Consider the following 110,867-nt stretch of genomic DNA (forward strand, 5'->3'; position numbering starts at 1 on the left):
TTTGGCATTTAACCTTATGCCTCAACACGGCATTTCTCTCTGGTTTTAAAAGGTCAGAAACTACATAATGACGTACATAATGTAGCAACATTTTACCAGTAGAGAAGTAGAACATCCTGTTACTTTCTTAACATGTATCATGATGGTTGTTAATTTCCGCAACCCCCTTTTTAGTGCTGTGAACAGTCCTTCATTTCCTCCAACAGGGCAAACAGTGGTTTCTTGGGGGCAGGTGGGTGGATAAAGAATTTATTCCATTTTTTTTTCTTTTCACTGCTATGGCCTCCAAAGGGGATAGCCACCAGTGAGTTTTGGGTTCCAATATAGTGGTACCTTGAGTTACGAACTTAATTTGTTCTGCAGGTCCGTTCTTAACCTGAAACTGTTCTTAACCTGAGGTACCACTTTAGCTAATGGGGCCTGCTGCCGCGCCGCCACCGTGCGATTTCTGTTCTCATCCTGAAGCAAAGTTCTTAACCCGAGGTACTATTTCTGGGTTAGCAGAGTCTGTAACCTGAAGCGTCTGTAACCCAAGGTACCACTGTATATCTTTATATTTTTTGCATACCTTATATAGTGTTTTCCTTATAATATGGTTCAGGATGCCTCTATGAATTTTAACTTTCTCATATACCAGGTATGCATGCCACCCAAAACAGTTATCAAAACCTTTCAAATCTAGTAAATCTGAGTTCTGCAGTGTCATCCAATCCTTTAACCAATATAAGCAAGCCAACTTGTAATAAAGTTTTAGAGCTGGCAGTTCGAGGATAAATTATTTGAATATCTCGAACTGGCAAAAATGACAGAGACAATTAGGAGACAGCCAAACCAAAAGTTCAAAAAGGAGTGGGAAATTTATAAAGTTTATTTAAAAAAACAGTGCCCTCAAGTTAAATCCTGGACATGCTTTGATTAATTTTCACAAACCACAATATGGATTATAAGTATAGTTTTCAGATAACAGAAGAAATGGCAAAATGATTAAAGAAGCAGTTTATTAAACAGATAAGACAGACCCGCTTCGAGGAAGGTGGAAGTCTATTGGGGAAGATAAGGAATTGGGAATTAAGAACATGGTGGCATAAGTTCTTTTGTAAGAACATATGTATGTATGTATGTATGTATGTATGTATGTTGTTTTATCATTTTTGTTAATTTCTTGTGTGTGTTAAGAAAACTAATAAAAAGCATATTAAACAAAAACAAAAAACAAACAAACGGCGGCTCCCTTGGCCTGAAAGCGAGATGAGCACCACAACCCCATAGTCGCCTTTACCTTTACCTTTTATTAACCTTGTCACACACACCCAATAATCAGCAGAATGTTGGTTCCTTAAATTCTCCTCCAAAATGAAACTTTCAGGGTGGAAGATATCAATATCTTTACACTGAAACAGAAGTCTGTTACAGCCAATATTGCCCTGTGAGAGCAGGAAGACCAACTTAGAGGATGAACAGGAGATGACAGAAACATGAGAAGCCTTTTCTCTCTGGTTAAGAGAATTCGCGGTAGCTGCAATCTTGCTTTAACTTGGCCCATGACACTAAATAAGGAAAGTTTCTGTGTTGTTCTCAAAAAAAGAAAAAAGAAAATAAAAGAGCAGATAAAAGAAGTAGGGTTTCTGAGGGAGAATTATTCAGTGCCAGGAGCCACACAAAACCACCGCAGAGTAAGTACCTCTTCTGATTAAAATTACTGACTGGTGGAAGAGTTTTGTGAAAAAGAAGCTTGTTTCTTTCATGTTACTTAGCATTTTATCCAGTTCTCAAAACCCAGTGAGCTAAAATCAAGTGGGCGGAGGAAGTTGAAAGGAGGCCAATTTCCCTGTATCCCCAAGTTACAGTATAGCTCTTTCTCTCAGATGCCTGCCAGGAGGTCTCACCACGTGCCAACGTGCAGCATTTTCATGCTATTTAACTAGCAGAGCCAACAGTGGCTCTATACGCCCCATACATTTGAAGCACCCCCACAAAGAATCTTGGAAAACATAGCTTGTTAAGGGTGCTGTGAATTGTAGCTATGTGAGGACTAAACAAACAGTTCCCATGTTTCTTTTTTGATCTAGTGGAGGGAGGAGGGTCTTAATTATCATTATTTTAACTTTTTATTCTGCCCTTCAAGATAAAAGCACAAAATACAGAAACAAAACAAAACAATGCCCATGTTTAGGGATGGAATGGACCACATTTGTGAGCATGAGGGACAGTTTTGGGATTGAGCCTTTTCTGGTTTTGTCTTGCTTAGCAATAGATTCTCATGCTCCCTCTTGCTTCTCCAAGCAGTGAGAAGTTTCAGGTGCACGTGCTTTATCCAGACGTTTGCAGTATTTCCATTTATTTACAAATATACTGGTTGGGCATAGGTGGAGGCTCACCTGAAGCACATCAACAGACAGGCTTGTAAGTCTGCTGCTCCCACAGCAGCAAATCTCTTGTCTAGGGAGATAGACTACCCACTCTCCCAATGCTGCTAACTTACAGCAGGGATGGGCACCACATAGGCCTCCGCTACTTTTCCTGTAAGTGGCAGAGCCATAGCTGTCAAGCGTCCCTTATTTGGCGGGACAGTCCCTTATATCAGCGCCATGTCCCGCTGCTGTCCCTTATTAATGATGTCCCTTAAATAAGCTACTGAAGATAATGGGGCCCTTTCTATGTTCAGCTGTGCTTTGTCAACAACAAATTGTTGCTGTTTTTGTGTGTTGAATATATGTTATATGGTAATTTATGGACCTAATAGGTATCTAAAGCCATTTGCACGCAACAAAATATGTATTCTATCAAAGTAATTGTTGATCCCTTATTTTGGCTGCTGATCCCTTATTTTCGAGGCTGCTGGTCCCTTATTTTCAAATCTGTAAGTTGACAGCTATGGGCAGAGCCTATAGGGAATGAGGGCTGGAGGGCAGCAGGGAGAGCTGAGCCAAACGGAGTAGGTGAAGGCAAGAGAAAATGCCCTCTGCCAATGATCAGTTTGGACTTCTGGCAAGAATGATTTGTCCCTCCCTTGGTAGCCTGCTGTGGAGGGAGTTTCAGGGCAAGGGGGGGAGATAAAGGGTGGCAGAGAGAAAAGGGGATGGCCACCCCCCCTTTGAATAGCGTTATTTTATAGGTATCTTTGGCTTTTGCATGTTTTCTATTTATTCATGAATTTGTTGTTTTATCTTCTGTTATGCATTGTCCTGGACAGCTTTTGGGGAAACCCAGCCAGGTGGGTGGGGTGTAAATAATAAATTCTTATTCTTATTATCAAGGCAGTTCATCAACAATAATATGCACAGATCTCTCTGGCTGGATCGAGGTGCCTGGGCATGATCAAAGCTAAGTCCATTTATTCGGATGAAGTCTTACCTCAGCTTAACTCTTCCCCATTGAAAATAATGGGACCAAGCATTTGGTTTGGGCTGAATTGTTTCAGTGTGACCGCATTCCAGCTGTGTGTCAGACCAGTGGCCCCCAAATGGGAATGTGCCTCTTCATAACTATCAATAGACATTCAGTCATGTTTACTGAGGTCTAGCTAGATGCATCAACTGTATACACTTTCTGTGACCACAGGGACCTGTGCACAGAACCATGCTGCTGTGTGTAGGTTGCCTTTGAAAACTCCGATGAATGTTAGGTCAACCAGTTCTAAACAACCTCCCCACCCCCCACCCCACCGCGCCGCCTATATTCTCTGAAGTGGAATTGTCGCCCTTTGGAGTAAAATGAAAGCTTGCTGTGGATTGGGAGTGATTCTTTCTTTTATTGAAATCAGCTTTAAATGATAATAGCAGCGGGGCAGTAACGGGAAGCTAAATTACTATAATAATATTTTTCCTAGAACAGACATGCTTTTGATCAGAGGAAAAACACGCCATCTGTTTCTGAATTACTTTGTTGTATTGATTTAACAGTTAGTAAGTTTGGGGTTGTTGGGTGGTGGGGGTTTTTTTGCCAATCCATATTTGCCAGGCTTTCTGGGAATGTGACGTGTGTGTGTGGTAAAACATAGGACCGCTCTTAATCTTGAAATAAGATTGCTGCTGTGGCTATTAATGAAGGTGAGCTGAACCAATCTTTTGGCCCAGTTGTTCTTCCTCAAATGGGATCCTGTTTTCACCCTCCTCCTCTCCCCCCCCCCCAAGAAATGACTCTGATTCCTCTAGAAACATGAACATCCACTTCACCTTGATGGCCACGGCTAATGTAAAACTGGAACCACTGGGGGAGATGGTTCTAAAGTGAAATGGTGAGCACTTTTCAAATAATAAAGCTTCTGCTTTACTCAACATCCTAGAAGCTGATATTTCTCTACAGTGACGGTATTTCTTACTACACTTGTATCCTGCCTTGGAATTCAAGCCAGCATGTAGAAGGTTTCCAGGATGGTATTCAACTAATTTTACCCAGAACAGATTCATTGAAATAAATGAACATGACTAAGTTAGGTCCATTAAGTTCAATAGGTCAACTCTGGAGTAAAACTTAGTTGAATAGCACCCTTAGTCTCCCAGCCAGGCAATGACCAGACCTAAATCTTACCTTCAGCAATGTTGCTTCATCATGGGCCTTCGTACCATAGCCCTTTCTCCCTGGGTAGTGTATACTTTGTAAATAATAATAATAATAATAATAATAATAATAATAATAATAATACCCCAAGAGTATAACTAATAATCTAGAATAATGGGAGCTGTAGTACAACATCATTTAGAGGACCACATGTTCCCCAAACCTAAGCTATGGGTTACTGTTGAAATCACCCATGGCTCAGCCACACTTCTGCTTGTGCCATGCCTAGAAAGCGTGGATCTGAGCAGTTCTTCACTTGTCCCATGCTGTCTAGGCACAATTCTGAGTGGTTTTGCCTTTGCCCTGCTGCTTTCTCCTGGAAAACCCACTCTTTAGAGCTAAATTGGAACAAACGGAAACCCAATTGCCATTTGTTCCAATTCAGCGATAAACTGTGGGTTTTCCTGGAAGGAAGTGTTGGGGTGATTGGAGGGGTGGATTGGGCCATCTTCTCTTGCAGATTGGTGTAGACATTACAGAAAACTCTTCCAGGTCAATATCAGGCCATCTGTCTGAAAGTCGTGCTGAGAATGCTTCCATCCATGCGCACACTTTGCAGATGCACTCACTGACTGTGCAGTGCCGCAACACATTCTGATTTACACACCGGCCTGATAGTTGTTGTTTTTTTAACACAGCCACACACACTTTTGCAGAAGAAAAATGACAAATGCTCTCAGTTCTTCTTGTTGTTACTACTCTTAACATTGTTTTTGTGAGAGGCTTGTGCAATCAGCACCATCTAATAGTTTTTCAGAGTATAGAAATGGCATTACCATGACAACCGCTAACCAGCAATTGCGTCAGCCAAGGGGAAAGAGAATACATTTGCTGCAGAATCAATTTATTACTGTTGCTCAAGAGTGCCATTCTTTATATATTTAGAATACCTGGCACTTGGGATGAGATTGTATCTGAGCTAATGGTTTGCATACGTAAAAAACGAACATTTCTCCCCAGATAATGGGAGCCTTTGTCTTCCTAATGAGTCATGACTCTCTCCCTCTCTTCTCCAATGATGACTGAGAGCATGGATACAAACACAGGGGCCTACCTGTATAGCACGACTACTTACACCTATGTAGCATTGCTTTTCTATTGAGCTTTTATATATAAACACAGAGGAGCAGTGGTCCAGGATGACAAGAGGGTTGAAGACCTGCTATCGTTTCTGCAGCAGGATCCCCAACTCCAGGGCCCTAGAACCACCCAGTCAGCATGAAAGGGGAGCTTTTCAGCCACTGAGAAGTCTTCATACCCTTTGGGCTGATTGGAGCCAATCAGAGTGAAAGGTAAGCCAGCCACTCAGGATTGGCTCCTGGGGTTCTTGTATAATCTTAGAAGCATGTCTGTCACGAAGGGCCCCTGAACATCTGAATTTGCCACCACACTACTGTATACACAAGCCACAACAGAAAAGGCTCGCCGGTTCCACATCCAGTTTTGCATTAAGTCTTCCCAAGGGGAAACTGACAATAGGAATGGCTTGAGTTTTTGCATTAAGTTCAAGTCTTAATTCCACGCTTAACTCCTGTTCTTTGGAACGAAGGGCAGATATGTTGCCTTGAATATATATATATATATATAGAGAGAGAGAGAGAGAGAGAGAGGGGGGGGCAGTAGTTCATTTATTGGGGTCTTAATTCGTAACTGAGATTTGTACGCACAACCACAGTTTGCAGTCTTTCACTTCAGTGCAAAGTCATAAGCCTGGAGTAATTTGAATGCACAGCCAACCTCTTTCTCTTGTAGGCATTCTCCAGTTATACATTTGTATGCTGCATTGAAAGGAAGGTGTGGGGTGTTGTCAAAATTCTGCACTAAAGTAACCCAAATGCAGTAAAAGTTTAATTCTGCAAACCTATACAAATTACCCCACTTTTCTTTTTTTCCAGATTTGGTCCCTGCTTGACATTGTTTCTTCTAGATAGGAGCAAGAACACTGCAGACACCCAAACCTTAAGGTTAATACTACGGTGGCAGGCATCCAGCCTAGGCATCTGCTGTGAGGAGACTGGTAGCAAGGGGTGCTTCCTCTCACCACTTCTCGGATCATTTGTGAAGGTCTTGCTCCGTTCAGGTGGGTGAGTAAACGACCAATGATGGCATGCTAGGCAGCAGGCAAAAGTACAAATCAAAATTAATAGGCGAAATCAGCCAACTCGCAGCCGCCTGCCTTGAGCATCAAAGGAAGCACTGCCATTCTGGAAAGGGCTCATCAACCTCTGAAGTTGTCATCTTCTCCCTGGCAGGTTTCTGCAGTCTCCTTATGAGAGAAATCTGGGGTCAGGCATGGAAACAGCTGGACCACTTGATGCCAGGCAAAAGACAGATTAAGGCAATGCCTGTGATTTAAGGATCTCAGGCTGCTTGTTCTTAACACCACACACACACACACACAGACACTTCACCAAGATGTTCTTTCCAGGGAACACACCGATGCGTGTATCTCTTCCACAAAATATTTATGCACGCACACGGCAAGACTGCACAAGTAATCTCTATTATCCCGTCAGCTGAAGTTGCTGTCATAACTGCAATATGATATAATCTAATCATTGTTTATTTAGCCACAATAATCCATTTGTTGCAGTGTTGTTTGGGCTCTGGTGAATGTTAATGTTATGCGGGAAGTTTAACAGTAGGAACTGTAGGCATGTAAATCACATCGTTGCATGCAGAAAACCCCAGACACGATCCCTGGTGCCACTTCCCATTCAAAGGATCTCAGGCAGAAGAGCTGGGGGGGGGAATGAAATCTGAGGGCCAAACTAAATAAGACAAACAATCCAGCACAGAATCTCCTTTAAAAACAAAGGTGCAGTTTCAGGGGCAACTGGAATGAGATTAAAGCCCTGGTGCTTGTTTTGGCTAGTTAAGGTCTTCTGCTGCATCGACTCAGCCTGCTAGTTGCCTGTTTTGGAGCTGTGTGAAGTGGCTTTTCCCTCGGTGTATGGCTCTTCTACGTGAGATGATATTCTGGACCAGTCAAAATTTCCCCTTGAATGGAGGGTGGCGGCTAAAGTATATAGGCCAGCTTCATGTGTGAATGCTTGGAGGGGCCTGGCCAGGGCACTATGGCAAAAAAAAAACCCCATCCGCTTTCAAATTGTGAGTGGGTTTGTGTCAACCCTACTTTCTTCTGAACCTGGTGAAAAGTCGTTTGAACTTGCATTCTGAATTCCTCACGGCAGCATTTATTTTCAGGGCAGAGGATTCTTATTTGATGTCCTTCTGCTACAATAAATGTCCTCTCTCTTGCTTAGGTCTTGCAGTGAGCAAATTCTCCCTGTTCACCTAATAGGAGTGCTGGTGAGAAGCTGTCTGGCGTTCCCTGAAATGCTTTTGGAGTGTTCTGCATTATGATGTGGACTGTTTCACGATGAGCAAGGCCACGTAGCAAGGCAGTTGCTGGCAGTAGCACCTTCTTGTCCCTCCCGCTGTTCCCTTCAGCAGAAACGAACACCTCTGAAATGTCTGCATGCGTGCAAGAAGCATAGGTTGCGTTAAGAGTCATGTAAGTGGCAAGCATCACAGCTTGTTTTGGAATGATACATGTAAGGTACATGTCATGCTGTGTTGGGGAGGTATACTAATTACTGAATTCCCATATCCTTCCCCCCCCCCGCAAAAAGTTTTTAAGAAATGAATTAAGAGCAGATAAGATGAGCAAAGAGCGAAAGTAATGTAGTCAGTTTTACTGGAGCCAAACATTACTGAACAACAGGACTCTGATTAGTTGATAATAGTCATGTATACAGGAAGCAGCCAAAAAGCTATGCCAATTAAAATTAAACTGAGATGAGAAAGCCACTGTTGTGTCACAAAATTGGTGGGCAACGCCAAATGTTGTTTTCAATTCAGATAGGGAAACAAATTCTGCTTTAGTCATCTTTAGTAATCTGTATTTATTTTCGCAAAAGGAAAACAAAATAATAAAGATAATTCCATGCATGATTTTGCAGCTCATAAAACTAATTGCTTCCCCCGCTCAAGAGCACCTCCGGTTAAAACATATGTCCGACAAACAAAAATCGAGGTGTCAAGAGTTAGCAAACCAAACCAATAAAAAATAAAAATCATCTTCCTGATCTTTTTCAACTCGAGCATCTCTTTTAAAATTATGGCTTCTGTAACTTGGATAAATCGGCAAATACATGTAGCCATGTTTCAGCTTATGCCGGCTGCATGTCAGACTAATGGCTTGAGTGTCCCCCCCCCCCTCCACAGATTATATGTGTTACAGGTAATGAAGAGATCTGGCTTAATCTACCACATTTTCAACTCAACCCCTATGCATGTTTACTCTGGAGTAAGTCCCACTGCGTTGAATAGGTCTTAATCCCACACAGATGTGCACAGCATTGCAGTCTTGAGTGTAAAATGGTCGTGACAAACGCAGAGCAAACAACACTGTAAGCATCCCTTTATGGTTCATAAACTGAGCTATATAAATATAAAACCTTGATACAAACATTTTTTTAATATATATATATATATAAAATATCATCTTCAAGGCACTAATGTGATGGCAGAACTGGGTTGGTATGACATCTTCAGCAGTCTCATATTTTCCAAGCTTGTGGTGGTTTTTCTTTCTTTCTTTTTCTAGGAACATCAGGTGCTGATGGGCAACTTTACAGGAGCATTTTTATTGCATGGGCTGTCCATCCTGGGACTTGCGTGCCAAGGCAGTTGCCTGTCCGTGAGTTTCCATCAGTTGTCCGGGAAGTCTACTGGCTTCCTTTGGCTTTGGATGCTTGACAACCTTTGTCCTTGTTCCAGTCTGTTATGGCGTTCTTAAAAATGTGCTTTGGCCATGAAGGCATAGCCGTAGTGCATAGATCACATGGAGTCTTGCCTCTCTCCAGATTCTGCCCTGTGTCCCTATGCCAGCAACCCCAACCGGGTCACTTTGGCAGAGAGGAATGAGTGGATGATGAAGACAATGGTTTTGGGGCAGGAATGAAGATCTAGTTGCTGCAATGAAGGAAGAACATGGACAGTGATGGACATTTCACCATTCTACATTCCCTAAAAAATCTGATTCTTCGTTACAGCTGGCTGTGCAACAAAGAAGCAATGACTTCAGAAAGTAGAAGAACTGGCAAGTACATTAATCATCCATTGCAGAACCCTCTAGAGAAAAAGTGGCTGCACCTAGCATTTCAAACCATAGGCTCTTCTCCATCGCATGAGAAGAAAATTCAGGATAGATCAGGGATCACAGTGGATGCCTCATCCAAACACTGGGTTGTGGTCAATTAAGTTTTACTCTGTGTAGACCCATTGAAATTAATGGACTTAAGTTAGTCATGCTTATTAATTTCAATGGGATTGCTCTGACTAGGAATAGCATTGGATATAACCCATAATAAAGGGTGCAGCACTGGGAGACAATTGAATGTGCTATAGGGACAACCTGCCACTGGTGCCAGGAAGATAATAATAATTTAAGACCCAGGACATTGAATTATGTGTGATTCTTGCCCATGCTGGTCTTCTCCAAGACTCTGCATACTGTGCAAAATTTCCTTAAGAGGATAAAAACCCTAAACTCTAACTCTGTACTTGTGATATATTATGCAAATTAAGTTGTTTGCATATACTTCCTCGCTTTGCATAATTTATTCCACTGCCTTGTTTTTTGTTTATTTTTACCAAAACTGGAATAGCAGAAACTGCCATGTCCTAGCACTTTCCTGCCCCAAAAGCAAGACCAAACAAGCCCATGAATGACAATTATCTGCTTAGTACAAACGTATCATTTCCAAAAACCAAGCATACAAACAGGGCATGCTGCCACCCTGACCCTCAGCAGCCTTCTGAAAGGCCTAGTAGGGCCATGGGCTTTGCCCATTTGAGTTTAAAATGATGGATTCGAAGTCGAGGACAGCACATACCCCTTTCAGGGCCTGAAAATTACATTCAAGCAAAGCCCGATTTGCTCTCCTAAGATGGCAAGCCCTGTTTACCACTGTGCTGAGTCTGGACTGTAGCTCGGTGGTAGAACATCTGCCTTACATGTAGAAGGTCTAAGGTTCAATCCTTGACCTCTCCAGGAAAGGTTGGGAGAGACCCATCTGAAACCTTGGAGAAGGCGCTGCCAGTCAGTGTGGACAATACTAAGAGAGATGGACCAGTGTTCTGACTCGATACAAGGCAGTCTCTTCTGACTCTAAAGCAGGGCTGGGGAACTTGGGGCCTTCCAGATGTTGGACTCCTAACTCCCATCAGCCCAAGCCAACATAAGCAAAGGCCATGAATAATGAGTTGTGGTCCAGCAACATCTGGAGAGGTGAGGTTCCCCATCTCTGCTCTAAAGCAACAGGACCTTGCAAGGTCAATGTCTTGCTCTATTCCTCTGAGCCATGCTCTTCTGCCATGTTGCCTCTACTTAAGACTTGTGCCACAGAGACAACCTCTGTGAGCTGTTCTGGCCACTTAATACTCTGTCACTTCTTTCCCTGAATTCTAAATGCTCATTCTAAAGCCTCGGTTCCCCCCGTGAGATTCTGCAATGTGCAAATAATGGCAATGATTAGTATCAACAGTTTCCAAACAGTTGCTGTCTGGGCAACCCTTAGCCAGCTCCAGGAAATACCCCAAGGACACAATACAGCTTCCTACATATTACATCTCACTTGCTTCCCTAAAAACTCATTGGAAGAGCACAGAAAGGCAAGAAAGGGAACTCACAATCTCTCCTTCTGAGCTGCCAAAGTCCAAGTAAAGCATCTTGGCCCCGTCGTCTGAGGACATCTGTAGCCTCTCAAAAGGCTGCTGCAGCAGAATGACTTTGGTGAGGCCTGGCTCCAGGGTGGAGATGGTGAAACCCTTCTCGATGTGAATGGACAATGTGCAGTCTCTCCCGTTCCATGTGCATGCTGGGGACGGGAGGTGGAGAAAGAGAAAAGCCTGCATTGAACTTGGCATTGAACTTTGCTTTCTAGAGAATGGACTGATGCTGAGACACAGAAACCTACTGCAGGTTCTTGCTGGCTATAGGTAAAAAAGGTAAAGGACCCCTGGACGGTTAAGTCCAATCAAAGGAGACTATGGGATTGCGGTGCTCATCTCACTTTCAGGCCAAGAGAGCTGGCATTTGTCCACAGACAGCTTTCTGGGTCATGTGGCCAGCATGACTAAACCGCTTCTGGTGCAACAGAACACTGTGACAGAAACCAGAGCGCATGAAAATGCTGTTTACCTTCCCACCGCAGCAGTACCTATTTATCTACTTGCACTGGTATGTTTTCAAACTGCCAGGTTGGCAGGAGCTGGGACAGAGCAATGGGAGCTCACCCCGTTGCACAGATTTGAACCGCTGACCTTCTAATCGGCAAGCCCAAGAGGCTCCGTGGTTTCGACGACAGCACCAACTGCATCCCTTGCTGGCTATAATAATTTGGGAGTAGCATATAGAGAGACCAGAAAGTGCCCCCCCCAAGCTCTTCATAATCAAGGCAAAGATCTGTCACCTAAGCTACTCTCCCATTATTCAAGGGTAAATAAACTATCCAGCAGATAGTTCACATATGGTGAGCTTAGAAGTGGCAGTAATGGTGGGATAACTGAAGAAGCGTGCATGCACACAAAAGTGCGTACCAATAACTAACTTAGTTGGTCTCTAAGGTGCTACTGGAAGGAATTTTTTTATTTTGCTGGGATAACAGTCTCCTATCCTAACCCAGGTTACCCAGTCATGCCTTGGGGTGCTGGACTAAAGAGTAGGTTCTCTCTGGTTCTAGGTCAGTCTACAATGCAGGACTAGCAAGTTGGAGAACCCCCCAAGCAAATGGGCCCATGGACTCATTCCCATTCCTCGGAAAGCCTCAAGTCCCCATGTGCGAAGCTCCACCTGCTTCCTGACCTGTCAACACTTCCTGGACACACTCCGCGGCGTTGTGGCAACCGTCTACCAGCATCCTTGTCCACGTGGCCAGGTCCCGGTGCGTCTCCACGCTGAACAGGTGCGTCTCTACGCCTTTCTTGGTTCCGGTCCGCAAAGCAAATGAGAGCTCTGAGTCGTAGAGGAGAGAACCCTTGGATGGGCCAGAGTGCACAAGCCTGTAGGGATTGGGTCAGAAAGGGCCTTTCAGCGCAACAAACTCTTTCCATGGTCAGATTACCAGTTAGCCAATATTGCAGCCTGGGGCTAGGCTAATGCATGGCGAGCCATCGTGTGTGTATTTTATGAGACACAGCAGAAGTCTAAATATACCAAAGGGTTGTGTGGTAGCTTGAAGTCCAATACATTTTATTGTCCCAAAGGCTAATGCAAAGGTGGGAAACCCGTCAGCCTCCAGGTGCTGTTAGACTACAACTCCCATCATCTCTGACATTAGTTGTAGTGTCTGGTGCTGGTGGGAGCTGAAGTCAGTGCCAATTAGCTGAGTGGTGGTAACTCCAAGCTTGGCTGGACACTTCAAAGGAAAAACTGGCAACTTGACTTTCTAGTGAGATCAGGGGATTTGTCAGATGGGTGGACCCCTCCTAGGTGTCAAAATGGACCACAGAATGGCGGAAGAATCCAGGATCTGCATCCCCAGCCTTGCATTAAAGGCACAGGACAGAGCTTCATCCCATACTGAGTCTGGAAACCCAAATCCAGATTTCCCCATAGGAATTCTTACATGCATGTCTGCTTTCAAGCCTTGGTCAACGCCTGCGACTGTATATTGTCAATATCCAGTCAACCCATGGACTTGTGCTGGATTACAGGGCTGCTTCACATATGGCACTTTTTAAAGATACGCATGCAAGAGGTTTTTGTGTGCGCATCTTGAAGGCAAGTGGGATTGGCCCTCTATCAAATGTACACTCGGTGGCAAAGCCTCACTTTTATTTTGGTTTCTTGTTCTGTCACTAGAAGAGTTGTGTGACATAATGGCCGCTAGAGGTCACCCTATTAACATCCGTAACTCAGCTGCACCATCAACTGCCCAGAAACACCATCCATGGAGCAAAGTATATTTTCTGAAATCCATCCCTCTCTCTTCCTCTCCCTCTCTCCCTCCACCCCCCTCTTACACACACACACACACAGAGAGAGAGAGGGGGGGGCTATCAAAAAAAGGCAAAATCCATTCTTTAATATATTTCTCTTTACTGGTAATTTGTATTTCTAGTCTGTTTTCAGACCCTAAACACAAGGGGGCAGCAGAACCATAAAAATGCTTCAAACAGAAGGAACACCATCTCCAGTTGCTTAAACTTCATTTTTTTAAATCCAACCAAACCATTCCATGAGTGATGGCTGCATATTATTTTTGGTACACAAAGGCATACAAACGATTCTTCAGATGGAACCACATGGTAGGACAGAACCCAGACCCTTATCCCTGAGTAAGATCACTCATATAGTCTTCACTTTGACCAACATACACAAACTCAGATTAGAGAGTTCTACTAAGCAAGAGTAAGGAAACTTTCTGACAAGGAAAGAGGACTTGACAGAGGGAGTCAGTCCACAAACGGCAAGGGGAGATAAACCAAGAGTCACTAGCCAGGCACCAGAATCACTTCACTTTTTAGCTGTATCATTCCTAGGCTGCATTCACACCTCAGTTGTTCCATTTCCCCGACGTTTCCCTAACTGTTAATTTCTGCACAACATTGAGTTTTTTGTACGACCCAAAAGCCATCAAGAAAATGAATGGAATGTAGCACATGTTTACTGCTCATTTCTACGTTATTTGATTACGGGGGGTGGGAATTGAAGCCCCCTTAACTTCGGAAATACGGGGGTAATCGGGGTGTGGGTGGGTGTGTTTTGTTTCCATTCCGTAGCCTGTGTTTTCTAGATTGTATTTTTATGTTGCAAACCACCCTGAGATCTACAGATGAAGGGTGGTATACAAATTAATAATAGCACTAATAAAGTGACAAATTTTGGGGTGGTATATTAGCATACAGTTCTTTCCTGCTGCTTTCATGAGGGAATCTATGGGGGAACAGAAGCACGCATGTGTGGGAATGGATGAAATTTAGCACAGTAATATTGGTCAAAATGCCACAGTTCCATTAACCCAACAGGTACTGCAGCATGGGCAGAACATCAGAAAACAGGACAGAAGCACAAGCATTATCAGCAGGAAAACTAACACAATTTTGCCCTTGTCTGAATGCACCCCTAAAATGTTTGAAGTTCTCCCCTACTGCTTTGGTCTACCATCAGCACCAGACAGCATGGTCAATGCTCAGGGATGAGGAGAACACCAGGTTGGGGAAGGGATGGTATGCGACAACTTGGGGAGGAAAGGACAACCCCCTAAATGGAGATGTTTTCAAAACGTTGGAATTAGTACAGCCTTTATATGACTGCTTGCTCCTGAATCGATCCATAAGAAATGGGAAGGGACCACTCTTTTAACCATCATAACTGAGTGAAGAGAAGATCGTTTACTGCATCCAAGCTCTCTCTTCGCTGGGGAGCTCTATTTGTAGTGACACAGTCCAAGCAGTGACAGAGAGAGGATCAGAGACTACGCAAGAGAAAGAGGGTATCAAGATAAGGAGGATGACATCCCTGGAGCCAGGACTTTGTAACCCAGCTACTCAGAAAGCTTTTACAAACTCCAGCAAATCAAGTTTGGAACAGGAGAGCAGAGCAGCATGCTTGTTCCAAAACTGTGGCTTGCATTACCTGGTAGCGATGAGAGGGAAACTGTGCGTTGGCTTATTCAGGGCCTCTCTGCTTTGCGGAAGGCTGCTATAGAAGAGAAGTTCCTTCTCAGTGAGGAGGGCCAGGATATTCTTCGTCCCATCACCGGGAAGCTGAGAACAAAGTAACAGTCACAGAAGCACAGAACAGATGAAAACACTCAAATTGTCACAGCTAACAGGGTAAGAAGAAACACTATAAGCAGGGTAGATATGTTGTTCTTGGGAATATCTTAATTATGGAGCCAGTGCAGAGAAGGCCCTGTTCTGTACAGTAGCCAATTTATAACACTTGGTGGGCAGATGGAGTCCAGAGCAAAGACGACATCCTAAGAACTTGATTGGGTGTGTGTAGGAACAGTTTCGTCCAAGACATGCTAGGCTTATAGGGCAAGGGTGGGGAGCCTCTGTCCCTCTAATGTTTTTGGCCCCAACTCCCCATCAGCCTCAGCCAGCATGGCTAGTGGTCAGGCCTGGTGTAGTGTAAAAACATCTGGAAGGCTACAGGTTCCTCATCCATAATATAGGGCTTTATAAGAAAGATGGGTGGCCTTATCTGCTTCTGGTCTGTGCCACGTTTGCATGTTTTGACCCATAATTCTATTCTGTTTCTGTATTAATCTGTGAATTGCTAGCAAAATCGGTATGTAAATGCCTCTTTCGAATTATTTAAACTGCTGAGAATTGCATCACAACATCCAGAGAAGGATGAAATATTGTGGGTAGCCAAGTTCCAATATGCACATGAGTCCAAGAGGGGTAGAGGACATTTTTCATCAAGATTCATGACGTTTACATTCTGTGAGCATCCCTATAGACACATGGAAGCTATCAAGCAGACTCTGTAACTGACAGAACACAGTTGTCTATAGTCTTCCAGTGATGTAACCCTCAAATGGAGATGGTTATATGAATATTGTTCGTATACATTCTAGTCAGATTCAGACATTTCCACAGTGGCATATGAACCACTTCTCCATGAGTTCTTCCTGTCCCAGCTAACAGATGTATGCTGAAACCATACACGCAGGGCAAGTCCTGTAGTTCCTTCCTTGAAGGTGGAGCAAGGAATGATTGCATGACGAAGAGCCATATAGTTGACCCAACTCAGGTGGTTTCAACTTACAGGCCTTGTTGGAAGAAGTCATGGGGAAGCAGCACCTGTGATGTTGTGGTAATACGTGTGGCAGACTCTAACACCTGGGGAGGAGGATAAAATTCAATTTTGGAAGAAAAACGTTGGGGAAATGCGCTAGATAACAAGGACGTCGGGCGAAACCACGTAATCTCTGCACAAACACATTAAAACTAAAGCTCAATGAACAACCAACGTAAAACTTCTCTGCAAACCTTGTACAAACAAATCAAGATGGATGCTCAAGAAACAGGTCATCTGGAAGCAAGCTCAGATCGCACTGAGCCACGCTAGGGCAGAGAGGCAAGAGTTGCTCTCCCTTTTGAGAAACGTAAAAGCCGGCTGTTATCCAAACCAAGGCATTCCTGGACCAATGTGCATGTTTATAAAAATGCGTAAGATCGAAGGAGACAGGAGTTTCCGCCTAAATATAAATCAGCTGTGACTTACAAAGGCCAGATGCTCAGTTGGAGCTCTAGAGAAGAGCAGCATTAAGGATCCAGCGGTGGGTGCAGTGGATTACCATTCAGGGTTTTGATGAAGATGAGATCCTACTCTGCTGCGAACCGAGTGGGCTCAACTCAGGCGGCTAACATAGCTCATGCAGATGCCAAATTGGCCATAGGAAGATTTTGTTACCTAACCATCTATTTGCCATGCAACAGCCACAGTCACAAATGGGTGCCATGTGACCAGGCTGTTAAGTGGCTGTCTGAATCCATTCAGCCACTCGTCCAGCTTGATGAGATGAGAACCCTTAAGGCACTACTTGGTGCACTGAAAAGTGACAGAAATACTAATCATATCAGGAAAATTATTATTAGGAAAAGCCACCTACTGATCACTAATCTCCTCTTACACATGTGGTCTGGAGAAGGACGGGTGTTTTTGTTTAGCACCGACAACTAATTCAAAAATAAAAGCATGAGAGGGAGCCACTACTGATTGGTACAGGACAGGTGTCAATCAGCAGTCCATGGATTTGCTTGCCATTCTTATGACAGATTATTGTTCGGGGAACATAATCCTCAGACACAAATAAGAGAGGCTTTTCTGAGGTGGGGAAGGGACTCTTGATGTATGGATTTAGGAATGACAGTAATATAATGTTATAATGAATCTCAGCTTCTTTTCATTCATTTCCTTTATTTAATTGTCCCATTTTAAGAAGAGTTCTTGTTCATTGTGAATTTTCAGTATAATATGGACTCTTTCCAGGGAGATGGGAAGCTAGGGGCCTTATACTGAGTCAGAAACAAAACCTAGAGGCATTGCAGGAGATACTGGGCGCTCAGCCACCTATAGGCATCTAGTTCTCAGTGATCAGGCAAGAGGCCTGAAGAGGGCTCAAATGTTCCTGTGACCCAAATACAATGAATTCTGCAGGATCCCAAATAAGCCCTGATAACTAATCCTATGATCACTTAACTGGGTGTAAATTCCACTGAATTCAGTGGGGCTTACTTCTGAGTAGAGATGTATAGGATTGCCTATACATAAAAATTACTTTTCCACAGATGTTTTATTAGGAATCCATTTGCGCAAGTGGAATAAAATAAGAAAGAGTGCCGCTTTGGACAAGTCTCCCTACTTCAAACATTATACAACTCAAACTAGGGAGAGTGTGCAGACTAAGAACATGCACACACCGGCATAATTTGAGATAATATCTGTTGGCCAAGGACTGCCTAGGGATTGCGTTGCCTTCCTCAAGTTGTGTTTGGTAGCTACAGACATATATATATATATCCCCATGAGCAGTGCAGTTTAAACCAAGAAGATCACCATTACCTGTTCGGTCAGCCAACCAATGTGCTTGATGTCTCTACTTCCAGCAACACTGACTCCAGACTGTAAGGTCCTCAGCTCCTCTTTGACTCTTGGCAGCAGGGCACTGATGTTGCTGTGAATGGCATTGAACCAGGCCTGGGCAGAAACCTCATCTTTTGCTCGAAGGAACAAGGGGATCCGTCCATCTGCTGAGCACACTTCCAGGTATCTGCATGAAGAATCTCCCTTAACTTGAGAATGAAACCCTTCTGGCAGCCCAGACACAAACTGTTACATGTAGTTTTGCCTGATATACATTTCTGCAAACATTGCCTCCTATTTCAGTGCATTGCAAAATTCAGAGAAGTACGAATTCCGAAGGATGAATGCATTTTGGTGCCGATATTGTTTTGAGAGGTGCAAATTTAGTGGGTTTACAAACCTTTCAATGTGGACTGAAGCAAAATTCTGCCCTATCCCTAGTTCCAAAGCCTTCATGGGGATTGTTCTTGTCTACATGGGCTTGCAGTTTCAGGTGTATCTGCGATCAGGACTGAGTGCTCTGCCCTGTCTCTTGGTAGGTGAGGTGGAGTTGACCTGGATTTGCCATGCTATGGCTTCCAAGTCTTTGCTCCACTAATGCCTTTGCTTTGGAGACAGTGGTTCCTATATGTGGTCCTACTGAAAGCCATGGCCTTCTTTAGGTCTCAGAGCCCAAGACATTTGCAATGCAGGGTGAACTCACAATATTATATTGATGTAATCCCACTCATTTGACACAGTTAATAGGATTGATCCAGCTCATTTTGAGAATTCAAGGCACTTTAAAATACATCTCAGTAATGCAGAGGGGTACAAAGTTGAGCATTCAAAGGCTGTGGATACAAGCTTTCAGAAAGGCGTTCTGTACATTTTATTCCATTTTCCTGCAACCACACAGCTCAGTCAAGATTACATGCCAAAGTGCAACTCTGATGTACAAATGCTTCTACAGGTGGCATAACACCACTGAGAAAAAGTCAAGGGAATTGCGGCATTACCTGTTTTCTGGATCGCTGGGGAGACATTTCCGTGATATGTAGCACATTTTTAAGGGGATGTTCTTGCCTTCCTTGAGGTCTCGTAGGGAGAGAGCAGGTGAAGCTTGCTTCTGAAAGGCTGGTGAAGAGTCCCAGCTTACAGTTGCACCAGATGAGGAATTTTTAAAATAGGGAGAGATCTCCTTCATGTATTTTACTGGAAAAGAGAAAACCAACACACAGAATGTTCAGGTGTACAATTCCAGGTACTTCCAGGTTGCTTCCAATCCTGCCACTCTCCAGTGATCTATAGTCCAGGCATCAACTAAGACAGATTTCACAGGTGCTTCCCAAAACACCCTGTGTGTCTACCATCAGCAAGGTTTCTTAAGTGAAAGATTCTTCATGAACTTTTCTTTTGGGAGCTGGAAATCTGAATGTTTTCCTTATCCAAAGTCATTCTTGAACAAGAACAGAATTTGCTCTCCTTTTAAACCACCCTATAATTATAGGCTGTGCAAGGTGAGAATGTCTTTAATGCAGGTAAGAACACAAAGAACTCTGCACCTATTCTATTTGTGGTTTGTGGTGTACCGTTGTATTGCTAGATCATCTGCAAGGGTTCTTAGCACAGAAGAGAAATTAAAATTAAAATTAATTTCTCACCAATTTCAGGGTGGGTTAAAACAACCACAGCTTCATTTCTTGTCAAGATGAAAAAACAAGACAGTAATTAGAAGAAAAAATATCCATGCAGATAAGCTTGACATTGAGATTTATTTATTTTTTAATCCATCCCTAGTGAGACCCATTTGTTTGCAATTTCTAAACACTTTTCAAAGGCAGCCTGAATGTCTAACACAATGCAGGGCAGAGTTTGAAGTGGCATCTTTACACACATGGCAAGCAAAGATGTCATTGTTCCAAGATGTGCATCAGAAAAGCTTGCAAGTGAACCTGTACCTACACAGCAAAGCTTTTACAGCTCTGCGATGGCATGGTAAATATAGACTGAGTTTCTAGCTACAGACATGGTGAGTCAATCACGCAGTGGTTTTATCACATGCCAAACAAACAAACAAGCCAAAAATTCTGCACAGATCCACTCAGCCCATATTCTCAAAATGCCAGAGTGATTATGCAAATACGCCAGATGGCAACTAAACCCAAGCCCCTTTCACTTCATGCCAAAATCAATACTTCTAGAACCTGATTGTGTTCCATGTTGCTGCCTTAAAGTCTACTGGAAACAATTTTCATTAAATATATATATATGTATATAATTCACCCCAGTGTTCCCTATTCTAGTTGGTGGTATACACATAAGAACACACAGCATTCCTATTCAGCGCACCAAATGCATAAGTAACTCTGAATTTTTCAAGATCTTGCCTGCCTCAGATAAGCAGCATTATTGTGCACCAGTATTTATTTCACAAAATTTATATACCACTTCACCATTAAAAAAAAAAAGAACAAGATACCTCAAAGCAGTTTACAAAAATAATAAAAGAAGGAAATTTTCAGGAAAAAAGCAGTTAAAAACAACTTTTAAAACATTCAAAAATCATCAAAATAAACGCTAAGCTAAAAAACACACTAAAACACAGGTCAACAGACTACAGTGGTACCTCGGGTTAAGTACTTAATTCGTTCCGGAGATCCGTTCTTAACCTGAAACTGTTCTTAACCTGAAGCACCACTTTAGCTAATGGGGCCTTTCGCTGCTGCTGCGCCGCTGGAGCTCAATTTCTGTTCTTATCCTGAAGCACTATTTCTGGGTTAGCTGAGTCTGTAACCTGAAGCGTATGTAACCCAAGGTACCGCTGTATGTGTCTGGATAAGCTTGCCTAAGCAAAAATGTTTTTTAAGGTAAAGGTACCCCTGCCCGTACGGGCCAGTCTTGACAGACTCTAGGGTTGTGCGCCCATCTCACTCAAGAGGCCGGGGGCCAGCGCTGTCCGAAGACACTTCCGGGTCACGTGGCCAGTGTGACATCGCTGCTCTGGCGAGCCAGAGCCGCACACGGAAACGCCGTTTACCTTCCCGCTAGTAAGCGGTCCCTATTTATCTACTTGCACCCGGGAGTGCTTTCAAACTGCTAGGTTTGCAGGCGCTGGGACCGAACAACGGGAGCGCACCCCACCGCGGGGATTCGAACCGCCGACCTTTCAATCGGCAAGCCCTAGGCGCTGAGGCTTTTACCCACAGCGCCACTCGCGTCCCGCGTCTAAAATGTTTTTTAGCAGGGGCCAAAAAGAGTACAGTGAAGGCACCCGCCTAATGCCAACAGGCAGTGAATTCCAAAGTGTGGGTGTTGCCACACCAAAACATCCATTTATCACAAATGCAGAACAAGTATTATGTGGCGCTTGTAATGGTGCCAGTTCCTGTGGATCGAAGCAGCTGAGTGGGCACATATGGAGTAAGGCGATCTCGCAAGTAAATTGGTCCCAAGCCGTAAGGGGCCTTATATACCAATATTAACACCCTGAACTTGGCCCAGCAGCAAATCAACAACCAGCGCTGATCTCTGAGCAGAGGTGTTATATACTGACAGGTTCTCACTCCTGTCAGCAATCGTCCCACAGCTTCCGGGGTCAAGAGCAAGGGAAGCCTCACATAGAGTGCACTGCAGTAACTGCGCACATCCTCTATGTAGTGTGATATGCCAGACAATTCCTATCTCTTCAATGCACCGTTTGTGTGCTCTATGTGCAGTGGCTGTCTAGCCTGCTCTTCCTGGTTGTGAGACAGGAAAAACCCCGGAGGAACGGACGTAGGATCCTATTTCAATGGCAACTATTTAAAACAGAGTAAGTGCTGCAGCGGATCCTTAAGTTTGGACCTCAAAGCCGAGTCCGCAGTTCTCAGCCTATCACTTTGCAATCAGCGCAACTGCTATTTAAAGCGATGAGGGGCACCGCGAAGAAACAAGGGCAGTTGGGGCAGATATCTGACAGTGCGCTAAATAGATTACTTTTTACACTTGTTCCCAATACGTCGGATAAATGTTCCCGCCTGTGCAAGCTGTTCTCCAACCGCCAGCCAACACGCAGTTCAAAGGCACCGGGATGCCAGCCAAGATTGCTCCAAGTGCGGTCTAGTGGGAGCCTCTGTCACTGCAGTGGATCAGCTCATATAAAAGGAGAGAGAAATAGCTCGTGTACGCAGAACAACACACTTCTGTTTGTATTAACTGGAAGTGGGGCAACACGCAGCAGAAACTGGGTACTGCAGGGGAAACGGCAAGTGTAGGATCTGTGGGGGGGGGAAGACGTGACACAGCGGGGCTGGAAGAGTGGCAGATCATGTGAGATTTGCTCTGACATAATTTGCGGCATGGCCTAACCCAGCCTATAATCCCTTCTCTGCCTCAGGCAGTGGAGACTGCTCCATTAGAAGAAGAAGAAGAGTTTGGATTTGATATCCCGCTTAATCACTACCTGAAGGAGTCTCAAAGCGGCTAACATTCTCCTTTCCCTTCCCCCCCCACAACAAACACTCTGTGATGTGAGTGGGGCTGAGAGACTTCAGAGAAGTGTGACTAGCCCAAGGTCACCCAGCAGCCGCATGTGGAGGAGCGGAGACGCGAACCCGGTTCACCAGATTACGAGTCCACCGCTCTTAACCACTACACCACACTGGCTCTCCACACTGACCACCCCCCCAACCTCAGCCCCCCCTCAAACTGTCCCCACTTGCCTGCCTTTTGCAACCAGTCCGGGGAGTGGCACTGCCTGTCGCCTTCCCCTTCCTCCATCTCAGTGCTGCATTTGAAGAACTCAGGAGGACAGGGGACAAACGTTGGTTCCCCCATCATTGGCTATGGCTCAGCCTATCATGGACCTACTGTCGGGCTCCCTGCCTTCCGCCCCACCATTTCCAAGGGGCAACAGCCACCAGGGCACTAACAATGTCCCACCTTACAAGTGCTGGAGAAGCAGCCATGCTTGTTGAATCTGTTGCAACAGAGTCAAGAGTCTTGTGGCATCTTAAAGGCTAACAAATTTTATTATGGTGTAAACCAGGCTTCCTCAAACTCAGCCCTCCAGATGTTTTGAGACTACAATTCCCATCATCCCTGGCCACTGGTCCTGCTAGCTAGGGATCATGGGAGTTGTAGCCCAAAAACATCTGGAGGGCTGAGTTTGAGGAAGCCTGGTGTAAACTAATGAAGTGGACAGTAGCCTGTGGAATAAATAATAAAACTTGTTAGCCTGTGAATTATTATTATTATTATTATTATTATTATTATTAGGCTATCAAGATAATGGGTTGCATTCAACTAAATTCTACTTAGAGCAGACTCTTTAAAATTAATGAGCTCAAGTTAGTCATGTCCATTTACTGCAATGGGTGTACCTTGAGTAGGGCTAGCATTAAAAACCACCCATTATATGAAAAGCTGTTTTGAAACATTCAAAAGGTGCTATATAAATGATAGGTTCATACTGGTTTAATAGAACTATGGCTTGCCTCTGCAGCCCTGGATTTTTAAATGAGCACAACCAGCAGTCATAAGCCCAAACAGTACCTTAGATAAATGAAAAATACTTGATCCAAATCCATCAAGGAACATGGAGATGTGAAATCTGTTATTTACACACTTTTTAATCACTTTTGAGTCTTAAGGTGGTGGCCATTACATTAATGGTTCAAGAGACCTCTGTTCCTTTTAATACTGCATGCATAAGACTGCACAGATGGCAGCTATTGTGCTGGCCACCCAAAGTGAGATGTGCTCAATTTTGCATGTTCCTGTGTTTTATATTTCCCAAACCTGTTCATTCAGCACTTAATGGAGTCTTTTTGCCATTGGCTTTTTTTTTAATGAACCAAACTGGGAAGTGCATTAAAAAAACCTCCAAACCTCTTAGTCCTATGCCCAATTGTGCAATTTTAAGAATGGAATCAATTGTATATATCGGTTACTAAAGCAGCAACCAAGATTCAGTCAGCCTGCCCGGAGCCTGGAATTTTGTAGTGGCACACAAACAATTCTGGAGCATCTCTCTGTAGCAAAGGGCTGCTTTAACCAAAGAACATTGTCCCTTTTTGAAGTGGTGCAGCCTTGGCCAATGACTCAAGCTTTCCGCAGATTAACCCCAAATGTTTCCATGTGTCGCTCTTTCCTTTGGAGTTGTGCAACTTCTGTATTGACTGTGCCAGCCCCATTCAGTGTGCTTATGGTTTAGGCTGCTGACTGTACAACAGCCAATGCTGTGGTCTGCCACAAAGGGGGGCTGCACATTTCTCCCCTGCAAATACTAGTATGGCCTTATTCAGCATACATGCTGAAGACATTTATTAGGGGGAGTGCTGTGGGGGTAAGGCATCTGTTTTCCAGAGACCCCCACCTAAAATCCTAGAAAACCCACTTCAAGTCAGTGTTGACAGTGCTGTGTCTAGATGGACCATGGTTTGAATCATTATAAGACAGCTTCCACTGTTATCTACTCCTGCCTCAGGAAATCGTACCCTTTCAGTTATGTTCACACTAACAACTGTGCTGAAGCCTGACGACCTGGTGTGCCTTCTGCTTTTACTGAAACAGTCAACGAAGCAAAGAGGGCTACAAAATGGTGGTGTCTGTTCTTCAAAAACTGAGTCTGGAAGCCAATGCATCTTGGGCCATTTGTGATTCCTTATATACAATCTCTACTGGGTGATGTGCTTAATATGGAATTGCTTCTACAGTTTGCCATCAAGTACTGCTCTTCCAGAAGAGTTGTATTCAGGGCTTTTTCTCAGCCAAAACTCACCAGAACTCAGTTCTGGCACCTCTCAGGTGGGCGCCATTGCCATTCTAAGAGAATGTGGTGATTTCCGGCACCTCTTTTTCTAGAAAAATAGCACTGGTAATATTAATCACTTGACTTTCTCCTTGAGAAAAGTAAAACTAAGGATGGTCAAGATGTGCCAATTAGGTCAGAAATATCTGAGGATACATTCATTTGAAGCCCTTTGGCAACCAGCACTGTGATCCAAATCTGTCTTCTCTTACCAGGAAAGTGTCTGGGGTGGGCACGTGGCAGAAGGGGCAGCTGATCTAGGGAAAGAAGGGATGGGGATCTGGTGGCCTTCCAGATGGTGTCTGACTATGACTCCCATTAGTCCCAGCCAGCATGGTCAGAGATTATGCAAGTGCATCTGGAGAGCCACAAGTCCCCCATCCCTGAGTTAAGGCAGTGCTCTGAATGACTGCTTCTTCAGGCAACAGCGGAGGATTTGCTCCGCTTTGCCAACTCCTCTGTAAATTGCAAGGCTGAATTTCTTTTGCTTCTAAGTGTACAAACTTCTCCTGGGGAAAAGCAGCAGCAACAATCACCCAAAGCCTTGGCCTGTGTCCCTATGTTCCTAAAGCAGTCGCTTTAGTCAAACGCTCTCATGTTCAGAAGCACCTTGCCAATTGTTCCTCTCCCTCTCTCAAGCTGCGTCAACCATCTATGACACACACTGGAGGATCACGCTCTAGACCGTGGCAGGTATTGTTTACCATCTCTTTTTAAAGCAGCAACATCTCTCTGTGTGCATCAATATACCAACTGTTTCTCTTTTAAACCCTTTTAAATAGATATATTTTTTATATTTGAAAATGCATCCCTGGCATTTTTCACCCCACAAGCTCAAGGCAGCTTACAAAACACTGTCTCATAGTAAAACGATGATCGCCAAGTGTGGAAGGAAAGTAGCAGCGCAAGGAACAAGGGAGAGGTTTTGTTTATTTAGCCCTGCTGGGTTAAATCTGACAGGTGGATGGGGCTACCCACCTGTCAAAACACCTAAGGTCACTCGAAGCCTCGATTTTTGGAACGTCAAAGCCCAGCATGGGCTATTTAAAAGCCCTTTTGCAAACAGCCCTGCACAGCTCTTTAAACCTCTGGTTTTCAGAGGTTCAAAAGGCAGATCCGGCTGTTTGTAAACCCTTTTTCAAACAGGTCTGCACTGCTCTCTGATCCTCTGAAAAAACAAAGTTGGGCAGTTTGCAAAAGGGCTTTCAAATAGCTGCACACTATACTAGAGCTGTGTGTTCCTGTTCTCAGCAGGGGAACTGGTGTCCACAGCTAAACTGGGCAGGATTCAACTTCTGCTCATTAGCTGATGAGCAGGGTTAAATCCTGCTGCTTTGGCTGCATCTGCCAGTTCCCCTGCTGGGAAGAGGCATGCATAGTCACAGCATAACCAACCACCCCCCACCCCAAAAATCTGCTGCCTCTTCTCTCCAGGTAGCCACAAAGATCAGGCCCAGAGGAAGAGGGAAAGTGAACAGGGCAAGGGTGATACAGGTGTGAATAATAGTGGGGAAGGGGTGTTGCCGAAAGTCTGGAAGTGGAACTGGCTGGAGGATGCACAGTTCTGAAGGCCAGAGCACACAGGTATACAGCCGGCAAGAAGCAAACCCATGTCAGCCAATAAGCAATGCATTCATGCCATTGGGGAGGAAGACTTGTGTCTGTAAGCACAGGGTTCACACTAGTGTGCACTCGCCATGTGCACTAGCCCAACTCATAGCCGCGGACATGCCTTAGACCTGGTGTTCACCTCTATGGATGTTGGTGATCTGACACTAAAGAAGTGCCATGGTCAGATCACTTCCTGGTGCAACTGTACTTCTCCGCGACCCTTCCCCTCTGCAGGGAGGTGGGACCAATTTGGATGGTCTGCCCCCACCACTTAATGCATCCAAATGGTTTCCAGAGAGTCGTAAAGGGACCCCTGACCATTAGGTCCAGTCGCAGATGACTCTGGGGTTGCAGTGCTCATCTCGCTTTACTGGCCGAGGGAGCCGGCATACAGCTTCTGGGTCATGTGGCCAGCATGACTAAGCTGCTTCTGGCGAACCAGAGAGTGGTAGGGGATGCTTTATCCCATGTTGATGGCCTTTCAGCTGATTCCCTGGTGGCCCGCTGGAATGTGGAGTTAACCAGGCCTATTGACTGTTTGGCTCCGAAGTGCCCTCTTCGATTGCATGGAGCCCAGACAGCCCCATGGTTTTCCACAGATCTGAGGGCAATGAAACAATCGCTGAGACAGCTAGAGCACCGGTGGTGGATAACTCATTCTGAAGCTGACTGGACACGGGTTAGAGCTCAATGTCGAGCCTACCAAGTGGCGGTAGCGACGGCGAAGAAGACTTTCTTCACAGCCTGTCTTGCATCTGCAGAAAACAGCAGCAGGAGACTCTTTCAGGTGGTTCGCAATTTAGCGGAACCACCTGCTCCATCGGGGCCCAGTATGGGCCACATGATCTCCTGCAATGATTTTGCGAAGTTTTTTGCAGATAAAGTCTTTCAGCTTCGGGAAGAGGTAGACTCCACCGTGGCAGCAGGGGCAGGAGAGTGCTAGAGTCCTGTCTAGTCAAGTTGAATGGGATCAATTCCAATCTGTTACCTCTGAGGATGTGGACAGGCTGCTTGCACGAGTGAAACCAACCATCATTAAACCACTTCTTTAAAAAAACATCTTTAGACCTGGCCGATATGGCAAACTATCACCCAGTCTCAAATCTTCCATTCTTGGGCAAGGTGATTGAGCCAGTGGTTGCTGAACAACTCCAGGCATGCCTGGGAGAAGCGGACCATTTGGATCCCTTCCAGTCGGGATTCAGGCCTCACCATGGGACCGAAACTGCCTTGGTTGCGCTGGTCAATGATCTCCGATAGGCTAGGGACAAAGGTGAGAGCTGTTTCTTAGTTCTGCTGCATCTCTCAGCGGCTTTTGATACCATCTATCATAACATCCTTCTGGATAGAGGGGCTGGGAGCTGGGGGCACTGTTATACAGTGGTTCCACCCCTTCCTCCTGGGCTGTGTTCAGAAAGTGGTGACGGGAATGAGTGTTCAGACCCCTGGGCTCTCACTTGTGGGGCACCTCAAGGTTCTGTCTTCTCCCCCATGCTTTTCAACATCTACATGCAGCCGCTGGGAGAGATCATCAGGGGGTTTGGGCTGGGTGTTCATCAGTATGCGGATGATACCCAGCTCTACCTCTCTTTCAAATCAGAACCAGAGAAGGCAGTGAAGGTCCTGTGTGAGTGTCTGGAGGTGGCTGGAGGATGGATGGCGGCTAATAGATTGAGGTTGAATCCTGACAAGACAGAAGTACTGTTTTGGGGGGACAGGAGGCGTGCAGGTGATGAGGACTCCCTGGTCCTGAATGGGGTAAACATGCCCCTGAAGGACCAGGTGCGCAGGCTGGGAGTCATTTTGGACTCACAGCTTTCCATGGAGGTGCAGGTCAATTCTGTGTCCAGGGCAGCTGTTTACCAGGGCAGGCTGAGAGCCTATCAGCCCGCGGACTGTCTCTCCAGAGTGGTGTATGCTCTAGTTATCTCTCGCTTGGATTACTGCAATGTGCTCTATGTGGGGCTACCTTTGATGGTGACCCAGAAACTACAACTAATCCAGAATGCAGCAGCTAGACTGGTGACTGGGAGCAGCCACTGAGACCACATAACACCGGTCTTGAAAGATCTGCATTGGCTCCCAGTACGTTTCCGAGCACAATTCAAAGTGTTGGTGCTGACCTTTAAAGTCCTAAATGGCCTCGGTCCAGTATACCTGAAGGAGTGTCTCCACCCCCATTGTTCTGCCCGGACACTGAGGTCCGGCGCCAAGGGCCTTCTGGTGGTTCCCTCGCTGCAAGAAGCCAAATTACAGGGAACCAGGCAGAGGGCCTTCTCGGTAGTGGCACCCGCCCTGTGGAATGCCCTCCCACCAGATGTCAAAGAGAAAAACAACTACCAGACTTTTAGGAGACATCTGAAGGCAGCCCTGTTTAGGGAAGCTTTTAATGTTTAGCAGACCATTTTATTTTAATATTTTGTTGGAAGCTGCCCAGAGTGGCTGGGGAAACCCAGCCAGATGGGCGGGGTATAAGTAATAAATTATTATTATTATTAGGCATGTGTCTTCAAACATCGGGATGTTCACCAGGGGGGTTGTCTTAATGTGCTTCAAGCTCATTTGCTCTGCAGTGAAACTCTGCTGAGTACCTGCCCCGCTCCTGCCCGCATTCCTTTGCTACCGGTGTATTTCATTTTTTGTCAGCCTTAAACCTGAGCAGCAATTACTGGCCACGTCCAGAGGCAACACTTAAATTGAAATGTCTTTCATCCCAATTTGACCCCAACTGGCCCTACTTTCACCTCTGCCTCCCCCGCGTTTGATGGATGTTATTGCTGTCCACCTTTACCCTCTATCTTAGGAAACTCCTTGGGAATGTCATGCTGTATTGTTTTGTGGGTTTTTTTAAGGCATAAGGCATGAAACCCGCTGCCTAAGAGGGAAAGCAGCCAGGCACCTTTTTCCAGGCCCCTTCCACTTTCACAAAGAGCTTGACCGTGCAAGTGGAAAGATTCTGTCTCTGTGCCCAGGAAACCTGTGGCTGCTGCTTTGAGCAGATCAAGGTCCTGCTAAAAGCACAAAGAGAAACTATCAGAAGTTTTATTAAGGATTTGTTCATTTATTCTTACATTATATCTTGCCCATTCCTTCCTAAGAAGCCCAGAGCAGCAAACACACAAATGATAAAACAGTTTTTAAAAATCTAAGAGGAGTTCCAATACAGAGGCAGCTTTTTTGTTTGGTGAAAATGAGTTAGGAGGCTTAATTGGTCTTGCTTTAAGTTTGTGTTTAGACCAGGGGTGTGGATCCTCTTAGAGGAGGCATGTCCAAAGTCCCTTTTGGGGGCCTAATCTGGCCTACCAGTTGATTAAATCCAGCCCCCGTGGCAGTATATGTCCTGGGGTAAACGCCTAAAAAAAGCTCAGCAACTTTGGTTGGTCCTCATGCATGTTCACTTCATCAAACCTGGGCTTCTTTGAAAAAAGTTTGGGCACCCCTGTAGAGCCAGAGAGCCACATTCCCTCATTGGGAATCTTCTTGCAGGTGGACCAAAGCCACACACCCCACTCCTCCCACACCCATTCAAGCTCTCCATCCATCCAGTTCTTTCACTTTCTTTCTCTCTTCATTTCATTTCTCCTCCCCATACTTCCCCAGGCCTCTCTTAAGCACTAGCACTTTAAAAAGCTCCCATTGGCACCAATGGAGGCATGTAAGAAGACTAATTGTGGGGAAATGGAAAAGGGTGGGATTAACCCTTCTATCCCTATCCATGACCCTCCCCAAATAGCCCCTGAGCATGGCAATAAAATCTCCTGGTGCTCCCGTGCAGCAGCCAGCTTTTACGTGGTTTTCATTGGCACCAATGGACGCTTTGCTAAAGCCTACTTGCTTTTTGATGGTGGCGCAGGAGAGGTATCTAAGAAGCCAGGCTGCATCTGGCTCATGCATGGGCTGGAAGTTATACAAACCTACTTTTGGTAGTTTCTTCTCTTCTCTAAAAAAAGCCCCTGCATTGCATGCAATGGTCTATGGCTCCAAGCAGTAAAATATTTACTTTATTATATAGTAGAAAACAACCCTAATTATAACATCAACTTGGGAGTGTTTTGATGTGGACATTAAAAGTGGGCCTCAAAGGGTTGATTCTCTTAACTCACACTGTTATTTTAGCTTTCATGGGAGCAGGTGGTTTTGGTTTTTATTTTACCCCAAGGCACCCTTTCTCCCTGGGACTGCAGGAGTCTCTTCTGAGTGCATACCGTCACGCAAGCCACCTTTGGGAACGACAAGCACAGGCTGACCTCACACACTTAACCAGAGAATTGAACCTTCTATAAAAGGGTAAGGGCACCGTTTGCAAAAAAGAAAAAAGCTGCTGCTGCAGGATTGAGTTTCACAACTGAAGCCTCAAATCCCAGAGCCTGGGTGGGACAGGAGCTGATGGGGAGGGGGGGAGGGAAGGGAGTGATGGCAGGAGGGAGGGATCCTCATGTTCTTTGCCTCTTACTATAAATAGCAGCCCCACTCTTTCAGACATTTGATATTTCTTCTGATTTCGTCCCAAGTCATTAATCCAGGCAGACAGCACTTGCCAGTGATGATTACAGTGCTTAGAAACTAATTGGATTTTTTAAAAAAGAAATAAATAATAATAACAGAATGGAATGGAATCAGGAGCATGTGTGAAAATTTTCAGGTTTTTTCTTCTTCCTCCAAATGGATTGCTCAGCTGCTACAGAGTGACCTCAGGTTCCATTCTGCTTGTAAATCAAAGACAGCTACAGAAATATATCAGCATAAAACAGGCACATGGGGTGACAAGAGCAAGCTCTCTCCAGACAAAAGCTTATTCAGGCAGAAACAGGAGGCGCAGGTTGCACTGTAGTGTGTTTGTCACATGCCCATCAGTTCCAGCAAAACTGTGCAGGTAAGGTTTTGCAAATACAAAATGGACAATGGCTTATCCCAGCTCTCGGCTGCATGTGCTAACATGTTATGCAAAGGATCTACAGAGGAATCCTTGGATATCTAGGAGGCTTCTAGAATTCTAACATAAGACTTGTTGCTGAATTAGAACATCTAATCTACGATACTGTTTCCATCAGCAGCCAGCCAGATGCCACTGGAAGCTCACCAGTAAGGAATGAAGATAATAACCATCTCCTATGCGGTGATATACCTCCAAATATGGAGGCTTCATTTGGTTGCCATGACCAGTAACCATTTTCTTCTGGGAAGCTTGAAAGGTATCCCCAAATTTGCCCAAGGTATTGCTTGGCTATTATTATTGGCTATTAGGTCCATTCTTGGGATTCAGTTTACAGGCTTTCTCGTCCATCCAGCCACCACAGACTAGGACAACCTGCGTTCAACATCTTGAAATTGTGCTCCAAGGCAAAATCACTGAAACACACAGCGTTGCCAAAAGCTGTGATAGACCAAACTGAATAGTGCTATAGATGGGAATTTCAACCTCTGTGTCTGTCACTATTTTATCAGCAAGCTCACAGCATCTCTTAAGCAGTTTTTTGCAAAGCAGGCTAGAAATTACACAAATGACAGCTCCTTAACAGGTTCCTTCCCTATCTGGTCTATGAAAACCCAAAAGCCTGGCGTCCACTGGTGCTATTAAATCATGGGGCTTCCTGAAAACATCAGTGATTTAGAGTAGACTATAAAAAGCACTGCACTTTAATCATCAGTCTCTCCTGAAAGGAAGCATCATTGCTAATATTACTGATTTACTTCCTAACACCCATAGAAAAACTGTGTCATGGGGGCACATTCCTTCTTCATATTCTATCATGGACAGCCACAGCATTATGGGAAACTGAAACCATTCTGGTAAAGCTGGGTTTAGGATGTTCTCAAGGACTACTTTTATTCATCCTTCTCATCTGCTGCCAGAAGTGAGGTGATATGGAAATGGATCACCTCAGTGGTAAACAAGCAATGAAATGGAACATCATCACTCAATTCCCTTAATGTACAAAAGTGATTGTTTGCTGAAGGTATGTCCGGAACTCCAGGTGTTAGTGGCCTGGGGGCTGGAACGAAAGATCCATCACTGCCAAGCTTAATGAACGCTTCTTATGTTGGGCTCTCATTTGACTCTTGAAGATTGATAGTGTGGGGGAGAGAAAGTTATGAAAGAGACACATTTTTATTGAAATTGCTTGGCTTCCCCCATTACACCACTAAAGAGCATAACTGGTGAACAGTTTCCTTCTGGGCCCAGTTCAAGGTTGGACTTCAAAGCCCAAAAGACATTGGGATCTGGGTATCTGAAAGACAGCCTTCTCACAATAACCTGCCAGCTTCCAAGTCATGTGTACAGATGTGGCAGGTCCACTTTGACCTCTTCCTCAGGTGGCAGATTGAGTGGATGAAACCAATAGTGGGTCCAATAGTCAAGAAGGTGGTTTCTGCATGTACCTTAGAGGGAAACGAGTAGCACGCAGGGCTCATCAACCTGGGAAAGTAGCCCGTCTAAGAGATGGAAAAGTCTAATTGCAAACCTCCACAGCCTTGCAAAGCATCTCTGGGAGAAGAAAAGGCTACACAAACCCTACACAAAGTCTGAAGCTGCTCCCAGGAGGGGGGTTGCTGTGGAATTGGTGCTGTTCAAGCATGAAAGTTTTCTGCATTGTCCACATGGTGTCGTCGTAATAAAATGCTAGTCTTTCTTTAAAAATATTTTTTTAAAAATTCCACAATTCCTCTTCCCAAAGAAAATCCACTAAGTTAAAAACAATCCATTCTACATCTGGTCTCTGCAGGTGTAGAAGCTCATTAGCGCATGTTTGTTAAGTTGGTATTTTGCCATGTGTTCTGTGATGTTTCGGCTTGGGGTCCCTTCCGCCTCATCACTTCTTCAGTTTGTTCCTCACGTGAGCACAACCTTGCTATTTTGTTTCCGGAGACCTAAATGATAGGACTACCACACACCACAAGGCATGCTGGAATGTAACTTACTTATGTATAAATTACAGTGGTGCCTCGCAAGACGAAAAGAATCCGTTCTGCGAGTCTCTTCGTCTAGCGGTTTTTTCGTCTTGCGAAGCAAGCCCATTGACGGATTAGTGGATTAGCGCTATTAGCGGCTTTTAGCGGCTTAGCGGATAAGCGGATTTCTGTTCTCAACCTGAAGCAAAGTTCTTAACCTGAAGTGCTATTTCTGGGTTAGCGGAGTCTGTAACCTGAAGCATATATAACCTGAAGCGTATGTAACCTGAGGCACCACTGTATCTCAATAAAGCTCATAATAAAAGCAGTAGCAGCAAATACTTTATAAATTCATGCTATCAAAGCTCCTCTCATCCAAAAGTCTGCTGGGAAAGGTGTCTTCCCAATGAGAAAACTGCGCTAGAATTAGTTCCGTTAAGCTTTCAGCTTATTTTGAAGACTGTAATTGCAGGACTTTTTTAAAGTTAATACAGAGGTCTTTTGCAAAATGTCTTTATCAGAATTTTGGTATAGCTGAATATCAGTTCTGAAGACGACTTCAGAATGAATTTTTCTTTTGTTAGGAAAAGCACAAACTAGAAATGAATGTTGACCCATCTTAACCCTCAGCCCCTTCAAGCCTCCATTTTGTTCCCAGTGAAACATGACGGCCAGAAGCTGGCATGGTTTGCTCTTTGCACTTCCTGTGGATTTTATTTTATTTTAAGATGCAGGCACACAGTTGCAGAAATACCTGCATGCATGTCCAGATTGGAAGCATGTAGCAAAGATTGGGAGCAGGGCCAAACACAAAAACTGTGATTTAAAAAATAGTGTGTGTGGATGCCACATGCCAATTACACGCGGGGGGAAATTGATCTGGACCACCCATTTGTGAACATAAAGCCCCCAAGTCTAGTAGACTATTATTTCCAAAATATCAAAGTGTTGTCTTTGGGAATACAGAAATAAACTCACTGCTGACACTTCTTCTGTAGAGTGAGAGACAGCAGTGGCTTAGCGTGGGTTGTCAGCACCCGGGGCAAGGCAAGTAATTTGTGCCCCCAACCCGTGGATTTTAGCACTCGAGTCTCTTCCACTAGAGAGCTGCGAGTGCGAGCACCCCCCCAGATGTTGTGCCCGGTGCGGCCGGCCCCCCTGCACCCCCCACGCTACGCCACTGAGAGACAGTGACATCACACAGAGACTGAATTTTACTTGAGCCCACAAAATGATACTGAATTGACTAAAGTTCCTTAGAATTGTTTTGTTGACTGTGATGAAGGAGGGGAAGTTTTAAAAACCAAAAATCCATTGTGCTTCTGCAGTAAGACAAGCTGAAGTGTGCAACAGGAAGCAAGAATGTAAACGAGATAATGCAAACGCAGTACGTTATATGGCCTTAGCTGCCCCTCCGCCTGGCTAGAGCATGGTTCTATAACATCCTTCTTTAGGACATTGGTGTGCACTTCCAAACACCTTCCTGCTCCAATACATTTCTTTCCAACAGCTATGCTGCATGAAACATATAAGAGAGAATTGGGCATGCCAACTTGAGATGGGGAAGGGGTCTCGTAATCTGGTGAACCGGGTTCGCGTTTCCACTCCTCCACATGCAGCTGCTGGGTGACCTTGGGCTAGTCACACTTCTCTGAGGTCTCTCAGCCCCACTCACCTCACAGAGTGTTTGTGGTGGGGGAGGAAGGGAAAGGAGAATGTTAGCTGCTTTGAGACTCCTTCAGGCAGTGATAAAGCGGGTTATCAAATCCAAACTCCTCTTCTTCTTCATAAGCCCCATTGATGGTAATGAATTACTTCTTTATTAGAATGATACCCATCTTCCCTCCAAGGAGATCTAGGTGGCATACATTGCTCTCCTCAACTCTCCACACTGACTTCACAGCAAGCCTGTTGGGGAAGTTAGGGCTGAGAGATGGTGCCTGGTCCAAGGTCACCCAGGGAGCTTCACAGCTGAGCCTCGTCTCCTAGGTTCGTTGAGCTATTGTGTAGCATTGGGGCACAAGAATGGACCCAGAGCTGAGGAGCTCTTGGGGGCAATGGTGTGGATGAGACCAAAACACTGAGAATGACTGGAGGGAATCCAAATCCACAGAAAATAGATTGCTTAAAAATGATCATCCTAGAACAGACAGTGCAGGGTGGTAATCATGGACTGGAGTTTATTATTGCTTTATTTTGATTTCATAGTTCCACCCAATGCAAAATAAAAGCCTATTCTGGAGAACAGGGTTTCTCGCTTTATGACCTGAAAACCATGCATACCGTGCAAAAATAAAAACCTGCTGCCTGGATCTTGCATTGGAACAAGATGTTAGGAAGCAGATTTCAAGCTGAGCTGACTCAGCAGGGCTTCTTTCTCTCCCCTCCAACGTCATTAAGGTGTCTAAAATGTCCCTGCTAAGCTTAGGAGATGGCATGTTTTTCGTAGAGATGTGCCATCTGCAAAAAGACCCCCACAGAGCAAAAGCTACAAAGATCTGTTCTGAGCAGTCAGCATGAAAACACCTGAAGGGCCCAGCCTCTAATGTGCTCCTGTAACTAATATCTGGGCTCTGGAGGGTCCTGCTCTTCAACAGAAGAACAAATCACAATTCAAGGGATAGATGGCTGACCCAGTGACCATCACCTCTAAACCCATATTGGTATATTCAGCAGGTGAAACCTTTCCTTTATTAACTTGCAGAGCAATGGCAGGGGATGGGGGCAGAATTCATGTGGGGGTGTAGATACAGCAGGTGTGCAATGGCTTCTCCAGCCCCCTGCCAGCCCCCCTCATGGAATAGATAACCTGAGTTCCCTCTAAACCTCCTGCTGGTCTTAGTTCAACCTTTTCCTCCAGGCATCGGCTTATGCAGGGTAAGAGGGCTTTGCACACAGTGGGGATTCTGAAGGGTCTGCGAATCGGCACATGGAATATAACCACAGGCTACAGCAGCCCAGTGGAGCTGCTGCTGGCCAGACATTTCTGATGGAATTAAAAGATTAATGGACAAGAAGATGGTAGGAGGCTGCAGGGTAATTGGATTTCAGCAAAGCATTCGATACAACGTCTCATGAAATCTTAATTGAAAAACTAATTGAGATTGGCTTGGATAAGGGAAACTGTCATGTGAGCTGAGAAGGCAGCAAACACGGGAGCCTCAAAAGGCTGAGGCATCAAGCTTATCCACCTGAGAAGGGATGTCCAGCCAGGTGTTGTGAAGGCGGCATGCACCTGGTTCTGTTATCAGCAAGAACATTATTCGTATCAGAGAGCACAGAAGCAGGAACAATGCACAGACATGACATTTTAGATGGATTCAGCTGGACTGTTTGGTGCAGTAGACAGAAAGGAGGCCTTGGACAGAGGCAGCCTGGGTTCAACTCCCTGCTTAGTAATGAAACTCACTGTGTGACCTTGGGTGAATGATTCTCTTTAAGCTGAACCTACTGCTCATGGTTGTTGCAAAGACAAAAAAGGGAAGATGAGGAGGATATGTTAAGTATGTTTAGGGAAGCTTTTAATGTTTAACTGACTATTGTATTTTAATATTCTGTTGGAAGCCGCCCAGAGTGGCTGGGGAAACCCAGCCAGATGGGCGGGGTATTAATTAATTAATCAATTAATTAATTATTATTATTAATAATAATAAAGTAATAAAGAATAAAAAAGCAATGGTAATAATTTAGCAGCCAATTTTCTGTTCTTCATTCCACCCCCACCCCCGGCAGAGTTAAAAGATGGGGTGGGGGTAAAGACACAGTGCTAACTATAAAAATGCCAAATCATTGACCCTAGAAAGCATCATATATCCAACCCCTAAAAATGAGAGACGAAATGGCTGCATTTGGATCCAGTTTTTAAGCAAACGCTTGAGGATACGCCTGTGCCTCATTGAGACCAGGAGCATCCAATGGAATCACCATTCCTGACAGATAGGTGAAGCAGTTGGTCAGGGTGTCACACACCCATTCATGATAGAGAATTCTACATATGTTGCTGAGCTTGGCCAGTTATAGCCATTTGGATCTCTCCAAGTTATCTGCACCTGAAGACCTCTCTCCCAACACGAACTTAACAAAATGAAAAATCCTGCTGAGAAAGCAGTGATACGGGAGCATTGGGAGCAGATATTTGCAATTTACCTTGTACAAAGAGTAACATGCCTCAGCACAGAATCATGTAACTGTACGGTCAGGAGGGACCCCGAGGGTCATCTAGTCCAACCCCCTGCAATGCAGGAGTCTCAACTACAGCATCCATGACAGATGGCCTTTCAACCTCTGCTTAAAAACCCCCAATGAAGGAGAGTCCAACATGTTTTTAATCAGATATGTAAGCTGCCTTTGGAGAGCTTGCCCTGAAAAGAAGCATAGAAATACTGAAAATAAATAACTAAACCATCCCCACCATCTGACACTGGTGCTGAAAAGCATGAGGGACGTATTTCGTTCGTCGACCAGAATTTACCGAAACACAGAAATTAGAATGATGAATGGGACGCAATGTGAAATTGGCATATATATAAAGTGTAAGTCATCCGGGCAAATGTAAAGGAGTGGCAAACATTGATAAATGTGAGAAGGGAGGGAGGGGAAAGGAATTATTTAGCATTAATATACTGAGCGCAGCTAAGAATAACATGATTCAGTTAAGAGAATAAAGATGAGGGCAAATAGCAAGAAGAAACATCTTCATGATGGTAAAATTAAGCAACCAATTTCCTAGGGGAGTTGTGAAAGCTGTCACTTTGGGCAACTTAAAAAGAATTGAATAACGGGTTTTCTGGTGCACTTACTTGGTCTGCACAGCCAGGAGTAACAGAGACAAAAATGTTTATTTATACAGTATAGTGTTTCACCTATGGAAAATGGGTTGCAATCTATTTTGGAAGACATTTCCTTCCACACTAGTAAAACTCATGATTCTGAGCACTCACACTCCCATTTGCAAAGGGCATTGCCTCATCTCTGAAAATGCTCTGTGGTGATGACACAAATGCAACTCTTTTAAAAAGGAGTGTTCTAGATGACTTCTGCACAGGAAACCTAGGTCAACTGGGATAGGACATCAGCAAGTATTGTATGCTGGCGGGCAAGGCCGCACTTACTTCTAAGAGAGGTCAATTTCTTTCTCAGTGACCCAGGTGGAATCTACACACATATATAAAAAAAGCTTTGAAAAATATATTGAATTTTGCATAGCTCACTGTCGCCATCTAGTGCCACATTTCCATATTGCACTTTACAACACATTTAAAATGTTTTATTTTCAGCTGTGTAGCCGAGTCCCCAGTTCAGATCTAACATTCCCAGTTTGCTAAACATATATATGCCTCCTTTATGAGTAGCACCTTACAGTAACACAGAGAAATAAAATAAAACGCTTATAAATAAATACTAGGAAACCAGCAATTAATTAAACAGACAGTCCACCAAGAATTACTAGAATAAGATCTACACCAACAGTAAAGTTAGACTAATAATAGGGGGATAAGCCAGCAAAAAAAAGAAAAGAAAAGAAAGTAAGTCTTAAAGAATATGTCCAAAATGCCTGCTGTGTCTTGGTTCTCCCCCTTGGGTGTTTTTGCCTGGCTGGAATGTGTCTTTGAACTCTGATCAATGTCTCTTGCTTACCTGAATAGAGAGGCGTGTGTGGCAGTGTTTGTAGAAATTAGCCTACTGTAAAGGTAAAGGTAAAGGGACCCCTGACCATTAGGTCCAGTCGTGGCCGACTCTGGGGTTGTGGCGCTCATCTTGCTTTACTGGCAGAGGGAGCCGGCGTACAGCTTCCGGGTCACGTGGCCAGCATGAATAAGCCGCTTCTGGCGAACCAGAGCAGCACACGGAAACACTGTTTACCTTCCCACCAGAGCGGTACCTATTTATCTGCTTGCACTTTGACGTGCTTTCGAACTGCTAGGTTGGCAGGAGCAGGGACCGAGCAACGGGAGCTCACCCCGTCACGGGGATTTGAACCGCCAACCTTCCGATCAGCAAGTCCTAGGCTCTGTGGTTTAACCCACAGTGCCACCCGTGTCCCTTTAGCCTACTGTACAAAGGTAAAATTCCCATTTGGTGCTCTGTCCACTTTTCCCTCCGGCTGTGCTCACCATTGACATGTGGCCCCCTGGAAGGTTAACTAGATGGAAATGTGGCCCTTGGGGTGAAAAAGGCTTCTCCCTTCTGATGGAATACAACTTCCTTATGCACAATCTCACTCATTCATTCTCTCAGGCCTTCTGATGGGCACAAAAAACTTGTTGTACATGACTGTGGCTGGATGAGAACCACCAAATTCTGAATCATAGCACTGCCATCACAGTTTGACCAGAGATGCCAGTTTTTGTTTCTCCACAACCAAAACAATAGGACATTAAAATCTCTGCTCTGCAGCACAGAGCTTCCTTACAAGGCTTACTTAAGCCTTGCTTGCCTATTATTTTTGTAATGAAATTGCATGCTGATTATTTACATGCATATTAAAACACTCTAGTACCCTCTGTAGCCTCATTGCCGCTGATGAGCATAATTCTGGAAGTGAGTTTATTTTCTGTTAATTAGCATTAGAGAAAGTTCAGATAGTTCAGGCTATGAATAGTCAAGAACAATCAGAAATGTCACATCCATCGTTCACTATTTAGGTCACATCTTGCACAAAGCCAGGTCTGTTGAGCCAAAGCTCTGTAGATTTCTGATGCACTGCTGCCCAACCATTATCATGTTCCCACTTCCACCACATTAGTAGCGTAAATGGTTTTCTCTGGCAGCAAAATCATTTACCCCATAGAATTAAGTGAAAATGATGTGTGCTGGCAGAGACCCTATACTTGGGGTTTTGCCCTAGTGGAAACAGGGAGATATATTTTTTTTAAGCAACATGCTTTCAAAGTATTTTCCCCACTCTTGTTCCATAAACTTTATCATATCTTTAGAAAATCAGAATATCATGTTTACTCTTTTACTGCTCAAAGGAGCAACTTGACACTCCAACATTTAAAGTACTTTTCTACACAAACTGCATTTATGGAACAGCTATATATACTTCGATGTCGATAGATATAGATATACCCAACGAATCACATCTGGAGAACAGCTGGAAGCCTCTGGAAGCTGCAGCGTGACTGTCATAGAAAATAAAGGATTGGGGTTTTATGCATATTTCCATTGCATTGCAGTATCACTTTCCAGCACGTTCCAGAATATGAAACCAGACGGTATTAAGATTCATGAAGCTTGAACTGCAAGTTAATTTTTCAGTAAGGATTTTTCTACATTTTATGTGAATGCTTATATTCTGCTCTGTGTACATAAAACAAAATGAATCATTATCAAGATTTTGCAACAGGTTTTGTTCTGGTTTAACATTATAATTATTATTTCCTACTGAGGTGTAGAAGACGAGGAGTAATGTTCTTGCAGATGTCATGTGAAGCTCTATTGCATCTGAAGAAGCTGGCATGTCCTTCAGCCCCAAATAAACCTTTGGAGCGTTAGAATATCAAACTGTACCTGAGCTTTTCCAGTTCTATGCATGTCTTCACTCCAGCCAAGCATGTAAGCAAGACCCAAAAGGCGAAGAGATGGCTCTAGAGACATTCCTGAGATGGCCAGTTCACCAGACCAAGGAGCTGTGGCAGCCATAGGGAGAAGGAATTCAACTATATCCCTGTTTTACTCCCTGGTTTTAATTCACCCTGATATGCATGGGAAACCAAAGAAGATTTAGAAGTTGTTGTGACTATCTACAGCAGGATTGGGAAGAGACCTGGATCACTGTCTTAATAGCCCAATTCTAAGCATTCCATTCAGAGGCAGATTTCACTGAGGACAACAGAGATTTCTCCCCTCGTCTGGCACTGCCAACCATTTAATGGCTGGCCTTGCCACTACTGAAAGCCTCTTTTAATAAGGACCTACTTGATAATGCAAAGTCCTGCTGGCTCACGGTGGCCAAGGCGGTGGAGGAGAAGAGTTTTCTTTTTTCTCCACACTCCTCAAATGTTTAATGAGAATAAACTGCCCCAGCTCCAGTGGTGGAATGGTCTGACTCGGCACAAGACCGCTTAGCATGTTCCTACTTATTGTTAAATATGTGCTTATATAAAGGTAAAGGGATCCCTGACCATTAGGTCCAGTCGTGGCTGACTCTGGGGTTGTGGCGCTCATCTTCTTTATTGGCCGAGGCTTCCGAGTCATGTGGCCAGCATGACTAAGCTGCTTCTGGCGAACCAGATCAGCACACGGAAACGCCGTTTACCTTCCCGCCAGAGTGGTACCTATTTATCTACTTGCACTCTGATGTGCTTTCGAACTGCTAGGTTGGCAGGAGCAGGGACCGAGCAACGGGAGCTCACCCCGTCACGAGGATACACTTCTCCTCAATGTATTTTGATGCGTTTTCAGAGGCAAGAACTCCAGAAGCTAGTGGACCGCAGGTTCCAGCCTGCACTCCAGTCTGAAAGGATGCTAATGAATTCAGAATCTACAAAGAGCAAAGTTCCCCAGCATCCCTCACTTAGATCCCATACAACCCACTGACCTCGCTTGCCACTGCTGACATTAAGAAGGTGGGAATGTGCACAAGAAAGAAGAAAAAAAGGGCCAAAGGGACACATTGGCAGGAGATGGCTTAACAGAATCAGGAGCGGAACCAGTTCCAGAGCAACATCCCCCTCCCTATCCCTTACTGGTCAACTGGGAGGATTTCTGCTTGTGCATTTCCCCTTATATCTCTGCAAGGAGAAGTGCCAGAGACTTTAAAGAAAAACCCTAGAAATTTAGAGGGAGGGGGGCTGGTGTATCTCAAAAGGAGGCCACCCCATCCCCTAGCCTTGGGCCTGTCTGAATACTCAAGGAATGCTATGCATTTTACAACGCTGTGCATTTTGCAGTGCCCATCACAGTGGTCATATCTGACAACCTGGAAAAGAAGAAACTGGAAATTCTGAAAACCTTAATTCGTATTGTTGCTAAGCGTGTGCAAATAGGAAAGCACACAAACCTCCTCTGTTGAAAATCTGTTGTATAATCTGACTTCCCTGCCCTCGTGCTATTGGGAGCTTGAAGCACTTTCATCTGTTTCCCCCACTGCTTAATCTAATACATGTGGTACTTCAGAGAGCTAAAGTCCAGTAAATAAGTCAGCACCTCTTCAGATGGCCATTACCTCAAGCAAACATCTAAGCCCTCAGAAGGCCCAAGAAGTTACAGGAGACAGGCCAGGAGATAAGAGCTCCGTGGGTGAAATCACAGGGCTCCCATTCACATACATATTTTTCGCACCATAGGACGTACCGGACAATAGGACGCACCTTGTTTTAGAGGGGGGAGAACAAGAAAAAAAAATCTCCCCCTCTCTGCCCAGTGCCCCTTCAGCGAAGCGGCAGGAGGCGCTGCGCAGAGAGGGGGAGAATTTCCCCCCTCTTCTTTTCCCACTCTAAAACAAGGTGCCGTTTAAGGTGCGTTCAGGCAGCTACCTTGGAAGCCTGGAGAGCGAGAGGGGTCGGTGCGCACCGACCCCTCTTGCTCTCCAGGCTTCAGGTTCCTTTCGACCTGCTCTTTGGGGCTGGTGTGGGAAAGCCCACCGCCAGCCCCAAAGAGCAGGTCAGGGAGCAGCGGAAAGGCGCAGCGGAGAGGCTGCTGCCATAGTTGCGCGTCACCTCTCCAGCTTGGAGAGGCTTGCGGGGCTATGGCTTCTTTAGCCCCGCGCACACTCTCCCGGCTGGAGAGGTGACGCGCAGCTATAGAGGCTCCTGCCATAGCCGAGCGTCACCTCTCCAGCCGGGAGAGGGTCGCGGGGCTATGGCTTCTTCGCTCCATAGGACGCACACACATTTCCCCTTCATTTTTGAAGGGGGGAAAGTGCATCCTATGGTGCGAAAAATACGGTAAATATGGTGGGGAAGACAGTGGGATCATGTCTTTATGTCCTGGCAGTTTCTAAAACTGATGTTTTTCCTAATTGCTTTTTTAAAAAAAATAAAAATAAAAATCTAACTGCTGCATTCCCAACGTAATGCCTGTTTAACTTGCCAGCAAGTGAACTGTTACCTCAGATCTGAGGGGTTCTGGCTACCTGGCAGCTCAGGTTTGACAAGGCTTAACTTGGTTTGCAAAGGAAGCTCATGAAAAAGGGTCTGTTTTTAACCTGGCCGATCAAACTTCCTGTGGTTTATTTTAGGTTCGCTTGCCCACAAGCTGGCTTTGTCTTGCTGTGATCTAAGGTCTTGGACTGTTTGTTTTACTTCCCAGTAACATTTTTAGGAAACCTCAAAGCGGACAATACTTATTCTTACCCATGGTAAGAGCAGGCCTCAGGCATACAAACTCCCTTGCTGCGCTGTTGGCACCAATTCTCCTCTCCCCCAACAATGGTTAAAAGCTACAGAGGCAAAAAGTGATAATGACAATTAAAGCCCTAGAGATGCACCCAGTGTTCTTCAGTGTCAAATGTCTGCTCAAAAGCAGTGCATCGAGAGAGCAGAAATATTTCCTGACATCCCCACAAATGAATTGTGATGATGTTTATTTTTTTAAACCCTGCTTGTTGCCAGTTTTCCTTTCTAATTGTTGCTGCTTCTACTTAGCTGATCCCAGCCAATTAGGAACCCAATAATAAGCCAGATGAGAAGATGAAGTTTTGCGGTCAGTAAGATTTGGATATAAATTCTCACTGAGGGTAAGCAAAGCCAATTAAGAGTGAACAAAATGCTTGATGGGTGAGTCACGTGGTTGACTTTCCCTCACCATGAAGTTTGGATCACAAAGTGATCAGGATGACTTGAAGTCACAACACAGCCAATCAGATTTGACTACATGCAGACACTACTGATGGCAAGCGAAGTCCATTGTTTCCCTGAGTTGCTAAAGTAAAAGGAGGGTGGGTCATGCCTTTCAGCATTGCCAAAAATGCTCATGAAACATAACAAGTGCTTCCAGCTCAGACTTAGTGGGTTCCCTCCTATCCTGTATTTGCTGATCTTTTTTAACCCCTGGTTTCAAACTGTTAACTATGGGCCATTAATAGTGCCAATATAATGTGTGACCATGGTTAAGGAAAAGAAGATTGACATCAAAAAGGAGCTAGAGGAGAAATCTAGCAGCCTACTTCACTGACAAATATTACATCTTCACCAGCCCCGAATAAAACTTACGAAAAAGGTAGAAGAAAAAGCTGAGGTGTCTGTATCTGTGATTCTAAACTCTCAGGGATACTCAATACAACCACAGAAGGAAACCGTCGTGCAACCACAGGACTCACTTAAATCTTCTTTAATGGCTTGTTCAGCAGTTAAAATGTAGTCAATAAAACAAACTGATGCATGGATTCCAAAATGAGCCATTAGTAAAGCCAGGCCAACCCTTTAATAATGAAACTTTCACTTGGATGACACAGTCAACAAAGAGCTCATATATATCTTCAATAATTAATAAAGTATCAATAGGGAGATGGCGTTGTTAAACAGATGAACGGACTCTTTGCAGCTTACTGAAAGTGTCCTTTGGCTCCTAAAAACAACTGTGCCTGCTTCAAACTACATTTAATGGTTAGTAGAGAGAGGGAGAGAATTGATGAAACAGAGGCAAGAGCACGCTCAGGAAAACTCCCCAAAAGGAGAACAACATTCAAAGATTCAGAGGCACTCTCTAGGTTTTTGATGGAGCCTTGAGCATACTTTTCCACTTAAAAACAGTGGAAATTTTCAAGTTTCTAGACCTTGTGGTTGTAAAAACAGCATTTCCGCCATCTCATTTGCTAGTCTTAGGAACCAGAAGCAATTTTCTACCTACTATGCACAACTTTCCCCCTCTCCTCCAACAGACATCCCCACACACAAAAAATGCTTGGGGAAGTTTCATTTCCCAAGACAACCCAGTCCAGAGTTATGGTTTGCAATGAAAAACTGTGACTTTAATATCATAAAGCCCGAGGTTGGTTTTCATCGCAATGTCAAGGATTTCACAGTTCTGAGCTGCAAATTCAGATCTGTGTTCTAATATTGTGTAAGATGCAGTTTGCAGGCACACCAGGAGGAGGTTAGTACAGTATGGCACTTTTTCAGAGCAATGTTCAGCTAGGAAAAGTGAAACAGCCAGGACAGGGGGTTGAAGCAGGGCACTGCCCTTTGCCAATTACTTTCTGCTCTATTTTTAGGGTGAGTTCCCTTGCTGCTAGAGCCGAGTATCCTATTTCCAAATTGCTGTATACCTTGCCAAGGGAACTACAAACATATGTGCATTCCATGCTAGTGAGTTTCCAAAGGTAGCTGAAACCGAATGTCGGATGACTAAGAGGCAGGCGTTAATCTGATCCAGCATGGTACATACAGCATTATTCGGTACACCCTTTTGGGACAATCCAAAGAAAGGCAGGTGCACTGAGGGCCAAACTAGATTCTGTGCTAATTGCATGAATGCAATTAATGTGCACTTGTCTTGTTAGGCAGCTTTGGCAAAGTCGAAGCAGCCTGGGAAGATGCCATCTGCATTTCAAGAAGAGCCACCATTGGTGCCAATGGGAGTTTCCCTTGAAATGCAAGAGCAGCTTCCAAGAAGCAATTCTGGTCTGACAGAGGCAGGGAGAGAAAGAGTTAAATGCTCCTTCCCCTTGATCCTGAGGCTGCTCAGGCTCCCCACCAGCTTCTATCTACACGTAGAAAAGAGGTACACATTGATTCCATTCACACAATCAACCCCATGTCTAGTTGATCCTTCAATGTGAGTTGTGTTGAAATCAATGGGGCTGTGAATTGAACGGTAGCTATTTATTCAGTTGGACTTTAAATGCACCTCATTTTCTTCAGATTAGATGGCGCTTGCCAATGTGAATTGAATTCATTATAGGTGCTTGCAATTGCACTCCCAAATGTCTTGTCACTCCCTACTGCTTTCCATGAAACCTGCCTGCCCCCCGCAACATAAGTAAATGAAAGACAGGGTAACAGTCATGCTAATTATGCAACACTGAATAATAATTCTTAACACATAGCTGAGAGTGCTTCCTAGGATGCATCTAATATATAACGCACAACACCTGGTTCCTCACTTAGAAGGGACGATCATCACTGAGCTAAAGTTGTTCTCAGAATGAAAAGCAGTTTGCTTAGAAAACTGTTTGATCCAAGAGTCTGGGTGCTTGCATTCAATACAGAAAGCTCCATGTTGGTTGCAAAAACAGCAACACCAGGTTGCAATATGTTATATGGCTTTACAGTTAGGATAAGAAATCTGCATTCTTGCTTTCTGGACCGTTCCTCTGAGAACTGCCATGTGTGTGAAGGGCAGGGAGGAATGGAATGGAATAGCACAAAGAGAGAGAGTTATATAATCCTGCAATATTGAAAACTCCACCCAATATTGTGTCTGGCTCCACCCACCACTGGCTTTGTCAATGGATTTTTCCCTTGGGCCAATGGCTCTTAGTAGGAAAAGAGGTTCTAGACTCCTGCTTTAAAGCTTTTCCTGCCCATTCCTTCCCCAGTTTTTTCATCCTCCCCCTTCCCCACCTACAGCAGCACACCCAAGGTTCTAATCACCACTGAAGAGATGTGGATGTAGAAATAAAAGAACCTCAAAAGAGAAAGGTGGGAGAAGTTGTTGCTGCTGCTGCTTCATCATCAGTAATTATATTAAAAGTATTTGCGTATTTATGGAAGGGTTTTTTGTTTTTTTAAAAGAAGTCCTCAAACAGCTAAATTCACTACTCTGAGGAAAAAATCACTTTAAGCTAAAGGAATCTTAACTGAGCTGCAGCTGACGTTCATGAGACATCAAGGACTACTTTGATATAAATAGTGTATAGATTACAGCAGTGAGCGTTTTATTAGCAAGTTGCACATGGAATCAGTTAAGCTGGGTTCCCTGTGGCAAGGCTGTAGCTTTTTAAAGTTCCCCCAAATAGCTGTCATATAGATCAGTTGCATTTCTGCATCAAGAAAGCCAAACGAGGAGACCTGAAACACTTTGCTTTTTAATTTTTGAAACTACTGGTTTCGTTATATGATATCCTGCAATCACGACAGCTTCCCTCAATGACAGAGTTCTACAATTTCCTTATTTCTTGGCAGACTTATCCATGCCAGTGGTATTGAACAAAAATCCTCCTCCACATGGAATAATCAAGAGGATACACCAGAAAGAAAGAAAGAAAGAAAGAAAGAAAGAAAGAAAGAAAGAAAGCTCTTTGTGGTCCTGATGAGCACCAGGTTAGACTACAACTCCCATCATCCCTGACCATTGGACATGCTGACTGGGGCAAATGAGGGCTGTGGTTCAAAACAACTGGACGGCATCAGGTTGGCAAAGACTTGACTAAGCTCTTTGACTGATCACCCATCGCCCCATTCCAAACCTACACATATTCAGAAATCAGGGCACATGTTTTGCCTTGGTTACAGTTAATCCTTCAGGTACCCAGCTCCCAAGTAACGTAAGGCTTTAAAAAAGAGCAAACACCAAGACTTTGAATTGCGCTTGCAAATTAACTGGCAGGCACCAAACCTGTTTATTCAACCAGTGAGATATGCACTTGGCCCTGTTAGCAGCCTAGTGGTTGTATTTTGAACCAGCAGGAGTTTCTGAACTGTCTTCAAGGACAGCCCCCTTGTATCATGAACTGCAGGAGTCAAATCTGGAGATAACCGGAGCATGGATAACTGTGGTCAGGCTCTCTCTCTGTACAGCAGGGGATGCAGCTGGCACACAAACCCAGTTGCTGAAAGGTGCTCTGTGATACAGAAACCACCCCAGCAACAAAGCTGGGTCTCTGAGCATCCTAAACTGACTCAGTTCCACAATAAAGGGCAATTGAAGGGGGCACTAAAGCCAGCAACAAAGAAGTTCAAAATAGCATCAAATGAGACACTATTCAGAGACAGAATATATTTTGTAGCAGCAAATGGTATCTAAATACCCATCAAGTAGAAATGGAAGCATTTACAATGAATAGATGCATTCTTTATATATAAAATATATAAAGTACAGTGGTACAAGCCACTGTTAAGTCCCATTGATTTCAGTGGATGAGATTTAAATGCATTTGCAGCAATCCCACTGCAATGTGGGCATTAAAAGTGCTCCAACTTCGTGGGTTTTTTTGTAAGTCTTTTAAGTTTTTAGAGCACTGAGATACTGTTAGTTTTGCCAGCAGGCATGGATTAATTTCAAAGGAACCAAAAATATTAAAGCGAAATAAATCCCAGGACAAATGCCACAATTCTTTTCAACAATCCTAGCCAGAAAAGTCATCAGCAAGCAGAAGGGTTGGTTTCCTCCCCCCCCCCACCCCCGCTTCCCTGATCTGTCCTCTTGAAAGTGGAAAAAGCACTTTTGGACAGGAAGGAGGTTGAGCCAACACACATCTCAGGATCAGCCCCAGAGGGACTAAACATTTTAGAATGACAAACCGAGGGTGAAACTATACACTGCATTTAATGCACAGCAGCGAAGTATGCATCTTATTTTTCTTTAATTAATTAGAGATAACAAATAGTTATCAGGATCACAGCATGCAGGGAGGAGGTTTATTCCCTTCCCTCCCCAGCTACGATTTAGACAAAAATCTCTTTTCCCCATGGCTGCAAAACCAATTAAAACTTCTTTCTTTCCTCTGGGCTGTAATCAATGCTCCTTCTACACACAGCAGGTCCAGTGACATTAATGGGCATCAGTGGGTCTACTCTGTGTAGGACTAGCATTGGATACAACTCTAAGCCTCCTAACTACTGGGGGGGGTGTCGTAGCTAAGGAGGGTAGGGATAAACCTTTCTTCCCTACATGCTGGATCCTGAAAAACAATTCCTGGCTGGCTGTAATTCCTGGCTAACTGCACAGGTGCAATGTGTAGCTTGACCCTAAGTCTACTCTGTGGTTTGAACCAGAGTAGCAGCTACCACTCCAATACACAACTCTGCACCCAAGTAAATGTAAGCGGTTGACACAAGAAGGGCTACAACTCTAAGCTCTTTGTATCCCATCTTTATTGAAACCCAGGAAGTCTCAACCTCATTTGACAATATACCTCGAATAACATGGGCTCACTGAGACCAAGACTCCTGCGAGCTTAGGTCAAGCACTTCTGAATACCCTTGGCAAAATTCAGAAATGTTCTTTATGAATATATCTATATATAAAGTTTATTCAAAGAATGCAAATTCAGACATATAGGGAACGTGAAACTGCATCCCACCCCACACTGACCTACCTTTAAGAGATGGAAACTGCACAATTAGAACAGAATATTAGGAAGCGACTAACATTCATAAGCTTGGCAAAGTTCTTCTCTCTTGCAGGCATACAGTTATAAACACAGCCGTTGTTAGCTGGTTCATCAGCTGTTCAAAACGAGGAGGAAAAGTAGCTGAAACATGCTCTTTTACAGAAAAAGGGCTTTCTCCAGTGTAGCAATATGACCCCTGCGAGGCATTCATTTTATTTTATGTTGCTAAAACATTTTTCACTGTGCCTTTCCATCCATTGCGGGTAGCAATTAATCATAAAAAATATACATCATCAGTTAAAAAGAAAGCAAAGCATCAGATCAGCAAAACTCAACAGACGGAAGCAGCAAAACCAGAAACAGAATCCAATGAAGGGGAAAGTTAATGCCCAGACCTAATGCACACTGAAGCAACTGCATCTCAATCTGCCTTTGCCAATCAGGTGCCCTCCAGATGTTTTGGACTACACTTCCCATCAGCCTCAGCATGTGCAGCTGGCAAAGGCTGGCCTACACCCTGCCTAGGAAGACAAGTGGGGGAGGAAACTGACCAACTATTCCATAGTAAAGCATCTAAAACACAGCACTAGCAGCAAGGTTCCTTGTCACTCAAGCTCACTCACCACAGCTTAACTAGAAGCGGAATATGATGTGGGGTCTCTGGGGGAAATCTGAGTGTGCAAGCATGTCTTCAGGAAAAGGAGGCAATTATTCACATGCCCAGGTCCCAAATACAACCTGGTTAACCATGAAATCTTTGACTCAAAGTCTGTTTTTTTTAAAAAAAAATCAAAAACAAGTGAAGGAGGCAAGAGCTTATAGAGGAGGAAGTCAAAATTCTCATCACTGGACAGGTGAAGAAGGGAAATATTTTTTAAAAAAGGAAAGTGAAGTAAAATAGATGACTGGGACGATGAACTGAAGCTGCTTGATTCCAGAAGACTAATCTGCTCATTTCAAACACAGCTGCAAGACAGATAATATGATTTCACTACAACAGAACACACACCACAGCCAGAATACTCTAGAAAACATTTTTGCAAGGCTCATGTGAATCAATGGCTTTCCACCTGACCAGCTCAGGAAAGGCAATACCCTTGTTCCTAACCTGGCGATAATAAGATCATGTGCCACAGCACATTACTGAAAGAATTAGCAAATGGATAGGATCAAACCATGTACATGGATATTTTAGGAGCACACATTAGGAGTTGTTTTGATAATAGCGGACAAGGTTTGTGACAGGCAAGGAGGTCGCTCTTCGTTAGAGGTCAGGCTCCGTGGTGTGTGGGCTGACATAATTAACATTGCAGAGAGAGAAAGAGCTGACTCAGCCTTATTTTTCAGCTTAGTGCATTTCATTTTGGATACGCCGAGGTCTCAGCTGCATCTGGAAAACTTTTGAGCTAATTGAAAAAACATGCAGCAGTCACAGGAACCGGCAAAGCATGCTTGGGATTGCTGAAAGAATCTCTCTCCTCCCAAGCAGTATGGAAATGGAAAGAAAGGGGGGAAAGGAGGGTATTATATGATTAAGAGGCCAGTTTTTAAAATAATGCTTGAGTAAACTCACATGGTCTAATTCAGCTTTCCTCGAGCAAGTGCCTTCCAGATGTTTTGGACTACAACTCCCATCCGATGGGGGTTGCAGTCCAAAAACATCTGGAAAGAACCTGCTTGAGGAAGGCTGGTATAATAACTAGACCCCAATGGAGCTTCAGGCTGGAGAATGATAATAGTTTTTTTGAGAGAGCATTGCAAGGAAATTTTGAAGAGTGGTTGCTACTTCTGGTGTGCATGCGCTTGTCGTTGGTAAACAGTCTCTGCATTATAAAAAAATAAAAATAGAAATCACAAGCCCCTCCAGACTAGAGGAAACAGTGAGACAAAGGATTTTGGTTTAACTTAGGACACAAGTTGTGGGGCAGACAGGGGGCGACAAGCTCTGCTCCCAGCTGTGGTTCTCACCACCTTCCTGGAGTTGGAAGCCAGGTTGTGTGAAGCAAAGAACAATTTCTACTCGTTTAGGCTTCCAGTGCATTTTAGAACCCTGATTTTCCAGGACTCTAATATGCATGGGAAGCCTTCAAGAGCACAAGAGGCTCCACCATTCACACAGTCACTGTCCAACTCATGAAGGGCAATGGGGACAAAGACATGGAGAAGCAGAGCTGGCACACTCATCCCCAAACCCCACCATCCCCATCCGCCCACACCTGAAGTTAATCTGGACACCTGAAGGGGGCGTTTGCTTTTCTCAAGCTTAATACCGATTTTGTGCTGTACACACAGTACCTATACAGAGAATTATGCAGATTATGACTGTGCAGGGAATGGGTGGAAGAACACCGTAAACATCCCTATTAATCTAGATATGTGCATGACCAAATACCATCTGGCCCATGTTCCACCCAGGATTCATAGATAAATGTGGTGCAAAAAAAGGCACCATCTTCTTGGGCAAACTAAAGAGGAAGGACAGTAGCTCAGGAGTAGAGCACCTGCTTGGCATGCAGAAGGCCCTGCTCAATCCCCAGCATCTCCAAGCAGGACTGGGAGGAACTCTGGCACGAAACCCTGGAACAGCTGCTGCAAGTCAGTGTGAGCAACACCAAGCTATACGGGCCAATGGTAGGACTCATATAAGACAGCTTCCCTTGTAACACAGCCTCTGAACAAAAGAGGCTTTCCCCCACTGGCCATTCCACATTTATGCTTCAAAAGGCTTTAAAAACCACAAAAACTACAACCTGGATTTCTCAAAAGACCTCAGGACATTCTGCAGCAAGAGCAGCAGGCAATTTACTCCAAAGCATACTAGTGAATGGCTTTGTTTTATATGCTGGCTTTTATCTATAGCTCAGTTGGTAGAGCATGAGATTCTCCATCTCAGGGTTCTGGGTTCAAGCCCCATGTTGGGCAAAGGATTTCTGCATTGCAGGGCATTGGACGAAATGTCCTTCGTTGCCCCTTCCAAGTCCACAATTCAATGATTCTATACACTAGAGATTGGGATTCTCCCTTCCAGCCAGCTCATCTGACTGTGCACACAGTCCAGCTTCTTCAATACTTATGACTCAAGGCTATGAATGGCACTCCTCGTCCAGGCAGCCATCCATGGTTAGAATGTCAGACTAGGACTAGGGAGACCAGGGTTCCAATTCCCACTCGGCTATGAAGCTGAGTGACGTTGGGCCAACCACTGCTTCTCAGCCTAACCTACTTCACAGGGTTGTTGTGGGGATTAAACAAGGAGGGGGAGAACCATGTTCACCACCTTCAGCTCTTTGCAGAAAAAGGTGGGGTGTAAATGCAAAAAATAAAGCAGCCCACTTGTCCATATTTGGCTGCAATCCTATCGAAAGGCATAGCTGGGCATAAACCCATGCACAGTGAATGTAGCTTACTTTTGAATAGGCAAGGATAGGATCGCAATGTTTAACTAATTTAAACATATGCACATGTACAAGTTGCATGTGCCCTGGCACAGAGACTAATAGGCTAAGTGAGAAAACAGGAGGCAGAAAACCCCCAACCTAAACCTATCCAGATAGTTTCACCCCAGCCAAGGGGCAACTCTCCTTGGAGAGCCAGTGTGGTGCAGTGGTTAAGAGTGGTGGACTCGTAATCTGGTGAACCGGGTTCGCTTCCCCGCTCCTCCACATGCAGCTGCTGGGTGACCTTGGGTCAGTCACACTTCTTTGAAGTCTCTCAGCCCCACTCACCACACAGAGTGTTTGTTGTAGGGGAGGAAGGGAAAGGAGAATGTTCGCCGCTTTGAGACTCCTTAGCGTAGTGATAAAGCAGGATATCAAATCCAAACTCCTCCTCCTCCTTCTGAGCCACTTGGCAAAACCAAGTCATGGAGCTGTTTGGGTTGAGTTTCCTTCTCAAGAGCAGCACACAGAACCCTCGTTTCTTCTCTCACACAACCTATAACTCTGCAAAGGCTTCAGACAGCTTCCATCTGAGAGGTTTTGACTGGGAATATCAGCAAATGGCAGGCCTCTGTACAGTATCAGTGTTGTCACTTTTCTTTACGCTTTGGCACGAATACAGATCAAACCAGAGAAGACTACCAGTTTTCAGTTGTCCAGAGCAGCTGTCCAAGAGGCAAATCCCGGTGCCTCTCTGTGCATGCAATATTCTTCCCTTGCAGTTTTGTTTAAGGTTGGGGGGGGGGGAACCCTCATGTGGGTGAGGCTGGCTGGAGGAGAACAAGCATGAGAGGCTATAAAGAGCAGATGGCAGACACCCCACTGTGCTAACTCTAGCAATATTATAGAAGCAGCTTTGCCGTAATAGAAAATTGAAAGAAACTGCTTGGCCTAAAGTTAGACTCAGCAGCCGTGTTCAGATTCACAAAAGATGAGGCACGACTGCTTACTTTCTCACCCATCTTGTGCGGGCCGACTCACATCACTGCTTCTGTCAAATCCAAATCAGCTCCCGCTAAAGGGGAAGGCTCATGCCGCTATATTTCTTTGCCCAGCAACACTGCATTCAAGCTACATGGCCCAATTACAAGACGCACTGTCAGAACTATCAACTCGTGGCTGTGTGCTAAAAGCCCTTGGATGCAGAATTACAGTCACTGGGGAATCTGTGTCCCTTCAGACAATATTCGATTCCAACATCCATCAAGAACAGACGGCCAACATTCAGGGGTGACGGGGATGGTAGGGCCGCAGGCTCCTCATAACTGCTTTTAGCAACTGTTGTAATCATAGGCACAAGAAGGTTTCATATGGTAATTGTTACATGGTTCAAACCAATCGCTAGATAAATCCATTTTTATGGGGATTTGCTCCAAATGGCATACTTCTTTGCCATAACAATGGGTTCAGCATTACAAGAGACATCCATAGGTTCAGACCAGCCAGCTGCTATTGGGGGGACGGGAATGATCCTCAATATTAAGACTGATTTCCTCCATCCCACACTGCCTTTTTATTTAGGCATATTGAATGGTTCTGATAATTAAACTGATTACATATAAATTACCAAGATATCAATAGGGGTGGCTCTGGAGATAATACAAGCCGTAACACAGCAAACAGGCTCTCACAAAGAACATCAATTGAACTGCTTCGGATACCGTATTTTTCACCTTATAGGACGCACTTTTTCCCCTCCAAAAATGAAGGGGAAATGTGTGTGCGTCCTATGGGGCGAATACAGGCTTTCACTGAAGCCTGGAGAGCGAGAGGAGTCGGTGCGCACCGACCTCTCTCGCTCTCCAGGCTTCAGGAAGCTCTGTGCAACCCTTGGGAGACCGGCAGGACTTCGCGCCAGGCTCCCGAGGGTTGCGCAGAGCTGCCTGCGCTCCCGGGCTTCCCACAGCCTGGGCTTCGCACAGTTCTCCGCAAGCCTGGGGAGACCGCCACGGATCCCTAGGCTTGCGGATAGCAGGCTGTTCTGGGGGCTGGGGTCGGGGGAAGCTTGGGCTTCCCCCGTGCCAGCCCCATGCCTGGGGGGGGAATAAAAAAAATTCTTTATTTCCCCCCCAAAAAAACTAGGTGTGTCCTATGGGGCAGTGCATCCTATGGGATGAAAAATACGGTACTTCCCAGGATGAAAATTAAGCATTTAATGTCACTCTATATAGTAAACTGATCAGGACAAAAAGCAAATGGAGGCACTGCCGTTGTGTCTCAAAAGTATGTCTGCAAGCTAAACTGGTAGATTTGTTTATCTCAAGCTTTAGTTGATCTTTGGGTGATGGCAAACTTTAATCAATGAGAAGAAGAGTTAACGGCATACTTGTGCATGACCTGAAGCTACTTTGGTACCGGTACGTTGCTTTATTATTATGAAATTGCAGCTTAACAACAAATCATTGTTCCTTTTTTCTATTGATTTATTGCATCTATATATCCCATCCTCAAGTTGCTCAGACTAGTTTATGTGGTTCTTCCCCTCCCAATTCATCTTCACAACAAGCCAGTGATGTGAGTTAGGCTAAGATGTGTTGACTGGATTCCTTTGGGAGGAAGAGTGGGATATAAATGATCTATCTATCTCTAACAGAGTATTTAACCTTGTATAGTAAAGTCCACATCTTTTTATTTCTGACATAATTTAAGAACAGGTCAGGGAAAATCTGGATACAGTGGTACCTCGGGTTAAGTACTTAATTCGTTCCGGAGGTCTGTTCTTAACCTGAAACTGTTCTTAACCTGAAGCACCACTTTACCTAATGGGGCCTCCTGCTGCTGCCGCGCCGCCGGAGCACGATTTCTGTTCTCATCCTGAAGCAAAGTTCTTAACCTGAAGCACTATTTCTGGGTTAGCGGAGTGTGTAACCTGAAGCGTATGTAACCCAAGGTACCACTGTATTAACATACCTTAACTTTATTAGTTTTACTTTTTTTAACATGCTCTAGTGATGTGTAGATGTCTGGCTACTCAATTCAGACCTCATACCAAACCTGAGATTGCACTAGCCATTGTTCAGGATGCAAACGGCAGTCCCAGTTTCCAAGAATACAAGAGGGAAATCATGGGTTAGCACTGCTTATCTGGTTTAGTTTCCCCTCCTCTCAGCACTCTGCTTCATAAGTCCAAAAAACCCCACTCCTATACTCATGGTGCTGCAGCCTCCAGAGAAAGAATGATCGCTGTACTTCATCAGTTCAAACATTATGCCAAGCCACAGGCAGAACAAATAATAGTTTCCAATTCGGATTTGCTGGCTGAGCTCACACTGTGGTTTATCAATTCAAACAAAACGCTACTAGAGTATAGCTCAACCTCCTCAGCCATGGCTGGATGCAATGCCTGAACTGAGCTGATGCGTGACCAAGGGTTGTCAAGGCTTCAGCCTAGATCTTCCTCTTTTATATTTAGGAGTGTTGGCAAACATTACTGAATACTCATGAAGCACCTGGAAACAGCCGATAGCTGAAGAGTACCGGACTTTAGAACCATTTTGAATCTATTTCCTGCTTTGTGTGTGTGTGTGTGTGTGTGTGTGTGCCCCCGATGGCACCTGTCTGTAGCATCCAACCCTGTGGTGAAGCAAATGTTATTACACACACAACTGAATGGAAATGATGAGTAAAGCACACATCATTGTACAGCTGCGTGCTGTGGTCAGATGCTGCAGGAATCAATATGCCCATGGTGACAAATTCGTGGAAGCTAAGACTACTGGTGGCTACTAGTCACAATACATAGTACTGCCAGGATCAGAGGCGGTGTGACTCATAATAGCCGTTGCATTAACAGGAAAGTGCCCATTTCCTGTTGGTGGGCTTCCCAGAAGCATCTGCTTGGTTCCTCTAGGAACAGAATCCCAGATCAGATGGTCCTTCCATCTCTTCTTAATGGTCTTCTGATAAACTACTCCAGGCTGTTGTTAACCAGCCCAAAGGCAGCTCAGTCTTTAGCTAGGTGAGAAGCTTGATGCCATTTACTGCCATCCTGGATTGTCCAATCTGCAACCCCCACAGCTGTTTATTTCTTTTCCCCGTCCAAGCTCTCTAACTTACTTTCCCTTGCCTTCCTTTTGTTAACAATCTCTTCTCTGGTGGGATCTTTCAAGGACTATACACAGGTCAGTCATGCAAAAACTGCACAGCTGGAAGTGTTTGAGACGGAGAAGGCTGTTGCTGAGCTTGTCTTCAGCCAGAGAGGCGTGCCAAGTACACACACACACACACACACACACACACACACACACACACACACAGAGCTTTATGCAACACCCAAGAATGTAACAGCCTGTGATAGCAGGAGATCAGATGGGCTTTTCACATTTTTAAGTTGATACAACAGTTTCATAACTGAGTGTTTCCAAAAGACAACTAAAGGCAAAATGGAAGAGTTTCCTCCCTAACCCCACAGCCTATTGAATGTGCTATCACTTTACAGCATTCATTTTACTGTGCTGGGCTTGAGCTATCATAATCTATCGCTTATAATTTGTGGCACAGCTTCTAGACACCACCAACTAAGGGAATAGGTGAACTGCAAAGACCACAATTACATTCAGCTTAGGCTCTCCTTCCTTATGCCATAATTAGGGATGCAACACTTAGGGATGAGGGCATGTTTCCAATTATATCTCCTATGGGATAACGGAGGGACGCGGGTGGTGCTGTGGGTTAAACCACAGAGCCTAGGACTTGCCGATCAGAAGGTCGGCGGTTTGAATCCCCGAGACGGGGTGAGCGCCCGTTGCTCGGTCCCAGCTCCTGCCCACCTAGCAGTTCAAAAGCTTGTTAAAGTGCAAGTAGATTAATAGGTACCGCTCCGGCATGAAGGTAAACGGCATTTCCGTGTGCTGCTCTGGTTTGCCAGGGGTGGGCTAGTCATGCTGGCCACATGACCCGGAAGCTGTACGCCGGCTCCCTCGGCCAATAAAGCGAGATGAGCACCGCAACCCCAGAGTTGGCCACGACTGGAGCTAATGGTCAGGGGCCCCTTTACCTTTACCTTTATGGGATAACTGTGCAATGTACACACACACACACACACACACACACAGGCCCTGAGTAAAGGGCATACTGATAGCAAGAAATTTGCTGCAGTGGTTGGCTGGGTTGGCAAGAAGATTGCGGTGTTAAGACTGCAAATACCCTTTCAGCTGAGCCAGGATTCTTCCTGCCCCCATACCTGAAATCGTATGTGTAGGGCAGGTATCCTGGCGGACCAAATGGGGAGGTCTGGCATGCCAGAGGTTCCTCACTCCCAGTGCTGACAATACTGAGCTAGATTTGCTGTGGTCTTACTCAGTATAAAGCAGCTTTCTGGGTTCACGACGTTTTTAGCCTTTTAGGACAAGCCCTCCTACAAGCCCTCCAGGATGCTGGACAGCTCAGTCAGTAGAGCATGAGACACCTAATCTCAGGTTTGTGGGTTCGAGCCCCACATTGGGCAAAAGATTTCTGCCTTGCAAGGTGGTCAGACTGGATGACCCTTGTGGTCCCTTCCAACTCTACAATTCTATTTAAGTGGCCAAATCTCTTCTACTTTACTTTTGGATCAGAAACTTGGGGCTTTTTCTTTTAAGTTCGTTTTTCTTTTTGCCTAGGAAATAAAAGAGAAACAAAGAAAGTGTTGTACCCAGCTAGCAGCTTGACGAAGCAATGCTTGCAAGGTCCGAAAGAAAGGGGTTTTGTGTTTCCCTTTAGGTTATAAAACTCAATGAGATCGGCAGGGCAGAGCAGCACATTCCACAAAGCTATGTGTGGTTCTGTGGGCTTTGGGGAAAGAAGAAGCAAAAACAAGGGAGGAGGGGAAACGCAGCTAATCAGCTGAAACGGCTGAGCACAGCTAAAATCTGCTTGGACTCAGCAGAGACTGGAAAGTGGGGAGGGGAATAACTTACAAACTGGAGAATGGGAGAAATAGACAGGAGAGTCTAGCAAAGACCCAGAATGTATACAGATCTCTTTAGGAAGGATGATGAGCAGCCAAGGTAACTGGTAGGGATGCACAAACAGCTCCATGTCCAGCTTAAAAATGGTCAAGGTTTTTGAGCCAGCATTGCTTGCAAACACTTCTGCAAATATGTGAAATGGATGCCCGAGGGGATTAAAAACCACAAGTGTCCCTCACAAATTAAGGCCTGGTTCTGGGAAAACAGCTGTTGCTGCAGGGAACCACCATGTGAGGTGGACCTTAGGGCATGATGATCCCTTGGGGTGCACAGGATTTCACCCACCCACTAGCAGTACCCCTTGCCCCAACACAAACTGATGGAGATATCAGGGGCAGTCAACGTGGTGCCCTCCAGATGTTCATCAGGCTCCCAAAACTCCCATCAGCCCTAGCCAACATGGCCAATGGTCAGGAATGATGGGAGCAGCATTCCATCGAAATCTGGTTTCCCATCGTCAGCTTAATTTATATGCAGATTTAACTGGGCAACTGATTAATTACGCAACAGCCTGTCTGTTTTGCAGAAGTGTGACTGAAAAGGAGGCTGGGGGGGGCAGTCAGAAATGGATTCCACTTTAAAAAGATATTTGAGCCAGAAGATTTCTGAGACTTACTTGAGGTATTTCACCCTGGAGAACACTCACAAAGTTACCAGTAAAATAAATGCAATGTGGCAAACAATTGCATGTAGGTGTGGTCTTATTAACTAACATGATGTGCAAATAATGTTAACTACATGCAACAAGATTATGCCAACTAACTGATATCTTCCCAGTAGTTCAAGATAATTTTTTGAAGCAGGGCTAAGTGACCACTACCAGTATGGTGCTGTTAAATGAAACCTATCACACCTTCCCAGCTGCCTCCCAGACTTAAGTTTCCTTTCAGCAAAAGAGCCCTGGAGACATAAAACAAATTTTTTTTTTTTACTATTTGCTATTATATAACATTTTTAGAAGTTTATTTGCTCAACCACAGGCCATAACAAACCTGACATAAATCTACCATATTTTTTGCACCATAACACTCACTTTTTTCCTCCTAAAAAGTAAGGGGAAATGTCTGTGCGTGTTATGGAGGGAATGCCTACGGGTGGCATGCCTGCGGATTTTCCTCCTCTAAAAACTACGTGCGTGTTATGGTCGGGTGCGTGGTATAGAGCAAAAAATATGGTACATTAAATGAAACAAATAAGAAAACGTTTGGGAGAGCCACAACCACGCAACACAATATACGATAAAGAATGTGTTGTGATTTCCTCAAAGCCCCCTTTCGGAGCAACCTCTTGCTTGTTAAGTGGAAACAGAAAGATCAATTTCCTGCAAATTGCCCCTTCTAGTCCTCGCGCTCTCAGTTTCAAGACAGCAAAATAAACAAAACACAGCAAGTTCTTAGTTCTCCACCCACCTCCTGGAACATTATGAGATCTTCACACTCACACCCCAGGGAGCACCAAAAATGTGTAACTCAGAAATAGCCAACGTGGTGCCTTCCAGTTGTTGGAATCTGACTTCCATAACTTATGACCACTGGCCATGCTAGCTGGACATGATAGGAGCTGAACAACAGCTAAGGAGCATCATGTCGCCCTGCCAGAACAAATTCCACCAAGTCCTGCACCCTGTTCTCTCAAGTCCCTGGACATTCATCAGTTGCCTATTCATCATAATCAAAGTGGACAGTGCCATGGAAGAAGGGGATCTATGCCTGGTGGTTTGTGATAGGAGAAGGACCTGTTTTAGATACTTGTCAAGATATTCACAGGCACAGACAGGCTGCTTTGTCGAATGCCTCCAAGTACTGTTAGGTATACATGACATCTCAAATTAAAAGGTTCTATTGATGGAAATGGGATTAGCTGCATGTGTCTTATTTTTGTCCTGTTCACCCTTCCTTCAAGAAGTTCAGGATGTGGCACGCTGTGTTCCCTGTTCTCACACACCGTTTTATCCCTCCTGGTGAGCTTGAAATGTAAGGACAAGGCCAAGGGAGAAACCTTGGGCGAGGGAGACACACAAGGAGCTACAAGGCCAAACAAGGACTGGAGCCCCAGGGGTGATGCCAGCAAAACTCTACCCAGAATAGACCCAGTGAATTTAGTGGACCTTAATTAGTCAGGCCCATTAATTTCAGTGGGTGTCCTCTGAGTAGGACTAACATTGGAAACAGCCCAATGGGTTGGATTCAAGGACTTCCACTAGCACAATGGGGTTTTCTCCCCCTCTCACCCCCTGCATGCACCCCAAATTGGCTCTGGAAAGGATCAGAGGACACCCCCACACCCAGAACAGCATGCAGGGAGAGGAGAGGGGGAGCATTCCATCTGGCAAGCTGAAATTCTTCCCAGTCTCTCTCTTCTTACATTAAACTTCCTTTTTTCTTGGGCACCAAAGAATCACATCCCAGCTTAGCAGGAAATCCATTGAATGACCACTCCCCCCCCTTTTTTTAATATTTAGAGGTATAAGCAAACAAGCACCACACGGCATTACAAAGAAAACCAATAATTGCTAAGCAATTCTGGTCACCATAGCAACAATAAACTAGTCACCTAAATGTAAGGAATACTAATAAAAGGAATAGAGGGTTCTGAATTGAGAATTTTTAAATTATACCGTTCAGCATTAGATCAAAACCAAAAAAAATGTCTAAATATTGAGAGCTGTTATGGCAAGCAACACGATTCTTTAAGTTAGTAAAAGGCTTTCCCTTCTCTCTACAAACCTTAGGGTGGAAATGAACTAATTGCAACTCAAGAGTTGACCTACTGAAACAAACAAACCTAAGTTTGCCATGTCCATTGACCTCAGTGGGTCTCCCCTTGAGTAGGATGAGTACCAAAGACCACCCTAAAGTTATACACGATGGAAAGTTGGCTTTTCAAAAACATGATTTGAAGCTGGCCACAATTTCTAAACCTCAGGTCCACAACTGCAGGGGCAGCAACGATGAGTGAGCCAGCTATTCTATATCATCCTTCGCCAATCTAGTGTCCATTAATTGTTTGGTCTACAACTGACATCAGACCCATCCAGTAGAGATAAGACCATAAGAAGAGCCCCACAGGATCAAGCCAATGGACCATCTAGTCCAGCATCTTCTTCTCACAGTGGCCAACCAGATGCCTATGGGAAGCCTGCAAGCGGGACTTGAGGGAAACGACACTCTCCTCTCCTGTGATTTCCAACTACTGGTATCCAGAAGCATATTGCCTCTGGCACTGGTGGCAGAACATCACCATGAGAGTTAGTAGCCACAGGTAGCCTTATCCTTCATGAAAAACCAGTGTGGTGCAGTGGCTAGTCTGTCAGACTGGGACCTGGGAGACCAGAGTTCAAACCCACATTGGGCCATGAAGCTCACAGGGTGATTTGGGGCCTGTCACTGCCTCTTAGCCTAACCTCCATTGCAGGGTTGATGAGGGGATTAAATGAGGAGGGGGGAAACCATGTATTCCGCCTTGACCTCCTTGGAGGAAAGATGGTCGTTCTTAAGAATGCTTGTGCTTCCCTTGTTTGATTGCATTCAGGCTTGTCATAGACTTTTTCCAGATACAGTGGTACCTCGGGTTACAGACGCTTCAGGTTACAGACTCCACTAACCCAGAAATAGTACCTCAGGTTAAGAACTTTGCTTCAGGATGAGAACAGAAATTTTGTGGCGGTGGCACGGCAGCAGCAAGAGGCCCCATTAGCTAAAGTGGTACCTCAGGTTAAGAACAGTTTCAGGTTAAGCACGGACCTCCGGAACGAATTAAGTTCTTAACCCGAGGTACCACTGTATCTGACAACTAAACAAAGGTTTGCATATTATGCTAAGCCAAACTATGGTTTAGTGCAAGCATACAAGTGCGGGGGTTAAATAGGGAGGAGATTGTGGCCGCCCCTTGATTGTTGTTCTGTTGCTGCATCAAACTGAACTAAGCCATGGTTTGGCTTATCGTATTGTCTGACCGTGGGCTTGTGGTTTACCTCTCTCTATACTAACCACAAGTAACAAGTCAAAGAATGAACCTTAGTTACAGCTTGTGGCCAGCGTGGAGAGAGCTAAACCACAAGCCCAGGTTGAGACAACATGCCATGCCAAACTACAGCTTAGCTCAGCTTGGCGCAACAATGAAACAACCAAGGAATGTTTGTGCTAAGTCATGGTTTGGCTCAGTGTGACAGGTGAACCAGGCCAAAATTTATTTCAAGTGATAAATAAAAGGAAGGGCATGTGCAATGCACAAGGAGGGGAGAGGGAAAAGGCAGCAGACCCATATATTTGAGCCAGTGAGTTCATTTTTCAGATATTTGCAACTGTTTGTGGCAATTCACATCTCCGCTGAACACGATCTATAACCTGTTTGGGTTTCCTCAGGTAACAAGAGGACTTTGCAGAAATGAAGCCAATACCAGACTTATCCTCCTGGTCGATAGGAAAGACAGACTAATACATCTGGAAAAAACACAGACTCAGAAGGGTCTCTCCTTCACCTCTTTACTGTTACAGATTACAGATTCTCCAGTCAATAAAACTCCAGATGTCCAGAACAGAGACGCTACAATATATTCTTTCATTACCGGACAATCAAACCCCATCAAGTTACTAACTAGAAGATTAATCTTCTGACTACTTCAGAGCTCAGGACAGCAGCCAAGACCCTGATTTTCAATATGTTTCTACATAAAGGTTCTACTTGGGATCTTGTCCTGCCTTCAAAAAGATAGAAGCGCCTTACTGTAGCCATTCACTCCTCTTAGGACAACCAGCTATGCTAATCTACAATGATTTGTACTGTTACAGAGCTAGAGAGCGGCATCAGGATTCAAACCCTCACTAAAATGAGACAAGAAATACATATCTGCTGTCGTCAGGTGACTCCAGAGCTAAACCTGGATTTCGGCAGTTAACAAAGGCTGCACCTCAAGTTGGCTTAAGAGACATAGCCTAGAGTTGCACTTTTTCCTCACAAAGATGTTGAGTCGGCAGATTTTTGTTGTAGGGCTTGAAGGGCGGGGAGAGAATCACAGAGCAAGCACCTGCAATTAATCTGTTAAGGGAGATAAAAGCACGAATTTCTAGTGTGAGCAGATAGGCTGGCACATTTGTGTGTTTTTATCTGGGATCAGTATGCCAATCTGCAGGCAGATTAGGTCTGTTCCTAAGGCTCCTGGCAAGCTGCCAGTGAAGACTATTCTCCTGGGTGCCTCCCTGTTCCAACACAGCTGGTATCTCTGCAAAGCATATTGGCATAGCCAGGAAAGGAGCCACAGAATAGGACAGGAGTGGGAAACTTCAGGACTGGGAACCAGGTGCATTTCTGCAGGAGACTCCATCCAGCCCTTGGGATTCTGCCCCTCTCAACAGCCGTGTTCAAGTGCTTCTACCTGGAATAGTGGTAACTTGATTCTCAAATGCCCTAGTTCCCAAACACCAAAAACCCAGAAGTGTTCTGGTTTTCGAACATTTTTCAGAAGCTGAACATCTGATGTGGTTATCGGCTTTTGTTTCCTGGGCGCCTGCACCAATCAGAAGCCACACCTTGGTTTTTGAACATTTCAGAAGTCAAACAGACTTACGGAATGGGTTACGTTCGAGAACCAAGGAACCACTGTATCTGAAGCTTTTGTTTTTGCTATTTATTTTGCGTTTTTGTTTTTGAGGCTTTTTCGGTTAATTTGTTTTTGAGACTGTGTGGAACCCAGTTCAGCTATTGACTGACTGATTGATTCTGTGACTGCGGAAATGTATAAAAGCCCCCCATCCAAACAATGACTACTATCAGTGCTGGTAAGAAGGAAAAAAAATATTTTTTATCATCTACAATACTGTCTTATTTATTTGACAGTACAGTACATCGATTATTGCTTTCATTTTATGGATCCATGGTCTCATTAGATAGTAAAATCCATGTTAAATTGCTTTTTTAGGGGTTGTTTTTAAAACTCTGGAACGGATTAATCCATTTTGCATTACTTTCTATGGGAAAGCGCACCTTGGTTTTGGAAGAGACTTCTGGAACGGGTTAAGTTTAAGAACCAAGATGGAGAGATGTGTGGCAGTGTGCAAAGAAAGCTCAGACTTTTCCTTAGCTGAAATACAGACACCTGTTCAAAGGTCCGAAAGTCACATCCATTGCTCTGCATCCTTTCTGCCTCTGGCATGTGGCCCCCAGACACTTGTCGACAAGCGAATGTGGCCCTTGGGCTGAAAGAGATTCCCCATTCCTGGTACAGAACAGAAATGTGCTAGCGTGATTGCAAGTAGTATAGAGCACTTGTTTTGCCCCAGCATTCTGTTAATTTAAACTATCTTAAAATATTAGTCACCACCACAGATCCTCTGGGTTGGTCCTTGCTTCAGGGAACCTGGGGAACATCACCAGGAAGATTACTCACCTGTGCACTGCACAGGAACAGAGTGAACCAAGGATCCTGTTGGTAAAAGTTCAGAAGTGAAAAGGGCAGGGATCCTCAACATCTCAGCCCATCCGCAATGCAGCCTGCTTACCTTCCAAGACCACTTCCTTGCCAGTCTTCTTCAGTGCTTGCACTGCCTCATCATGTGTCGCATCAGAGAGGTCACCACCGTTGACAGAAAGGATGGCATCTCCTACAAACAGGGCCTCCGTCTGATCTGCAGCCAGCCCCTTAAAAATCTTGGAAATCAGAATGGGCATTTTGTTTTCCCGGCCACCTTGAAGTAAAAGCAGAAAAAGGAAAACAAGTCAGGTGTTGCATTTCAAAGAATATGAAGATGAGGAGTGGAGACCCTATGCATTCCCCGTCATCCCTAACCACTGGCCATTCTAGCTGGGGCTGATGGGAGCCCAGCAACATCCAGGATGCCACAGCTTCCCAGTCCTGCTGTAGAAAAGAGCAACACATGGCTTAACAAAATATTCAGTGTGCAAGGGTTCTAAACCCCCAACTGGTGCACTAGTAAAAGGAAAGAAGATAGAAGTTACCTGTGCAGTTTTTTGCTTTGTTTTAAGAGATGCCATGTTGCACAGAATTTTATAAGATTATCACTCTAGACTGTGCCCCATGGACCAATTCTACAATTATATTAGTATGTTTATAGATCAATGGATCAGCAACAGCTGCATACAGATGCCCTGTAGTTTGCAGCAATCAAATGTACCAAGCTGTGGGCAACATATAAATAAATTATGCATTTATTCCAAAGATTTATATGCAAAAATATCCCCTCTCCTAAGACATTTGGGGCCAATAAATCAACCCTAGCAGCCACTGGCTTCAGTGGAAAAAATGCTGATTTTTATTTGCAATAAAAAAACAACACATTTTAAAAGTTTCAAATTATTTGAAGAGTGTCCTGTGGACATGAAGCTCAAGAATAATGCACTTGAATATTCAAGCTCAGAGTCACTACCCCGTACCAGCTAAACAGAATGGTATCTCTTTAAGAGCAGCGTGGAAAACCTGTGGCTCTTTAGCTGTTGCTGGACTCCAACTTCCAGCATCTTTGACTATGCTGCATCCAATAATATCTGAAGGAACTCAAGCTTTGAGTCAATGGTCAAACTCCAATAGTCGAGGGTATTACATGTTTCGAATGTACCCTCATTTTGAAAAGCAAAAAAACTCCCCTCAGACAGAAAGATAGCATGCTAATTTTACATGCATAATGTAATTTAACAATGGGGTCCACAAGTTAATTTAAAGGCTATAAATGCATGTCTAAATTTTACACGAATACTGTATTTTAGCTTTTTATTGAAAGGATCAACATAATAAGTGAGGACACCTGTGCATTAAGCAACTACACTGCCAAGAAATCCAGATTAGTAGATCTCATGCAGTCATGAAGTTCAACCTGCATGATCTTCAAGTCATTTAATGCTGCTAAATGGATTTCAGAGCAGCAGCTACATTCATTGGTTGCAACAAAAACAAAATGCATTGTTGCACCTTAAAGACAAACAGATATACTGCAGAATATAAATCTTCGAGATTGGAGCCTACTTCATCAGATGCATAAGCCTGAATAATGTCGGCTCCTCCACCTTACACTGCTACTTAAAGGCCAAATAAAAATGTTACTAATGGATGTAGTCATAAATCTCCTTCTTATACAATTGCCATTGAAGGAAAAAACCGGAGGCCTGCTTTCTCCACAAGAGGTGCTGTCTCCCCCAATTCTGAAGGTCAAACAAAGGGTCCTGAATCTTCAAGTTTATGCCCCCATGGATCTCCCATTACTCACGGAATCGTCTATCATGCTTTGTTACATCTTTGGCACTTTTGACAAGTGAGACTTGAATTTTTGACATTTATAATTCCAGTGACTGGAATGCATATTTGATTTGTAAAAGTGTCGCTGTCCTGCTTTCTAGACCTACAAGAAATGAACTCCCTAGACTAAAAAGTATGTGAGAACATGGCCTACTTTTCTGATGCAAAAGTATGCATCAGAAACTGCAGGCATGCATTCTACCAGTAAATACACAACTAAGAAATAAAGAATGTACATGGCAAATGTCTCAGTTTCTAGATCTCTCTGGAGTTTCAATTTTCAAGCCATCATTTATCATACAAGAGGTTTTCCAGGATCTAGCCTTAGCTGTTTGACGGTGCAATCCTGTACACATCTACTTAAGAGTTAAGCCCCACTGAGATACAATGGGACATAGTCCAAAGTAATGGTGTTCACATTTGCAGCCCAAATCCTTATTAGAGGCTAGGGTTGACAAGGCAGCTGTATGTGATGGAGGGCAAAGCTTTGCATCAACTCGCATGGCACAGGTAGTCACAATGGGAGGACTTCAGTTATGCCAAAAATGCCACCAGAACTAACTTCAGGCCTCCCAGAATTTCCACTTGCGTGGCATTTCTAGGGTTGCAGAGAACACTACCCAGTTCTTAAGGTGGGGTAGGGGACCCTGTGGCTCTTCAGATGCTATTAGATTCCTAACTAATAGCCTAGTAAGGGTAAGGGAATATTGCATATACAAAGCTGGGCTCGTGTAGTTGCGAGTAAGTATTGGACAGTTTGCTTGGTATTATTAGACAACTGACATCTTCCATTTGATGGGACTGTTCATAATGTGTCTATAAAGCACATACATGGGTGTTGAAAGTTTCTGAAGCCGAAGTGCACAGAGATGCTCTACAGCTGAGCACTGAGGAGTCCCATTACTAGAAAGTTGGGATTTTATACAGCCACAAAGTTAATCTACACAGTTTTCAGGTCATTCAGGCTGCAATCCTATACCTGGGAGTAAGTCCCAGTGAGCATAACAGAACTTACTTCTTGATAAACATGTATAAGACTGCATTGCCAGGGTCACTTCACACCCAAAGTTTTTTTTACCCTACATGTAAATCATCTCTGCATCACCTTCCTATGAAGTGGCTCTTCAGATACCACATAAAATTCAGTACTAAGTGGCTGAGATTGGAAGCTCAGTTGTCAGCCAAGTCAATTTTTGTTGCTTATATGGTCAAAGGCCTTTGCAGTACTGATGTCTTGTAAATCTAATCAATTGGTTGTCTCCAACTGTGTTTTACACAGAGTAGCCTCATTGAAATTAACACAAATGTTCATCAATTTCAACAGATCTGCTCTGAGCAGGAGTAACACTGAATACAATTCTGTTTGCATTCTGCAACAATCTAAATTGAGAAGAAACATTTGTGTTGATACTATGTTGTGTTGATTACAATGTTGCTACTAATGGTATCAGGATCAGATAGCTATGTTGGTCCAGCAGACTACAAATTCACAGGGTCTTGTTTTTTTTAAGTCACTTATTAATTAACCAGCGTTCCCAATGAAGCATGCAAACTCTGAGCAACACAGAATGCCTTCTCCACTTGGTTGTGCAATAAAATTCTTAGAAAACGTTCAGTTAGCACGTTCGTGAGATGCCTGGATTGGACCTACAGGAAGAATGCAAGGCTCTTCGAGGTCCCTACCACCACGTTCCCAACTTTAACACCGTTCCAATTCCTTCGGGGCAGCTAAGCAGCTCCCGAAGCGGTTGCAATTAATACCTCCCGCTTCATCAGAACTGAAATGGAGACTTCCCCCCAGAAGCTTATGCGCCCCAGTCCCTCCGAGCTTTTTTCCTTTTGAACTGACTTCGAAGGACATGTTTGCAAGAGCCCCGAAGTGGCGAACACACGGCTCAAGTTTGCCCAGTGTCATCTCCGCCACCGCAGGGACAAGGCAGAGGCGAGGCGATTGTCGAGTGCCCAAAAATAGCCACCCCCGCAGCCGGCGGAGGCAAACTCGGCTCTGGAGAGATATGCAGGTTCCTTCCCAAGTCTGTCCGGGCGCCCGGGGCGCACAGCAGGTTGAGATCGAGATAAGAGTGGAGAGGAAAAGCGAAACTGCTCAAACTGGCGAGCCACCGGGTCCTCTGGCTCTTGCCCCCCGTCCCGTCCCTCGCCCCTGACCTTTGATACTGATGCCGAGCCCTCCGACGTCCTGCTTGACGATCCGCACGGTGCGCTTGATGTTGGCGTGGGAGTCCGGGACAGGGGCGCCCGGCTCGCCGCCATTCAGCTGCACGGGGCTGGGCGGCGGCTGCAGCGGCTCGTCGGCGCCCTTGCTGCTGGGGCTGACGCTCAAGAAGTCGTCGGAAAGGGTGACGAGCACTCGCAGCCACTGCTCGCCCGGCGCCCGCAGCTCCAGCAAGCCGCTCTTGGGAGCTCTCCGGCCGGCCGCCATCTTCAGCGCATTCCTCGGCTAGCCGCCGTCACCGCTACTGCGCCTCCGCCGCCGCCTGCCTGCCTGGAGTGGAGCCGGGACGCGCAGCGAGAAGCCACCGGCCGGGCGGACGGGCAGCCGAGCGAGCAGCCACCGCCCGCCGCTGCCCCGCCCCCGGAGCCGCCCCCGGACCCTCCTCTCCAAGCCCGGGGGGAGGGACCCGCCGGCACATGGCCCATCGGCGCTTGTCTGGCGACGCCCCGTCTGGAGAAACACCCCAGACTCATTTCGCGCAGGCCCGGAAGCCGCCCCGGCCAAAGGAGAAGGCGTGGAGAGAGGGCGTCTCGGAAAACTGCCCCCGATCCACACCTGACCGTCCGCCGCACGCTTTCTCAGGCGACCTGGATATAACGGGCATCAGCTGCAATTCAGGCTCCGCTGCTGCCCACATTAGGATTTTCGGATCAGTGCGGAGCCCTAAACGGAGCAGCGCTGGCCCTTTGAAATATGTGGCTAAATCTAAGGGATTTAACCTTAGCTCTAGCATCTAACCTTAAGACCCTTTAAGACTGGAATCTACAATCACCTGACTGCACCACTGTGCAGGGCCCCAGCACTGTAGCTGCATAGTAGGATGATATTCAGCAGGTAACATCTCCCACAATTTTGCATTTCCATGTGGGGAAAGGCTTTACCTGTTGATTTTTACTTATTTATTTTTAAAGGCATGCTGGTGAGGGTTCCTCCAGATAACTAATTTATTCTGTAAGTATCCTGATTTGTTTGCACAAAGCATATGCGGAGGTTAGATTATATCCATCTTCTTTTTTTTTAAGTGTTCAATCTGATTTGTTTGTGGGGTGTTTATACGACTTCATGTTAAACCTTCGTGCTACACTTTTCCATGCATTTCCTGGTTTTTTTTTCTTCTGGTTTTTTTCTTCCTAAAGCAGATTTACTGTACCACAGTGGCAGCTTTAAATCCACTTTAATTCTGCAAAGCAACATTTCCCGGTGCAAACTTGAATCCATCTCATGCTAGCCTTTCAGAGAAGCCCTGTTACTCTGGCAGAACAGAGCACCTCCTAAGCAGAGGGAGATCGCCGTTGGATCTTTTTTGTTGCCTTCCTTGGCTACACTGCTGTAGGCAGACGCCTGTCTCTTTCAACATTTGTCAGATGAAAATAGGCACACTTGTTTTACATTACTAACCACAAGAGTAGCTTTCCACTGTGCCAAAGCAAGTGTCAAGTGCAAGTGATTTCAGTCAGGTCCCATGGCTGACGCACCCTACTGAATATTTTTTCAGTTTCAGAATATACTTTCCCCTACCAGCTAAAAAATAACAGTGATAGGGGGCAAAGTATATCAGAAACATCTGAGAGCCAATGTTGTGGCCACACTCCTCCATAGACCACACCTCTCTGGTCCTGTTTTCACACTGAGTGTTTTTGCCTGCCTGACATATGTCCTTCAACTCTTGGGATGCTTTGTGCTTGCCTGGATGGAGAATAGAGAGAGGGATGTGCAGAAACTAGCCTACCCAACAAAGGTGAAGTTAACATTCATTGATCTGCCCAGTCTTGCCCAGCCCCCACTGGCATACGGCCCTTGAAAGGTTGCCCAGAAAGGATTGTGGCCCTCAGGCTGATAATGATTCCCCGGTCCTGTTGTTAGTTCACAATATTGTGATAACAAAGGCAGGGGGGAACGCTGCTTTGAGCTCCTTCGAGGTGGATGAAAAAAATGCAATCTTGTAAGACATTGGTTTTGTTTCTAACTTATCACAAACTGATAATGTTTTTTAGCATGCTGTACACGTTGAGTTTGAAGGCTCGGTACGTGCTAGTAATGTTTAGTAAGAAATATGACATCATATGGAAAAATGTGATGCGCTGTGTTAGGTACACATTCAGGATACATCAGCAACTGGTGCTCTTTAGGCTCTGTGAGAGGCTGTATGCACTGTCAGGAAAAAGCAGGAAAAAAGAGGCAAGACTCAGAGGTGCCAGAATATATGAGGAAGTTCAGTAATTCCTGACCTGTTTCCATGGAAACTTGCCTTAGGGGCAGAAAAGCACTGCTTTCATTGGAATATTCTAGCAGGACAACTTACAGTGTAAGATCATTTTCTCCCATAGACGCCTGCATGGCCCTAGAGCATGGGTAGGCAAACTAAGGCCCGGGGGCCGGATGAGGCCCAGTCGCCTTCTCAATCCGGCCCGTGGACGGTCCGGGAATCATCATGTTTTGACGTGAGTAGAATGTGTCCTTTTATTTAAAATGCATATCTGGGTTATTTGTGGGGCTTGCCTGCTGTTTTACATGAGTAGAATGTGTGCTTTTATTTAAAATGCACCTCTGGGTTATTTGTGGGGCATAGGAATTCGTTCATTTCCCCCCCAAATATATAGTCTGGCCCAACACAAGGTTTGAGGGACTGTGGACCGGCCCCCTGCTGAAAAAGTTTGCTGACCCCTGCCCTAGAGAGCCTCACTGGAGGGCTTTCTCCCAAGTCACCCTACCTAATGAAGGGTAACAAGTAGTTACCAGGAAGAGGGTCTTTTTGGTGATGCCATCCCAGTTATCAAATGTCCTCTCAAGAGAAGCTCACCTGGTGCCCACTCTATGGACTTTTAGATGCCCTGTGAAGTCATTCATGTCCCAGGCCTTTTAATTACAGTGGATATATTTAACTGGTGCTTTTAGATTCTTGCACCAATTTAGTCCTTTTTCTGGCTTTATGCCTAGCTGTTTTAGCTGCTATGTCATTGTTAGTTTTTTTTAATCTTATTTTTTGCTGTTGTTTATAATTGGTTTTATTGTTATTATTTGTCTAAACCTTGGGCCACGTTTCATATTTTTAATGGGATTGTAAGCCACCCAGAGAGCTAAGCTATAATAATAAATAAATATGTTTACTACCCACAGTTCACCAGCAGGTCCCAGGGCAAGTAACAACAATTTAAAATATGGGCAGTTTAGAAATGCAATGGATAAAGAAATAAAAATCTCGCATTGCCATTCCTACTTCAAGAGGCAAAGCGATGCACTCAGGGAAGTGCTGCTGTGGTCCCAGGAGACCATAAGCCCAGGTGCACCATAGGAACTGTGGTGTCTGCAATTTCATTAGCAGAGAGGACCAGTTAGAACATCTGTGTCCTGGGGTAAGGTCCATTAATATTGCACTCCATGTGGGTTCTTCCTGACACCACTTTTCAGGTCATTCCATCCCAATGCTGTGGGGTTGTTTTTGCACTTGCCTGTTTTCTGGAGACTTGTGGAGTTTGCATATCCGAGAGCAAGCTCTGTGCCACTTTCCTCATGGCTGCTGCCTGCCCACTAATATGCTGCTTTTGTCTTTTCAGCACTTCACATTGCATGACAAAGTGGCGATAGATTTATTGTCATGGCAGAACATGAGCCATGAACCGATTTGCTATTATTGTGCAGTAAGGTAACTTTAGACTCTGGGACTAAATAGGCTGGGGAGAGGTTCTTACCTTAGGTGCCCTCCGGTCAGCTGCCTCCATAATTACGCAGCCTTTCCTACCTTTAAATGCAGCCTTAGACAGGAATTGCCATCACAACATAGCCTTGCCTTCACAGGTGATTGTAGTTTACCCCTCACAGAGTTACAGTTTCCATCACCCTTAACAAATTACCGTTCCCAGAATTCTTTGGGGGAACTAATGTGCTTTAAATATATGGTGTGGATGTGGCCTAGCATTTTAAATCAAAGCTGGAGCTCTTCCCCTGACTGCCCCACTTCTCTAAGGATAAAAATATAAATAAAAAATGCCACATAAGCTTCCAGTGAGCTCCTTCAAAACAAAACGAAATCTGGTAAGCCCTGCACCCCGGAACTTCTCTACTCAGAGACGTGTAAACATCTCTGTTTCTCCAACCCCAGAATTTAATGGAGGTTCCTGGAGTTTGGATGAGGAACCTGTGGCCCTCCAGATGTTGTTGGACTGTAGCTCACCTCATCCCTGATCATTGGTCAGACTTGCTGGGTTTGATGGGATTTGGAGAACCACAGGTTTTCCGTCCCTGTCCTAGAGCAATGGTGGTCCTCCAATCATTGTAGGAAGTGGTTCAGGAGATGAACGCAGGTATACAGAATTGTAGGTGTGTGGGATGGGATAGGGAAACATTGGCCCCTAAGCTCACCCCTCTGTCTTGTAGTTGACATTCCTCTATTCCAATTATTCCCAGCCTTTTCGGTATGACAACCCACAAGTCCAAATTTACTTGATATGCTTACCCATTGATTTATTGTCATGTGAATTCTGGGTCTTGCTGGGGCTTCATGCATTTTAATTGCGAGTTTCCCTGTTTTATAACCAGGCACAAGTTTACTTAAGCACAAATTTACTTAACACCCCTATTAATGTGGAATTTGTTGAAATATTTATAGTACCTACAAAGTTATTCACAGTTTTGTTTATGGGAATGGAAGAATACCAACCATCTAATTGCAGGGTATTGCTTCATAAGCTATAAATATTTATTCCAAAAACAGTGCTAGATATCTAGCAGTGCTAGATATAACAAACTATGGATATTTTTAATGGTTTTATTCATGAGGAAGTCCATTTTGGCAAGTATCAGTGGGATGGTGGAATTTGCATTTTGCCAACGAGTAGGTGAAGTGTGGGATTGGATGGTTGTCAGACAAAGTCTCAAATCGTTATTGATACATAGCCTGCTATTGCATTTTGTCCTCATAGCAGTCATTGCCGAAAAACCTGTCTTGCAAATATATGTCAGCAACACAGGTACTTCTTCATCAGCAAGCTCAGGCTATTCCGTGGTAACTGAGTATTTTGGGAAATGAAACCAAAAATTTGATAACCTCACTTCCAAAAATTTCTCTTTGAGAGGCAAACACATTTACTACTTTTTTATATATATACAATTTATACACAGCATAATAATAAAAATAAAAACCACCTCAAAGCAGCTTACAACTACAGTTCAACGACCCTGAATGCCATCACTCAAACTTCTCTGCTCCTTAAGCTGAAATGCAGCGGATAAATTTTGACCATGCAGGCTTCAAATCTCCTGTGGGTTAGCTATTAACCCTGGCAGAAGATCCGGTGGCAATGTGCCACAAGGTGCTTGTGCAGGGAGTTGTTTTGGGTGATTATTACAGCTTGCCTCTGATGCAGAGGCTCCTCAAAACAACTCCCTGTATGCACAGCTTGTGGCAAACGGTCACCAGAGAGCAGTTCCCAGGTGTTAATATGTAAGACTCAAGCCTTTCTGACATTCAGTTGCAAGTGTTGACACAGCATTATGATAAACCAGCAAAGCAAATAGTTTTAAGAAGCATTCATTGTGCCAGTTAAGAGCAATTAAGACCAAAATAATAATTTTGGGTTTACTTATAAAAATCCCACAACCCACTTTCACAGGATTTGAGACCCACATGTTAGGAAACACTGCTCTGTTCCACACTGTAACACACAGCTATATTATAAAACTGTACGTTCCAAACTATATAGACAGCCAAAAAGTTTTGTTTTGCAAGTAAACAAGGTTCTGCTTTTTATTCATCCTCCTCTTTTGATCCAGAGGTAGAGAAATCACCAGCTTGCTTTTAAGATTCGTGATTTTTCTTTTCTTTTCTCGAAAACTAGGGATGCCAAAATAACTGGTTCAGTGTGAAACAGTGCAACGTGCACAAAGCTCTTTTGAAATTCTGCCTTCAGTTGAGATGATCACTTGAAAGCCTGAACTGTGATCTCTTTTGAAAATCTAGTCCCATCTCCCTCTCTCTTCCTCACTCAGGTGACAGCAAGAGACCTTTCAAAGGGACTTAGATGACTGCAAAGTGTTGATACCATGGGGATTTTAGACTTACTGTCAATGCATTAAAGGAAGAATGTTTCTATGAATACTGTCATTCATATGGTGAAAGCAGAGGGCTGTCAGCTAACATATAGCAAAGCATTTAGGATAATGCCTTCTTAACGTTCAAGAAATGGAATAAATAATTTTGATCATGAAGGTAACAGCTAGGAGATTCCTATTGCACTGGAAATTGTTGGTCCTGGTGGTGCTTTTTCTTCTGGATTATTATCTACAGTGCAAGCTTGTGCAGGTCTACTCAGAAGTAATGTCCATAATTTTCAGTGGTACTTGTTGTTGTTTAGTCGTGTCCGACTCTTCGTGACCCCATGGACCAGAGCACGCCAGGCACTTCTGTCTTCCACTGCCTCCCGCAGTTTGGTCAGACTCATGTTTGTGGCTTCGAGAACACTGTCCAACCATCTTGTCCTCTGTCGTCCCCTTCTCCCCCTTGTGCCCTCCATCTCTCCCAACATCAGCTTCTTTTCCAGGGAGTCTTCTCTTCTCATGAGGTGGCCAAAGTATTGGATCTTCAGCTTCACGATCTGTCCTTCCAGTGAGCACTCAGGGCTGATTTCCTTCAGAATGGATAGGTTTGATCTTCTTGCAGTCCATGGGACTCTCAAGAGTCTCCTCCAGCACCATAATTCAAAAGCATCAATTCTTCGGCGATCAGCCTTCTTTATGGTCCAGCTCTCACTTCCATACATTCAGTGGTACTTATTCCCAGGTAAATGGGGATAGGGTTGCAACCTAAAGGACTAGGCTGGGTCCTGGCCTATATATTTCCCAGCATTCTTTTTCATTAGCATAGAGAAGGGGAATGTGTGGCTCCTCAGAAGTTGGACTCCAACTCCCATCAGCCCCTAGCCAATGTTCAGGTATGACAGGAATTGTAGTCTTGCTATGGCCAGAGAGCCAGAGCTTCCTCATCCCTGAGGTAGCAGGTAGTATGACATCCTTGTTAGATGCAAATGAATTATCAGAACTTTAAAACACTTTTGAAACGGTTACTGCAGGGATTGATGCCCAATTCCCTAGATCAAAGAAATAATATATTTTCATGCTGTCACGTGGACAGGACAGAAGACATTTGCCCTGCGGCCCTGAAAACTACTTTTTCACAAGAATTACTGTTGACTTCAACTAAAAAGCAAAATCACGAGGGCAGAGGAGCACTCCTGTAGTACTTTGGCCATTTGTTTTATCAATTACAAATCACCATCAGTGGAGCTGCTTCCAAGTAATTGGCTTTGTTTCAAGGCTGCTGCCATAAATTGAGGAAGATGTAGATGAAACTGGGTAATTGCACCACCACCTCCTGACACAAGAAACTGACTTATATTGAATGAAACTACTGGTTTGTCTAGCGCAGTATTGTCTACTGCAGGGATGCAGGAATCTGTGATCCTACAGAAGTTGTGGGACTCCAACAGTCACAGGCCAGCAAGCGTATGATCAATCGTCAAGGTTGATGTAATTATACTCCCAACAAAATCTGGAGGGCCACAGGTTCCTTAGCCTTGTTCTATTGTGAGGAGCAACCTTCAGGGTGTCAGGCAAATTTGTACCTTAGATTATTTAAGCGTACATACCTAAAGATGTTTCATGGGGATAAAATTAGTGGTACTCAACTAAATTTTACTAAGAGGAATTAATTGACACAACTTAGTCATGTTCATTGATTTCTGTGGGTCTCCTTTGGAGTAAAACTTAATGGACTGCCACCTAATCTATTTATTCGTTCTCTCTCTGGTTTTTATATTGTTGGAATCCGCTGTGATATATTTTTTATGATGCAGCAGTGGATAAATGTTTTTATAAATAAATAAATATCTAGTCCAGCAGGCTGTTCTCACAGTGGCCAACCAGATGCCTGCGGGAAGCCCCAAAGCAGGGCATGAATGCAGCAATGCTTTCCTGCTCATGATTTGAAGCAACAGGTACTCAGAAGCACAACACTTCTGCTGCTGGTAGTAATATGGAGATAGCCTTTGTGACTAATAATCACTGGAGGCCTTCTCCTCACTTACGGCCATTTCAGACATCATGTACACCTGAGGTGGCTTTAGATGAACTCATGAAAGCAGGTGGCATGTATTTGGAGAGTTGTGTTTCATCTACATTGGCTGCAGCTCCTCTACCAAATCTATATTCAGTGGCGAAGTCAGTGTTGAATAAGGTGTGAGTGAATGGCCCTTGCTTTGCCCAGACAGAAAGGACCTGTGCTCCTGTCACCTTGGAGGAAGAAGATGCAAGAGATGGCTGTCATGTTGCTTAGCACATTATTAGAAGGTACTGTTTGTCACCATAATGATAGGCGGGATGGGAAAGATGCATAATTACTAAATCCTCTTTCAGCTGCACATAGAAGCAGCTTTTATTTTTCTTTCTCTGATAGTTAAAAAGCTGGGCGAGAAAGAGGGGGAACGGGCTATGCTCATGAAGCACATCTTGCTAACAGAAAGGCTCCCTTCTGCATCCTCGCTTCTGCTGTGTATCTTATATATCAAGCTAAAAGATCGTTCAGGCACTTCAGCAGTGACATTTCATTAAGCTCCATTTCTCCATATTAACTCAGAGCTCTTTTGCCCTCTGATGCGATTGCGGTGACTCTGCTGAAGTGTTTGTCATAAGTTATTCGTATTATCCGCCCAACTCTCCTATCATGAAATTGCTCTGCCACGCTAATCCAGTGAAATGGATGCATATCTTTTTTAGGATGGGAGAGCATTTAAATGCCAAAGCTGGCTGACAGATTAGCGGAAAGCAAACATGGCAAAGAGTCTTGAGAATCTTACAGAGTAACAATATCTACTGAGGCATAAGACTTCATGGGCTAAAGACCACAGCATATCCCTCTTCCCTCCCATTCCCTCTTTCTTCATGAGTCATGTCTTTTCAGATAGTGAGCCTGAGGGTAGGGACCATCTCAGAAATGGTAAGCAGCTCTGAGAGTCTTTTTGGCCACAGGGTGGAATATAAATGCTGCAGGTAGATAGATAGATAGATAGATAGATAGATAGATAGATAGATAGATAGATGATAGATAGATTCTCTGCAATGCATAGAACAAGTTACTTTTGTGGTTAAGCACAACTTAAAGAAGGAAAGAGGCTAGATCTATATTTGACATCTACAAGACCACCACTGTCAAGTTCAAGATTATTCCATGGGCTCTGTTCCCCACCTGCCAATGTTTTTTTGCTTGGAGCAAAACATCATCTTTCAGGCTAGACTAGAGGTGACTAATCAGCAGCTCACAGCCCAGATCTGATCCTCAAACCACCTTTGGTTTTGGGTTTTATTGTATATTCTGAGAAGCCAAAGGATCACTACACATTGCCTCTTCTTGATGTACCCCTGCAATCATTCCTAGCCCCCACAAATTAATAACCTCTCAACATCTGAACATCAGCACTCCCTGCCTGAGTGTACTTTGCTTCTAGCTGACTGCCAACTTCATTACACAAACCTCGGTGCTCTGTGAGAGGGTTGGATTGTTCAGCTCCATAAACCAGTGGTGCCGTCAGAACAGGGCTTTAGGACAAAGGTCCAGGGCCCCACTCAGCAGGGTGAGGTGGAGGGGTCCCCCAGTGCAACAGGGCTGGCTTCCCACATTTTGAAGCAAAAGCATTACAATCAAAAGATTGTTAGACCATTATGGTCAGAGTATAATGTTACCCAAGGGACACGGGTGGCGCTGTGGTCTAAACCACAGAGCCTAGGGCTTGCCGATCAGGTCGGCGGTTTTAATCCCCGTGATGGCGTGAGCTCCTGTTGCTCGGTCCCTGCTCCTGCCAACCTAGCAGTTTGAAAGCACGGCAAAGTACAAGTAGAAGGTAAACATCGTTTCCGTCCGCTGCTCTGGTTCTCCAGAAGCGGCTTAGTCATGCTGGCCACATGACACGGAAGCTGTCTACGGACAAATGCCAGCTCCCTCGGCCTGTAGAGCGAGATGAGCGCGAACCCTAGAGTCGTCCGTGACTGGACCTAACGGTCAGGGGTACCTTTATCTTTACCTTATAATGTTACCCAACTGCAGAGTTGCCCCAGACTGGTGTCTGGAGCACTGTGTGGAACTATTGGAAAGTAGGCCACTAGGAAGATAGAAGCGAGTCACTTTTGGGCTAGACTAATTAGAATCATAGAATTGTAGAATTGGAAGGGACCCCAAGAGTCATCTAGTCCAACCCTCTGCAATGCAGGAATCTCAGCTAAAGCAACCATGACAGATGGCCATCCAACTTCTGCTTAAAAACCTCCAAGGAAGGAGTCCACAGCCTCCTGAGGGAGACTCTTCCACTTGAACAGCTCTTATTGTCAGAAAGTGTTTCCTGCTGTTTAGTTGGAATCTCCATTCTTGTAACTTGAAGCCGTTTGTTCGAGTGCACCCTCCAGAGCAAGAGAAAGCAAGCTTGCCCCATCTTCCATGTTATAGCCCTTGATATGTTTGAAGATGGCAATAATTGGGACTAATCTTTTGCTAACTTAGGGATGGGGACCCTGGGGGGCTCCAGGTGTTGCTGGACTACAGTTCCCATCATTCCTGACCACTGGCTTGATGGGAGTCCAACAACAGCTGAAGGGTCATAAGCTCCCCAACACTGCACTAAGACCTCTTCCATCTAATACTCTCAGATTATACTCCACCCATGCAGGGGTGGAGGAAGGGAGGGTGTAGTGGGTGCTGTCTGCCCCAGGTGTCACCACTGAGGGGGGGTGACAAAATGCCGGGCAGCACTCACCACGGGACCTGCAGTTCACCCAAGACATGCATCTCTCCTGGGAGAGACACAGTGGCTTGGACACATACAGGTTCTGTGCTGCCCAAATGGTCCACCCGCTGCCTCCTCCCAGCTGTAGGGCGGCTGAGTGGGAGGAGGCAGGCAGATTCCAGAGGCCCCGTGGTGCACCCTACCCCTATGGGCAGCTCACCCCGCCCCCAGCACCCAAGCGGCTTCCTCTGCCACTGGCTACATGTTGCTGCTCTGCTAGCAGCTCTGCATTTATAATGCCTACATCATTTGTGCATGGTGTTCTCCCCAGTCGTAAGTGGTTTCTGGCCATAATCTACTATCCCCAGTACTGAGAATATTTTTGACGGGAGAAAAGAACTGGTGTCCAGTTTCCTTTTGTTGTGTCTCCCAGCAGAACACTGTAATAATTCAGGAATTTCTTCTTGAGGCAAAACATTCTGAAGGCACCTGATGCAGCAATTTCCCTTATCCTATGTGGGACTGTATTCAGATGTGGCACTTTATTCTGCCTTTCTGATGTCTCTTTGCCTGTTAATTTCCACGTTTTATGTGATCTTTCACATGATATCAAAGCAACTTCTGGAATTTAGCAGAAGTTTAGTGCTAATTTCCATGTTAATTGTTTACGGGGGAATCCATTTTCAGCCCCATTAAGATAGATAAACAGCAGCTTTGCCTTGTAATGTGACGTGACAAAATTTGAGGCAGTATCTAGCATGTAGTTCTTTCCTGTTGTTCATCATTTAGTCCGACATGGTGGTACGTATATTGATCACAAAGCCACAGTTCCAGTAGTAAACAGATACTGTGATGTAAAAGGAACATAAGCTATCGAGACAGGAATACTAGCATTACATCCAGTAAAACTAACACAATACATTCCACTTCTGAATGCAGCCTGCATTTGGCTGTGGTCAGTTGCTGTGGTTGGATGGCACTGGGCTGCCTTAGAACCCTTCAAACGCCACCTGGATCTCCCTAGAGCAAACATAATTCATAAAATGATAATATTTAACTGCAACCGTTAAGGCTGTGATACAGCTTTACAGAGCATTAGGCTATTTCCAACCGTGTTAGGCCCACTGGAAATAATGGACCTAAGTTACTCATATCTGCTAATGTTGGAAGGTCTACTCTGAAGATGACTAATGCCATATGCAACCCACGTCTTTCCTGGTTTATTTCTGCTCCAAGCATGTGCCTCTTAACAGCTTCCACACAGGCCAGTAAGAAATAAGGTCATATCAAAGACAGGCTTCACCTTCTGGCTAATTGTAGTACTTGTTACAAAGATTGCAAGATTTGGGGGGGGGGGGGTGTCCAGGCACATACCTGTCAGGGATTGGATTCAAGAGGGCGAGAGAGAAGAGGAATGGTGGAGATACCCCCCCCCCTTTCCTGATGCCGCTGGAGAAGGGGAATGCAGCATTGATTTACAGCAGGGGTTTGAGGGAAGTCACAGCTCGGAGATAGGTGAGGAGAAGAGTTGGGAAGTGTTAGAAGAAGGAGGGGTGGAAACTCTGGCAGAGCAGCCAGCTGACACGTTGTCACTGGAGAGTATTTCTGATCCCCCTTCTCCCGGAACTCTGCGTTCGTTAAAAGTGCAGGAACAAAGGAATCAGAGACATTTGGCCACGAGGGGCCACCGTAAAGGGAGATTTTGTTGCCAGGAAGGAGGGAGGAGGAGCTCAGTTTGGAGCAACGCCATGATTAGGGTAGACGGGAGTTCTTTTGTCTCTTGCTGTTATGAACGAATAAACTCATTAAAAGGGCCTTTATCTTGTTTCTCTGCTTCTTGCTGCCAACAGGAAGGAGTGGAATTCCTGAAGCCCTGACAACACCCAGGGTTGTGTTTCCGTTGGGAAGTCAAGGCACAGTGGAGACCAGGGGCTTTAAGAAATATGATTTGTTGCACACGTGTTTACACCTGGGTCTTCTTTGGAGAGAGTTCAGAGCATCACATCTCAGGAGGGTTTTGTTCCCCACAGCAGGGCAGCATTGGAGTTCAAGGCATCCTGCACGCCAGCTCTGTGCCTCTGTCCCACCCAGCCAGGATCGTGGTCCTGCCTCATGTGGCCTCTGTCTGGAGTCCTGGCTCTACCCCCTTCTTCCCAGAAACACTTGCTAGGAAAAAAACCAAGCCTTGTGTAATGCAACCCTTCCCCCCCCCCCCCCCCGTGGGCTCAGCCTGCCCCCTCCCCTGTTTTCCTAGACTTTGGAGCTGAAATCCTAAACCTTTCTCCTTCCACAGTAACCATGGGAACTCGCCCCTCTGTCCACAGGGAGAGAATTTCTTGCCCTCATCATAGTTTTCATTGATGTGTTAATGACTTGCTTCCAACACCTTTTGTCACTGTTAATGACTTCTATTGCAGGTAAGGCTCTGGCCAGACATTTTTCCTTCAAAACTCCAAATCTTATCTAAATTCTACCCTGCATTAATTTCTAACTTTCACTAACGCTAGCAGTTATGAATGCCCTTGCACCCCTAAACTCTGCTTCTCCCAGATCTGTTATAGCACCTTGCTTCTTTGCAAGACTCCAGGCATAGAGAAGGAGCTGTGTTCAAAACCTCATGTGTATTTATAGAAAAAGGGCTAGACATTTCCCCCTAGTAACATTAATTAAATTAACTGCTACTGACATGAAATGAAGAGCTTGTGATCAGAGAGTGGAAAAATGTTCCCACTGAGAAGAAATTCTCAAAAGTCACAAAACTTTCAAGGGAGTTTTGTGCATTCAGAGACCAAATATTCTTCCAGAGGTCAGGGGATGGGGATTGCATTACTGTATTCTTATGCCTGGTGGGGCTATCAGTTCACGTTATTATTTGTGTATGGCAACATCAGTTGCCATTATTTCTTGTGAATGCTCCAATGTGTGTCAAGATCATTAGCATAAGAAGATAAGAGCATAAAAGGGCCTGCTGGATCAGGCTGTCGGGCAATGTAGCCCAGAATCCTGTTCTCACAATGGCCAACCAGTTACTTATGGGAAACCTGCAAGCAGTATCTGGGTGCAGCAGCATACTACCTCCAACAGAAGAAGAAGAAGAAGAGTTTGGATTTGATATCCCGCCTTTCACTCCCTTTAAGGAGTCTCAAAGCGGCTAACATTCTCCTTTCCCTTCCTCCCCCACAACAAACACTCTGTGAGGTGAGTGGGGCTGAGAGACTTCAAAGAAGTGTGACTGGCCCAAGGTCACCCAGCAGCTGCATGTGGAGGAGCGGAGACGCGAACCCGGTTCCCCAGATTACGAGACTACCGCTCTTAACCACTACACCACACTGGCTCTCTACAGGTGCCCTCAACAGGTGAGGGCAAACATGTGCCACCTCATCTCAAAGTCTGGATGTTTTCACATTACTAGTGAGCAGTGATCTCAATGTATTTCCTGATGTACTGTATGTTGAAGTATTCACTGGGTCAGTATCTGAACCAAAACATGGCCACTTGTGCTGGTTTCAGATTCACAGTATCACCATTGTGAATATCCAAATTAGCTGTTAGCCAACATGCTTTTTCGATATCCATGAGCTGAACATGATAGTAAAGCAAACTGATATTAATCAATGGACAGACGAGTGGGACGGACACACAAAATTTGAGCAACGAAAACATTGTGTGAATTTCCTACTGGCACCCAGCTAGGCAATTCTCATGATATTTTGTGTGATGAACCACTGATGATGATTTTATTATTTATACCCTGCCTATCTGGCTGGTTCTATCTGGCTGGGTTACCCTGACGGCACCTGTAATAAGTGTGGGGGCATTTTTAAAGGGTATTGACATAATCTATAGAAAGACCATTGTTATCCAGATGCTTTATAAAGAGTGTCTGTGTATCAGGTGGAATGTCTCCATGCTCTGTTCTGGACAAAATATGTTCAGGATGATGTTCAGGTGTGGAAGCATTCAATAACCCATAAAGTTTCGCTGTAGCCTTTAGGCTCCCCCTGCTGGTCAAAAACACAATGTTTAACAGAGAAAGATGATTGAGAAGAATGATTGATTACCCAGTATGATTTGGATGTGATTCTTTCCCTATGTTGTTCATCATAATTGATACCAGTGGAAATCTGGGCAATTATAAAATATATACATCGAATGCCTAATAGTTTAATAATCCATTGGGGTTTGTGCAGAACATCATGTTGTTTTCTTTGTCGGGACATGAAAACCCATTCCAAGTGTGTATTTAGTATTTTAAATAAAAGCCAGTGTGATTCAGTGGACAGAGTGATGGGGTTGAAACAAGGAGAACTAAGTTCAAATCTCACTCCATTACAAAGCTTATTGGGTGATTGTTCTGTTAGTATGTCCTGCCTAGCCTACCTCACAGGGTTGTAGTGGAAATAAAATGGGATTGTTTCATGTAAACCTCCTTAACCTCTTGGAGGAAGGGTATGATATAAAAAAATAACAGGCGGCATTTGTTACAAATAAAGAACCCAGACTAAAATTGAATTGTCCAAGAAACTTTGTGGCAGATGTGAAGTTTGCGTGGTTTCCCCTCATTGGCATTGTTTGTGCTGTGCTGTGCTGCTGGGGAAGGAATGGCCACTCATCCAATAGGATGTAGGAAAGCAGTAGAACCAAAATAAATATTTGCAAATATTTGAAATCCCCTCTTATACACAACCATTATAGCACCGAGTCACAAAACGCATGCCAGAGCACAGAAGGGGGTGAGATATGATAAGTTTGTCCGGGATGCTCCATACTTTTGGCATGGGGAAGTCTTCTGCTCCATCACCTGCCAAAATATCAGGTATGAGCAGAGACATCTTCCCAAGAAACCAACTAATCCCGTGGTGCAGCCTTAGTGTGGCTCCAAACCAGAATTCCCATGCCTGGCCTTGTTCGCTTTTTGCTTCTCTCGTGATTAACAGCCATGTGTGAGGAAGGGTGGGGCTGTACTATCACTGTTGCCCTGTCTTCTTCCATCCCCAACGCTGCTATCCACACACTGGGTGAACTTCTGAAGAGAGGACTATGACTGTGTAGGACAGGCTGTGTCAGTCTGGGAAGGACAGATTAGGTACTTTCTCAAAACTGCAAACAGAATCAAATTTCTCCCCTTGTGTTTAATTTGGTCCTGATAAATCTCTCTCTCTCTCTCGGGTGAAGTATGTTTCTAATTTTAATCTGGGGGAGGGGGGACCTTTAGGAATCATTTAGGGAATACTGTACAACACACACTTTGAGTTAAAACACGCAAAGAATAAGAAAAACTTCACAGTTGTTGGATTTCATAGGATAAAGAAGCAGGGCCTGTTGTTGACTTAACTCTGCATTGGATTGTGGCCTTTGCAAATGTTTCGGACATTTACACCAGAGTCTAATGGCCCAGTGACTTGGTAAATTTCTTTTTAGATTTATTTACACAGCTAATCATGCGTGTGTAACTGGCACTTCCTCTCTTCTTGTCTAGAGATGGCTGTTGGGCATAATTACCCTTTCGAGCTACCAGTCAGAATGTGAGGGATGTCATAACCTCTTGTGGGATAGGATTAATTTGACATTATCTAGATTATTAAATTAGAAGGCCTTCATCCCATTACTGGCATGAATACTGAGTGGGATCCATTTGCTGGTGTTCAGAATCAGAACCAGCTAATCCCTTCAGGGATCTCTAATGCTTCCCATGTTGAGGAAATAATCTTTTAACCACGTTTACCATGTGTGTGTAAGAGAATAAAAGCAGGGAGGGAGACATTTAAAATTACAATTTTATGCCCTGACTTTTAACATCATGGAAGTTAAGATGGCACACCTGGTGTTTGGAGAGTGAATCCTATCCAGATACTCACTAAAGCTGGACCTGCTTAGTTTCAAGAATATGCTTTCAGGCTATGGTCTGTGAATACGTAGTGTTATATACTATTGATGCTTCTACTACCTGCCATTTTTTTGCACTCAAATTTTAATGAAATCAGTGGATAATTGCATTCTGCCTTTTTTCCTGCATGTTGTATTACATTTGATTTTTATTCTATTGTAATCAGGGCTTTTTTTCAGGGGGAACTCACAGTTTCAGCACCTCTCAAATGGGCACTTTTGCCATCCTAAGAGAGCAAGGGAGGTGTTCATGACAAGTTCCAGCACCTCTTTTTCTAGAAAATAGCAGTGATTGTATTGTTTTATATTTTATTGATATAAAGCAGGCATCCCCCAGCTCGGCCCTCCGGATGTTTTGGGACTACAACTCCCATCACCCCTGACCACTGGTCTTGTTAGCTAGGGATGATGGGAGTTGTAGTCCCAAAACATCTGGAGGGCCGAGTTTGGGGGTGCCTGATATAAAGCATGCGGGGACAGTATACGAAAAGGACATCAGGGGTCTAAGGCTGAATGAAAGTTGTAAAGATTTCTCAACAACTGGTCATGCCTCTCCTACCAGACAAGATAGGCACACTATGACTGGTGCTTTTGGTGGCATGCACTTCTGTGGAGTCCACAGCCAAGAGCAGAGGCAAACCCAGTTATTAGTGATGAAACAGGAGTCGGCTCCTCAGGGTCCTTCTCCAGCTGCCCAGCCTCCCCTCCCAGGTGGTTGATGCCCCATTGCTAGGAAATTTGTCTACTCTGTGGCTCTCTAAAGGTAAGGGGAGGAGGTGCTGTCCCCTCTCTTCGGCTGCTCCCCACCTATGTACTTCACACTTTCCTCCTCCTCTTTCTCATATGAGAGCAATTGCCACCCCTGCCCTGAGTCAGTCAGAATCCCAGGGCTCGCAGCAGCAAGCTAGAGAATTAAAGGGTGCTCTCACCAACCCTACATTAATGCCGTAGAATTATTGGCAAGACTTATACATACTGTAATATGTCTTTGTGTGTGTGTACCTGCATGTGATGCCTTGAACTTTGAAGCAAAATGGGATCGCTCTTAGAATTCAAACAACCGAATTACAATCCTGGGATGTTGCCAGATTTTGAATTTGTGTGAAATTTAATTTTGTCTCCAGTAATAACTGAGATTGTAGGTCTCTTGGTATCTTGGGCTGTAAGTGATCCCTAGAGTGGTGGTGGTGGTAGTACCAGGTACTTGGAGAACATGAAGCGGTGTAAGAGGTTGTCTGCAGCCTGCTCCTTTGCTGTGTTAAGATCCCAGAGAAAGCCCAGATAGGGCCAGGAAATCCCGTGGGCCTGGCTAGCGATGGCAGAGTAAGAGAGCTGAATTCTGCTGCATCTTCCCTTCCCTGGTTTGTTTATTTATTAATTTTCTATAGGTAAAGGTAAAGGGACCCCTGACCATTAGGTCCAGTCGTGACCGACTCTGGGGTTGCAGCGCTCATCTTAGGCTGAGGGAGCCGGTGTTTGTCCGCAGACAGCTTCCGGGTCATGTGGCCAGCATGACTAAGCCACTTCTGGCTAACCAGAGCAGCGCACGGAAACACCGTTTACCTTCCCACTATAAAGCGGTACCTATTTATCTACTTGCACTTTGATGTGCTTTCGAAATGCTAGGTTGGCAGGAGCAGGGACCGAGCAACGGGAGCTCACCCCGTTGCGGGGATTCGAACTGTCAACCTTCTGATCAGCAAGTCCTAGGCTCTGTGGTTTAACCCACAGCGCCATTTTTTTTCTATACCACCCTTCATTTGAGGATCACAGGGCTGTTTGCAATATTAAAAGCAGGAAAACGTGCCACATAAGGACAAATGAAAACAATATCGCCCCCTGTGTCCCAGTTTAAAAGGCCATAGATCGTTCAATTAGCCAAAGGCCTGGGAGAAGAGGAATGTTTTTAGGAATGGCACCTAAAAACATGGAATGAAGGTACCAGCTGAGCATCCCTGGGGAGGGCATCCCACAAACAGGGAGCCACCGCAGAAAAGGCCGATCCTCTGTTGCCACACCCCAGGAGAAGACACACAAAAAAGGGCCTCAGATGATGATCAAGGAATCATAGGATTGTAGAGCTGGAAGGGATCCTGAGGGTCATCTAGTCCAACCCCCTGCAATGCAGGATCACAGGATCCTGGTTAAAATACATGGGGAGGTTAAGGAGACTAGAGGGACAATGATCTAAAACCTATGGGTGGTGCATAGGTATGGTTGAGTGCAGTAGAGTGGGATCGTACCATGGAGCCAACCCATGTAACACGCTTGCCAAAATGCATCGGTACAGTGAGAGGGAGGGAGGCAGGAAGAGAGAGATCGAGCGCACCATTTAAGGCTGCCAGCAGAGGTCGGCCAAGAGCTATTCTGTGAGTCAAGAGGGAAAAGCCTATGTGTTAGATTGGAGCCTATTCCTCTGGGAATAGTGATGTTTGTCATTGCTGGGCACTCTACTACAGAACAATGTGGGATGAGTTCTGTGAGTGCACAACTCCTGAAGAGAGAGTACAGATTTAGAACAGACCTCCAAATAATGCAGAGGCTTTTTTTAAAGCAAGGATGGGGAACATTAGCCTTCCAGATGTTGTTGTTGGACTACACCCCCTTGACTATTGGTCATGCTGGCTGGGGAGGGTGGGAGATGCAGTTCAACAACATATGGAAGACCAAAGACCCTCATTTAACCACTCTGAGAACAATAGCTGTCCTGTGCAATGAGCAGCACTCCTGCAGCTTCTTAGGAAAGAACTCTCTAGACTGACTCCACCCAGAATGGCCATTGGCTCCTCCTGGGCTGGAAAGAATATAAGAGGTTTCTTGGCTCAGGTGCTTTGCTTGAGCAACAATCTCTACCTGCGCTCTAGGTGTATCTAGCCTTGCTCTGAACCTGATTGCTCTTCGGTTCTTATGCTTGGCTTGTTCTGCTGGTTTGCCCTCTTTGGTTCCAGCTCTTGATCCACTCCAGCCTGCTGTCATGGGACCAGGCCCTGACAGACAAATACTACATTTATTGCTGGGGGAGAGAATTTATATCAAAATGATAAGAGAAAAGGCTCAGCAGACTTCAGATGCTGAAACACCTGAGACTGAATGTTAATTACTGAACATAAATTGTTTACAACTTCTCGTGGTTCTTGAAAAGTGCTATTACCAAATGTGAAGGCACCTAGCAGTTGAAAACCCAAGTTTTTGTAAATATCTATATATATATCTGATTGATTTTGTTATATAGTTATATAAATGGAGAACAATAACTGTGAGAGAATAGTTCATCAAGCAGGCATAGGCAAACTCGGCCCTCCAGATGTTTTGGGACTACAGATCCCATAATCCCTGACCACTGGTCCTGTTAGCTAGGGATGATGGGTGTTGTAGTCCCAAAACATCTGGAGGGCCAAGGTTGCCTATGCCTGCATTACAGCTTAGTACATAATCAGGTTCACAGATGCTGAAAACCCAAGCGACTCTTCTGAGGTGCTGCCTGAGTCTCACAGCTCATAAGACTGGCAACAAAGTTAAACCACTCAGATTGGCGTTCGTTCCAATCAAATTATTTGGAAGCCCTTCAGATTTAGAGATGAGTGACTGATTACCTGAGCTACAGATGTTTCAGCAGTGCTGATTTATTTAACTGTTTTAAGCAAAAGGGAGTTGGGGTGGGTGTTGCCATTATATCGCTTAGTTATTAGGCGGCACTAGACTTAATTATATTGGAGTCAGATGTTTACTCCTGTCGTTCAGTTCTCGTTAGAAGGAGATAGTAATTAGGCCACATGCGCACTTTACACTTAAAGCATTATACCACTTTAACAGCCATGCCCCCCCCAAAGAATCCTAGGAATGGCAGTTCCCACAAATCACATGGAAACATCACCAGTCCTTTTCCCCGCCCCAAAATTTTTTATTAAGGTTTGAAAGAAATTATACAAAGGTTAATATCAAATACCCAACTAATCTAAATAAAAACACAAACTGAAAGGAAGAAAAGAAAAATGAATAAGGAAGAAGAAAGACAGAAGGGGATTAAAAAAGAAAAAAAGAGAATTTCTGATTCTTTACCTGTAAACTATGTACACGCAGTGAGCATTTTGGCGCATCCAAATGATGTACGATTGCTGATGTGCAGGTCCTTTTGGACCTGGAAGAAGCAGAACAGGGGGTGTAATGGGGTGGGGGCGTAATGAGGTGAGGCCTGCTTATACCTGGCCTACCGACACACCTGGGGGCCGGGGACGGAACCCTCATGCAAAATGGTCACCACCTGTGTAGAACATTATTCAAAATGTCCACTTCCGAGAAAACATCCAACAATTCCAGTTTCTATAGACCAAGGAAACACCAACAATCTTGAGGATCTCATTTACACAGCAAAATTTTAGTACATAAGAAGGTTGGTTGTTAAACTACTCCAAAACTGTATCTCTGTGAGGGGAACAGAGGTTTCCTAACAGCCCTTAACAAACTATAGTTCTGAGGATTCTTGGGGGGAATCTAGGACTGTAAGAGAGGCATCACAGGGCTTTAAATAGTTCTCCTCTAGCTTCCTAACTGGTGTGTCCTCCTAGCCCTGTCTGACGCATCCCTGTATTGTCCTTGTCATGTCCTGTTCCTGCAGAGGAGCCTATGCAACAAGGCAGTGCAGTTGTCACAGCTCCAAGGAGATCTCCTTATGAGCAACTTGCTGCCCAAACATCTGGGATCTGGCTGGAGTCTTTTATGCCTTGACATTCAAATGCCCCTCTCGGCTTCTCTATGCCTTGAAAAGTGAAAGGCATGAAAGGTCTAGGCCAGGGGTCTGCAACCCGCGGCTCCGGAGCCACATGTGGCTCTTTTACACCTTTGCCGCGGCTCCGGGGCGGATACTAGCGAGGGGAGGAGGCGCATTGTGCGCCCCGACACTCCCCACTGTGGCGGGCGCTGTACTGGCTGTGACGTCGCATGGGGGCGGTGCGTGCGTTAGTCACGCACCGTCCCGACGTCACCTTCCCGCCCGCCCGCCCGCTACATTGTAAGGGCCATGTACGCTGGTCACTGCATTGAAAGGGGGCATGTACGCTGGTCACTGTTTTGAAGGGGAGTGAAGAACACACACACAAAAAAAGGTAACTTGTTAATTTAACGTTTATTTCTATGAGGAGGAGTAATTCTGAGGAGTCAAACAAAGAAATAATAAAAAAGTGACAAAAAAGTTATTTTTATAATGATGAGTTTTGCGGCTCCCGGTTGTTTTTTCTTCGGAAATGGGTCCAAGTGGCTCTTTTTGTCTTAAAGGTTGCAGACCCCTGGTCTAGGCCTCTGGCCTAGCACTCTGTCATTACTTTGTCACAGTCTCTCCTACCCTGGCTCCCTTCACATATATATATATATAGAGAGAGAGAGAGAGAGAGGGACTACAACTCCCATCATGCCTCACCATTGGCTGTGCTGGCAGGAGCTGATGGGATGGGAGTTGTAGGCTGAAACGCCTGAAGAGACCCAGGTTGGGCACAGTCACGACTGGACCTAACGGTCAGGGTCCTTTTTACACCTTATAAGGTTATGCTGCATGCACTGCCTGCATTGGATCCTGCACCTGTGCTCCCGAACTCCCTCTCAAAGGTGTCTCTGACACCTCAGTTTGGGGTGGTGTCTGTCTTTTGGGGCTTAGGGGTGCCCAGTTCACTGGTGGCCCTTGGTCCTGGTGACTTCTGCATTAACACCACTCAGCCTCAGTGTCCAGGTCACTGCTGAACTCTGAGGTAATGACAGTCAGTTCCAGTCAGGTATGGAAGTACAAAAGGTTCAGCACCATTCCCCCTTCTTCAGGATGTGCCACTCTCCACAGAGATAATATCAGAGAGGTTGAATGTGTTATTCCTTTTAAAAAGGAAGAATGGAATTTGGGTGGGGTGGGGGAGCGAAAAGTCCCTCTTAAAATATTCTTTTGTTCCTTTGAAAACAGATGTTTTCATTTGCTGCTCGCTAGATTTCATCCAGAGCAATTCCCTAGTAATTTCTTCAAATCACAGTAATTACCTCATTACTTCGATATTAATAGAATTCATATGGCACAGAGCAGCTAATTGAAATTAGCCCACTGCTGTCTTTGCTAAGGAGAGATTTGCAGGCGCTGAAAATCAAGGCTTAGTCCAGATAATGAGGTGCTGTCTGCAAGCCTGTAGTCGACTCCTATTCACACAGCAAGGGCTTGGAAAGGTTATGCCTGGGACTTGGAAGGTGATGTGTCTCCTGCTTTGTGAGGGGGAATTATTTTTAAAATGCTTTCTTCTTCAGGGAAAGCAATGGGTGGACATGTGGGATTAGCACAGTTTGAGCCACCATTCTCAAAATAACGAGGCTGGCTTAAATAATGATATATATGAAAATAAAATATGTTTACTTTTGTTTAAGGGTGCCTTTTGAGTTTTCAACGATAACAGTTTTCCAGGCTTGGTTTAGTAGCAGGAGGTATAAAAGAATAAAAGCTGCAGTATGCACAATCAGCTAACATTTGAGAGTTTTTAAACCTTAATGTCTGTGTATTAAACAAGCAGAACAGAAACAGAACAGTGCTCTAATCCCCATTGCTGTTACCCACCCCATCCCATTTTTTAACAAGTGATTTACCATCTAAACATATTTTGGCTCTCCAGATGTTGCTGAACTATATTTCCCATCAGCCCCAACCAGCATGTCCAACATTCAAGGCTGGTGGGAGTTCTAGTCCAAGAACATATGGAGGGCCAAAGTTTACCCATCCTAGGCATAGGTCTGTTTACACAAACATGGGGTGGGAAGTTTAAGGTAAACCAATAGCATGAAGATGAGGAACTTCTAGCCTAGCCCTAGAGTCCAAATGTGACCCTCGCCCAAGATTCTCTTTCTGGGTCCCCTCCCCAGGCCACACTTAGCAATTATCGCTTTGTTTTCTCCTTGAGTGTTTTTGCCTGGTTGTGTGGTGTCCTTGAACTTTGATTAAGCCTGTTGCTTGCTTCAATTGAGAATAGAGAGGGTTGTGTGAACCTGTGTAGCCAACTTTACAAAGGTAAGATGTACATTCGTTGCTGCTCCCAGTTTGCCTCTGCCCCCCTCCCATTAGATTGTGGATGTGGTCCCTGGAAGGTTGCGCAGAAGGGAATGCACTCCTTGAGCTGAAATGACCTTCCCATTCCAAGGTTACTATAATACTGAAGCAACAGAGTATTGCTCTAGGCTGGAATTTAAGAAGTGTAAGAGAACTCAAAGGGTATAAATGAAGGCTTGTGAGAAATTGTCCAGGCAGGGACAAAGAGGAGGAGAATCCCTGATATTTCTCTTTTCTTCTTCACTCAGTCCAGAGCCAGCTTAATCTAGGAGATGCTTCCAGAGAAGGCACAAACAGAAGGAACCCAAGGATGCTCAGTTTTGGATATCTCCAGATGAGGTGCAGGGCAGGGTGGGGGTCAAAGGTGGTGTAGGGCTTGATTGCCCATTGCTTCAAGTTACCATAAGATGGACCAACCACCCCAGGAGGAGTATGACGTGTTCCCCACCAGAGGTACCACGCCTCCCCTAACACACCATAGATGACAACTCCATTATTGACCCTTGGCCATGCTGGCTGGGGCTGATGGAATCCAACAACATTTAGAGGCCTACGGGTTCTCCATCCATGACTTGGGGCAATAACTGTATTTTGCACAGCTTGAAACCTTCTCGGTTCAAGAACTGCCTGGGTTTGAGTGCCCACGGTAGCGGAGAGATCAATGGATAGCAGCAAGAAGGTGCCTAGTTCCAATCTTACACACGTGATCCTCTGCTTCCCTAGCCCTGGCATTTACTTGTACAAGTGACACTTGCATGTTAAGAGTGTCAAGGAGCATGCTTCATTTACTGGATTCAGGATCTTTTTATCATTTGAGGAAGAGAGGTGCAAGATTCAGTTGCCCAAACATTCTCAAGCCTATAGGGCAAGGGCAGGGAATTTTTAAACCTCCAGACTTTTTGGTATGCACCTCCCACCAGCCTCAGCCAGCATAAATAATGTTCACAGGCTATGGAAAGTCACAGGTTCCACACCCTTGTTATAAGTTCTCAACACCCAAGGCCTGCCACCCCACTACATCCTGCAAATAGCCTCTTTGGTCACTTGCATCTGGGTGATGTGATTGCTATTAACATAAAGCTTCTCACACTGGGTTAACCACAGAATAAAATAGCTATAGGGTAGAGCCCCAGTTAATCAGAGAGATTTCTCCTGCGGCTCAGACTATGGGCACCCAAGACAGATGTTTTAGACTTTCTGAATTTAATGCTACACAGATAATTAATAGTTATTTTCCAAGATGAAAGGGAAATAGAATTACAGTGTGGTGAGTGAGTGTAGACAGATATACATAGGTACTATTATCATGCATCGTATTATTTTTGTGGCTTAAAAACATCCATAGTAAAATGCTGACATGTTAATGAGATCCTAAACACTGGCAATGTTTCCACATGCTTCCTTGCAAAGTTATAAACTAGCTCTCACTGTAACATCTCCAGAGGACAGTCTTGTTTCCTTAAAAAACAACAACCCCAAAACCACCACCCTTTTTATTTGAGCCACTGCAGCCAAAGATCTGCTTTATCTGGCATTGTCTGACATCTTTTATTTATTATCAGCTTGAAGAAGAGCACTGGCGCCTAATCGGAATAAAGAGTGTCCTCCTTCTCCTCTCTCCTTACGGGCAGCCAAGTGAGAGCCCCATTCTTCACAGGAAAAGATTCATCTGGTGGTTATTGATTGCAATTGTGTGCGCTGCTTTTCCGCCCTCTGCCAGGGGCCCTGGGTTGATAAGAGCGCTCATGGCATTGCGAGCTGGATCAGGAAGAGGACACTGAGTGTGCATAATTGGGAGGATCTGGCTCCTTAACTCAAATTTATTCATTATCAGCCTGGGCAACAAAGGCAGCACATTCGCCGAACATGATTGTCCAGACGTCCCCACCTCCCCGGAGACTGTCTGCTCCCCACCCCTTTACTTCCAGAGCCCTTGATTGAATCCTGCATTTCCCAAATCCCTGCCAAGCTCCAGCAGCTTCTAGGTATCTTCTGGAGTTAAAGAGGATCATGCTTGGAATAGGTTTCTCCCCACCTGCTCCTCTAGTCAGATGGCTAATGACCCTGGAGACAAAGGGTCTGGTCACTCTGCCACCCTGCTTCCTCGGTGCTTTGCCCCAACACATGTCTCTTTAACCTCTTTCTCGGGGCCAGCTGCTAGGAAGGCACCCTCCTTTGTTGTGATTAATAGGGGCCTGAATCACATGATTAAACAGACACATCTCCCCATCTGGTCAATGGCCCCTTGTTTGTTTGAGACCCTGTGCCCTCTATGAAAATGATATTAACCCCCAGCAGTATAATGCAACCTCCCACCCCTCCTTCAGTCTGCCTTGCTATTGAAGACGGCTTTCGGGAGCAGGAGACCCAAACAGCCGCCATTCAGATACTGACTCTGCCAAAGTTCATGGCTAACTTCACCCTGTCTAGCACTAGGCAGAGAGAGAGATTTATCATTGCCACTTGACACGGTCTCATTAGGTCGTCTTGAAAGCCTTGCATTCCCTTAGCTTGACTATCTGCGTGGTTACCCTCTGCGTTATTCACATTGCCTTGCAACTGGTTTCACTGGTTTTGTTCTGTGTGTCTGGAGTACCTGGCTTAAGTCAGGGGAGACCCAGGTTTGAATCCCTACTCAGCCATGAAGTTCGCTTGGTGGCTTTGGACCAGCCACTGTCTCTCAGGCCAACTTCGCAGGATTGTTGGGAGAATAAAATGGGTATTGTTATTGAGGGCGGGTATTGCTGCTTGGAAGAAAGCCGGGATATTGATGTAATAATGTAATTTGTTTTAACAAGTATCTGTACACATGTAAAATTGATACTTTCCTCCTAAATAGTTGTGATACTGTGTTAGTGAACTACTAAAGCCAGCTGTTCCCAACCTGGTGCCCACTAGATGCTTTTGGTGACCATTCCCAATGTGCCTGACCATTGGCCCTGCACCTGGCCCTGTTGGGAGTTGTTGGGGAAAGCTGAGAAAGACATTAACAAGAGATGTCACTGACCTATACATATTATCTTCAGGTGTTTGGAAATATGACACCAAATCAACAAATAAACTGGCATGTGAAAGGGTAGTAGCTTGTTTCAGCTAAGACAAACCTTCAGCTTTTAGAAGTCCATGAAAAAATATGACGACAAATATGAAGAAATAAACCGATAGTGATCATTTAGAAAAGGAGACTACCGTATTTTTTGCTCTATAAGACTCACTTTTTCCCTCCTAAAAAGTAAGGGGAAATGTGTGTGCATCTTATGGGGCGAAGGCAGGCTGCGCAGCTATCCCAGAACCCAGAACAGCAAGAGGGATTGCTGCTTTCACTGCACAGCGATCCCTCTTGTTGTTCTGGCTTCTGAGATTCAGAATATTTTTTTACTTGTTTTCCTCCTCCAAAAACTAGGTGCGTCTTGTAGTCTGGTGCGTCTTATAGAGCGAAAAATACGGTAATTAAATTTCGTGTAGTGTTCCTTGAGTTTTGTTCCCCCTCGCCTCTTTTTCTCAGCCCTTTTTTATTTTTTATTGTTACAAATTCAATTTGTAACTATTCTAGGAATAAACTGTACTTTTAATATACCAGACATGACATTTCTATGGTATACTAAGTTATACATAATACATCCTATGTTTGTAAAATAGCTGAGTGACTGTCAATATGCACAAATACCAAAAAAAGAGAGTATAGCACTCACCCATCCAATATTTCCAACCCTCCACAAAAGCCCCATAGCTTCAAAATGTCCAGACATTTCCTGAAGGAACAAAGGGGCTTTGGATGCCATGGATACAAGACCACCTCTGGGCCACCCCTGGAATGTTCTGTTTCATGGTGAAATACTGACAAAGACTCCACTGGCAGTAGTTCTATTTCTGAGGAGGTTTTCATGGACACATCAGGGTGCTCTCCATCTTGATCCTCAGATTGGGATTGCATTCTTAGCCTATAAGTATGAATAACTAAAGTTGTATTGTATTCTCCCATTGTTTACCCTATCTCCATATCTCTTCCTAACCTTAGTCTACTGTAGACTGTAAGCTTCTCTCTCTCTTTTTGTAAAATGCTATAGTTATTGTTATTGTTGTGAATTATTATTATTATTATTATTATTACTACTACTACTACTACTACTTCTGCTACTAGTACACTGTGGTGATCTGGGACATTTGTTATTCATGAAAGCAAAGCCAAAGCGATCCCCCACAGTCTTCCGGAATCATCCGTCTCCAAGCTGCCAAGGCAGTCACATGGGAGAAGTGTGAGTGTCCCATTGTCAGCCTGCAGAAGGGAGCCTGTCACTGAGGCCTGCTTTGTTTGGGCCTCGTGCAATGGCTCAGGAAGCAGAAGGACGGGAAGCTGCAGTGGGGTGAGCTCACAGTGAGAGCTTGAAGTGAAGTGGCGATGGATGGAGGTGGCAGCAGCTGCCATACCAGCAGATCTGCTCTTTCTAGCCAGGCACTTAAAAGGGAGCCTGCAGAGAATGGAAACATTTCCAGCAGGGGCAGCACCTGTAAAGATGACATCCTGAATACTGTACTGAGGGGAAGGGGAAACTAAGGATCACACACCAAAGTCTGTCCCATGGACCTCATTGAACTCCCTCATAAGAGTGTTTAGGACTGTAATCCAAGTTCATGAGGAAAGTTTTTAAAAGCTGGAGAACCTAACTGATTTAAGCTGATCAACTCTGAAAGACAAGGAGAGTATCTTGACATCTAAGCTGCATACACACCTTTCAAGCACATATTTCCCCCCTCAAATAATTCCAGGCACTATTCTGTTCCTAACTTAAAAATAGAAAGCATGATACTGGTGGTCATCAAAAGTGGTTGAAAGACTCTCTCAAGGCAAATCTTTTAAAATGTAGGATAAACACTGACAGTTGGGAAACACTGGCCTGCGAGTGCTCCAGTTGGAGAACAGCCTTTATCAAAGGTGTCACGGACTTTGAAGATGCTCAAAGTCAGGACTAAAGGGAGAAACATGCTAAGAGGAAGGCACGCTTGGCAAACCCTCACCATGATCAACTCCCGCTAGGAAACCTATATCCCCACTGTGGAAAGACGTGTGGATCCAGAATTGGCCTCCACAGTCACTTACGGACTCACTGTTAAGACCATGTTCATGAAAGACAATCTTACTCTATTATGAGTGATCGCCAGAGAAGAGATGATAACAACTTGACTACAACCTCCATCATCTTTGGCTGAATCCAACAACATTAGGAGGGTCAGAAATTGAACTTCTAGACATGAACACTGAATAATGACAATTCTAGTAAATTCACATTAACAAAACAAGGCATCCACAAAGGTAGCAATAGGGGCAAAATAGGGTCACTGATCATTTACCAAAGACATGGACCAGGGAATAGGGATCATCCCTGGAAATCAACTGCACCATGTGGAAATCCCTTGAAGATGTGGAAATCTGCCTGGAGACAGGCAGTCAGGTCATTTATCCGCAGCAGTGACCAGCGGAGGAATGACCACGGGAAGGAGCACAGAGAGAATAAATGGCATAGTACATCTGCAGCAGCACAACCAGACCCCTTCATCTGCCCAAGCTGCAACAAAACATGTCTCCTGTATCAGCCTCTACATCCACAGCAGGTGCTGTAACTCTCTGGCAGTTTGATGTCTCCCCAAAAGGCACATTCCTCCATTGTCTCCTGAGACAGATGGATGACAACAACTGGAGTCTATGCCTCTGTGAATTCTATTTCAAGAGATAATACCTGTAGCCTAATTGAATTGTGGGATGCGGGTGGCACTGTGGGTAAAACCTCAGCGCCTAGGACTTGCCGATCGAAAGGTCGGCGGTTCGAATCCCCGCGGCGGGGTGCGCTCCCGTTGCTCGGTCCCAGCGCCTGCCAACCTAGCAGTTCAAAAGCACCCCCAGGTGCAAGTAGATAAATAGGGACCGCTTACCAGCGGGAAGGTAAACGGCGTTCCGTGTGCTGCGCTGGCTCGCCAGATGCAGCTTGTCACGCTGGCCACGTGACCCGGAAGTGTCTTCGGACAGCGCTGGCTCCCGGCCTCTAGAGTGAGATGAGCGCACAACCCTAGAGTCTGTCAAGACTGGCCCGTATGGGCAGGGGTACCTTTACCTTTACCTTAATTGAATTGTATACATTACGATGATGTAAAGGTTGATGTGTTACTGATGAAAATGGAGGCTGGTTTATTTGGGTCAGTGGGGCATTGCCCAGCCAATGTCCTTCTGCTCTTAACCAGGCCCCAACTGCCTGTCTCACACAAGGAGTCCAAGGGGTGGCTCTGCCTGACAGCTTCCTCCTCCTTAGTCCCTGTGTTGCCCCTTGTAGCAGAACTTAAGCAGGGAGAAGGGTGAGGGTGAGACTAGAATTAGCTGACTCCATCTTTCATTGCCTGTAGCTCCACCTACTGTCAGTGAATTCTGCCCTACCAGTCCTAAGGGCACCACCCACCACTGACTGATTATTTATTTTCATAGATTTGTTATCCCTACTGCCCTAATAGTTCACTGTTTGCCTATGAGTTCTGAATACTTTGGACATTATTTCATAGCAATTCAGTTCCACAGCTGATAGTGGAAAGATGTTTTTTTTTTCTTTTCACCTGCTCTGCCACCCACCAGGGCTAACGCCTTTTCAACTCTGTCTCCGGCCTGGTGGAACGCTCTGCCTCATGAGACCAGGGCCCTGCAGGATCTGATTTCTTTCCGCAGGGCCTGTAAGACAGAGTTGTTCCACCTGGCCTTTGGCTTGGACCCAATTTGATTCCCTCCCTCTCTTTCTTTTTTCTTTTCCTTCTCCTCCTGCGATGAGGCTACATTTTAATATTTTAATGTTTCAATATTTTAATGTTGTATTTTAGTTTTGTTTTTAAGTTGTAATCATTCAACTTGATTTTATTATTGCTTGTAAGCTGCTCTGAGCCCAGCCTTGGCTGGGGAGGGCGGGGTATAAATAAAAATTATTATTATTATTAATGAACACCACCGAACTTCATTTGGATGCAGAATCCCTAGATCGAAAGTTGCCTTCATTTTTTAAAAAAATCCCTTCATTTTTGACATTTTAATCATGCAACCCTGGTTTGGGAATAACAGCAGAAGACAACGTTGTGCACATCTCCCCGGAAGAATTTCTTTCCTTTGTGGATTTCACCCTGCACACGTGCTTTTTAAGGAGAAAACGATCTGGGCTAGTGGCAGATTTAAGTGACAGCAGGGTCAGCTGGACCAATCTGTTCCCAACCTCCATTTTCCATCTGTCACAGGGCTCCAAACGCTCTCCAAATGCAGAGCAATCCTATAGGTACTCCCGTTACACTGTAGAGGGCTTTGCTGGAAGAGTGGCTGCTGTAGCCAATGTGTGTACTGCTCAGGAGGGGAAAGCACAACACAGAAAATGCAGAAATGGCATAAAAATGATACCCAGGGCTGCAGTGCCCATAAAGATTCTGCAGCGCACCAATCAGGGCATGTGCTGGTAACAACACACACATGTGACCACACATGAGCAAGCACAGCTGCACTTGCTGCAGTGCCATTTTCTGTGCAGCTCTGGTGCATACAAGAAGAGCCCTGCCCTCCTTTTGCTTCTGTCCACTTTAGCGTCTTGCAAAATAAGTCTCTGCAAGATGCATTATAGCCAGATGAGGCTCCCACCTTGCTGTGAAGACATCATAATTGCTTGCCTGGGGAAGTAATAGATTTAACTCTCCATTCATGCAAAGGCTTGTCCACTTTAAAGTAGGCAAGGAGTGGAGTCTGTGTGTTACTAGAATGACCTTCCTGGAGAGATCTGTCAGGCTCACTCTTTTTGGAATCTCTAAGTTGCTGTAATGAGACTTCTGTAATGAGACTTCTGATCCTACAATAGAAATTCCTCTACCTGTGTCAACCCCCTTCCCCTCGATAATTGCTCTGAAGGAAAACCCCAGAGCAGATTTGGGGGGGGAGGGGGGGACTTAGTTGGATACAACCCCTCCCACTACACCTTTATAATTTTATAAATCTGTCTTGGTCCTCCTTAGCCATACTTTCCCCCTATTTTTATTTTTTTTAAATTGCAACTTTTAAAGTTTTTTTACTCATAAAAAAGGTGCTCCATCCCTCAGATAATTTGAGTTGCTCTTTTCTACACTTTCTCCAGTGAATCCTTCCAAGAGTACAGTTGTGTCTTAACTGTTTGATAGCTGGCCTACAAAAAAACATTCCTGACACAGGGTCTGAGGACCGTTGCAGCCCGAATGCGTCTGAAATCTACACAGTACTTGTGAATTACTCACATTTGCAGCCAGATTGATAGCAAAGGCATTTCTGCTATACTATGGCAGGAAATTGTGTGTGTGTGTGTGTCTTGAACTTCTGTTACTTAGACAGAAGAGTCAACAGGGAAGTGTACAGAGGCCTATGGAATGTATAAACTGAACATTTTAGGCTCATTTCAAAACTGTGGTTTGCCCACATTTGGGAGGAGACATTTTGAAAGCGGGCAAGTTTCTAGGGGTTTGATTTGTTTCTCTAATTTTTTATTCTTGCCAGTGTCTTTTGTATGACATCATTGACCCTGTTTCTCAAGGCTTTATCTGATCTCACTTTCATTCAGGTTGGATAGCTAATCCATTGTGTGGGCCAACTTAATCATGCCTATAGCAGAAAACTGATGTCACAGGCAAGGGACTGTGATTTCAGAAAAAGAAGTGTGATAGATGCCTGGGAAACCAAGAGACTGCTGCTGTTTTGTTTTGTTTTAAATTATTTTTAATAAAGATTTTCTTGGTTTACAAAAGTACATGCATTGTCTCTTTTCTCAGGTTGTAAAGTTTTTTTTCTATATGTCAGTTACATATGATGAGAGACATTAGTGTTGTATGCAGAATAAGGTTGGAAAAGGAGAAAAAGGAAGTGGGAGAAGTGTGTATGTGGGGGTTGTATGTCAGCGTCATTTGGGTAGGTTCTCTTTCTGTTTATTATATTTCCTTGGTAGTGAGAGAGGTTGAATTGGGGGGCCCAGGGTGTGGTTGAATGTATTTAGTTGACTGTAGTGAGATTTGTGTGTGAGAGGAGGGGAGGAATTGTTTGGTCAAGTTAGCCAGACTGATTTGTGTGCTGTCGGTGGGTTCTTGTTGTTGTCTTGTTGGGCTGTATATGTGATAAAGGGGAGCCATACTGGGGTGAAGGCATCCTCTTCTATTTGTTCCCATGTCAGTTTCAGTCTGTTGGTTAGCTTTTCTAGGAAGCTAATTTTCCCATACGATTTGGTACCAGTTGTCCATGTTCACTCCTGTCAGGTCTCTCCAGTGTCTGGCTATGAGGCTTCTGGCTGCTGAGAGTAGGTGAGTTTTAAGCTCTTTATAATGTGAGTGGTCATTATGATCTTGGAAAATGTTCAGTAGGGCCAGTTCTGGAATGAGTTCTAATACCACTTTAGTTACTTTGCATATTTCTTGTAGGACTGTTGTCCAGAAGGGTTGGATTTGGGGGCATTCCCACCACATGTGGAGGTATGTGCCTGTGGAGCTGCAGCCTCTCCAACATTTTGGTGAGGTTCCTGGGCGTATCATCGCCAGTTTCCATGGAGTTAAGTACCATCTGTAGGTGAGTTTCAGAGTGAGTTCCCTTCTTTTGGCTGAGATGGATTTAAACAGAGGTTTAGACCACATTCTGGTCCATTGGGAAGGGTTTATTTCATAGCCTATGCCATCTTCCCATTGCTTTTTGACTGTGTCAATGTGGTTTGTGGGATTCTGGAGCAGTATTTTGTATATTGTGGATACCACCCCTTTGCTGTGTCCCTCTGCTGTCAGGAGAAGATTTTTGAAGGTGGTCAAGGGCCTAATGGCTGCTGATTTTACTGCTGGTTTGTTTAAGGTGGCGTATAGTTGGAGGTGTTCTAGCCAGGGTATTTGGGTGTCCCATAGTTTGCCTTGTATTTCTTGTGTTGGTATGGGTTTGTTGTTTTTGTAGAAATCTTTTAGATGGTGTAGACCTTTGGCTTGCCAGGTTTTTATTTGGCGGTTTTGTGCTACATGTTGGAATAGTGGGTGATAAGCCAGGGCCTTATTTTTCCTTCCATGCTTTAAGCATGGACTGTGTGAACCTGTTTAGTATTGCGGGGATTTTCTTTAGTTTGTTTTGGAGAAATGCATATGCTGTTGTAGGGGGCGAGACTGCTGCTGTTACAAATGCTCTTGTATATGATGAATGCAGAAACCAAGAATGTAGAACAAGCCCGATAAGGAAACAACCTGAGTTTGATATACAGTGCTTTTCAAACTTGCTTTGTGGCTGCAGTTTGTCATGCACCACACAATTAGGAGAAGTGAATGTTTGAAAGCCTTGTTCATAGTAATCGTAATCTTGCTTTTCGGCTAACAAAATAAGCATGACCCATGTGCCCCTGCATGCATATGTAAAACCTGATGAATGAACACGCACAAACCATGAGATAATTTAAACCCAGTTTAGAAAAATCAATAGCTGCACAGACGCTACTCTTCTTCTCATGTACGGCCAGATATGGTAATGAACTGTATAAAGCAATCTTTTTTTAAAAAAATGTTTGTACATGGTAACAGCCAGCTGTGCATGAAAAGACCCAGACTTCTTAAACCATACGCTCCAAAGCCATATTAATATCATCTGTAAGGGTGCGCACACCCAGCAGAACACAGCTCTAGGAAAAACCGTTTTGTGAACCATTTGCTCATATATCTTTTATAGAACCCAAATTTGCAAATAGAGTGATCCCAAGTGAGTGATCATATACAGTGGTACCTCGGGTTACATACGCTTCAGGTTACATACGCTTCAGGTTACACACTCCGCTAACCTAGAAATAGTGCTTCAGGATAAGAACAGAAATCGGGCTCCGGTGGCGAGGCGGTGGCAGCAGGAGGCCCTATTAGCTAAAGTGGTGCTTCAGGTTAAGAACAGTTTCAGGTTAAGTTCGGACCTCCAGGACGAATTAAGTACTTAACCCGAGGTACCACTGTATCCACATATTAAGCTGAGCTTTGCACAAGCCCTTTGATGCTGATTGGGTCCCTTCTAATTAACCATGGTTTCCCATTCTATCTGAGCCTGGAAGCCATGGTTGCCAGCTCTGGAACAAGCCACAATATCTACCCAACTTCACACTATGGTTTACCCATGTCTGAAGCAGGTAACCATGATTTCCCAGTTGAGATGCAACAGGAAACTAATTACAGACTTCCAGGTTTAATTGCAACTCACAGCAAAGGCAAAAGGCTTGTTCTTGTCATAGCTCGACAAATCAGTATATAATTGTCTGAAAATGGCCACTGACTCTACACGCAGTAGTGGGGGGGATCTCTTTCAACTTGTCTGATAGAACAATCTCCCTTCTCCTCCTCCTGCATGTTTTTTTTGGGGGGGGGTTACCCCACCCACCTTCCTGAGGCAATTTGTGGGTGCATGGGGAGAAAAGAGGAGAGGAACCTTATTGTGCTAGTGGAAGTCATAGTGCAGGCATTTGCTAGCAGGACTGGCCAAAGCTCTAGATACCTCAGTCATTTCAAATAGTATTTATCCAAAATCTACACAGGAATCGTAACAAACTCTGGAGAAAATAATAAAGCCTGTACCTGTACAAATGGCCATTGTGGCCATAGTTTTCCAGAGTGGTAAGGAACAACTTCTTACCAGAAGAACACTCTGTGAATAAATAAATTCAGCTTGAAGGCATCTTCCAAAGCCTGCTGTGCCTGCAGCTGGTATTTCTTCAACATCTCATTCTGAAACCTGTGCACCTGGCTCACCTTTTGATCTTTAGGAGGCCTGGGCTCATTAGCACCTGTTCAATTGTGAGTGCTTTCATTATCCAGCTGGCTTCCCCGCTTACACTCATAATTGTCACAAGGTTAGGCATGAAGACTCAGTTCAAAGCACAGTTCCAGAATTCTAGCTGCTGATAACCTGGACTTTGGGATTTCTTAGGCTCTGGACAAGAACCTTGACTCCTTAGCCTTCCTCCCGCAAGCTTCAAACATTTTGCCTCTTACGCACACCTGACCCAGCCCCACTTTTATCCATCCATCCAGCTCAGCCCCAGCCCATTGGTTGTGCTGTTTCTGCTTGTCACAGCAGTTTTGCAACCAGGGCAAATGGGCACTTTAAAGAGATTGGTTCAGCTACAATGTCATAAGCAAGATTATGCAAACGGGGGACAGAGGTTCTGCTTTGCTGCAGCAGGTCCCAGGGTAAGCTGCTGGCATTCCCAGACAAGTAGGGATCCAGTAGCCAATGCTGGGAAAGGTTGTTGCCCAAGTCTCTGGGGAGCTGCTGCCCACCTGTGTGGACCATGCTAGGCTAGATGAACAAATAGGTTGACCTTGCAGGCAGCTTCCCATGATCCCATGCATGTTTCACATATTAAGTAATGAAAGGTGTACTATCTAAAGCAATGATTCAGGATGTCCCCTGTTCAAATCTCACCTATGCCACCAGGTAGCCTTGCCAGGGGCAGATTTAAAGCTGTGTGAGAAGTGCTCATGCACTGGGCACTGATTGGAGGGAGGCACCTTCTCAGAGCCTGGTAAATGAAGTGCTGGGTTTTGGGAAGAAGGTGTGGGGCTCTGACAGGGTCCTAGAGTCCTCCTACATTCTTCCCAAAGCCTAGTTAGCACTTCACAGGGAATCCAATGTAGGCATCAGGCGTACCAAGTTGAATAAAATATTGGGGGACCCAAGATAAGTCCTGCATAATTGATCACAAGATGCGGCACATGCACACCATTTGAATGGCAATGCCCATCAACTTGGAGGGTGGCCCCCTTGAATATTTTATTGGGGAAGCTGAAGGGACCTTGGCCCCTAGGAGCTGGCTCCTATTGCAGGCATCCAGGCCTCTCTATGCAGCCATCCAGACACTCTCTAAGTCACACAACCTCCCAGGCGACACCCCTCATCAGCTGTGCCCAGGTCCTCCTGCAGCACTTTTGTCTGGCGGGGGTTTCCTTGAACTGCGACAATGCCTCTTGCATTGTTGAAATGAGAAAGGAAATGTGTGTTCATACACACACACATGCGAGAAGCCTCTAGCCATTGGCATGCAGTCCCCGCCCCCAATGTTTCCGCATGAGGGAATTCCAACTTGTGGAAGCCCATTTTCTCTCTTTCTCTCTCTCTCAGTCCCCCATGTGCAATATGAGGGATAATAATGGCTTACCTTACAGCATTGTTTTACAACTAGGTGACGCATTGATGCTGCTCATCAGACAATAGCAGACTGAGCTGCTGGTCGCCTGGTCCCAGTTTTTCTCACTAGGGTGAGGTGCACTGTTTTTCTATTTAAATTCTAGCAATTATTTCTAAATTGGCATCTTTACATATAAATTCCTATCTTCACATTTTATGTGAATCGGTATCCTCATTCATTCTCTTATTATTTATTTATTTATTTATTTATTTATTTATTTATGAGATACATTTCCTCATTATTTTGGCGATCTGTAAGTGGTCAACTTAGCCCTAGTAGAAGAGTTTGGATTTGATATCCCGCTTTATCACTACCCGAAGGAGTCTCAAAGTGGCTAACATTCTCCTTTCCCTTCCTCCCCCACAACAAACACTCTGTGAGGTGAGTGGGGCTGAGAGACTTCAGAGAAGTGTGACTAGCCCAAGGTCACCCAGCAGCTGCATGTGGAGGAGCGAAGACGCGAACCAGGTTCCCCAGATTACGAGTCTATCGCTCTTAACCACCACACCACACTGGCTGTGTTTTGTAGTTGCTACAATTCCCAGGAAGGGAGCTTAGACGATGGAGACCTGTTGCTGTTGTGCTACTTAGGTGAGAGCTGTGATTGATGATTTAACTGCCTTTGGTCATCAAGATGGGCATTGGGTCCAGATGGCAGGACAGACGACCAGACTTTTTCTAAAGCCCTTCCAGCTTCATATATGCTGCATTCCACCACAGGGATACCAGCTGTGCATCTCAAGGAAAAGAGAGAGAAAAAGATGTGCTGCTCAGACATCTGGCAGCTGCATCCCACATGAAGCAAAGCTAAGGACTGGGGTAAACAGGATGCGTTGAACTTCGAGCTCCCTCCCCCACAGGAAAGTGACATGAGCTGAAGTGACATTACCCCATATGTGGGCACATCAGCAAGCGCCCTCTGCATCTGCAGATTTCCTGAGACCAGAACAAAAGAGAGCTTCTTGGAGCAACATGGATAATCTGCATCATCAAAAAACACAGGACCTGGAGTTGAAATGTTTTCAACATCGTAATGTTGTCCACAGCAATCCTACCCCTGCAGAAGTGTCTTGCCCGGTGGGGCAGAGCCGCCAAGCTCGCTTCCCTGGAGGGCTGTCACTGCTGCTTACTGGAAGGGAGAAGGCGAAGCATTAAGGAGGTTGCGGTGGTGCTCCTGCCAATTTACCTATTAACTTATTTTGAAATAATGTTGTAGTTTTAGTGTTCCTTTTAGCTTCCTTGGTGCTAATACACCAAATGGAAATAAATAAAGTGTTCGTTATTTCATCTAGAGTAAAAAAAAAAGCTGGTTAAGTAAAGGTAAAGGTAAAGGGACCCCTGACCATTAGGTCCAGTCGTGACCGACTCTGGGGTTGCAGCGCTCATCTCGCTTTACTGGCCAAGGAAGCTGGCGTACAGCTTCCAGGTCATGAGGACAGCATGACTAAGCCGCTTCTGAAGAACCAGAGCAGCGCACAGAAATGCCGTTTACCTTCCCGCCGGAGCGGCACCTATTTATCTACTTGCACTTTGATGTGCTTTCAAACTGCTAGGTTGGCAAGAGCAGGGACTGAGCAACGGGAGCTCACCCTGTTGTGGGGATTTGAACCGCCAACCTTCTGATCGGCAAGTCCTAGGCTCTGTGGTTATATATTTAATTTTAAAAGAAGGGGGAGGAAGCAGGTGTTCTCCATTTTTATCACTGCTAGTCCATATGAACCAGCAGAATTGGGAAGGAACGTCTATTGCACCTAAATGGCACCAGTAGCTCACCTTTCCTCTACCCCAGAAGCTCTATCATTAGATAATTTCTGCGGGAGGGGGGCTTTCTTCCTAGCCCTGACTTTGGAAAGCACCCTAATAACAGATCTTTCAGCAGCATAGGAAGAACGTCTTTTAGCATCCATTTTAGAACAGGACATATATAAACTCTCCAAGTCAAGAAGCCTCTTCAGCTGTAATTGCAGCCTCGCAATAAACTAGGAACTTCCCTCCGCCATTTTTAGACAGTTGATCTACAGCTGTAGATTAACCATAAGGTTGTGTGTGTGTGTGTGTGTGTGTGAGAGAGAGAGAGAGAGAGAGAGAGAGAGCGAGAGAGAGCTCAAACCAAATTTTCAGCTTGCATGAAAATAGGGTTTCCAAATTATATATTACAAAATCCCCAGAAGGAAATTGATTCAGAAATGTATAAAGCTGAGTGACAACCCAGCTCAGGAAACTCTCGTACCATATGGCAGCCCTGAATGGTTATTGCAGTGTTGAGATGGAGCTGACCAGCTGGGGAGTTAGTGGTTGTTTGCAATGGTAATAATGGATATCAGATGGTTGGTGTGGAGGAGTTTGTATATGAGAATAGACAATAAGCCACACTGTTTGTCAGGAAATCATTTTTGACTTGGTTGTTGCTGAATAAAAATAATTTTTAAAAACCCCCTGCTCTCTTCATCTTTATTCACCCTCAATCTGTTGCTGTATTTCATACAGTAGGAAGCATGTGCAATTAACAGAGCTAAATGTTTTCAGTAAATCTGGTAAAATTGAACAGTGGAACAACTGTTAAGGATCATTTTTGTATAAAAGAATATCAAGAGACTCTCAAAGCAGATTTGAGCCAAATTACCAGATTGGTATATGCATGAGCTTTATAGGATTAGGAATTAAACCAATTTGGGGCAGGGAATTTGTGGGTGGGGAGGGGAGAAAGGCTGAGTTGTTATTGTATCCCACAGACTCTCTAGCTTCGTGTTGAAGGAAGGATGTTTAACCATTTCTCAGAATAGCAAGTAAATGTCAGATGCTTCTCTAAACTGTAAGCTGCTGAGAATCTGGAGGCTTTCAAAATGCCAACTCTTAAAAAGTGAGGGATTTTTAGTAGCAGTAGCAGTAGGGGTAGTATTTGTAATCCACTGTGCAGCCGGAAGATCCCAGGGCAGTAAACAAGCAATTAGTGAAAATACAACACAGCAGTATTGCGTAAAACCCATAAAACCAACATCATAAAACAGCACTCCAAGCATGGCACATGGCAAATGCTTTAGACCGAATAAAGATGTGATTCATACAAGACTACTATCTGAATGGATACTGCTGCACCTTTTACGCCTAAAGCCATCTTTAGCCCATGGTCTCAAGTAGTACTACTCTGTGCCTTCTGCATAAAGCTACCAAATGCCTCTTATTTTAAGGGAACCTTTTATTGATGCTATTATTATTTCTCCTTTCCATGATACAGTGGTACCTCGGGTTACAGACGCTTCAGGTTAGAGATGCTTCAGGTTACAGACTCCTCTAACCCAGAAATAGTACCTTGGGTTAAGAACTTTGTTTCAGGATGAGAACAGAAATCGTGTGGCGGTGGCACGACGGCAGCAGGAGGCCCCATTGGCTAAAGTGATACCTCAGGTTAAGAACAGTTTCAGGTTAAGAACAGACCTCCAGAACAAATTAAGTTCTTAACCCAAGGTTCCACTGTACCTCTCTGTGTGTAAACTCAGGGGCATAGCTAGCTGCTCTGGCACTTGGAGCAGCGGGGGCAGGGCGACCCACCCACAGGGGTGGCGCAGCAATCCGTGCATGGGGGTGGCGATCCACCCGGGAGGGTGGCGCTTCAAGCTGCCCACAGAGTCCGCCTGGCAGACGCAAGCCCCACGCTGCAGTTTTGGGCAGCGCGGGGCCTGAGCCACCGCTTCACTCCCAGGAGAGATGTATATTTCGGGCGCACCACAGACCAGGCCCACAGTAAGTGCCACCCCCTGTGGTGTGCCATTGTGTCACACACCCCCTCAAGGATGACACCCGTGGCGGACCGCACCGCCTGCACCCCCTTTCCTACGCCCCTGTGTAAACTGCTTCACGGTAATAATCTTGGTCATATTTAGAGGAAATAGCCCTTATTTCGGGTCATATTCCCACAGGTCCTAAAGGATGTTCCTTATTTCGAAACTCTTCATCTCAGGCTCCCACTAATAACAGACTCCGAGCAGCCTATGTGCCAATTTGCAAAGTTAATACCAGCTTTGTCTTTTACGCCAGCTCTACTATTTGGCACACAGAGATGGTTGCTTCAGGCAACTGATTTGGAGTGTCACGGAAGGGCAACAAATTGCTTGCCAGACAGAATGATCTCCCCCTCCTTGTGTACCGTTCTGGGTGTTCTCTTGACCCTCCCGAGCACATTTGGGGAAGGTAGGGGAGCACATGGGGGAACAAGAGGTGGCAAAGTCCCACCTCTTGTGCGAGACAGACTTATTGTGCTGGCATAGTTGTCTCAGACCCTATGATCCTATTTTTACTCTCAGGAAAGAGTCCTTGTGGGATTGTCTGGCTTGAGTGTGAAAATAACATGGCTGGCCTTGGGTACCTACGGATCCTGAACTAGGAGCAGTGCCATTTGCTGTTCTTCCTCCGACTTCAAAA

At 44.8% G+C, this 110,867-nt stretch overlaps 1 protein-coding gene and 1 non-coding gene across 2 annotated transcripts; one reads left to right on the top strand and one right to left on the bottom strand.

Annotated features, from left to right (window-relative positions):
- Positions 1-8,974: 8,974 nt before the first annotated feature.
- SNTA1 (syntrophin alpha 1) lies at positions 8,975-69,851 on the bottom strand. Its single transcript, XM_053393922.1, has 8 exons — positions 69,462-69,851; positions 65,548-65,733; positions 19,171-19,366; positions 18,152-18,359; positions 15,209-15,339; positions 12,434-12,630; positions 11,260-11,447; positions 8,975-9,540 (listed from the first exon to the last, which is right to left on the bottom strand). The coding sequence occupies exons 1-8, from the start codon at positions 69,733-69,735 to the stop codon at positions 9,448-9,450; spliced, it is 1,473 nt and encodes a 490-aa protein (XP_053249897.1). The 5' UTR covers positions 69,736-69,851; the 3' UTR covers positions 8,975-9,447.
- Positions 52,506-52,588, top strand: TRNAE-CUC (transfer RNA glutamic acid (anticodon CUC)). Its single transcript has one exon. It is a non-coding gene; the product is annotated as a tRNA-Glu (tRNA).
- Positions 69,852-110,867: the final 41,016 nt, after the last annotated feature.

This window comes from Podarcis raffonei, chromosome 6 (assembly GCF_027172205.1).
Source record: "Podarcis raffonei isolate rPodRaf1 chromosome 6, rPodRaf1.pri, whole genome shotgun sequence".
Taxonomy (NCBI): domain Eukaryota; kingdom Metazoa; phylum Chordata; class Lepidosauria; order Squamata; family Lacertidae; genus Podarcis; species Podarcis raffonei.

What these genes read in the sequence shown, in the direction of transcription:
- SNTA1 (XM_053393922.1), bottom strand. Translation starts at nt 69,735, where the DNA reads ATGGCGGCCGGCCGGAGAGCTCCCAAGAGCGGCTTGCTGGAGCTGCGG. An exon ending in CAAGGAAGTGGTCTTGGAAG is followed by an intron (nt 19,367 to 65,547) that starts GTAAGCAGGCTG and finishes TCTCTTTTCCAG; the next exon opens with TAAAATACATGAAGGAGATC. An exon ending in CCCAGCGATCCAGAAAACAG is followed by an intron (nt 18,360 to 19,170) that starts GTAATGCCGCAA and finishes TTCTTCATGCAG; the next exon opens with ATACCTGGAAGTGTGCTCAG.